General features: G+C 41.0%; 3 protein-coding genes across 3 annotated transcripts; 2 read left to right on the top strand and 1 right to left on the bottom strand.

The window, feature by feature from the left end:
• The first annotated feature begins 23,936 nt into the window (after nt 1-23,936).
• On the top strand, nt 23,937-53,180 carry FAM180A (family with sequence similarity 180 member A). Its single transcript, XM_065657069.1, has 3 exons — nt 23,937-24,184; nt 50,859-50,959; nt 51,976-53,180. The coding sequence occupies exons 1-3, from the start codon at nt 24,109-24,111 to the stop codon at nt 52,327-52,329; spliced, it is 531 nt and encodes a 176-aa protein (XP_065513141.1). The 5' UTR covers nt 23,937-24,108; the 3' UTR covers nt 52,330-53,180.
• A 5,300-nt stretch (nt 53,181-58,480) lies between these two features.
• On the top strand, nt 58,481-86,305 carry SLC13A4 (solute carrier family 13 member 4). The gene is made up of 16 exons (XM_065640175.1): nt 58,481-58,579; nt 66,604-66,732; nt 69,413-69,549; nt 70,093-70,274; nt 71,012-71,066; nt 72,687-72,726; nt 73,465-73,542; nt 74,971-75,161; nt 76,439-76,558; nt 79,371-79,472; nt 80,610-80,711; nt 81,462-81,589; nt 82,720-82,853; nt 83,696-83,857; nt 85,350-85,487; nt 86,168-86,305. The coding sequence occupies exons 1-16, from the start codon at nt 58,481-58,483 to the stop codon at nt 86,303-86,305; spliced, it is 1,935 nt and encodes a 644-aa protein (XP_065496247.1).
• A 9,662-nt stretch (nt 86,306-95,967) lies between these two features.
• Nucleotides 95,968-102,960, bottom strand: STMP1 (short transmembrane mitochondrial protein 1). The gene is made up of 3 exons (XM_065658073.1): nt 102,808-102,960; nt 98,797-98,850; nt 95,968-96,440 (listed from the first exon to the last, which is right to left on the bottom strand). The coding sequence occupies exons 1-3, from the start codon at nt 102,820-102,822 to the stop codon at nt 96,360-96,362; spliced, it is 150 nt and encodes a 49-aa protein (XP_065514145.1). The 5' UTR covers nt 102,823-102,960; the 3' UTR covers nt 95,968-96,359.
• Nucleotides 102,961-134,717: the final 31,757 nt, after the last annotated feature.

The raw sequence follows: 134,717 nt of genomic DNA, 5'->3' as shown, positions 1-134,717 counted from the left end.
AGTCTATGGCTTTCTGCAGAGCTGGGGAGGATGCAGCTGGGCTTCATTACCAGCCTCAGCCCTGGGACCAGGTGACCCCACTGCCCTTAATGAGCCTATAAAATATGCCTAACCCCTCCTTGAGGGAGGGAAGAGTAAGTTGTTAGATGTGGGTGAGTGTGTTGTTTTTTTGTTTTGTTTTGGTTTGGTTTTTTTTTTTGTTGTTTTTTGGGTTTGTTTTTTTTTTTTTTTTTTTTTAGGTTAAAGGAAAATTTTCAGATCTGTAGGACTTCAGTTTTGTGGCTTTTGCTCTGCTATGGCAGAAAAGTGCATGTACTTCTTGCCAGGTTGGATTTCCTGAGCCAGGTAACCTCATGCACAAGAGATGTACTATAAACTATGATGTCTGCTTACATACAAAAGAGTTCTAGAAGTCTTTCTCTGCTCTCTGAGTAAATAATGGACAAGTGCTTCATATCATAAATGTGCCTTGGTAATGCCTGATGTGGTTTGTGGTGTCACTCTGCCATTGCTCAAGTGACCAAAATGCTTTTGTTTGCAATTGATGGGGGTGGGGAGGGCATGTCTTAGGATTGTCAGGCCTGGAAATCTTCAGACCAAAAACTGATTGCTATGCCTAAGGTGACCTCCAACCGACACATTACCTGCAAGTCCTTCTCTATTCAAAAACAACAGATCCAGTGAGGCACCTTCCCTAGTTGGCTCACTAACCAGCTATGTTGGGAAGTTGTCTTCCATCCAGTCCAGGAGCCTCCTAGACTGCTTCCTCTCTGCTGTGTTGTATTTCCAGTAGATATCTGGTAGGCTGAAGTCCCCCTTAAGAACAAGGGCCAGGCATTGTGAGACTTCTCCCAGCTGCCTGCAAAATATTTCATCTGCCTCTGCATCCTGGTTGGGTCATCTGTAACAGACTCCCATCAGGATGTCTGCCTTGTTGGCCTTCCATTTGATTCTTACCTATAAACGCTCAACCCTATTGTTACCTTCATCAGGCTCCAGACAAAGAAAACACTCCTGAACATACAGAGCTACCCTACTTCCTCTCCTTCCTTGCCTAACCCTTCTGAAGATTTGATAGCCACCCAGCACAGCACTCCAGTTATGAGAGTCATCCCACTGTGTTTCTGTGATGGCAGGCAACTACATTGTAGTTTTTCTGCCTCACTGTGGCTTCAAGCTCCTCCTGTGTGTTGCCCATGCTGTGTGCATTCATATAGATGCACTTCAGCTGGGCTATTGATCGTGCCACCTTTTTCTGGTGAGAAGTCCTAGTTCCTTTGTGGCCATTCTCAGGCATTTCTGTGGTATCTAACATACCTACAATGTTTCTCCTCTACTGCATGACACTCCATCCCTCACTAAGACAGCAGACCGAAGGGCCTCGCTAACAGTCCATTCCTCAAGTGCTGGCATGCTGCCCTCGGGTTTGCCTCGGCTGTGCCTGATTTTCTCCCCTTCCCCCTTCAAATCTAATTTAAAGCTCTTTCAATGAGCCCTGCTAACTCCTTCCCAAGGATCCTTTTCCCCCTTTGAGACAGGTGCATCTCCATTTGTTGCTAACAGGCCAGGTGTCATGTAAACCAACCCATGATCAAAAAACCCACAATTTTGCCGGTGCCACCAGTAATTCTGCCGGTGATACCAGATGGATCTGGCCATGATATTGAGAAGAGAGATGTAGCAAGGAGTTAACATCAGCATCATGTTCCTGTAGGCTTTTTTGCATGTAAAGATGGATTATGTAAACGTATTCTGATCACATCATCCATTGGTAAACTTCACTTGTGAAGGCTCAGGCTTTTAGTTACATTAATTTGGGCTTCCTATGGTGACAGCATGAAGTGAAGGAAAAGGGACCATATTTGAATAAAGGTCTAATCAGGCCAGCAAGCAACTTCATAATTCCCACTGCTGAATGACTTCTTTATCAGTTCAGCACAGATGTTTGTTTGCATCCTAGTTGCTTGGATTCTTTTTTATGCACAGCTAAGCTGGTGACATAAAAAAAAAAAATGGCAACCACATTCTTGCATATTTATTCTAAATTTCTCCAAGTGGGTTTCAACCTTTCTAAAAATACAACTTACATGTGAGTTTTGACTAAGGAACATTTTTAATTCCTGTATTCCCTGACTGGAATAGGTCATTGTGATAGTTCTCTGAACTTAGGAAGCCCATGACATGTCATCTGGCAGTGCTGGGGAGCAGACAGAAATCTCTTCAGAGGAAAAAAGATATTTACAGTATGGGAACCCATCCTTCCTTCCACTAGGATTGTCATGGGCCAGTAGGTGATGTGCACTGGCTGCACCACGTACCTCTTGTTCTTCTCTGATTCTCCTGGCAGTAGACATTCTACTGGCCCCTTTCCCAGTTCAGGCTATTCAACTTGAGACTGCTCCAAACCACAAAATTGGATCCAATTTTAATTTCCAAAAGCTTGGGATAGGGTTTTCATTCTGTATGTAGTTAGAAGGTTGCTTCTTATAACAAAACCTTCTTTCAAATACCTAGAATATATAAAATGTTGCTGACAAGTCCACAAATGACATTATTTCAATCATTTTTCTTTGTATTTTAAGTCTAGCCCAGACTCCCAAGATGAGCTGACATATCACTCCACTGGTACTTGCTTCTTCTGGCTTAGAGCTGGATTCATCACTTGATTTCCTCAGGAGCCTTGGAAACTCCCAGGCTCATAATTTTCAACAGGATCACTTCTAAGGCAGATCATTTCTCATTTCTGCCCCTTCTCTCTAGGAAATCTCCCCTCTTTCTAGTGACAAGTTCTGCCTGCATACCAAGTTGCTCAAACAAACAAACAAAACCCCAAAACAACTGCAGTTGTTTTGTATGGATGTACTGTATTTTCCTCCTTGCACATCCATGTAATGAAGTGGATGTGAGCCCCTCCTCGCAGCCTTGCTCTCTGTGCAGGGGAGCCAATTAAGGTCTTGGAGTGAGTAAAGGTGCGCTACTAATCTTCTTAGGCTGGTATGAAGTACATAAGTTATTGTATGATTTAAAATCAATCTCTGGAGGTTTTACATTAGAACTCCAAAACCCTGGCTGGCAATTTTTCTTCATTTTTATTATTTTACAGAAAGAAAAATGTAGGTGACCTTATTTCAGTTCCTAAAAGTTTTTGCAAGCCACAGCACATTGTGTAAGAAAGCTTTTCCCTTCTCTGCACTGGTGACAGCATATGTTTTCTGAACCTGGATCTAGTTGGTGCTAGGCTGTGTTATGGATGAATTGCGCAGGCAGTTGTCTGTCTCTGTCCTTAAAACCACATCATTTTTAAGAAATAGCCCGCAGTATTTTTTTTGGCTGGAGTTTGCCAGACTGTCTTGAGATTTTAGTTTTGCCAGATATTACTATCATTATCAGTGAATTTTTTCTACTGCATTTATTTCCCTCTGTAAAGAAAGCAATCTCAGGGTCCCTGCATTTCTAAAGACTGAATGTTATGAAGGATTTGTGCAGAAAAATCTATGCTGGATTGTTATGTCATATGGGCACTTTTATGACACCACATATCCACACTTAAACCTTTGTGCTATTTAGTGCAGTTCTGTGCCATTCCCTAGACTTCCTCAGAGACCGTAAGTTAAAGTATTTCCTTTATGTTCTTCTATCAAGAGATACACTCCTGCCAAATGTCTTGCTTGCTGACTAGACCTTTTTCCTCTGGATCCATGTTTCTTCCACGTGCTGGTTCTTTGAACCATATCCATCTATAGATGAGTAGAGGAAAGAAAAAAGGCTGAACAGCAACACTGCAACAGTTGCCCTACAAGGCCCTGAGATGATTAAAGCTAATGGGAAAGCACTCTCTCCCTTTGTCTCATCACCTCAGTGAATGTGGATGCTCTCAAGTTTGGCCAGGAGCTGGCATCTCAGGTATCAGTAAGCCTTGAGCCACTTCGAGGGAGCCAGCAAAGAAAGATGTAGGAGGAACAACTCAGAAGCAGCTACTAGGGGCATTGCTCTGAAGCACATGCAGTGAAACTCTCAGAAACAGGGACACAAACAGGGAAACTGTGACCAGTCACTGATGGACGACTGTCCTTTAAAACGAGGCCAATCCCATTATAGCCTCTCTTTCACACTGTTCTCGTGCTTCCTGAGTGTTCAGGTCAGACTGAGTTATAAAAGCACATGCATTCCACTGTGCCTTTGGTACTATGTGTTCAGGAAGGAGAGAAGCATTGTAAAAATCCTCTTGCTAACTAATGATAAGAGTCAGTATGACTGAACTTCAACAGTGAGTCCAAATCAGGAGCTGGGGTAGGGAAAGAATCTGACAGAAAGCTGCAAACAAGCTATGTATTTAAACTGAAATAGACTTTAGTGGGAGTCTAGGCCAAGGAAGAGAATCTGGATTTGGCCCAAGCTATTTAAATGATGCAAGACAGCTTGGTCAGTTTCTCAACTTTTAGCTAGACAATCTCTTTAGATTTAACCCAACTTCATAAAAAAGTTTTTCTCTCTCTGCTGAGAAGCCTGTTATTGGGAAACGAGAGAGTGAAAAACACTTTGGGGATGTGTTCTCATCAAAATGATCAGTGATTTTGGTTCTGATTAGGCGATCTCTAACACACACTAGAAGCAGTGTCCATTCTTGGATATATTTGCAACTTGTTTAGACAGGACCTGAGCCACCTGCTCTTCTAGCTGGCTCTGCTTTGAGCAGGCTGAACTAGGTTATCTCCAAGGACCTTAATTTTTCTGCAATTCTATGAATACAGTGTTTCAAGAAGGCTCTAGAACACTTAGTCATTCTTTAAATGTTTTTCATGAAATTAAAACATGATGACTACACCATTTCAGAGCCTGTTCTAGACATGAGTACTGATAATACCAGTAAATACCAGTTTCACATAACCATTTTTAAGTTAATTAACATGGCCACATATAAAGCATGTATTTTAAAGAATATGGTCACATTTAAAGGCCTTTCTGAGGCTTGCCTGGCTTCAGCTCTTCTGTGTACTTTCTTTAGTTGTAAGAAACAGATTATAGTAGTAATAACTTCCCTGTTGCTTATCAACTTATTCACTGGCCCTTTCACCAAAAATGAGAGAAGCAGTGATAAAAATTATTTTGGTCATGCAGAAATGACATTGTATCTTCTCACCCTAAAATACTACTAAGCAAGTATCTCAATCTTATAAATGTTCCTTAGAGTTTCTGCATGTATAATTCTCTGATTTCAGTTGCAGTGCCAATGTGCTGGATGTTCAGTCTGCAGGATCAAAGACTTGGCACAGTAATGAGTTGTGTGACAAATGAGAATGAGTGTCAAAACTGTTCACATGACTTCGGGCTGAACTTGTTAAGTTATTTAGCCATCTAAACATGCAGAGGAAGACCAAAGATAATTTTTGAATGCTCCTCTACTGGTTAGGAACAAGAAACCAAGTTTTGAAATGTCAAAGTCTGCAAAACAGTGTTGACAGGTTAAAGTAAAATTTAGGCGTCTAAGTCTGAAATTTACATCCGGATTATCTGCTACCTGTTTGAAGAAGCTCCAACAGAGTTTTCTGACAAGCAGGAGTTAAGGTACATACTGCACAGTAGATTCAGTTGGTTCTCTCTGTTGAAGGTGTGCTTTTACTTGGAGTAACTGAACTGTCTTGGGACTAAAGAAAGATATCACGTGATTCCCCCACTGAGTTAAAGGAAGCAAAGTGCATCCACAGAACTAAAAATGGATTTCCTGCCTAAAAGAATGAATGCTGAATTATTTTCATTACTTCATAAAGGAATAACTACCTCATCAAATTTGCCTTAAGACTGGTGTGAAAGTATTCGTGCTCAGCTAGAAGAGGTGAAACCAAAGAACATAACAAGTCACTAGTTGTTAAAATTTCTCTTCACCCATTCTTGGGCCCATAAGTGATGTTTTCTTTACTGGAAACTGCATGAAAATGCTGCTACTCACCAGGAAGAATGAACTGACAAATGGAAAGCATAACACGAGGCTTGGTCATCAGCCCAATATAACAAAAGCTCTTCTCATCAACACAGTCCTTCTTCCTAGCTCAGAAGTGAACCATCTAATTTTTTTTACATAAGCAGGTTTACTGTTTCTCACAAAGTATTTCAGACCCTCAAAGGCAGCCATAATGTAGTTTCAAAATGACTCTTATGATGTGGATCAATACTGGAACATCTGTTCAACTGAGGCACAAAAGGATTAATCCTTATCCTCTTACCTACCAGTATGCCACCTTTTCCATGCTGTAGCATATCTGTGAATCTTCATGCTGAGGTGGTTTTCCATAGCGGCTGTAGTTCTGCCCTGTGTCTGTGTTCATCCTGTGCTGCTGAATAATTGGAGGATAATGATGTATTAAAGCCAGGGCAACACGTTTGAAATCATGTCTATGGTCCCAGTCCAGAGCCTCGATTACCACAAAATAACTATTCCCCCAACTTGTAGGTAACCTCACTACAGTTTATCTGTGTTAAAAGTACACCTTCCTAACTGAGGATAGATTGCTACTAAGTTTCCTTAGCAAATTTTTTGGCTTTCAGTTACACTTTTTACTTATTGCAAAATACAAACTAAATTACCACAGAGGTCTTAGTATATCAGAAATGTATGGTAAATTCTCTCTCTGCTTAAATGGTGTTAGTAATTACAATGCAATAATTAAAAAGAAAATGCAGGCTTTTTGTGTTTATGCTACCCAATTATAAAAGCAGTTAATCAACCTAAGAGATTAAACATAAAGCATTTACAAATTAAACCATGTATGTGGAAGGGAGAAAAGCATAAAATGCAATGCTTGCTGCCATTTCTGTACTGAACCATTTCAAAGCTTAACTTGCCTGTGTTTGGGTCAGCAATCAAAGCAAACACTGAAACACTCAATAGCTAAGTTATCCAAAAAACCAACATGAATCCAGCCTTTTGCTCACCTACAGGAGCTTGTGCTTAAGACAAACCCCAAACATTTGCTTCCCAGAATAGCCCTAATATTTAGACATTCTTTTTCTAGGAAACCTTAGCAGTCTTGGGTTAAAGATAACGGACAAAAGTGAGAATGCTCTTTCAAAAAAAGTATGTGATTGTTTATCATTTTAGTCTTTCCTGGATCAAAGCACTGCAGTCTTGTTAATGAGAAACAGTTTTATGAAGTGAATTAATCTCAATGGCACCAACTGAGAGTACAGTAGTTGTGGTTAAGGCCTGCTTTGCTTTGCATAGCCATAAAAGCAGTACAAAGCTGGTGTAAGATATTCTTCATATGCAGTGGCAGAGCCAAAGGCACAGAGTATGAATTTCTGTGAACCCAGCAGGTTTTGTTGTATCGAGTTAATCCTTTCACTGTATTAATGTGAAGGGTACTTTACCTGTGCATATTTGCTCATACAACTGTGCTCTGCATCTTGGTGTCCTCTTTAAACATTCATTTCAAATTAACACTCATAGGGCTATGTAGGTTCCATCTAAGAATTGATTTTCCTCATTTTCAGAAGTTCTGAGAGGTTTTTCATGGGGTAACCTGTTTGGCATGCACAAGTTTGATACTGCCAGGAATTCTGGTAGATGCTATGTTCCTGTTGTCTTTAGTGCTACTTTATTTTGGCAAGAACTTCTGGTTACCTGAAGGATGTACAGGGTAGCTGTAACAATGAGGACAATAAATTTTGGAACAAATTTAGAAAAGCCTTGGCAAATTCACTATAAATTTGCATACTTTCACCAAGACATGAAAGCTTCCCAATGGTGTAGGTCAACCACACCTTTGCTCAGTGAAGCAAGCACAGAAACTATTTGATCCAAATTTGTGACTGGTGTTTTGCTATAGCTCAGTTTTTGTGACTTTCACAGTTCCTTTTGATGTTTTGATAGAATGATTGAATTCCAAGCACGAAGATGGCCATTGTAGCACTTTTACTTCTGGTCCCCATCCAAAGATGTCTTCTCCTACCACTCAGTAGTTTTTCAGCATCTGTGGAGATATACAGGGAGCAGTGGGGAATACAGCAGCAGTGTTGTGTGACTGTGTTAGAAGTGCTTGCATACTGGCATTTCATACAGCAGGCTGTACCTAGAACACCCAATATTTGGTTGCACAGCAGTGTGGACGGCACCCTAGAATACTTAGCTTTGCAGCAACGGATATGTGTGATCCAACTGTAGAGCACCATGAGTCAGCTGGAAACACAACACTTGTCAATTAAGAATTGAAACATTTGAGTATTATTCAAAGTTCAGTTTCCTTTGTAATGGTTTACATTTCAGTTAGTTTTTAGGTCTTTGTTTCCTTTTATTTCAGAATGAAAGCTTCAAAAGCCTTAACAAATCTCATCTGTAGCCCAATCCATGCTTTTTTCCCTGTTTTTATTCAACCACAAGAAATATAGGGTGATTTCTTGTCTCCTTTAAGTGTTTATAAAAGAAATCATGTGAATTTGCAAATTTAGCAGAACAGATATTTTGTGGTCCAAATGTCCAGAATGTAGGTCATGTTTTATGACCGAGAAAGTATTTCTGATTAAGCAATTTCACATTTTAATTTTGGTATTTATTAGAAATACTTTTTAAAAAGTTGTTTCATTTTCTCAGAAAGTGCAGTTATGGTGACATCCAAAATAATAATTCAAATAACTTTTCTACTTTTCTTTTTTTTTTTTCCCCCATGGCTTCAAACTGATGTCTTAGAGCTCACTTAAACTTTGAAATAGGAGAAATACAACTTGTTCCTCCTGTTTCAAGAAAAAAGCTAGAAAAAGTCTTGGTACAAAAACTGAAACAAACTTTAAGGAAGTCTTACAGTCTGGCAATACCAGAAGGTGGGAAACTCAGCATTTGAATGAAATGTGAACCTCAGCTCCCTCTGTGCTGAAATTCAAAGTCTAACCTCTTTCTTCCATTTCATCAGGCTTTGAAAATTTCAGAAGAAAAAAGCACAAAATTTTCATTACTTTTTTTCTCCCTTTTTGGTAATTGGATTCAGATATTTTTCTGGCAGAGCAGAGACTTTGTTGACCAGACCAATCTGTGCAGCACTCCATGGCCCTCAGTCCTGTGCTGAGTTGGTGGACACGGGAGCAGCCACAGCCCCATGGCCACTTGCCGGCCCCCTGGGCCATCTGGGAGGTCTGTCCATCTGTGGGCAAGGTCTAGTCCCACGCTCCAGCAGCACAAGCCTTAGGAGGGAGAGGAAGAGATTGCAAAGGCTATGGTTGCTGTGAGAGGTTTCCTTGTCCATTAGTGTCACAAGATTCAACTCTCTACTGACCAGGGTCAGACCTCCAATCTTAGAAGTAGCTACTGAAGGTGGTACTCAGGTAGCAACAACAAAATATTGATCTGTACTCAGCAAGTATTTTCTTTCTTCTGATTGTACATAGCCCTCACATATTTACAGGCACTGTTAGATGGGCTTTTACGCTGTAGGCAGAAATTTAGTCTTGCAATAAGTCATATGGTGAAATTTTTGTTTCAGAAAACAGGTATTATTTGCCTGCAGTTGTGGAGCAAGGCATTTTAAATACAAAAATAAATATTTATGTAAAAAAAATAATCAACAGCTGGCTTAAAAATAGACCTCCCAAATATACTACAGAGATGTTTTCTTTGTCATGTCTTTGAAGCATGCTTTATAACCATCTACAGAGAAAGAGCTCCAGGCCCAGGCTAATGGTTATAAGGCTTTAAAGAATACGAGATTAATTTTCTCAAGACAATTTAAACCAGGTGCAATTCATATCAAACAGAAACATACCTTTCTATTTAGCACAGACACCAAACATCAATGGTCTCATTTTCTCACCCTAAACTCCTAATTAAAAAAAAATCTATGTAATGTTGTCCTGTTAAGAACAAGGAGTACATTTAAATAGGATTAATTGCTTTCATGCCAGGTTTGAGAACCTGAAAATTTAATTTCTGTGTGGAAGGAAGACATGTGATATCAGTTTGTTTTGACCCCTGGGTATGCAATTCAGTACTAGGTTGCAGCAGCACACATGGCCCTAACTCAGTGTCTCTCATGGGAGGGTGGTCTAGGGCACTTTCCTAGCAGGTTGCAGGAAAACTATTCTGCCCTTCATAGGGACGGGAGTGGAAGGTGAACTGTTGGGAAGAGGCTTGAGGGGCTGCAGATGTCCCTCTGCACACATATAGGTTGGTCTGACCCCTCAGAGCAAGGAGAAGGGCTGCCAGTCCAAGCCCAAACATATTCCAGCATATGACCATCACCCACAGAAATCCGCTAATCCAGGTCAAAGGCTGCCCCATATTGAAGCCTGCTTTAACTGTGTAGAGGAGATTCAGGCTGAGATACAGCCACAAGCTAAATAAACAGATTTTTCCTTTCCGTGTTATGATGGTGAAAACTAATTTTAAAAGTATGTTGTCATTATGAACCTGACCAAGAGCTGGTTGGGCGTCTTCCTAATTAATTCAAAAATCTAGGGTGGTGTCTTGAACATTTTGCTTTCTGCCAATGGGGTCAGCTCCTTCCTCTGTGATGACGCATGTGCCTCTGGAGAGAAAGTGAGCACTGAGAAGGCATTGACACGTATGATTTCTCTGCCTCTCCTGAAATTTAGTAGTGCTTCAGCAGACTATTTAGCAAGACACAGGAAACCACAGAGAGTAGGCACTTGTGGATATTATAGTTAGGAGTAAACTAACGAGAGCATTTGGACAAGGAGGGAGGCAGAGTAAAGAACCACAGGTAAACCACTCAAAGACACCAACTTGGCATAGAGCACTTGGCTCCCAAATCTCCTCTGCTCCTGCCGTTCCCCTGCCGCAGGGGCTGATACCAGAAGGAAGCAAGACACCAGGTCACTACATCACTGTAAGAGGAGAATGTGGGACAAGGAAGTAGACAGAGGTAAGAACAACAGGCAGAGCAAGCATAGCTGATGGAGAGAATGCAAAACCTTGTGGCTTTGTGGCTGCTAGTGGGTCAACACACTGGGAGAAGCAGTCGCTGCTTCAGCATCTCAATGCCTATCTCCTTTCTGGCACTTGAACACCAAATGTGACATTCCTCCCATTCAGCTATCCATAAAGATCTAAGAGCTCTGTTGCAAATACTACACTGTGATTTAAATGGCACTCCTGAAATACGTACTGGCCACTTGCCTGAAAGGGTTTTTCAGGACCAAGCTCTAGTTTTACTAGGAGAAAGTTAGAATAACGTGAGAGCTATTATCTCCCTGGAACACGTGCTTGAACCCATTTATCTGCTAAGTTTCTTTCAGCTTTCCAACTAAAGACAGTAGGACATGCACATCTCCTGAGGGATGGGGCGGAGGGAATAAAAGAGGCTATTGTCACAGAGGCAGTAACCCACAAAATCTGCAAAGCTGCCTTCATCTTTTTCCTTTGCTGTCCAGTGTTTGAGAAAATTAGCTCAGCTGTTGGTGTTTCCATTAGGCTTACTGTCAAAATAAAAATAAAAAAGGAGGATAGTGACTGAAAGAGAGAGAGAGAGAGAAGAAAAGGGATCAACCATCTTTATTATATTCTTTCAAAAGGATTATGTTAAATTCCCCCCTCCCCTTTAGTTTTTCTGCTTCCCCAGTTGGTTAACAGTTACATGTAATCTCACTTTGATACTTAACAGCATCTGCTTCAGTATAATCTGTCTCCTTCTCACATTTTGATTAAAAGGTGGCATAACCATTACATCCATGTGTCAAAGGGACAGGGTCACATTTTACTTTTCCCTCAGCTCTACAGTCAATGGCCAGCACTATGTGAGGAGACAGAAGAATGTTTTAGAAGGGAAATGTACGTAATTTTGGAACACTCCATGCACCTGGTTCTTTTGGTTTAGTTTAATGATCAAGAAGTTATACAAGTCATGAAAGGAGGTTACCTAATAATGACCTTTATAGTGATCTAGACTTTACATTCAGAGATGAATGGTACATAGAAGTGGTCTCAAGAGGACTGTGTCTGAACATTTTTTTCTACTTTTTTAAGTGCTGTTTTGTTCCTAAACAATCTGCTAGTACACACTATGTACAACACTGTTACCACTGTAGTGATACATACTCGTTTTGAGATAAAGTTTGCCACACATGCTTTCAGTATCCAACCAGCCTTGCAACCCTTTGTTAGCAAAAGGCATGAAATCTGCCTTGGAGGGAAACCAGCTCCAGGCCAGTGAAGCTGAGGAGTTCCCAGCTGCACCAGCCTGATCATCTGAATGGCCAGGAAGACAGACCAGTTGGGTGCCCAGAGCTGCACTTGGTACTGTGTGCTAAGATGTTTTTTTCTGTATTTTTTTTCCCAACTCCAGCCATGATCTGCAGTTTGGCTCAAACCTTTGCTTTCATGCTATGACTGCACGTGCATGTCGGGATCTTCACTCTTCCACATCTCTTCTCCTGTGCTCTCTTCTCCCTTTTACTGTCTGCCCTGCAGCACTGCACCAGTGGGGTTATTCCTCATCTCCCAGTACACCTCTGCATACTCACTTGGCCACCTTATCTGCATGAGAGCACTGTAAAAGCTTTCCAGCCTCTGCTACATCAGTTAATCCCACCATGCCAGTGGTGTTGCACGGATGTCTTACTGTGGGCTCATATATGTGGGGACTTAGTGCAAACAGTGAGATGGGTCTGATGTAGTTTTACCCAGCTCCCATCATACCTTCCTCTGATTCTGTTGATGACACCCAGGCTCTGCAGCCTGGAGGCCTGACGCATTTGTTTTTTCTGCACTCTGGATAGCGATACCACTGCACTCTCTCAATGCTGAGCTCTTCCAGGCAGATCCACATTATGAGAGACATCAATTTTGCTTGATGAAACCTAGTATCTGAAGCCTGGTTTAAAGCCAGGATGTCACAGCTGTGTGAACACAGATGTATGAAAGAAGACAGATAGATAGGCATATTGTTTTGCATTAGGCATTTACATGTTTCTCCAAAGAGGATATTCATAAAACCTGTATCTGTAGATAAAAAATGATCACTGCTTTCTGTGGAGCCTGATGTAATGATTTGGCTTCAAGAGAAGCCAAGCTGGAAGCATTTTTTCAACCATTTCCATAATCCTTTTAGGCTTTGTGAGCTCAACTAAAAGAAGTACTAAATCCAAACTGTTCTTGGTTTGGATTTTAGTACCCAAGCCTCACTTAATGAGGTTTATTAAGCCTAGTTCTGCTTATCATATCTGCTGTTACAGGGGCACAATTAATGCTGAATGGAAACAGGCTTCCCGCCCCGCAAAAGTTTTTCCATTGTCAAAAATGTTCTGTGTTAATACAAATCCAATACCTTTCAGAGAAGGAAAACGAGGTTTGACTTCACTCTTCTTTTGTTAAAGCAGTTCCACTTTCTGTAAGTAATTACTTGTTAAGAAGAAGAGTGAGGAGGGCCTTAACTAGGGTTATAACATTCTCATGGGATGTGGAGGACCCAGGCTGGGATCCCTGCCTCAGTTAATATTGGTCACACAAGTGCAAACTTCAGAGAGGCAAGGTCACTGTAGTGCAAGCAATTCTGTACTACTGTGCTTGGCAGGTATGAAGGACAGCTTTCACTCTTGCTGAGGGAACTGCTCTAAGCAGTACACTCTCACATTCCATATGCATATACACACATGCATATACGCTTATATGTATAGTTCTTCAAGGAAAAAATAGGAGGCGAGATTTTGCTTTTTTTTTCCCATTACATTTGCTTTCAAGCTTTTGTGCCAAGCTGAGGACGGAAGTGAGAGCACTTAAGAGAGAAACTAACACCCTTCTCATCAACAAGAAAGGTAATTTGTGTTGTCACCTGTGCACTGTTCTGTACACAATCAAAATATCTTGGCAGTTTGGTCTTTTGGTGGTTTGTGGGTTCTAGCCATAAGAGATGCGGCCTGTTTTGGAAGGGATCGGAGAAATGTGTCAGGCAGCAGCACCGCAAGCTAGATTTTCCCCTGAGGCAACGTCTGACAGAATTGGCAGCTCATTTCTCCTGCCCTTGGATGTGAGCTGCTTCTGAATGCCTCCCTTGTGCTAGGGCTGGTACTGAGCTAAATGTAGTCCTGGTGCCAATTATTACAATTCCCATTAGCTGGAATATACATTAACTTCACAGGTTGTGGACCTCTCCAGCGAGGGAACAGCCTGCTGTATGCATCCATTATTTTTCTGGAGGAGAAGGAACTCTGTTGTGTGCATATTACTCACACAATCTGTTTGTTTGGTTTTCCTTTGCTTTTTAGGAAACTGGCACTACTGAAAACAGTATTTATAAAAGCTTTTGGCTAGTTTCATCACCATACTGTATTATTTTAGGTTGTTAACGTGGCAGTGGGCAGGTGCAGCCTGCTAGGGATGAGGACATACCCCAGCAAGAGGCAGCTCCTTGAGCCAGGCAGGATGGCTGGGAAGTTTGCATCTACCTCTGTCCTGCCACGTATGTATACGCAAAGAGTTAGGATACCCTGTGAGCCTGAGCAGATAAAGTGTTGGCATCTGGGAAGGAAATCTCTTGAAAACTGCAATGGTTTAAATCAGCTGTGAGAACACTTTTGATCGAGGGCATTGCCCATGGTTTACATTCACCTTTGCTCCTTTATCCTGGAATAAATCTGCCATCCTGGACAGATTTTAGCTATAAGCATGAGTTGTTAAATCAATGAACTGCCTCTTCTCCTGAAGGCCAAGGTACAATCTGGGGTTTTAAGATGCTATTCACTTTACAACTGCTTATCAAGAAAAGTCCTGGTTCACAAGTGGGAAAAGGGTGTCTTGAACAATCATCCAATACTTCATGTGTTCAGGGTATTGAGTGCTACTTTAGTCTGTGCAGCCTAGGAGATTTAATTGGTTCTGACCTCTTTTTCTGCTCCAACCAGTGTGTTATTTTCTGCACTGTCAGTAAAACTGGGTGTCTCAGCTTTTATCGTTACAATCAAGTTGCTGTTTCACAAAAGGGGAGCGAGGAAAGGCCTGGAGAGGTGAGAAGCTAGTAGGCACTGCTGCTCATGTGTGTCCTCACACCCTCCCACCACTGAAACAGGTGTCTTGATTTTTAACTTGGAGGAGCTGGTAATTTTTTTGCCCCCTAAGGCCGCTAAACAAATCTGTGTGCTAAATATTTCCACTGGTTTGGTCATTCAGGAATGAATCAGAATGCGACCTGTTTGAATAAAATAAAGTGAAAATTCCTTTCTCTCTTCCTTCGTCTTTGTGGCTCACTAAAACCAGAGGCACAGTATGGTGGATTGATTTGACACCTAAAGCAGCCCAGGACTTCAGTGGAGGTGAAAGCTCATGTGTGCTTGGTATGGCACAGTTCCTGTCCAGAAGATTTTACAGTCTAAAGAGATAAACAAATGAAGAACAAGGATAGCATTGTCTTCCCCTTTCGTTACACAAGGAACCAAGGCAGAGGGAAGTGAATGGTTTACTCAAAGTTTGTTTTACACATGAAGCCTGCATCACACAGAGAAAGAAATAAAAGGGTCCCTGAATTCCTCTTGAAGACCTTTGCCACAAAGTTATTCTCATATTTGAAAACTTTGCTGCTTCAGAAAATCATTAATTGCTTCTATGGAGGTCTGACAGCCAAGCATACTGGTAGCATAGAAAAGTAACACATCTGTGAAGATCTGCACATTCTCAGTGGATTTGAGGTATCAGGCACATGTCAGGTCCAGCATTTTTTGAGGATGTTTTGACTCCCTGCATCCTCCCTACCTGAAAACTTGTTTAAGGGGCTGTCATGGTTCAACTGGAGCTAGCAATATAAGCGTGATAGCTGCTCGCTCACTCCACCTTCCCCCTGTCCCCCAATGAGTAGGGAAGAGAATCGAAAGGGAAAGAAGAACTTGTGGATTGAGATAAACACAGTTTAATAGAATAACAAAATAATACTAATATTCCACTACTACTAATATATGTAAAATGGAAATAGAATATAAAATAAAAGATACTCAATACAACTCTTCATGAATTCTGTCCACACTGAGCAGCCAGTCTCAGGAAGCAGCACCTGATTCTAGAGAGAGAAAAGAGACAAAAAGATGGAAAGGTCCAGAGGCCTCTACAAAATGGCAGGATGGCAAAAGGCCAAACTAAAGAAAGTCCCAAACAGAACTCCCCCAAACTGGTCTCCACTCCAACTCCATCCCAACTTCAAGCCTAACCAGAAGATCCTGGCTCTCCTTAAATATGAAGCCTGATGTTAACAGGATGGAATACTCTTATTGATCAGTCAAGCTCTGCCCCATCTATGCCCCCCTTCCTCAATGCCTCACACCTGTGGGCAGAGTGCTCAGAGGCCTTGGCTCCCAGACAACAGCAATTAAAAACATTAACTCTGTCTCAGGGTTTTATCTTCTTGTTCTCAAACTAAATCCAGACAATGATTGTGCTAGCTATGAAAAAGAAAGGTTTCTAACTGATGAAAAAAATTAACTTATTTTCAGTCAAACCAGCACAGGGGCTTATTTAGGCAACCAGAAACTAGCAAGATTTTATTTTGCAGCAGAAATGCAATTGCTTTTCGATTTCTCGACATAAAAATGCTTGATGGTGTAGGGAATGCTCATTTTGCAGAGGGCAATGTTCAGTCTACAGACTAGGATGTTTTAAGGTTCAGACTTTGCTTTTCAGGTCACCTGTTGTATCTCATTGCTTTGCCCACATGGCTGCTTAAGGAGAAAGGAAGGGCTTGACTATTCTTCTGCTTCCATCTGGAGTGAATGGGTTGAGTTGTCCTCTCATCTCACGCCTGTTTTAAATCACCCTCACTCCCCTGAAGAGCCTCACAAGTGCTACACTGCAGTAAACAAGTGGCAGTATCAGTGTGTTAAGCAGCAGAAGCAGTAGGCAGAAGTTGTTTCCAGAATAGGAATAACTGGGATCTAACTTTCATGTTGTACCTGACTCAAGTTTTATCACACGTCTTTTAAGAAAGAGCCCAGCTCTTATCAGTTCCTGTATCTGTATGCCGAAACCATAACCTCATCTGCATCTGGAGCTCATTTTTGATCCTACTCCCATTTGACTCTTTACATAATGCCACTAAATTATACCTCATCTCGAATACTATCACCACATAATCCATCTTTATTGTGTCTCTAATATTTTAGTTTCATAACTATTCGCCAGAGCCTTCACCTCTCTCTTTACCTAAGGACAATTTCCATCCATAATTTCAGCAAACTGATGAATCTAGGGTTATACTCTAAACTAAACCATAAAATCTGTAGAAAGCTCTGGTCTGGCTGTTCTTGGTAATGACTTGTGATAATGAGCTTATGTTTATCATTTGGTGTTTCTCTCTGCTCCAGTGACAGTTTCAGTTATTCTTGGTTTCCTGTTGTCAAGCTCTGTTTTGTTTGTTTATTTGTTTGGGGTTTTTAATTTTATTTAACATTTCATGGCTATATTTACTGAAGAGACTATTTTTTTCTGCTGTTCTCAGGATTTAAACATAAAACTCCCACTGTGAATGTTGTCTTTATTGACTTCCTAGGCTGAAAGGCAGGAAATTCTCTGCATAGCTGACCTTCCTTTATGATATTAGCTGTGATTCGTGACAGAAAATTCTTGTCTGCTTCATTTCAGACCTTGTCCTACAGTAGCACTGCTGACAGGATTTTCTGTTGCTTAACTGCAAGTCATGGCCTTGGTGTTTGCATTGGCTTTGTGCCACTGGAGCTTATATTGGTGGCCAACAGGTTGCAAAAGAAGCAGGACTGATGGAATCTTTAAAAAGTTTAATCTTCTAAAAGGGTTATGCTGCATTACCCAGCAAAGACTACACACTTATAAGCTGTATAAATCTGCATGTATTGTCTAAGGTAGGTGTAGTCCTAGTGATTTACATCAGCAACTGCCCTAGCAGCCCCCAGGAAATTATCAGTCTGTATTTTATCAGGTGCAGCAAGAGAAAGATGTCAGACTCTTATCAGTGACTTTTCATGCTAGCTTCTGCTGACTACTGTATCTCCATGCTTCTTCCTCTTCTGCGGGTTAGTGTGAGCAGCATCACCTTGACTGGTGCTTGAGGAACTGAACAAAAACACCTCTTGCATACTGTCTTGAAAAATTTTGCAAAAAAAAAGTGACCTCCTTAATTTTTATATAGTGCAACACATGTTTAACCAAGGTAGCCTTAGTAACGCATCAGTTTTATGAAGTCTTGATTTAGGAGACATCCTGGCTTAGCATTGCTGGGCTTAACTGCAGACATGCTTAACTTTGCTCTGAGCTGTATTCACAGCCCCAGTTTCAGTTTCTAGGCTATCTGTACAGTGCCTGGGGAGAAAGGCTTATGTCTGAGAGTTATTCACATAATCCAGGCTGAAACAGAGACTATCTAAGCTGGTCAAGAGGAAATACCAAGGAGAAAGAGATGTATTAAATTTTGTGTCTCTTTGGAGCTTAAAGCTAATGGGAGTTGTCTCTGCTCAGGTTTTCAATGTAAACATGAATTTTCTCCTGACTTTTTATATCTAAAACAAGAAAGAGATTTCTTCTTAATTAATTAGTGCACTGGAATAGGATCCAAGAACATGGATTGAAGTACCTCTTCTTCCTGAGGCAACATGGAATTGTCAATGAAATATGTCCTCCTTCCAAATAAAAAAGATGTACAGGTAGTAAGTCCTGCATCTCATGTGTGAGTGCAGTGATCATGGCAAAAGAGTCATCCTTGCATTCCTTCCCTCTGCCACAAGGAATATATAATTACCTCCTGCAGATAGTAACAGATTCAGCAACAAAGTTGAAAATCTCCATCCTGGAAGATCTTGTGATTCAAGTCTTACAGTCATCTCTTATGGTATGTGTTCACATCTCCTCAGGCAGGGAAAGGATCTGAGCCAGGACACCTTGTAAAGCAGGCAATTTCTCAAACAATCAAGTCACAGAGTAAAATATGTACCTCATCTGCCTCTTGATTATGTGGAAAAAACCTGAAATGTGCAACATTGGACTTGAGAAGGGGTATTTGAAGTCATATATTTTTTGTAAATTACCACCTGTCAATATTTTGTTTGAAATATGAGAGAGGATATGAGTGACTCAGTGTTTTCAAGGTAGATACAGTGACACAAGCATTTAAGGAGCCTCACAGGGAATGCTTAATCACACAAGGAATTCAGGTATCTCCAAAGCTGCATGGGCAGACCTAAAATTTTTGTTATTTAAAATGTAGATCTGTAAAGTATCAGTTCAGCATCTAAATAATCTTGTGAATGTGAGCTCAGGCTCAGGTAGCTAAATCAAGGTAGCAGGGAGCTCTGGGACAGAAGGACAATTGAAAGATGCCTCAAAGTCCCTTCCAACTTTCAACCCCATTGCACTGTAGGCTATGCAAGGTTCATTCTGGCTGCTGCGGCTTTGAGGTTCAGTGAGATTCTGCCATCCAAACTGTTGCTGCAGGAAGCTGCAACCTCACCTAAGAGTCCAGCAAGGGTCATTATGGACAATAGGTTCAAATACCAGCAGTCCAGTTTTGAAAGAACTTATTTTCTTCTCCTGGGAGCATCTATACAGCTGGGGTTTTTTTTCTCTCTTTTTTCCTCCTAGTCATGAGGGTATTCCTCAACCTCCTGTGGATGCCACTTTCTCTTTTTGGTAGATGACACTGATGCTGTGTGAGCCGCTTTAGTGCCAGACCAAGGCCTTGTATTTTGGGCAGAGGAATGGGATCAGCTCTTGGTTTCTATCCCCAGCTCTACCACCAATTCTTTCAGTGTGTAAGTCACATGTCTGTGTACGCCTCCATTTACCCACCTCTGTGGTGGAAAGGAGACCGATGTCTGTGTCATGCATCAATATTGTTCCACTGTGCTGGCGTGCTAGCAGGCAGATGCTGCGTGGCTGATGGAGCAGGGCAGGGCTCTGGCTGCAGAGTGGAGTTTCTGGTTCAGAGGAACTTCCTCTGTGCACACACTCTGTTTTCTAATTTAAACAGAGCAAATCTAAAAAATATCTGTCTATTTGATAGAAGATTTGCAAGGGACTCTCACAGAGACTGAGGTGTTGGGGCAGACTGAAACCCCACTTTGGGTTTGACAGAAGCTCATCAAAACCAAGCTGAACTGACATCATGAGATGATATTCTCCACTCATATTCTTCTTTAAAGACCTACAGGCTGCTGATCTTGGATCACCCATTGCCTTCTTTCCCTTTCTATTCTCTTCTGAGATTATAAGTTATTTCCCACGAGCTACTAAAGATGACACATAAGGGCACCTCACCTGAAGCACTGATAGCTCTAGAACGTCCCCTGGAAAACGCAGGTTTTCTACACTCCCAGCCTGCTGAAGTTGTCCTTTCACTATGACAGCATCTGTGATGGGAAAGAAGGAAAGCTTTGGAGTACTTCAGCTCTCTGCTTTCGCTGTGCGTGGGCTGCAAAAAGGCAGCTGGCAGCTTCCCTCTTTGGTCTCCACCCACTTCTTTCCTCCCTGTCCTATTTCCAGCTTTCTTAAAAATACTGTATGGGAGTAGCAGTGTGTGCAGACGTTCGCTGACAGCATCAGGACAGAACAATCAAATGGAAAGGGTGCTATCCTGGTGTCTAGTCTGGGAGCTGCATAAATGTCCATTTTCACCTCAAACAGCAGCAGCAGTCAGTCACACCTTTCCTGTGCCTGAAAGGTCTCACAGGTACTGGGAGCACTGGAGGACTTGCAGTTCCAACATCTAAAGTTATGAGAACTGTTAAAACATAAATATTCACCTTGACACAATTGTGACAGTGTCTAGCACTACACTGATTTAAGACCTGAATATCGACCACCTGGCAGACCAGCTCTCAATCTCCTGGCTTCAGCAGCATGGTACCCTCTCCAACCAGATGCATCTTCAGGATGAATTCTTCACCATAAAGCTCCTCTGCTTGACATTTTCAAAGAAATCTAAGAGAGTTTAATATTTATAAACAGTGAGGATTTCCACCCTGCTTCAGCATTCATTACAGTTGTAGTGATTTAAACCTCCAGCGCAGGCAGAAAATGCTTTAAGCTGAAACTGAGCAACTATATAATAAAATATAGTCATGAGATGAATAGAAGCTGTATAGTTGAAGTGCCCTGAGCATGCTTGAAATATTTATTTCCTGGCTTCATCAGGAGGGCTTTTTAATAGGGAGCATGTGACTTTCTATGTTATACATCCATATGGGAGAGAAAAAAATATCCAATTCTAAGCAGGGAAAGGGACGTTTATACTTCTTGAGGAGATGCCACATGGAAAGTATTCTTTCTTTTACATGGAACTGTTATATTTATAGCTACATTTCCTGTAAGAAAACACATGTGAGTGCATCATTCACAGTCTTAAAGTCAAATTCTCCCTACAGTTGTGGTACACACAGAGAGGCAGTCAAAGCTGGAACTTCTGAATGCTGTACCGTGGGGCCTTGAACCACAGATGAGGAAAGTTTGTATTTGAGCTCAAATAAGGAGAAGACTGCTAGAAAGGATTCTGTAGCAGGACTCAGACTAAGGAGAAATAAATTATAATTAAAAAATCACGTATAATGTAGCTTCAGAGCAACATCTTCAGGGGCTGAAAAAGGAGAGATCAGTAATCATTTCATGCCTTCATGTCCCTTTGACCTGTATGTCAGTCTTACCACACATCTCTTCTGTTTCTTTCAGCTGCTGCTCCTCTATTGCTCCTGGGGTGCTTGCTCCAGAGGCTGGAGGTGGAGGGGAAGATTAGGGAAGTTCTTGGGATTCTTCTCCTCTCCTTTTCTAGGATGTACGTATAAAGCAGTGACAGTGAAGGAGCAGAAGAAGTGTCCTGCTGCTGGCAGCCAGGAGGCAGAGCCATCCTGCAGGGATCTTCCTGCAAAGTAATTCAGATTCTAGTTTAGAGGTGGATGGAGCCTGTCTGGCCTCCTTCATCCTCTCTTAGCAGCTGCTCTTTCTTTAGATGTAAATAATGAAATGATAGAGCACCTCAGAAGAACTTCCACAACTGAAAATGTGTTCCTTTTTTACCCCACAGGATTTTAAGTTTTCTTGTAATTTTCTTTAATTTTTCAATCCTGCAGTACACATCCTAAGTGCTGCTTCTCCCTTTTCTACCTCAGTTTGAAACAGACCCTGCTGCCATTAAGATTACCATGCCAGGATAGTTAGGCTGATGTAGTTAAGTTAATGAAGCCATCTATACCTACTGTGTCACTTGCTAGAGGGCTTTCACTAATAAAGCCTACTTCCTCAAGCTCTCCCTACTGGTTGAAGTCTTTCCAACAGTAGTTACACCAGAACGTTTTTTCCTCAGCCGTTGACAGATCATTACTCCCTTACCATGGTGCAACTTGCACCTTCTTGATGCAAATCATCAAGATGCACATCATCTCAGAATTGGCTGTGCTGATGACTGGATCTACCTCCTTCAGAGAAAAACTCATCCTATACTAAGTAACTTATGTAAGCTAAGTAGGAACAATCATCCTTTTGTGGCATGTCTCTTTCTCTTTCCCCATCTCTTGGAAACATAAAACCAGTTTACTTCAGCTCCATAGTTTCCAAATGGATACATTCGAGTGAGTCCACTCTCAACTTTAACCTTGCATTCAGACCAATCCCTAATATGTTGTGGTAACAAGAGCAGTATATGGCAAGAGAATTAGTTAGCCACCCTTTGCTTGAATTATACCTTTTGTCATATCCTTGGCATGTAAAATACTGTCTTTCATTCCTGTGCTGTTCATGTGGGAGTAACCTGAGGCAGTCTGAGGACAGGAAAATCTGTACATGTAGGAAAAGAAGTGGAGTCACTTTAAGCAGGGCAACCTTATTTGACCCTCCTCCTTCCTTCACAGCTGGTGTTACTTGGAGCTGGGACAGAGGAAGAATGAGGGGACTGAGGCTAAAGCCAGATTTTGGCATGAGGCAGACAGGAGCTGAACAGGTTTTCTCCATGCCTCCCCGCCAATGCCCAGTAATCCTGAGCCACAGTGCCCTCCATCATGCTATCCTTTCCCTTATTTCTTCTATTTATACCTTCTGAGCTAGAGTCTCCTTTTTTATGTGCCGGCTTTACACCAGTGTAAATTCATGGGTGTCTGTGGATTTTCTCCTGGCTTACACTTGCCTATAAAAGAATTACTCATCACTTCTAGGCACCAAAAGAAGCATCCCCTATCCCTTGATTCTTCTAAATACTCCTTGTGTCCCTCCTATTTTTCATCAGTCTGTTCAAACACACAGCAACCTGCTGTTATCCCAGGGCTGTATTTCCACAAAGCACCCCTTGATGCTGCTGATGAAGCTTTGCCAGGGGCAGTACATACCTGCAGCTTACTCCATGCTGGGTTGCTCTGGGATAAATGCTTCCAGTGTTGTCTTCCCTGAGGCCACTGTCAGCAAGGAGATGTCTATCAGTAGCCTTTTTGTTCAGCATCACCCCTCCACATTCAGCCTGGCTATTGTAGATTGTCCTTAGGATTGTTTAGTGTTCCCCATAGTACTGTTGAAAAGAGCCAGTTAAGGATTTGGACATTCCTGTTCTCTTCAATGGCCAAATGGAGGAAAAGGCCAAGACTTGTCTTGCAGAACTGAAGTCTAACTGTGGCTTATATGTTCTTAATAAAGGAGTGATTATATGAATCACAGTAGCAAAATGTTCTTGCAGAGCACATGCCCCACTCCCTGACTTAAGCATCCAAGGGCAGCTGTGCATCATTCCAGAGGAGGCTTTCGTCTTCGACACGGGTTAGCTTACAGTCCCTTGTGTTACAGAGGTGTAGCTTCAGAGCTAGGATTCAAGAATGTCCTTTAATGAAGTTACTTGCTGCTGTTTATTGGACAAAAATAAATTCCAACTGGCCCATATAACAAATGAAACTCAACTACAAAAATGTAATGATATTTATTCACACAGCTGCCAGCAAACTCACATGCACCATGAGTCATTCCAGATGTGGATAAAAACAAAGTCTGTCTGTGAAAGTAAGTTTCCTGATCCCGAGGAGACTTGGTTTGGGAGAGGAGCTGCACACTGATTCAGCTGTACTCAGAAGAACAGACAGGTTTTCCTTCAAAGGGGGAGGGGGAGAGGAAAAGCCATTTATTTATTCCTGAAAAGAAAAGAGGTAGGAAATTAAAAAGCTACTATACAGCTAGACATAGGTATTTTAAAGAGAAGGATGCTTTGGAAGACTTTGCTGCTGCTGCTGTTCTATTACAGTGCTCATGCCACTGTGACCCACAGATGGAGCAGAGGTAAGATTTAAACATGAAAAACTATTTAAGAGAAAACTTTGAGTTTGTAGATTTTATCTGAAATTATGTTTCATTATACATATATGTAAAATTTGGCCCTCCCAACTCTAGAATTCTTTTTTTCCATTAAACGGATCAGCTAAACAATTATATAGACAAATAGAAAACCACATATGAATAAGTGCATAAAGCTAAAATTATATAGGTATTCTGTTATAATACATATATATATATAAACTACATTATTTTACATTATATATATAACTACATTATTTTCTCACTTTTTCCTTTCTCTCTCCTTCCCCTTTTTCTACTGCATTAACAAAAATCATAGGTCATGAAACCTTAAAGCAAAAGCCTTTGCAGTCTCAGGTGGCACAATCTTCTGCTCCACCAGGCAGATACCTGGTAACAGTAAACACAACAATGTCTGGATTGTGCAAGGTGCCTGGAAATGCCTATGACCCTACCCTGACAGACTAGCACATACAACATAGATAAAGCTACCTGCGGTGTTATCAGGCTTCACCTGTCAATATGACAATATATAGTTGTGACTTATTTGTATTCAAATGTGTGACAGCAACATATTAAATGGTTTGGGACTATTGGATTGCATAGGAGATGCTTGCTTAGAAGCTAGTGATGGTGTCCTTTCCCCTTTTTGTTTTATTCTCTTCTCTGGTATTTGGCATGGGTTCAGTAGCTGCTGGAAGTGGAGAAAGGAAACACCTCCAAAAAGATCTCTTTGGTTCTGATATTGAAATTCACAGATATTTAAAGGAACGGGAGTCTGTTAAATAACCAAGCATTCAGATGCCCCTCTCCCCAATTTCCCATGACTTCCTCCGTATAGCCAGTTCCTTTCTAGTCTGCTATTTGGGTTTGGTTTTGATTTTGTAGGGGAGGCAATGTCTGAATGAAGCAAAGAAGAGCTATGCAATTCTGCTAAGGCTGAATGAATGTTTCACTTTTCTTTAGAGTTAGTGGGGGCTTACTGACAGGGTATTGACCCGGGACTCAGAGTGTCAGGTTCTTTCCCCAGCTTTTCCTTCAGCCTCTTGGATGATACTGGATATCTTTACTGCACATACTGTACTTACTGTAAAATAGAGTTAATTATTGTCTTACTGTATAATAGAGCTAATGACACCAATTGTCATAATAAAATCCCTTAATTCTGTAGATAAGAGCTTGTCTTTCCAGGGATGACACATAAAAAGGTGAGGAAATCAGAACTAAATCTGCATATATGAAAAAAATGACCCTACCTTTTGGAAGAGTGAGGCCACCTTACGTATGAAATGGAAAAAAGCCAAACGAAAGGGGTTCATTTCCATGGAATGATCAATATGCAACTCAAGGATGTTCTTCACTTTTTCTAATGCACTTATTTTAATTAAACAACAATGACACAACCCTAAAAGGAACCCAGGCAACAACTAAAGTCCAATTTTCATCATCATTGATATTTAAAGGACAACATCAGAACTCCATGTAACTTTTGGGAAAGCAGATTGTTTTCAAGATGGAAGCTCTAGAGCTTGTTTTTAGAGACTTCAGAGAGAGGAGAAGATTCATTCCTTGTTGTGATAAGGAGTTCAGTTTTCACAAATATTGTATACAGACATCTGCTGAGGAGGAAAACAGATTTCTTCTCCAAAGCTGGTAGGATTATTCAGCTCCAAATATGTTTTAGAGGCATGACTCCTACAATAATTACTTCAGAGAACCTACACTCCTCTAAACTATCTCTCAGCCCAACCAATCCCATCCTAGTCTGCAGTCCTGTCCTAATTTTTGAATTCCTTAGAAATCTAAGAGGAAAGTTGAGTACCAAGGCAGACACACCCTTCTGCACACTCAGAGCTCTTCCCTCCCTCCTCAAATGACAACTGTCTCTTGTCTGGGTTAAACCTCAGTCATTTAAGTCTTATCCAGCTCCTGATCTGAGTTTTGCAATGGAAAACAAAGACAGATCAGCATCTGGTCTGATGGAAATGAAAAACAGATCTGCATATCATCTCCATGTTGACTAGTAGTCCATATTGTTTAAAAAATAGTAGGACAAAGCATCCTGTTTTAATTACCAAAAGTTGTTGTTTGCAATAGAAATGAACAGTCAGTATTGGATAAAACAAGGTCTAGCTTTTACTGTTTTTTCACTAGGAGGAACTAGGGCAGCATTGGATACCCAGCCCTTCTAACTAAGTGTTTAAGCTTTGGCTCAAGAAAAAAGTCAGACATGAAAGATGAACACACTTGTGCCGATTGGTGAGTGGGAACTCTAGACTGCCACCTCCCTTGTCCCTTTGCTTTTATGAGCATTGATTAATGTAAAAAACAAACAAACAAACAAACCAAAAAACAAACAAAAACCAAAAGAAAACAAAACAAAACAAAAACCAAACCAAACCGAAAACACACACAAAAAACCACAAATCAAACCAAACCAAAACCCAAAACTCCAACATTTCCGGCAGGAAAACTGAGAGCTTTTCTTTTTTTTTTTTCCCACTCCCTCAGCCATTTACATAAAAATCTCGCATATTCTTCAGCCTGCCTAGATCCGGCTGTGGACATTGGTCCAGAAGTCACAGGAAAAGCTTGGTCCGTAGGATGGATGTGTTCAGAATAATAAAGAAATTATCCTGAGTGGTGATAAAATAATTTTCTTGTCATCACCTCAGGTTTCCCTAAGCCTCTTGCAGGCTTAGGTGTATGGTATTATTACCCTCTCCGATTTTGTGAAACACCTGCTTAGGAAGAAAAGGCAATGTTAGGTCTCTACTGACTGATATTCCTTATGCAATGGTAGAGGTGAGGTGATAATTAAATCCTGAAGATCCTAAATAAGAATCTCAGATCTTAAAAAAAGGTTTTGCTGGAGAAACTAAGAAACAAATCCCCTTCTTTGACAACAAAAGTAAACAAAAGAACCCACGCAGCTTTGGTAACCAGAGAGAGTGTCACTGCTTGCCACTCAGTTCCTTTCATCAAACTGCTCTGATGAGTACCAGTACATTGGAGAGCCGAAATGAGCTTCAGATCTCCATTATGAGAATCGCCTGTTCCCTGAGGAGAAAACCTAAGGCAATCCTTATTAGCACATTACTTCTCAGCTGGCTGTAGTTTATTTTCTTTAAGGGCTTCCTGATTCGAATAAATAGCACACAAACAGTAGCGTGCTTGCTGCGTGGTTGCTCAGGGAGTGAAGAGTACAATTTCTTGTGGTTGTAGCTTCTTGGACAGCGGCAAAGCAGCTGCGATGGTAAGTTCAGCCCTCGGTGGAGGCAGGAAAAGATGTTGAAAGACCCAAAATAAGAAGGTAAAGCTTTTTTTCACCTATCAGTAAGAAAAGGATGTATTAGCTATATCAGCAACACTGGGGTTTCCTGCTTTTGGGGCACAGCTGTGCTGTGCCTCCCAGACCTCAGAAGCAGCATTACAGTCACATCCAGATCTAGGTGGTCCACATGTATTATTTTGTAGCCAGTCTCTAGTGCTCAGTGAAAGTCAAATGGTTGTTGTACAACACTGGAGGAACAGTTTATTCTCTTTAGAGGCTTTCTGCAGAAGAAATTACTTGGAAGAACAGAAGGCCCATCCTCCTTGATTTCCCCACAACAGTGTAAACTTTTAGAATTTGCTCTTAGTGTTGTGGCAACTACGTTTGTGAGCTTGATGGAGCAGCTGCTACATGAGCAACTTTTGCAGTGTGCTTCTGCTTGTGGGCTTAGCTACAGCAGGCTGGCAGCTCCCCATTTCATATTGCATCCTTACAGCCAGTCACTCCCTTCTCAAACAACTTCTGGGATTCCACCACTGATGGTAACACTTGTTTGACATTTCTGGCTAGGACAGCACAAGCAAAGGGACTGTGGCCTGAACACAGCATGTAATTACAACATAAATGGTCAAACACATGTACACATATATGCCCAGCAAGCCTCGAGCATACCAAGTTATGGTCTTTGCTTGTTTAGGACATGCTGAAGTTTCCAAAAATCTGGTCCAAGGGTAAAAAGAAATTATACCAGCTGGACCCACTACAAGAACTTTTTAAAATGCAACATCTATCTTCCTTTAATTTCTGTAAAGACATTGTTATCCAATTCTTAAAATATGTAGTGCATTTAAAACAATGGAAGAAGTGAAATGTTATGAAACAGAGCCAACTCTATTTAAGCCTGGCTGTGTAAAGAATGTTTCTTCTTATAGAGAAAATACATTATTTCTCTTTGCTCTGTCTCCCACATGATTACTTGGAAAATTGCCTCAACTGCCCCAACTTCTGTGCTTGTTTTAGCCATTCTAGTGACCTTACTGGAGCTGCAAAAACCTCTGTCTATCTGCTGCAGATGTTTTTTCCACCTACGCCAAATCTGTTCCATAAGTCTATACCAGTTCCTGGGAATGCATATCTGTAGGCTGGAGTCTCCTGGTCTGAGGGTTTATTTGTCTGATGCAAATTGTTACTGCACCAAGTATTGGAACTGTACCTGCAAAAAGAGGGAGGCACTGCCTGAAGGACAGTCTGGGACTGAAATTCAGAGCAATTAGCTTCTCAGCTGGATAACCTGAAGAAGGCAATTTATATACCTATGCTTTTACTTCTGTAATTCCTTTGCAAAGAGCTGTGTAAGAGATGAGTAGAAATGTACATCATAGATATAAAAACAGATTTTAAAAACTACACTGTAAATAGTAGGAAGGAGACACTAGAAGAATATTTTCTGTCCTTTAAGAGATTAGATGAAAGCAAACACAAAAATACATTTTCAAGCATGTCTGGAAAATATTTGAGAATTAATGAACTAAGGAGGCAACCAGGATATCTATACGGCACGATGGTGCGTGGAGCAGAGATCAGAGATCCAGGGCCAAGGCAGGCTGCCTGCTTTGCACATCACAGGACAGCGCAGGGACTCTAGCTGACATCCCAGCAGGGTGACAGTCATGTTCATGGCATGTGCCCAAGGGAATGTGCTCTGCCTTTCAACAGGGATGGGATCACCTGCTTGGACCCAGTGCCACACTGACATGGTCATACTGCTTCTGGCTCTGTCAGTGCTTTGCTGTTGCGCACAGATGCGCCCCTCCTGTTCCTTGTGGCAGATCCCTTGGGCATCAGCTGTGGTTGCAATCTGAAACTACTAAGCAAAGCACTACTGCAGGAAGAGCAGAGTGACAACAGAAAAGGGGCCTGAAAAGGGATTACTTATTAGCACCTGGGAAAGCTGCTTAGTGTTGTGAAAGGTAGCTAGAATATAAGAGTTTCTGAATGCATTTAACCTGCATATGATAAATATCCAATAGGACAGGGCTGCAACTGTAATAAAAATCCTTTCTAGCATGTCCTGATTCCCCAAATGCTTCTTTAGGGGAAGACTTAATTAATTTACCCTGCATGGAGAATGATTCCTGAATCAGAATTCACAGTGGATACCTGAAACTGAAACACATACAAAGTATGCTTAAAAAAATCGATATTTATAACCCCTTCTAGGACAATGATGCTAAACTGTGATGAGATCAGAGGGATGATAGATTATAGAAGCTTCCACAATTCAGTTTAGATCACAGATGGATATTGTACTCTATAAAAGCAATCATATTGTTAGCAAGGAAGGATCTAAGTGACTCCACGGTTCTTTTCACCACAGGAAACAGCCAAAAAATGGCTAAAGCTTATAGCTTATACAGTCATAAACTGGTTGATAGAATCAAAAGTTGGAAAGAGAAAGGAGCTAGACAATTTTGAGGAAATCTGGGTAAGCAACAACAGGAAGACACATGAGGTAAAGCTGTTTTCTCTTTGACATGTGCTAGACTGAGAACTGTGAGCTGAAATTATTACCAGTAAAATCTTTTCAGTGATCCCAATTCCATCCCAGTACCGAGGACTGGAAAGTCAGTAAGGCATTTGCTGCCACTTTGGTCATTTTTTCAGGATTCCTGAATACTGTAGTGTCGCATCTATTTATCTTAGTCTCAGGCATAGAACTGTCATGAGATCTGGATCAATTTGTACAAGGGTTCTAATGTCCCAAACAAAGTCCAGCTCAGAAGCTCCTCCTGCCATTCAAATCCCTTCTTACACTGTCACATGGAAATGGCTCCCTTCACCTTACTTTTAACAACCACCTCATCGCTCCTAATGCATGCTATTAAGTCAATGTTCCCTTCCATAGGCAAAGTAGCTCTGTTGCAAATAAAATAACTCATGCACACATGCAGAGACTGTAGAGCACTCTGTAAGTCCCCTCATGATTGTCTTAGACTCAATTGCTGGGCCCAGTGACCCCACTGGTCCCTGGCATTATACAAACAGAGGTAAAAACAAACAAACAAAAAAACCTTCTCCAAAGAACCTTCATTGAAATTAAGGAAAGGAAACGTTAGCATCGCTTTTCATTGTAAGGCACAGAGTAATTAAATCACTTGCCCTAGATCTCTTCAGGATGGCTGGGTGTGTCTAGCCCTGTATGTTGTTAATAGCGGTGATTTTTTTTCTTATTCTGTTTCTGATGCATAAAGTGCTTTTCTTTTTTTTTGAGAGGTAGATCATGCCAGGTTCAGCAGGAGCATAATGACTTCTCAGGCAGAAAGAAATTCTGTCAGAAGCACTGAATAGTACAATGTCACTGAAAGGAAAGTCAGCAGGTCTTAATGAACATCATCAGGCTGCAGGGGCTCTGATTACTCATATAGTGTCAGGCAAGATGTAAATTGCTGAGGTAAAGAACTGAGTGGTGGAGCAATTAACTTTGCCTACAGTGCCTGTGCTTGGGTTCAAGGCAGGGCAGGATCCATGGGGCCAGCCTTGGGTCTTGGAAATGAACACTGGTGCTTGCCCACATGCACAGCATATATCCACCTTGAACTGGAACTCTGCCAAGCCATGTACTCTCCCTCTGCATCCTGGTGCTGAAGGGAGCTGAGTCCTTCTAAGGGGCAGAAGATGCAGCAAAGCTAGCTGGGTACATGGACCTGGCTGTAGCAAAACAGGGAGCTGTGTGAGTGTCTTGGTTTGAAGTAAGCAAACCAGTCTGCTCCTTGCTTTAACTTTAAAAGCACTGAAATGTGCAAACCAGCACCACTGAAATCAATGGGAGTTTTGCCACGCTCAGAAGTGAGGCCACAATCTCGGTCATTATCTGGAATTTGGTTTCCTGTAGTAACCTTGGTTGTTAAAAGCTTCCAGCCCAGATGTATTATTTGTTGGTTAAAGTGTTTTTCAGCAACATGGCACTGGCATGGGTGAATCTCATGCAGGCCAGCTACATGCATAGCTGATGGTAAAAGGCAGAGAAAGAACTGTATAAAAGTGTCACAAAAAGAATTAAAAAAGCAACTTGAGGATAAGCTGCAAATAAGAGTTGTTGGGAGACAAAAGTCCCCAAGGCGACAGTCATCTATGGGGTTTTCTCTCCCATTGGAAGGAAAGAAAGCAGAAGAAGGGCTCTTGTATGCCTCTATTGTCACTATGTCTCTCGTTACCCCCAAATCCTGTTTTACTTGGCTATTGCTATGACAGCTTTATGATACGTCACCCACAGCAGATTTGCTAATACGGAGACATTAAACTAGCCTGAGTCTGTACCACAAGTCATGGGGCTCCCCTTGCCTACTCAGTGGTTACCCTTAGCCAGTGACTCTCTTTATCCCTCCCGAGGTGCTTCAGGCTGCAGCAATAATGAGTCTCCCCCTGTCTCACTATCACAGTGCTTGTAGCAGGACGAGCTCAGTGCTGGGCTTGAGATGAAGAAGAATGTGAAGAGGAGAGGAGCGGAGTTAAATAAGCTCCACTATTCCCAGTTACCGCAGACATTCCTTTCCTCTGGTGAAAGCGTATGTGGGGCCTTTCCTGGCCCAGTTTGCTGGTTAGGTTTGGCAGTTGCCCAGTTCCCCTGAGATCGGCACGCATACCACTCGTCCTCTGGAAATTCCTCCCCAGCCACAGGGAAACAGGTCACCAGCCAGGGACCAGGCTCCGAACTCACTGAATCTCTCTCCACTCAGGAGGAGCCAGGTGGGTAGCTGAAAAAAGTCACTGAGGAAGGGAAAAATAAACTGTTCAAAATGCAGAGGTTATTAGGGAGGAAATGGGACAGTGGAAAGGCAAAGCTGAGCTGCAGTATTGTGTTGGAGATCCAAAGGCACGAGGTCTTCTGCAAACCTGCGTGACCCTCTATCCCCTGGCATGGCACTAGGGCAGCAGAACATTTGGTTAGATTTTGCCTAATTGTGAAGAGAGTAAATCGCACCTGACTGGATGTGGATATTTGCTGCGAGCCATAACATCAGGATTTAATTGTCTCCATCTATTTGACAGGTGGTGGCATGCCCCAAATGGAACCGATACTTCTAATTTCTTCTCTGTCTTGGAAAGAGCACAGACTTCCCAGTCTAGCAGGGCTTATTTGAGCCACAAAGAGGGAGACAAGAGGGGCAAAGGTAAAAGGCAGAGACACTGAGAAAGGATAGAGAAAAATCTGGAGGTAAAAATAGCAAGTGGAAGGAACTAATATGAATGCGAGGAAAAGAGGAAGAGAAAAGCTTGAAAAAATGTGAAAAATGTGGATAGAAAAGATTAAAGCACACATACGTTTAAGATTAGTGTAGCGTTCATCCCCTTGTCAGCATGATATGCATCCCCATTTGAACCTGCCTTTCAGAAGATATCCATCTGTCACAGCTGGTCTTCATCTTATCCATCTGCTTCTCAGGCTCATGGGATGGTTGCATTTCTTTGGAGCTGGCACCGCCTTTTCCTCACGTAAGCAGGACTCGTGTTTTCTTCTGGTCCCCGCCAGCTTCTCAGCACACCAGGATATTGGGATACACTAGTCTGGTCAATTCACCACCAGTCACAGTATAAAAGTTAAAGTTACTACTACTGAATCAGCAATATGTTGAGGTCTCTGCACATCTTTTTTTTTTTTTTTTAATTTTTTTTTTTCCTTTGAGCTTTCTAAACTATGCAGCAATGAAAAAGGCCCTTCCCACTGCTCAAGAAACAGCCTGTTTTATTCTCCAGAAAGGGCAAGAAACTTGCTCTTTTATAGAGCTATGGGGCTATCGCATTTTCCCATTAATACCAGTCAAGCTTTCCTGTTAACACCAGTCACAGCAACAGCACTACAGCTGCACAAGTCCCTGTTTCCCCATGTCAGTCCTCAGAGGAATGGATCATGTTCTGCAAGCCCTTGGTTTCCTCCCTGGTTTTCATAATGCTTACAGCCATTACATTACATTTTTTTTTTATGCCTAGTTCTGAAGACACAAAGTAATTTTTTATTATATTTGTTTATTAAATGCAGATTCTATGTCTGAGAGAACTGTGCATGTCTTGAGCCCCCTCCTAAGATAAAAGACATTTAAGACAAGCCTCATTTTTATTTACTGCAACTGTTCATGGCTTAGCACTGAACAAACTCCATTTCCAGTTAAACATTACTTGTAGACATCCTAATATAGTAAAGCATGTGTTAAGTGAAACCATTCATCTGTCATAGTCAAAGCAACTTCTGGTTTTCTGGATTGCCGTGTCAATTTTTCAGAAAGTTTTGGAAGGTAATATGTCTAAAGACAAAAATGTATATAGTGCTTATTTTGTTGATTTCTACCACGAGAGTTTTTAATAGACAGAGCTCAAAGGGGCTGACCTACCTTGACTTGTACTTAGTGAATCTAAAGCTCAATTGGGTCTTCACAAAGGTATGATAGAAAACTACCCAAAGATTTTTCCACACTGAGGTATCCCATAATCAGATAAAATCAGCAAAAAATAGATACAGTCAGGCCCAGTTAGGCTCAAGTGGCAAAGGGCAGTGCATGACTGCTGTGTTGGGCTCTCCATCAGGAGGATGATGATGTGGCCTTGCTTCTACACAGGATGCCTGAGAGAAGACAGGGCGAAATGAACAGGCAGCACAGTGTCTGAGCTCAGCTCAGGGGATTCCTGTTTTGATGAATAGACTATAGATACCAGGTATCCTCTGTTAACCATCAAGAACAGCTAAAACCTGCTTTCTGGCCCAGGCTTGGGGTTTTCAGCTGCGTTGTCTAACCTACCTGCCTTCACATATGAGGGCCCCATCCCTCACTGTGCCCCATCTCTCCCTAAAACCAGCTTTGCTGCACAGAGGGAAGACAGCAATGACTTGGCTGAGGTCTGGGCAGTGCTGCATGCTGTGGATGGAGGGAATCTTCCACGAATACAGAGAGCTGAGAGGGGCATTTAGATGTTCAGCTATGGGACTGAGCAAGATGAATCAGTCACAAGCTGGCAATTGCACAGACTAGGGGCTTGTCTTGCCATGGTGCTGAATTTCTCATGTTCACAGCAGGGAAATGCTGCAGGCTCCAGCTGTTGAAGAAGTCTGTCTTTAAAGATTCTGCCTGGTAAACAGCTAAGTGTTAGGAATACCATAAGAAATTGTATTTCCCTAGAAAGGCACTCCTTTTCTAGCCAGCAATTGTATTTAGGGAGCAGGCTGCTGGATATTTGCTGGGAATTCCTGGATGCCCTTCAAAGCCTGAATGACTAACCGCATGTGCCACAGACCATCAATCCAGCATGCATCCGGTTATGTCAGTCCTAATCTCTGTGCATGTTGCTCACAGCCAGCATGGTCCAGCTGAGGTGAACTCCAAACCTGAACAACATGTGCACATATATCCTCCAAAGGAACATATGGGGACTCTTAGACAAAATACCCACATCAAGGCAAAAAGCTCATTTTCTACTCGCACAAATTTGTCAGTGAGGTAAATGTAACCAACTTGTCACATCAAATACTCTACACCCCTCCCTCCTTTCCATTTACATGATCAAAGATGGAAGAGTGTTTCATGTCCAGCTGACTTTTCAGACTCATCTATGATGTCCCCCAGGAGCTTTTCACTCTTGCTTGAATTCATGCTGCCAAACAAGACATAAACTGTCAAAGAAGCAAATGTATCTTCCTTGATGCCTCTGTTTATGAATGCTGCTGATCATGAGGCTGCACCTCAACACCCCTGAATATCTGCCCACTGATGTGGAAAAGAGTGTTAGTCCTCACCATAATTCAGCTGGAAGCAGCTACTTGGACATATTGTGGTTTACTTCTCTGTTTGCAAAACACAGTGCTTTTCCTTATGGGTGCTTTTATTGAAAAAGTAGCATGTACATTATTTAAACAATGTTATAAATCACCTTCTGAGTGTGCTTTTCACAATAAACTGCAGCACTCAGGCCAGCCTCTCTCTGTAACCCAATGCAATGGGTAACCGCTACAAATCCAATGTGTCTGAGGAGCCCAGCCACAAGTTAGTTTTGCATTCAGCTTCAGCCTTAATATCTGTGCACTGCTCAGAGATCAAACCAGAACTTAAAGATTACTGGGCTAGCATTTAGAAGTATAAAGAGGGGGACAAGTGGTCCCTGCCTTTTTTGTGGCCATGATAAATGTCAATGTACCCCTATAAATGACTAATTTATTGTATTAGTATGCTCCAGTATCTCAGTCAATGATTACTTCTTACCTATAAGCCAAAGACGAAAAATAAAATTCCCCTAATATGACAAAAGGAAGTAATATGAAGATGACATAATATGGAAATATAAAAATATGAAAATATAAAATGTTCTCTACAAGCTTACCTGGGAGATCATCATCACTACCAAGCTGAGGAAGAACTATCACGCAGAATTATCACACAATGAAGTCTAGGTTTTGCAAGGAGTGCTTCTCTAGGCACAGGAGAACAGATGCCGACTGACCAAAAGATTTTTCATTAGCGGTCTATAATGACAACCCGTGGAATGTACACATGCTAGCAAAAACTATTTTAAGTAAGGACATTTCATTATGCAAGCTTCAGCGTGTTTGAATTAGTAAGAAGAAAGCCCAAATCCAGGAAAAGACAGGTTGAAATTTACAGTGTATCACAGTAGCTTTTCTAAAGTGCTTCTCCACAGTAATAATGTCTTCTTTACCAGGCCCCACACACAGAAGAGTTAAATCAAAGAATAAACTCCCATCTGGTTTGAGTTAGCAACATGCTAAAGGTTTTCACTGGAAATCAAGTCTTCCTCACTTTCTCCAAATTTATTCTTCCTAAGTTTAGAGCATAACATCATTAACATTTTTTCCTTAAACACTTACTTAGACTACATTCTGTAAGCCAAAATCTATTTTACAAATTCAGCTCAAAAGGCTCCAAGAGAAGAGAATGTGTGGTAAGGAAGAATAGCACTGAATCAAATATACAGGACAAATTGGCAGGATGCTCTTGGGCTGGGAGCCATTGAGAGATGGCATCCATAGGGGCAGGAACTGCAGCAGAAAAAGATCTTGAGTTTTGAATTTCCACCAATTTCAGGAGCAACTGTCAACATTTTGTTCCTTCCAGGTCCCACTCTTCAGAAAACAAGATATTTGAGTTATTTTATTGGCTGTAAGATTTCTGTAAGCCTGAATCTAACCTTCTTTTCTTTCCTCTGATCCCAAGCATGCCTTTCACAGCACAGGGCTCTCTGTGATCTGGCTGCCCACAGAGCAGCATCACGGGGCTGGTGGTGCCAGCTCAGGTCATCTGAGGACCTTGTCCACAGTGTCCAGCTGCCTTTAGCAATTTGCAATATGCAAGGTTCTGGCAAGGCTTTCTGTATTTAATGGTGAATCCAGTTGTACATCAGTCTCAGCTTTATTTCAGCAGATTGTGAAACCTTAAATATCTAGGAAAAGTTAGGTTTTAGGAGAGCATGACGTAAAAAGGAACTGTGGAAAAATGACAGCTTTGTAAAATGGAAATCACATATGTGTATGGAGTGTGGAAGGCAGCTATAAAAATAGTCCATTTTGCAGTCATCTTTCACATTTTTTGCTGTTTCCAGCAATATCACAAAAATTGTCTTGGCCCACTGTCACTGAGGCACCCCAAAATAAGTTTAGGTGGACAACAAGGTCCAAAACAAACTTTATTCTGGCCGGAAAAGTACTGCTGATAAACCGATTAGAAACGGGGTTTATACAATTAGTTAGCACTCCGATAACATAAGATACAGGTTCAGATATTAGGTTAGGAGATTATTTGGGGTGCAGCAAAATAAGAATAATGAGGATCCACAGCGTGCATATACACACTCACAAGAAAACAAACCAGAGCCCTCTCTGCCTCGTTTTGCCCATAAGAGATAAACACTTCCTTGTCCCAGGCAAGGAATTTACACTCGTCTGTCCCAGACGAGGAATTCACACTCGTCCATCCCAGATGAGGAATCTACACTCGCCTACCAGGCGAGGACCTATTAATGCATATATTCAGTAGTTAATCACTCACCTAAACGTGGAGGTGAGGTGCTCCCAATCCAGGGAAGTTACCTTAGACGACTTCTCCGTCTAATGGGAGGGACTCCAGCAGCATGGCAGACCCACAGCTCCAAGAAGACCACACAAAGGGGATTTCTGGCGGGAACCCCATTTATAGTCTGTTCAGATCTGACTGTGGGCATCCCAGAAGCTTCTCGGCTTCTCTGTGCCCCTCCCCTGACTGTGGGCATTTGAGAAGCTTCTCAGCTTCTCCGGGCTGTGGGCGCTCTTGGCCCCTCCTCTGCTGATGACACTGCCCACCAACTCTGGGTCTCCACAAAGAGAGCCATTAACTGCCCCATTGAAGGCCCCAGTTCTGAGAGGTGGATGTGCAACTGCCAACACACCCACCATTGCATCTGCACACATTGAAGTCCATCAATTAGATTTTGTGGATGATTATATTGGAGTTTCATTAAGTTTTTAATTTTACTTTCATACAGATGCAGAAATTAATATAATGAGGCCCAGACATTCATGTAGGTGTGAATTTAACAGAATAGATGCCTTATCATGGTGACCCTCCCTCACTGTTCCAGGAGAGACAGGTGGTTCTCCTGCCTCTTATCCAGGGATACAGCACAGCTTTTCACCCTTTGTGTTCTGCTCAGGGGGTAAAACAGCTGCACCAGTCAAGTGCAGAAACATACCTGAATCCATCTTCAGATCTAAGTTACTTTCTCAGACTTCATGTCTTTATCATCACTACTAGAAAATGTAACAATGTTTTGAAAAGGAATTGTCTCCAGAAATAACCCATTTCCTCACAAAAAGGATGCAGTATCCCCCTGCTTTTTGTTTGTTGGGCAAGACTGGTTTATATGTTTTCTCCATTCAGCACATATTCGTGTCATTAAGAAAACCAGCATCATGTGCATTGCCATTTAGACCTCAATGATCATGGAAAGGCAGCTGGGGTTTCCCTGTTTTTGAAGAACAATTGAAATGCCAGAGCAGAGGAAGCAGAAAACTGGGATTTATGTATTCTTTTTTTTTTTTTTATTTATGTATCCTAACAATTTATTTCAAATAATATGGGGATTTAAAGGAAAGGGGAAGACAATTCTGGTTCTTTCTAATCTGAGGGAGAAGAAATTGTCAATATAATGTTTATTCCTCCTCAGTTTTGAGCTGCTATGTTGATACTCAGTTAGTTTGAGGAATAGCTTGTTGTTTCACGTGTGCTACTATATGTGGGTGAGCAGTTCATACACAACTAAAATTATAAATAGTTTGTTATCAATTCGATAACAGTTCCTAGTTCCACTGTCGACGGCCTGAACTTCCTTGCTAGTTGAAACTATTCACAGATGGCTTAAGTGAATTATTCCAGGGTCCCCCTCATTTCTTCTGTTTTTCTTCACCTCAGCTAACAGCTCCATGATCTCCATGGGACAGTTCCCGTAGGATAATTCAGCACAGGACAATTCAATCAGCAATAACAAGAAACAGTCATTAATTTTCCTAATCTGCAGATCATATGGCCATATATTTTAAAGTCTGAATCTACATACTGTTGGTTGTTTAGATAGAGCACATGTTATTTTTCCTACTCTCTGAATAAACATTTTATAGAACTAGTCAATGACAACAATTAATACTTGGACTGAAGAGTCTGAGCTGTCGTTCATGATAATGCAGTAAAATTCGTTCTGCTACCTGCTCGATCTGTGATTCAGACTGGACCTTTGATTCCTTTCTCACCACCCAGTCTTGGAATACATTTTAGATATTCTTTGGGCCAGTTGAATTTATTCTGTTAAAAGTTCAAGAGGATGTGAACATAGAAGAGAAAGAAGTGTTTGACAACTAGCTGTCCTGCAGCCAATCCTCACCTCTAGCAGGAGCAATGACTACACTATTTGAGGTGGCCTTCATAGATAGGCCATGAACTTGGTGAGTAGATCAAGGGTATGTAGGCATGAGGAAGTGCTTCTGCTTTTCCTAAGCAGGGCTGATGTCCATCTTTATGTCATCTGAGAACTGGAATTATCACCAGATGTCCTAAGAGCAGTTGGACCACACCTGCACTGGGGGTTTTTCAGAAGTAGGAGTGCTGCTGGTATAGCAGCTGTGATGGGGAGTGAGACAGCTAAAATCTACCACTCTTTGGTTTGCTTTTTCCCTTCATTCATGACCTGACAAATCCCTGTCTTGGCTTACTGTGGGGCCACACAAGGTGGTGTTGGCACAAATGGAAGGAGGGAGAGCCTGACTGGGGGGTCAGGCAGGCTGGACTGCCCCTCGCAGCTGCAGCTGTGATTAGGTCAGCCTCAGCAAAACCCTAGCTACTCAATCACCTTTTCCTGCCAGGAAACCAAGGAAGCGTGACTGAAAAATAAAGTACAACAAAATGTAAAAAGGCCATTCTCAACTACTGGACACCTCTCCTCTGTGCTCAGTGTCTTGGCTCTGATATGTACCTGGAAGCTGACGCAGTGCTCAATCCCAGCCCTTTGGGTTCTGTGATAAAAAATGCAGAAAACTGGAGAGGGAGATTTGGGTTTGAAAGGATTTCCTTGCATAGCTGCAATAGCATTGATGCATAGAGCTCTTAGAGTTGCTGCAGCTCTGTCTCTTCCTGCAAAGCAGAGATCTGGTTTCCATTGCTCTCACTCCATTGTTCAACCTGAGTCATCTGCTTTGGTCTGCTCCTGGGGTTCTTCTCCATGGCTCAGCATTGAAACACCAACATCTTTCTCACTCCCTTCCTTATCTGCTCTTTCCTGGGAGAAATGGAAGTAGATTGGATCATCAATGTTCTGTTTTATGGAACTGAGACCCCCTTTCGGAATATGTGTGCTTCTTAAAAATGAGATCAATTAGTAAAATGTAACTTTGAAAAAAATGACTATATGATGAACTAAGGAATTGAATATTATTGTTATTGTGTTTTAAACTGATTTTTTTTTCCTAAGAACTCTGTTGCCTGTTGCCAACTTTCACAGGGATATCCACTTCCTACATCTTTATTGACAAAATTTAGACTTTCAAGATGGAGCTTTTTTCTTTCAACCATTCTTTTTATAAGTAAAGAAGAAATAAATGTCTATTCTTACTTCTGGCCAGCAGGCAGGCATAAAGAGAGACTATTGCTTCTATTAATTTTTGGTTTAGGAGCTAAGATAGCAAGGATATGGAGCTGAAATTAAAAAGAGGCAAATTCTCTTGGTAGCCGCTTTAAAAATTGTGCGAGTTCAGGTCTATTTGTAATTAAAATGTCTTCTCCATCTCACTGCTATGTTCTCCTAAGGGGCATTGGGGTTTAATCCCCTAATAATGGAGATTTAAATGTATTAAAGCTGGAATGCATGAACTTTTGCATTACACTTGTTGTCATGGGAGCTACTTGTGTGAGTAACTGCAATTCCAGATACAAGTTTCAGAAGTTGGCCTATAGTACTGCAGTGTTTTTTCCTTGTCTTTCTAGGTTTCTCTGTGTGTTTCACTTATTTTATTCCTCTTATTCTTCTTCCAGCTTCCTGCTCTTTCAGTTTCTCCTGTGTTAGGGCAAAGTGTTCAATCATTTCTAATATAGCAGTTTTTACAGAATCACAGAATCACAGAATGTTAGGGATTGGAAGGGACCTCAAAAGATCATCTAGTCCAATCCCCCTGCCAGAGCAGGAACACCTAGGTGAGGTTACACAGGAAGGCGTCCAGGCGGGTTTTGAATATCTCCAGAGAAGAAGACTCCACAACCTCCCTGGGCAGCCTGTTCCAGTGTTCCGTCACCCTCACTGAGAAGAAGTTTCTTCTCAAATTTAAGTGGAACTTCTTGTGTTCCAGCTTGAACCCATTACCCCTTGTCTTACTGTTGGTTGTCACCGAGAAGAGCCTGGCTCCATCCTCGTGACACCCACCCTTCATATATTTATAAACATTAATGAGGTCACCCCTCAGTCTCCTCTTCTCCAAGCTAAAGAGACCCAGCTCCCTCAGCCTTTCCTCATAAGGGAGATGCTCCACTCCCTTAATCATCTTTGTGGCCCTGTGCTGGACTTTCTCCAGCAGTTCCCTGTCCTTCTTGAACCTCTTCCGTTTCCCAAGACTTGGCAAAGATGATGGAGAGTGGTCCAGCAATGACTTCAGCCAGGTCCCTCAGCACCCGCGGGTGAATCCCATCTGGACTCATGGGTTTATGGATGTCCAGATTGCTTAACTGGTCCCTAACCCACTCCTCCTCAACTAAGGCAAACTCCTCCATTGCCCTGCCTTCCTCTGGGGCCTCAAGGGTACGGGGCTCCTCAGGACAGCCTCCGACAGAGTAGACAGAGACAAAGAAGGCATTCAGTAATTCTGCCTTCTCTGTATCTTCTGTCACCAGGGCACTCACCCCATTCATCAGTGGGCCTGCATTGCCTCTGGTGTTAGTTTTATCTGCCATGTATTTGAAGAAGCTCTTTCTGTTGTCCTTGACCCCTCTTGCCAGGTTTAACTCTAAGGAGGCCTTAGCTTTCCTAGTTGCCTCCCTACATCCTTTAACAACAGCTTTATATTCTTCCCAAGTGGCCAGCCTCTCCTTCCATGATCTGTAAACTCTCCTCTTCCACTTAAGTTTGCCCAGCAGTTCCCTGTTTAACCACGCAGGTCTCCTGGCTCCCCTCCTTGACTTCCTGCGTGTCGGGATGCACTGATCTTGAGCTTGGTAGAAGCAGTCCCTGAATGTTAACCAACTATCTTGGGCCCCTTTACCTTCAAGCAGCCTTGCCCATGGGATTTCTCCCAGCAGTTGTTTGAACAGGCCAAAGTTGGCCCTGCTGAAGTCCAGGGTTGCAATTCTGCTCGGTATTCTGCTCCCACCACAGGAGATTCTGAACTCCACCATCTCATGGTCGCTGCAACCAAGGCAGCCCCCCACCTTTACTGCTTCAACCAGACCCTCCTTGTTAGCGAGGACGAGATCCAGCAGCGCACCTCTCCTAGTCGGCTCCTCCACCATTTGCATCAGAAAGTTATCGTCAATGCAGTGGAGGAACCTCCTAGACTGAGGCTGGCTGGCTGAGTAGTCCTTCCAGCAAACATCAGGGTAGTTAAAATCCCCCATAACAACCAGAGCCTGTGACTCTGAGGCCGCTCTCAGCTGCCCGTAGAAGGCCTCATCAACATCCTCACTCTGATTTGGTGGCCTGTAATAGACTCCCACAACAGTGTCACCCCTGCCAGCCTGCCCCTTAATTCTCACCCACAGACTCTCAACTCGCTCCTCAACTTCACCTGGACAGTACTCTATACATTGTAGTTGCTCTCTCACGTAAAGAGCAACTCCACCACCACGCTTGGCTGGCCTGTCTTTCCTGAAAAGGACATAGCCATCCATGACCACATTCCAGTCATGTGAGCTGTCCCACCATGTCTCTGTTAATGCCACCAGATCATAATCTCCTGACCGAACGCAGGTTTCTAACTCCTCCTGCTTATTCCCCATGCTGCGCGCATTGGTGTACAGGCATTTCAGGGAGCGAGCCGAGTACAACAATTTCACCTTAGGGGCCTGAGGGGCCTCCTGGTCTTTATGGATTCCAGCATGCTGCCCCACTGATGCAAGCCCAGCTACAACACCATCACCCTTTGAATCTAGTTTAAAGCCCTCCAAATGAGCCGTGCTAAGTCCTGTCCCAGCATCCTTTTACCCCTGTGGGATAAACCTTTCCCACATATCACTGTCCGGACTGGTGTCTTATAAAACAAGCCGTTATCAAAGAACCCAAAGCCCTGCCTGTAGCACCAGTCTCGAAGCCAATCATTTACGGACTTAATTTTTCTATTCCATCCCACATCATCACCCAAAAGTGGAAAGAGGGAAGAAAAGGTAACTTGAGCCCCAGACTCTTTCACCATTCGTCCCAAGGCCTTGAAGTCTTTCTTCATTCCCCTCAGACTATGGGATGCAACTTCCTCCCCATCTGTCTGGAAGATCAGCAGCGGGTAGTAGTCCATTGGGTGCACCAGGCTGGGGAGCGCCCTGGTGATGTTCCTGATCCGAGCTCCAGGTAGGCTACAGACTTCCCAATGATGAGGGTCAGCTCTGCATATTGGGCCCTCTGTCCCTCTCAGAAGGGAATTGCCTACTGCAATTACCCTTCTTTCTTTTTTATCGGAGGCAGTCTTGAGGCATGGAGTCAATTGCCTCTTCCTATGTGACCTTGTAGGCGGCCCTTGCACCACGTCCCCACCTACATCTTCTTCAATATCCAGGGCCTCAAACCTATTACGGAGGGGCACCTGGGGAAGCAAAGCAGGTAGGGAGGGGGGTTGCCCATGATGCCCAACTGGAACTTGCTTCCAACCCTCCTCAGCTTTTTGGTCCCCTACCTCTGCCCGACAGTGACAGGGCAGGGGCTCTCTCAGGTCTTCCCTCTCTGGCAGACAGGGCAGGGGGTCCATCACCTTTTGGGGGGTTCCCCCTTGGGGCCTTTCTGCCTGGCACGCCAGGGAGTTACTCCACCAGTCGATCTCCCTTTCACACTCCCTGATGGACCTCAGTGTCTCGATCTCCTTAAGTTTTGCAACCATGCCGAGCAGATCTTGCACCTGCTCACACCTCACGCAGGCTGAATGCTGCCTCCCTCCCCCGGCAGCAGCAGGCTCTGGCACTCCCTGCAGCTGGACACCTGGACAGCCACGGTTCGAGGCAGTTGCTCTGTCTGAGTCGACACAGTCTTTTTGAGGCAAGCTCTCTTCCTGGAGGAGACCATGGTCGGCAGCAGTCAGGGACACTAGCAGTAGTTGAGAGGGTCTAACAAGTGAGGAGTGATAATCTCTGTGCCCTACTGCACGAGCTACTCCACCTGCTGCTGCAGCACAGGGTGGGTGATACTCAACCGCGTCACAAGCTGGTTGCCTCTCCCAGCGCCTGGTGGGCAGCGACTAGTCACCATGTTTTGATACAGAAGAAGTCAGGAAGCACAGAGGACCTATGTTGCATGGCTGAGTAGGCAAAACTCAGGTTCTGCCCTGGCAGTGGTTGCAGGCCCAAGGCAGTATAAACACCTTGCAGATGGTGAACACGCATCCTCCTGGGGATGAGGCAAGTTCAGGACAAGAAGTAGAGAAGGATGGGATTACTATGCATAAAACCTGTTCATCGCCTATTAACACTGCACTTTTTGTGATTTTACTGTTTTCACTGTCCACCACACACACCTCTCATAGGTCAACACCACTTCGTGCTGGAAGAAGCAATGCTTCTGATACCAAGATCTGCTGCAGGCACAAAGCAGGTAGTTGCTCAGGGCAGCAAAATATTTAGTGACTTTGACTGCAGGATGGTAAGGACGGGTATCTCACAGTTAGCCTAAGGCAGTAAATTTAGGATAGTGAATTGTTACTCTAGCAACGGAGTAACTCAGCCTAAGGACCAAAGAGTCATCTGACAGAAATAAAACTCTTTATGTATAAAATATACCTTTGGTCTGATTGTAAACTTTCATGAGCAAGATGATCAAAGAAGAACATGAAACAAAAAGCCTTTATCAAGCGGATACAAACTTTGACATTCATGTCCTCTGGTCTTCTTCAATGCATGGTGAAAGAGAAATGTAGAGACTGAGTTCAAAACAATGCTTCCCATATGCTGTTAAAGAAAATCCTCATGTGTGCATTTTAGCCCTTTGCCCTAAGATCCAAAACAACAATGACTTCTAGGAACTGCCCAGTAGTCTCTGCAACAAAGTAGGTTCAGCCAGCCTAGATCATTCATAGTTTTTGCATAGCATTATAACGGCTGCTGTGTCTGCTTGTATAATCACCTCGTGGACAGTGCTGAGTTCATTTGCTTTGTGAAATGCTAGAATTCATCTTGAAGAATCATCTTCATCTTTCGAAGAAGTCACTGCTGTTGAGAAAATCTGTTATCAGGTTATCAACAAATGTCTTCTCTTGACAGGAGCCTGTGGGTATGCTGAGATCCATTTAGTGAAAATTTCAGCCAGGTTAGAGAAAAATGTTGTGACACAAGGAAAATTTCCAGCTCACTAGTGGACCAGCATATGCTCCAGGCTGACTAACAGCAAGCTTAAAAGGGTTATATATCTGGCCCAGGAGGTGGCTGTTTTGAGTCTTGCAGAAGTTGGCATTAGGAAAAAAAAAAAAAAAAAAAAAAAGAGGCCAGAGATATTTTTTATTTGCTTTTTCTAGCCATATGATGTTTAGGCTAGGGAAAAACTCACACCACTGGAATGCTCTAATTCTCTGGGCTTGTTATAGGACAGAACAAAGCAACAATATCCAACAAATTTATAAAAATATGTTTTACATACTTTACCATGCCTTCATGAAGAATAACCTATAAAGTTTTACATTTACCTTTCTTTTCAGCATGCATGTTTATTTTCATGTACAAATTCACTCACTGCACTGAGAAACTATCTTGTAATAAACATTTTCATTCCCTGCTTTACCAAGAAGGTGAAGTCAAACAGGGAGAAATTGCTGTCATTATAGTTTGGAATGTATTAACTTCTTTCTATTGAGGTCTGGGAGTCCTGACTTCAAAAGCTTTGAGCAGGAAAGGGAAAAATTTGCTGTAAAGAATGAAGCTGGATGTACTGCTGGGCTCATAGTGGTTTCTTCCTACTAAGAGGTGGTTGAGAGCTTGCAGTAAAAAAAATGGTTGTGGTAGTCTGAGAGGATTTGGTTTTGCAGAGCTCTATTAATTCCTATTACAACTGCTGGCACACACATAAAGGAGTTTCAGAGATCACTTTTCCTTTTTAGGTCCATCACTGAACAGGAACTGCTGTTGCCTGTGCAGCTGCTCTCTGCCTTGCACTCCCAGAAACAGGGGCTGGTCCCAGGAAGCCGGTGATGCCCAAAGAAATTGTTTTAATGAGTTTCTTTGGAGTCAGACTCTAGTAATCTAAGAGAGGAGGGCACTGCTGGCAACCTGCTGACTGAATTTGGCTTATAAGACAACTCTGGCTGGGCCACTGCCTTTCCCTACACCAACAAGAAACTCTCCTTTGCTTTTCTTCCAGGGAGTCTGGAGTTTTGGCCCACACGTCCTTCTTGTTCCTCTGCTCCTCCTGTCCTTCATGAAAGGGCTACCACTGAAGTAATGAGATAGCCCTTTTCCATGGCACTGAAGTCAATCAAAATAATTCCTACTGAGTCATAACCCCAGTTAAACTGTGTTCATGTCCTGGAACCCCAGTGAGCTATATATGCTTTAGAGTGATGGTGTGCACAGTGCCAGATTCATGCTCCTGGCTTTATATCTTTTCATAGGAGAAGAAAATTGATGATGTACAAATAATTGAGCACTCCTGCAGTTATGCTCTGTACTTACTGAGCAAACATATCACAGGAGGAATTGGGAAACCATGAGCAGGAGTATGGACTGGAAAGCAAAACTAAACATCCGTATCCTCACCAGTGAAACTGCATGGAAAACCTGGGAGAGGATCACAAATGTCTATCACATGGCTAACGAGGTCCAGAAAACTCTGGCACAGTTCTTAGAAAAGATGGAAGTATTTTTAAAATAAAACTATTGTCATCCTCAGGTGTGATGTTACATTTAATCCGTAAAGAAATTTCTAAGCTGTCATGACCTATGCAGAAGAAGGCCAATGGGTTGTCAAACATGGCCGCAGTTTTTGTTTAAAAACTCAGGTAGTCCTTAAGGAGAAGTGGAGTTAACAGAGTGGTAGGAGACTGGATGGATTTCTGCAGCAAGCGGTGCACAAAACAAGGACTCTTGCACCATATTTCGATGGGCAGTTTTAGCCACCCTTAGGTCTAGACTTGTTGCTTGCCACCATCTTCAGGCACAAGCAGTGGTGAGCTCCAGGGCATAGGATGAGGCTGCTCCGGGTCAGGCAGGTGGGCTGGGAGCAGGTGGCTGTGCTCAGGCACACTGCTCCCATCCACCTCCAGCCCCGAGGCCTCAGTGGGCAGTGAGGGAGGTCAGATCAGGGAGCACTTGTAAGGCCCCTCTAAAGAAGGGATTTGGAACAGGATGAGCCTGGTAGTACACAGATATATAATAGAAATTTTTTTCAGTTAGGATAATCAAAACCTTATTTTTCCTACCTCACTCATGTGGATCATAAGCTTTTTGTTACGTGACTGTTCAGTCCTTAGGACAGAAGCACCCACATCTCCATTGGAGATGTCTTGGCACATTTGTAAGAGAAGTAAAACCAATAAATCAACAGGAGTCTTTCCACTGACTTTAGAGATCTCTGGATTGGCCTTTCTCTGTCAGTACTGATTAGAGAACTCTGTTCCTCAAACATTGACGGCCACTGCTATTGAAACAAATTGTATGCAATATCACCATAAAATTATGCATGTTTCTCTGCATCTTCCTATGATATACTTGTTTGATAGCTTTCCAAGGAACTTCCTTGAGGAATAAAATGGTAAAGAGATAGTAAGTCACAATCACTAAACGCAGAAACTTGTTGCAAATACTTCTCTATCTCAGATTTTGTGCTTAACTTACATGTGTGTTAAGTCAGTGTAATCAAAATCAGGGGATTCTTGCTCTAAATGCTCACACAATCTCAGAGCAACTCTTGAGTTCATGAAGAGGACTGTGGAGGGAGAGATGGTGGAAGGATATGAACTGTGCAAGAAGAGAGAGAAAGGGAAGGACTGAAATAAAATGTGGATCAGGAAAATCAGGTCACCACAACCAATACAAATGAGCTCTGAAAGAGTTTCTGACTGGAGTCTCTAAGAACTGTAACAAAGTTTGATATGTTTTGGGAACAAGATAATGAGATGAGGGAGCCACTGCTATTCTGGTCCCTACAGAGGATGGCATGCTTTTGATATGCATACAAAGTCCTTTCTCACAGTATAGCGGCTCAGGACCTTGTCCTTTTGAATCTTCTAACTTAATCCCTTTCACCCTGGGAAAACTGGGTAGAAAAACCCAGCTGTTGTTTGTGGTGTTACCTGTGATTCAGCAAGTGGGTCAGTAATAAATTGATAATATGGCAATAATTTTTGTGCAAGTCCTTCACTGAGGCTTTTCTGGTGAGTGGTGATGGGTTGAATCTAATGACTCCTAGCTCAGCTCCGTGGTAGGAATCTGCACTGGGCCTGAAAGCTAAAAGTGATCAGTGTGATGACAATAAGCATGAGAACTCTGAAGTAAGATGCCACAGACACCTTTCCCATGGCTCAGGGCGTATTTGAGACACAAACCATCTGCGTGTGTAGAGGTACTTTGCACTCTAGGGCTGTTTGCACTGAAAGGTCATTTAAAAGAGATAAAAAATGAATTGTCATCATTATGGACTGGATTTCTGACAGCTGCTTAGTAATTAGAGTTTTAATTGCCTGGTAATAAAAGTTTTAATTACTCAGCAGTTAGTACATGAAGTTTCAAGTACTTCACATGCACTCAATTGCACTCTCGAATTGCCAAGAGCAAAAGACGTAATAGCTCCAGTATGTCTCAGCAAAGCTCTGAGATAGAGGGGTGAACACCAGTGGTGCAGCACCAGAAAATGGGTATAGCCTCAGCTGCCAGACAACACTCTGGCAAAGCAGAACCTTCAGGCAGCTTCTGACGTTTCCCAAACTCACCACCTCCTCAGCTGGGCCAGACAAGGTGCTTGGGTGGTAAAGACATCGTGATGGGTAAAAGCTGCTGCAGAGACCAAGTGCTTTTCAACACCTCTGTTCTTTTATGTGGTGCGTTCATTCCTTCAGGCTTTTAGTTACATAACCTGCAAGTACTATTTGGTTATTTAAACAAGTTTTAGTCTAAACTCACACGAATCCAATAGGAAGCACCTAGCTCTATAGGTGTCTTACCAAAATGTCTGAAATCCATCCCTGCAGGACACATTTACAGCTAGTAGTATCCATCTGCACTATGTCTATTGCAATTCAACAAACTGTTTAGCCTATACTGTGTACCCTAGGTAATCCAAGGCCAAAATACCCTTTGCTGCATCAAGCGTGAATTACTTTGTACCTAGTACTATCCCAATTAATTTTCCTTATGCTACATAGTAAAGGTCCTAATTGATACAATCTCTGAGGGCCTGGTTTCCTTCTCCTTGCACTACCTGACCCTAAATATCATTAACAAGTCGAACTTTAATGAACTCAACAGTTGGCAACAGCCCAGGAAACAGGACTGTACTTAGGCTATGGAGTCTATGCCATTGAAAAGATGGTGGGTTTTTTCCTCCCCCTTTTTAAACTAGTTTCCAAGTTTATCTATTGGTAAACAACAGTTAAAGTTGAGAAGTGAAGTTTATAAGGAAATGCAACAACAGTCACATAAGAACCGCTTTTGAAAAAAAATTACACAGACTTCCTGAGTATTAGGAAAAAATCTAACAAATCCAAACTATCGTTACCTGAACTTCAACATGTAAATCACACACACATAACATTAAACAAAACAGGAGTTTCCCCCTCTGCTCTGAAAGGAGCTGACACCTTTTAATAGTACCTAGTTACATGATTAGTAACCTAGTTAGTAACTCAAAGCATTTAGGTGGTCTGTAATGTAGCATCAGATGTTTTCTGTGCTCTGGGCTGTACAGGTCATTGATTCCACAAATGCTCTGCCTCACTGGGGTGCTGATTTCAGGGGCTATACACAGGTTTTCTGCCTCATTTTTCTGAGATAATATCTGTAGTACACCCTCACAGTCGTGAATAAATACCTGACCATAGCAGACTTTGTTATTTCTAGCTATAACACTGTGATGTATTAAAACTGTAATAAGTTGGGTTTCATCTCATTGAATGTAGCTGTCTTGTCTAAGCTGGTTACAGGCTCAATGAATAGATGTGGGCATCTCCAAAGTGTGAGTCACTCCTTCCAGACGTATATGCCTAGGACAAATGAGGTGATCTACTCTCTGAAGATGTCCCTATCAACTAAGGAGAGATCAACTTTTAGACAGCTGAAACCAGCAGAAATGTAGGCTTTTAGAAGTGTGTCTGTAGGAGAATGGTATGAAGAAAGTAGGTGGTGTTGAGGGTCAGTGTTGATATCCCCTAGTAGAACCAGGAGAAGAACACGTATTTCAGGCAGTGTTGATATTGCAGTTATTATTATTATTCCTTACACCGTGGCTGCACCTCAGGGTCCCAGGCTTGAATTATAAACCACTCTGTTTTAGATACTGTTGGATACAGGATAAACAGCTAACTTCTGTCCCTAGTGGATTATAGTCAAAGCAGTCCATGCCACACATTTTATTTTGAGCAGGAAGTCGTACCGTACATTGAGTCTTTGAAACAGGCAGTTCTTTAGTTGAATCTACTATTGAAAATTGCTTCCTCTTTCCAGTGTTTGACTCTTCTCTTTTCCCATTATTATTTTCCAGCTATGCTTTTCCCAACTGCTCAGCGATTCAAGAGGTCCTCAGCTGCCTTCCTTAACCCAGTGCTACAAAACTCGCTGGAAGATGTAGTCCTGCTTTATGAGGTTTAGTATATGGAAGTAGATGGTACCTTAAGCCCTAACCAAGACTGGAGTTACTGTCCATAGTGGGGTTATCCATTATGTGTCTCCAAATCACTTTTACTCATTCCAGAAGTAAACCCATTGCTGACTATGTAATAGCTCGCCAGAAGGGAAGGGAACAGACATATATATGACAAACTCATCTCTTTTAGCACTTAAGCAGGCAGCAGCTGCCTGCAGTCCCTCAAATGTGGCTTCTACCTCACTGACAGGCAAAGTGAAAACCAGAGGAAATGACTTTCCACTGAAAGCAACTTTTTGTCCAGAACAGTTATGGATTAAAAACACAATGCATTTAAATTCTTTTGTCTCAGTCCCAAATTTGTTCAAGTCATTAAAGCCACGAGAATCAGTCATTGCAAAGTAATCATAAGGACATGACTGTTTCACTTCAAAATTATTCCAGTCCTCTCTTTCACAGCAGTGGAGACTGCAGATCTAATGCACATTCTGGAAGAATGTCATATGGTTAGCTAAAGGAAAGCGGTCCACCCGAAGAAGGTGAATGGGTCAAATCTATCTATCCCACAGCTTGAGAAACTGGGATTGGATATCCAAATAGGGGAGATGGGCTGGGAAGCCATTGATGTGATCTCTCACACAGAGCTGGGCCACCACTGCTCTCCCTGGCAGAATAAATGGCCTTTCCCCGATGTGCTGCTGTCTCCACCCCTCTAATCCCAACGTGGCACCAGCAGCAGCCCATGATTGTTTTGGACAACAAGACTATTTGATTTTTCCTTTTGCTCTCCGTTTTCCCCATAACCTGTCTCTAATTTTTCCCAGGTAGGTAAAACAGGAGTCTAACTATCACATAGAGACTTTTTGGTCTACCCCACCTCTGGCCAGTGCAATGAGAGTTTTGTCTCCATTTGACCTATAGTAAAGACGTAAGGACGTGTTGTTAATTTACTCTTACTCTACCTAGAGTCTGTTGGAGAAGATAAATAGCTTTCTGTGTTCTGATTTTGTACCAGTTTCTTTTAGCTGAGCTTGACATTGACAAAGGTCAGAGGATCTCCATCAAAGATGAGGAGCTTGCTTCACTGAGGAAGGCTGCTGAGTTTGACACCATCTGCAATGAGATTATCCCCAAGAGCATCACAGAGATCCGCAGGCTGAGTAGCAGGCTGTCTTCCTACCCAAGGGTCCTCAAGAAAGAAGACTTTGAAAGGACAGTGCTGACCATGGTCTACACAGCCTACAGGGCTGCTCAGACGCAGGGGCACCAGAAAAATATTTGGGCTGAATCCTTTGTCAGTCTTTACAAAGCCCTGAAGCACGACTTAATGTTCCCATACAGCAAAGAGCCATCACAGCAGGAGACTTGATGCAACAGCAACTCAGCCACCTCTTCTGGTTGGTAAAGGACACACATAGCACGTCCTCCACTTTATTCTGTAGAGTTTACTAGCCTGCTTCATGAAGGATTATTTGTTTTCTAGCTCCCTCTTGTGAAATCCATGTTATAGTTCCGTGTTAAATGGGGAAAAATGTTATCTTCAGTCCTGGGAATTCAATTTTTGTGCTGGCTTAGAGGTGTATTCTGCGACAGGCAAAGGAGACAACCTGGTGTACACCCCAGACAGACATGCTTTAGTTTCCTCCTGTGGGTTTCCTACAAGTGATACATAAGTATACTATGCTTATGCTCACATACCTATATGTATGTGCTAGAGAATGCCGCTTTCCTAACTGGGGAAACAAGTTCATATTTTGGCTGAACAGTAAAAGAATACTGTAAAGAGATGCAAAGGCCCTCTGTAAAAGGAAGAGGTTTCATAACTGTCAGTCTTCAGAAATTATGCCAAATATTATTCATGCCAAATATTCTTGTAAATAAGCACTGTCTGATTCACTTCATTTGTCTGAGCCAGTTTTTAATTGCAATAACATTTGCAGGAGACAAAGGGCATTGTGAACACCAGCAGCAAACAATGCCTGTGAACATATTTCCCGCTTCCTAGAGTCGTCTTCCCAAACAGTCTGCAATGATTCTTTCATCATTTGCACATCGCTTTGCTTCTGCTCCTTGTTTTTTGAAGGGAACAAGGATTTCTCTTCAGCAGAGTCAAAGGAAAGACAAAGGCCCTGTTTAATATAACGAGGAAATATTTTTCCTGGTTCTATCACTTGAACGTAGGTCATCTAAACCTGTGCTTCAAAATCCCCCTGAGGCAAGGGAAGAATCACAGAATCACAGAATCACAGAATCACAGAATGTTAGGGATTGGAAGGGACCTCAAAAGATCATCTAGTCCAATCCCCCTGCCAGAGCAGGAAAACTTAGGTGAGGTTACACAGGAAGGCGTCCAGGCGGGTTTTGAATGTCTCCAGAGAAGGAGAATCCACAACCCCCCTGGGCAGCCTGTTCCAGTGTTCCGTCACCCTCACTGAGAAGAAGTTTCTTCTCACATTTAAGTGGAACCTCTTGTGTTCCAGCTTGGACCCATTACCCCTTGTCTTACTGTTGGTTGTCACCGAGAAGAGCCTAGCTCCATCCTCGTGACACCCACCCTTTATATATTTATAAACATTAATGAGGTCACCCCTCAGTCTCCTCTTCTCCAAGCTAAAGAGACCCAGCTCCCTCAGCCTTTCCTCATAAGGGAGATGCTCCACTCCCTTAATCATCTTTGTGGCCCTGCGCTGGACTCTCTCCAGCAGTTCCCTGTCCTTCTTGAACTGAGGGGCCCAGAACTGGACACAATATTCCAGATGAGGTCTCACCAGGGCAGAGTAGAGGGGAAGGAGAACCTCTCTGGACCTACTAACCACCCCCCTTCTAATACACCCCAGGATGCCATTGGCCTTCTTGGCCACAAGGGCACAGTGCTGGCTCATGGTCATCCTGCTGTCCACCAGGACCCCCAGGTCCCTTTCCCCTACACTGCTCTCTAATAGGTCATTCCCCAACCTGTACTGGAACCTGGGGTTGTTCCTGCCCAGATGCAAGACTCTACATTTCCCCTTGTTATATTTCATTAAATTTTTCCCCGCCCAACTCTCTAGCCTGTCCAGGTCTCGCTGGATGGCAGCACAGCCCTCTGGCGTGTCAGCCACTCCTCCCAGCTTGGTGTCATCAGCAAACTTGCTGATAGTACACTCAATTCCCTCATCCAAGTCATTGATGAATATATTGAACAGTATTGGTCCCAGAACTGACCCTTGAGGCACTCCACTAGATACAGGCCTCCAACCAGACTCCGCCCCATTGATCACAACTCTCTGGCTTCTCTCCTTCAGCCAGTTTGCAGTCCACCTCACTACCCGATCATCCAGTCCACTCTTCCTCAGTTTTGCCATGAGGATGCTGTGGGAGACGGTGTCAAATGCTTTGCTGAAGTCGAGGTAGACCACATCCACTGCTCTGCCATCATCAATCCACCTTGTTACGTCTTCATAAAAGGCTATGAGGTTGGTCAAACACGACTTCCCCTTGGTGAAGCCATGTTGACTGTCCCTGATGACCCTCTTATCCTTGATATGTCTTAAGATGGCACCAAGGATAAGGTGTTCCATCACTTTCCCAGGGATGGAGGTGAGGCTGACCGGTCTATAGTTGCCCGGGTCCTCCTTCTTGCCCTTTTTGAAGACCGGAGTGATATTTGCTTTCCTCCAGTCCTCAGGCACCTCTCCCGTTTCCCAAGACTTGGCAAAGATGATGGAGAGCGGTCCAGCAATGACTTCAGCCAGCTCCCTCAGCACCCTCGGGTGCATCCCATCTGGACCCATGGATTTATGGATGTCCAGATTGCTTAATTGCTCCCTAACCCAGTCCTCATCAACTGAGGCAGACTCCTCCATTGCCCTGCCTTCCTCTGGGGCCTCAGGGGTACGGGGCTCCTCAGAAGAAGAAGGTGCATTAAAACACACCTGGTGCTGAATTTAGCGGTGTGGCTCATTTTTGATGGTGTTTTTATATTCACTTCTCTCTATGTGTGTGTATGTTCATGCACGTGTGTGCACAGAAGTGCTGAATACATGGAAGAATCCTAAATTGTTCACTCAGGGAACAATTGCATCCAACCATTTAGCAGAAAAGACCATTCACCAATCCAGTGGTGGGAATGATGCATTTGGGAGCAGTAGAAAAGTAGTACTTGTTTACAGCAAAAACTATTTGTAGGGGTAGTGCAACTGATTATTATAAACTTCAAACTGCAAAAAAATTATGGACAGAAAAAGGAGATACATCTTGTCAGACAGATGACTAGCAATGAAAAATCCAAATTATTCTTCTAAAAAAAAATCCAACTCCAGTTCTGAATTCTGTTTAACTGCTTTTGCATCACTTGAGCAAAAGAAATAAACCCTCTGTGTTCCTTAACATGGATACTCTAAGGACTGGAGCTGAAAAAAATCCACCCAACACCACCCTGTTGCAGCAAACAGGGAATAGTGCAAGCAGTCAGAGCACACTGGGTTTGGCAATCACCCATGGGAATGTGGAAAAACAGCAGCCTTAGGGGCAGGTTGGCAACAGCATAAGCAGCTGGACAAAGAGCTTAAAAAAGACAGACACAGTTCTGTTTCTCCCAGCAGCTTATGTATGTGTGTGTATGTTTGCATTTAGATGCACGTGTGTGTAGGTGGACTTTTGTACCTGAAGGTCTTTGTTGGCTGTCTTCAAAGCCTGGCTGGCATGTGGCAAAGGAAACTGAAAACCTCAACCACAAAGCTATGAGCCACAAGTATCTCTGTCTCCTCTACTTGCACACCCAGCTCAGCACCCATCAAGCAGCCTTGCGCTACAGCCCACACGCCCTTCAAGCCTTCAAGGATCATCTGTTTGTGTTTTCTTCCCACAACACGCTTAATAAACACACAGAGGGGAAACGTCATGGAGCACACTCCTGCCTTTCCAGCTCTGCTTCTGGCACCCTGAAGCACCACTTGCTGGAAGAGCCTGGAACCAAGGCAATTCACGAATCCTTTATAGCCAGTGACTCCAAGTCTGCAAAGACAACGAGAAAGAGCACCACAGCAAGTATTAATTGCTAACAGTCACCATCCAGAGAAATACTTCCTAGCCACTCTTCTCATCCCACAACATGACTGTCCAGCAGTCAGAGTTTACTCATCAGTAAGTATCCCACAGAAAGGAATTACAGAAAATTTTGAATATCTGATCATCCCTTATGCCATACATACCTTACTGTATCTTACAAATTGGTAATTGAAACCTTTATCTCCTTAACAGAAAAAAAAAAAAAGGTTTTTCTCAGTTTGTTTCCCTCCTCCCATTACTGTGTGTAGTGTAGGAAAAAGATTTATTCCTTGGGAACGCGCTTGGACTGCCCAGGTTAATTTAACAGAGACTGTTGATGTAATAATAAAAATATTCTGCATAAAACTAATTGGTTTTGCCTTGCATTGATTTAAGCAGCAGATTTACCATTTACAGCTTGCAACTTGAGTAATTGGGTGTCTCTACACTGTGAAACTCTTCATGGGAGCAATGGTACAGGAAAGAAGACGGAATAACCCTTCCCTCTGACTGGCAGGAGAAGGTAATAAATAAGAATGAGAGTGCCTCCTTTTTCCAGTGTTTAAGTGGGGAGGTGCACTCTGCCTCAGGACATCCCTTTGGGCTTAGGGTAGCTTTTCTCCTTCAGTATTGCTTAAGATGCAGGCGTTGGTTGCCTTCTCCCTAGCTCATTTTGCATCTCATCACTTCAGACTGTCATGTTTACAGACAGCCCTTCTCTCACAGGGTGAAAAGCCATTGCCTCTAAATGGCACCTCTTATCCACCCTTTGCCTTACAGATCATAAAAAAGTGAAATAAAAGATTTTTTTGTATTTAAAATAAAACTTTTTTTGAGTATTTTAAATATTCTGTTAGTTTCTCTGAAAAAAATGGACAAAACAGATATAAATTCCCCAGCTGTATTGGCCACGCAAAATCTTCACATTAACTATACTTTTGCTTCCAGAACTAATTACTAAATTTGCCTGAAGGGTCTCAAGGTTCTGTTGCTTGATGAAAGTTTCAAGGTATAGAAATGTTAAAGAGTCTTAGATACAATTACTTACTTCATGAAGAACTCTCCTACACATTAAACTCCTCTGCAGGTCTGCCTTTGCCAGTTCTCCAGGACTCAGTGTCCCAGAAGCATTCCAGTTTGGTCTGGGAAGCTCAGTTTGAGTCTGACTAGCAGAGTGTGATAGACAAGCAAGGTTTGGGAGCATGGAAAACCCTATTTCGTGGCTTCTTATGAAATACAGGGCAAATGGATGTTTGTCTACAGGTTGTGCATGCAACCAGCCAATGGATTCAGTCCTAGATCTCCAGTACTTTCTGCCTCACAAAGAGCATTAATAATGGCAGACTTGTAGAAATGTTTATCTCCTAGAAGGCTAGAATAGAAAGTCTAAGAATTCTCAGTTTGAGTCTGAATCCTTTTGTTACTGAGGGCACATAAATCAGTACAGAGATCAGCCCATGCCTTATGAATAAGTAATGCTCATGGATCAGGATGGAAGAAATATGAAAGATAAACAATACTGTTTAGAAGACAATGATTATTTATCACCAATACTGGGACCCTGAAATAATGACAGACTGTTCAGTAAGTGAAAAAGGTCTTTTTATCCCTTCGTATGCATGCCAGAAAGAGGAGGCTGATGATTTTCTCAAACATTCTGACTGGGTTTTGGATAATGGGTGGAGCAACTACTACCTTCCACAGTCCTCATTGGTGAATTAGAATTGCATGAAGCTTTTTAACAAGTTTTTATCTTGAGCCTAAGTATAATCTGTGTTGGAATTGCCACCCTGTGAATTCCAAGCTCAGGGCAAAAGTAGGGTAAAGGTAGATATAAAGTAGAAGCCAAAGCTACAGCAAAGAGACAAAATCTGGAGGAACTGCAGATGGTTTAATTTTTTTTTTTTTTAGAAGGAATACCTGTAACTGTGTTCCTGTGCACCAAACAATAAAATTTTGATTTTAATAATTTTCCAGCATGAAAGAAATCTGTATTTGAGACATTCAGACTATCAAACAGGAGGAAAAGAAGCAGCCTTAAACATATCTCACCCAGTTAATGAAAAAAGGAATTACATTGCTGGATGATGGAAGAAAAAAGTCTTCCAAAACATGGGGATAAGAATGCAACATGGCTACACCTGTGATTCTGAATTAAAAAGGACAACCGTCAAAAGATCACTATGATCCAACTTGCAAACCTCTGCATGTTATGGAGTGATAATGTTTTGGATGTGCTGGTGAGCCCTACTTAAACTGAATGTCTTTTTAATTGAAAGTTCATTAGGTTTCTTTTCAAAACAACAGATTGAAGAATAAACAAATTCAGAAAACTACTTTAGGTGACTGGGTGGGGATAGGAAATGAAGCAGTGAGAGACCTTTCAGGGAAATCCAGGCACAGGTGAAGGAGAACGTGGAGTGGAAGTTGGAGTATCTGAGGAACCAGAGAAGGAACCCAAGGAGAAGAAAGCCACCAGAAAATAAAGGAGTATGGCAATGATGAAGGACATTCTCCGGTCCAGAAATCTTTTGCTCGTTGTTCTCATTCCACTTCTGCTGCTTCCTCTGCCACTTTTATACCCCAGCAGTGTAAGTACATTTTCATTTTCTTTATAACAAAGCCTTGAGTCCAGTATATAGTTATACTGGATACACCTGCAGTGTACAAAAGAAATGCAAAGACCTAAACAAGCATTGCTCTTAGAAAAATCAAGGACTTAAACTTTGAAGGACTGGGAACGCCACTGAGAAGTCAACACAGTAAGGACCATAGCTACCCTGAGTTATGTTACAAGCAGAGCTGAAGAGCTAGGTGAAGCTAGTAAAAGCTAGTAAAAGCAGAAATATTGTCTCTCTTCTTTTTCTACAATAACGTGTGTGTGGAAGGAGGAACAGTACAAACACATCCACTAAAATTTTCTTTCAGGAGAGGTCTTTAAAAGGAATACTTTTAGTGTCATTAGTTTTATGCATGGAGGTACTGTCAATTTAGTGAGGGTTTATAGGGCACTAATTCAAGTGAGGAAGGAGCTAAGACTCAGTGACAGACATGTAGGACCATATATGGCATCCATTATTTTAAAGCAGCTATAGGCACCTCTACTGAAACATTGCAGCTCTGGCAGTGGCCAATAAATGATGGCTTAGAGACATACAAAACAATCCAAATGAGGGAAGAGTTTGTGCTTCACATGCAGACCAGGGAATGTGAGTGAATGCAGTTATTAATTCCTGATGTTACTTTGGAGCTACTGAGTGCCCTTGGCCATGTGGTTACCTCTTCTCTATACATTTATCTGCAATTGTAAACCATAAGATTATAATGTTTTCCTACCTTGCAGAGATGGTGATGTTTAACTTATCAAAATTTGCAATGAATCAAAACTTCTGCAGGTGGTACTTCTTTAATGCTAGACATAGATCCGGCCAAATAGTGCAGCAATTTCCATTCCTTCCTCCCTCTACCCTTCTAAAGATTAATTATTCCTTCTGGTACCAAGGGATTTATGAATACTACTACTTTATCAAATAGAAATGCAAAGGATTAGAAATCATATAGCAGTTTTCAAAAATAAAACTGTAGTATTTTTCTTGGAAGGAAAAACAGGATCCATAGAAAGGAAATGCTCCTGCACCACTGAACTGTATGTTGCACTTTGGGTGAGTTTTTCTGCTCTGAAGTTCAATGTATATCTCAGTTGTCCTCTTTTAGTAGTTGTCCATCTCTTCTCTATCACAACAGCAAATGACTGGTAACCATGCTCTTCTTCAGAGAACCAAAAGGTTCACCATTTCATAGAGGTTTGTTTTAAAAAAGGTTTTAATCTCTCTTGTGACACTGGAATGACAATGTAAGAACAAATACTCCCTGACATGCCCGTATGGCTCTGTAGCTTCGGCATGCTCTATGTCCCTTGAGAACCTCTCCTAGGAAACATGAGATTCACTGCACTAAAATTTGTCACTCGTGTTTGTTCCTTACTGGATTCAGAAGCACAGAAAGCAATAAGGAAACTCTTTAGTAACTCTTTCATATGGGTGTCAGAAGTTCAATGACAGTATTGCTGCAAGAATTGCTATTATATTAATACAGTACAAGCTCCTCTGCACTACTACTCTGCACCTTGCAGTGTTGCTTTACTGCATAGTGATAAAAAAAGCCATCAGATGATGTTTTGCATCCAGTTTATATATACATGAATGACCACAGATGGAAAAGTATAGTTGTGAACCTGACCCAGAATTGGACAAATGTTTGTAACGCTGTTAAGAAAACATCTACTCCAAATAAGCTCAGTTGACAATACGCTATTCAAGTGCTTTGGTGTAGTATGTACTTTATTACAACCCATTCACTATCTATACTTCTTAAACCTGAAGATTAAATTTGTTGCCTGCTGACTTGCTTATGTTTTCATTTATCAGACAATTATGTTAGATTTCTGTCTTATAGAGATCAGAATTACCAGGTGGTTTATATTTGCATTTCTTCAGGGAATCAGCTTGCAGCTTCTTTCGTGTTATCAGCACAAATCTGGAAATGTCAAAGGAGCATTACACATGTAGCGAGCGGCAAGAGTGGTCAAAGGCAGCATGAGGACTGAGAACTGTTTGTAGATATGGTTTATGGGAATAATGTTCACAGCTTCTTTTCTATTATATTGTGACAAGAAATGGTTGGGTAAAAAACAAACTGAATAAATTTTGCTTGAATTCTTCCCTTTCTGAAGTTTATACCTGAACTATGACTTGCACAGCAGGTTCAGGACATGCCTTTCAAGACATAACACATACAGAAAAAATATTTTGTGCTTTACAAATCATGAGTCTTTTTCATTCTGTTCTTATTTGTCTCATTGTTACCAGTGACATGTGAGCATTTTTACCCCCCCCTTTTTTTTCTTTCATTTTCATCCACCTTTTTTCACAAAGCCACTGGTGATACCATAAAGCATGCCACATGAATTCAGTCAGTTGTGGGCAGAGTTTCCTATGACCTCTGATCCTGTGGCCACACTGAACCCAATCAGGGAGACATGGATTAATCCTCAAAAGTCAGTAAGAGTTGCTGTAAGCTGTGAGACCTACAACTTCAGGTGATATTGACACCTTGACATACCAAATCAGCAGAATGGACCCTAAAGAGGGAGAGAGGAGAGTTTACAAATCATGGAAGGAGGGGCTGGCCACTTGGGAAGAATATAAGGCTGTTGTCAGAGGATGTAGGGAGGCAACTAGGAAAGCTAAGGCCTCCTTCGAGTTAAACCTGGCAAGAGGGGTCAAGGACAACAGAAAGAGCTTCTTCAAATACACGGCAGATAAAACTAACACCAGAGGCAATGTAGGCCCACTGATGAATGGGGTGGGTGCCCTGGTGACAGAACATACAGAGAAGGCAGAATTACTGAATGCCTTCTTTGTCTCTGTCTACTCTGCCGGAGGCTGTCCTGAGGAGCCCCGTACCCCTGAGGCCCCAGAGGAAGGCAAGGCAATGGAGGAGTTTGTCTTAGTTGAGGAGGACTGGGTTAGGGACCAGTTAAGCAATCTGGACATCCATAAACCCATGAGTCCAGATGGGATTCACCCGCGGGTGCTGAGGGAGCTGGCCGAGGTCATTGCTAGACCACTCTCCATCATCTTTGCCAAGTCTTGGGAAACGGGAGAGGTGCCTGAGGACTGGAGGAAAGCAAATGCCACTCCAGTCTTCAAAAAGGGAAAGGAGGACCCGGGCAACTATAGACTGGTCAGCCTCACCTCCATCCCTAGGAAAGTGATGGAACAACTTATCCTTGGTGCCATCTTAAGACATATCAAGGATTAAGGGGTCATTAGGGGCAGTCAACATGGCTTCACCAAGGGGAAGTCGTGCTTGACCAACCTCATAGCCTTTTATGAAGACATAACAAGGTGGATTGATGAAGGCAGAGCAGTGGATGTGGTCTACCTTGACTTCAGCAAAGCATTTGACACAGTCTCCCACAGCATCCTCACAGCTAAACTGAAGAAGTGTGGACTGGACGATCGGGTGGTGAGGTGGACCGCAAACTGGCTGAAGGAAAGAAGCCAGAGAGTTGTGATCAATGGGGCAGAGTCTGGTTGGAGGCCTGTATCTAGTGGAGTCCCTCAAGGGTCAGTACTGGGACCACTATTATTCAATATATTCATCAATGACTTGGATGAGGGAATTGAGTGTACTATCAGCAAGTTTGCTGATGACACCAAGCTGGGAGGAGTGGCTGACACGCCAGAGGGCTGTGCTGCCATCCAGCGAGATCTGGACAGGCTAGAGAGTTGGGCAGGGAAAAATTTAATGAAATATAATAAGGGAAAATGTAGAGTCTTACATCTGGGCAGGAACAACCCCAGGTTCCAGTATAGGTTGGGGAATGACCTATTAGAGAGCAGTGTAGGGGAAAGGGACCTGGGGGTCCTGGTGGACAGCAGGATGACCATGAGCCAGCACTGTGCCCTTGTGGCCAAGAAGGCCAATGGCATCCTGGGGTGTATTAGAAGGGGGGTGGTTAATAGGTCGAGAGAGGTTCTGCTTCCCCTCTACTCTGCCCTGGTGAGACCTCATCTGGAATATTGTGTCCAGTTCTGGGCCCCTCAGTTCAAGAAGGACAGGGAACTGCTGGAGAGAGTTCAGCGCAGGACAAAAAAGATGATTAAGGGAGTGGAGCATCTCCCTTATGAGGAAAGGCTGAGGGAGCTGGGTCTCTTTAGCTTGGAGAAGAGGAGACTGAGGGGTGACCTCATTAATGTTTATAAATATATGAAGGGTGGGTGTCACGAGGATGGAGCCAGGCTCTTCTCGGTGACAACCAATGATAAGACAAGGGGTAATGGGTTCAAGCTGGAACACAAGAGGTTCCACTTAAATTTGAGAAGAAACTTCTTCTCAGTGAGGGTGACAGAACACTGGAACAGGCTGCCCAGGGAGGTTGTGGAGTCTCCTTCTCTGGAGACATTCAAAACCCGCCTGGATGCCTTCCTGTGTAACCTCACCTGGGTGTTCCTGCTCTGGCAGGGGGATTGGACTAGATGATCTTTTGAGGTCCCGTCCAATCCCTAACATTCTGTGATTCTGTGTAAAGCACAGAACATGCTCTCAACAGCCATGGATGGCATACTTCCAGTCCCATTTGGTTTTATTTCCACAAGCTTAAGGGAGGGAATTGTAGTGTGAACCCATCAGCTCTTCTTCGCACAGCTTAAACACATGCCTGCATGCAAGATATGCAAAGCACATCCTCAAGTGGGCAACGTTCCAACATAGACTTTATTCTTTTTAATCACTGCGATGTCCTCTAATGTATTAGTTAAAACGTTTTTATGCATGACCCTTATTATTGAATTTTTATCCATGGCTTCCTTTCAGCTCTTCTTTTGTTTTTCCCTAAGGGACTGACTGAAGACACCTGCTAGTCCCTCCAAAATCATGTTTTCCTATTACCTACTTCAAGCCCTGAGGTGGGCTTAACAGTAATTTTGAGCTGTACAACAAGAAGTGAGAAGGATGAAACAGTTAAAATTATACAGCCACTACTTCAGTCCAGTACTTAGTAGCTCCAGTAACTATTAATTAAATAGATAAATTCAGTTCACTTAAATAGAAGAGATTAATACGGTTTCTCTTGGAAATGAGCTGGTTTAAAGCACTGAGAAAGTAAATAATGAAAATTGCTAAACAAGCTGATTAAGTTTTTAGTGGAGATTATCAAACTTGTTTTTTCTGGTACTTACTACCCACTTTTATACCATTTTAAAATGTGCTGTATTTTAGTTTTGTTTGTAAACTGATTACAGCATAGTTTGTCAGAAACACAAAGACTCAGTGCCCATCCCATCTAGGTTTTGGTAGAGATGCAACTCCCCTTTGTCCTATTCTATTTCCATTGTCATTCTACTTTCTTGCTACACACAGAGGAGCAATAGAAAATAACAATCTATGCTCAATGATATTAAAGAGAAGTATATTTTTGGAGTGAGAAAATCACTTGGAATCAGGCTAGGATTAAATTAATTTTATGAATTTTGGCAAAACACCTCTCTTGGATCTTATATCTGCACTGCTTTACAATAAAAATCAATGCTTTTTCATTAAAAGGCATTTTTATCCTCAGACAGTTGCTAGAGGTCATACAGAACCCATGCAAACATAGTAGTTTGTTAGCAGAAACTAATGGGTTAAAAAAAAAAAGTGTCAAATAGTCACTAGGTCACAAAAATGACCCTATGCTCTCCTCTGTGCAGAATATTAACCGTGAAGTATAATTTAGTTAACGGTGACCGAGCAGCAAGTTGGCTAATGTTCATAAGCCAATCCATCAGCTTTGTGACTCTCATCTACAATAGTTTTGTCTTCCTAGTAGAGATTACTAAAAATCTCAGATACCGTCATCTAACTTTTAAAATTATTTCAATTTTTAAGTGAAAATTATTTGTTTGTTTGTTTTCACTGAGTGATCACTTGAAGTTGTTAAAAACTGAACACCAATCTGGAGTTTCAAACAGCATAGCAATTCCATTTTATAAAATGCATGCTTTATAAACCATGAATATTAAAAAACAACCAAGCAAACAAACAAAACCCAACAACAAGAAAAAAACACCTCTCATTTCATCCATTCTAAGCCGCACTTCTCTAGCCTCTCTTATTTTTTTTTTTCTTGGTAGCAATGAAGGTACAACTGCAATACGACCTTTCATTGTAATATTTTGCTGAAGGACCTGATCATAAAGGACTAGTGAAACCTGTACTGGAGAGTTTAAAACTGAAACAACTCTTCTATAATAGTTAAAGAAGAGAAACAAATACGCACATTTCTGTGTAGTTCAGAGTGCTTGTCCATTCATAAAGTAACAATCCAGAGCTAAATTTCTGCAATAGCCTTCCAGATACCCTTTATAGTCTCTAAAGCAATTGGAGTTTATTTGATTCAAGGAAATTGCATTTGCCTGTTAACTTTTTCAGTTATTTTGGTGGCCCTGCTTGCTTGGATCAGAACTGTTTAATGCTACATTTTTTTTGTGAAATAGAAGTCAGAGCAAGGTCTGGCAGCTAATTTAAACCCAAGCTTCTGAGTAAGCTTGGCTGCAACTTTTAAGCAAGTAAAGGAAATGACACATAGCAACCTATCTTAACTTTTTCTCTGGGCTGTGCTCTGCCTTTTATTACAATTAGCTGTACTAGAAAAGAGGAACAGCTTGTTAAGGGTAATGTAAAATGAATGTGTATAAACATGAATTTATATACAAGCTATTGATTCATTCCATTGAACGCACATCCCTGTATAGCCTTACTTTAGACTTTGCTACCTCGGTAACAAAACTGATTGGAAAAAAAAAGAGTGTAATACATGTTCATTAGTTTGCACAGGGATCTGTGGGAATTGCTTGTGTGACTTCTTGAAACTGCCTCATTTGGGAGTCATCTGATCAGGAAACAAAAGTAATGAAATGATATTTTAACACACTCAGATAATGTTTGTGAACAGTGAATTTTCTAAACAATAGACGTTATGAGCTGTGAATCCATATGGCTCAATAAGTTCATATGGAACATCCAGTGAATATTGAAGAACAGGTAGATTTATAGCTGGTGTAAATCAATGTTGACCTACTAGCTTCCACAGAACCGTCAATTAGACTCAGTGCAGGAGCTGGCTTCAAAGGAGAGAAAAAGGAAAAGACACTTGTTGAGGGTAATTTCTGTAATTTTTAGCAGGAGATATTCCCAGATTTCTAAGCCTAACAAACTGAACCTAAGGAGAACTGCACTGAATGCCATAAATAAAGACATATCTATCTAAAAAATAGACCAGAAGATTTAATGGAGTAGCTGTGTTTTCCCGTAAAAATATTCATCAGGTAGCACCTTTCTCCATCACATACCAGCTCTCCATGAACACTCAGCACGATGTTATAATGGTTTTCTCTACCAGAACTTTAGAAAGCAGCAAATTTTATTAACCCTATTAACCCAAGACCTTTAAGTCCTTCAGGTCTGTGGTCTGCTTCCAAGGGTCTGTGGAAATTACCTGAGAAAATAAAATCAACTGACAAGAAAATGTAGGTTTGCACAGTGTTTATAAAAAGCAATCTTTCAGAGTATTTTCTAGTAGAGCCACAATGTAGCCTTGTCCATGTTATGGCAAACATGAACATTCTTATCTGCTCATGAAAACTGAAAGTTCCTGCTCTTGACCAATATTAGAGAGAAAACTGTGTAGAAATACCAGTTCTACAGGCCCAATCTGAGGAGTCATGGTTGAACGTTTGGTAAATATTGGATTATGAAAATCAAACAAATCCGTAAGTGCACTTGGAATCATTGTTTTGCTGATAAATATGTTTATCCTAATGCCTTGCTCTAGTTTATGTGTGACACCTTTCAATAGGATTATCTTCTGGAATTGGTCTTTCAGATGGTATCCTAGATTTCATACTCAAACAGCTGTACTTTAGGAAGTCCTAATGCAGTCCTTATTGATTTTTTTTTTTTTTTTTTAAGTCCAGGCACCCTCAGTCTGATGAGTCCTATGAACATATTCACAAGGCTTATACAACAGGTGGTGGGGCAGTAACACAACCTCTGTGGTTTCTCCCTACAGGAAGCCGCATGTGCCTACGTGCTGATTGTGACTGCTGTATACTGGGTCTCTGAAGCGGTACCTCTTGGTGCAGCAGCCTTGGTTCCTGCTTTCCTATACCCACTTTTTGGAGTCATGAAATCCAGTGAGGTCAGACCAGTGTTCACTTTTTCATCATTTAGTATTTCTATTCTCAGTTAATTATTTTAATAAAGCCAACCTTAGTTGAATAGCAAGACTAAGAGGTATGGGAGGAAGAAGTTTTCATCCTGTAATGTGTAACTTGGGCCAAGCAGCTCTTTCTTATACTGAAGACAGGTATAGGAAAGGTTGTATTAGCCAAGAGGGGTGTGCATCCTGTCAGCTACTTCATCGCAAACAATTCCCAAAACCTATTACATCAATGAATCCCACCTTTTCCCTCTTCCATAACCATGTAAACAGCAATTATGGGACAAAATGTAAAATTTCCTTCCAATTATATTTATTATAGATTGTGTATAAGGCAAGAGGCTACATATTCTAAAACCAGTTACCACTTATGGTATAAGACTAAATAATTTTGTTATTCAGATGAATGTCTAGTCTTTTTCCAAGCTGTAACCTTAGTGCCATGTTGTAGTCATGAGTTCTAGGCAAAGGAATAGCTGTACAAAAACATCTCTATGATCAGATATGAATTTGCTTACTTGAGAGTTTATTTTTTTTCTTATTCTCTTTCATGATATGCCAAGAACTTATTTTATTTCATCTACAGCTTTTTTACCCTTACTTTTTTCCTCTCTCTTTTTATTTATTTATTTATTTATTTATTTATTTATTTATTTATTTATTTATTTATTTTAAATTCTGGAGTGAGTGGGTATCACTCTTGATGTACAAGGACTAGAAATAAAGATAAGAATACAGAAGAATATATAGCAACCATAAAATTGCTGAGTTTCTAACAGAATCTAACAGTGGGCATAACCATAAATGGATGGAGTCAAGCATGAACCAAGAATTTTATGACCTCTCTTATTCCTCCCAGTGATGTAACAACTGTGTAATATAATCAGGTCCATCTCCATACCAATACAATTAAATATTTTCAAATTTTTTTTCCTAACATAAAGGTAAAGCAGTTATGTGTTTTCATTAAATAATTCTGTAGCATACTGGAGAAGGAAAATTTAAGGGCAGCCTGACAGAAATTCAGTGTAACATCAAATTAAATGACAGTGAGACTACTTCAGAGAATGTGTTATTTGCTTTAAGAACAGAAATAAAACCCTGTCTTTTAAAACAAACAACTCTCATCCTGCTGCAGTATTTCCAGTCTGCTGATCTGGAGTGCCAAAGAAACATAGGCCCCTTGCCTAGAAGTTTAAGCTACAAATAGCTCACAGGGGCTTAAGAACATGAGTCATTGTGTCATATATGTGTACGTGTGTATTAATAAGAATATTATTATTCACTTGTTTCTCCAAAATGACTGTGAAAGGAATGAAGGAGAACAACAGATTCTTTGTGTTGCTGGCTTGATAGATTCCTTTCATTCAGTTCAAAATCTTCTTTTAACAAGGTAGCAGGAAAATAAAGAAAGTTAATGAGAAAGAAACCAGTGGAAGAAAGCCAGAAAAGTGATATTTAAAAGTTCTGGCACACAACTATGATAGCCAAGTCTATTTAGGTCACTATGGGATTTGTTAAATAAATATAAAGACTTAACTTGGTGCAGCTTTCACAAAATAACATTAGTGTCGTTCTTCCACTTCTACATAGGAGTGTCAATATAACTGAGGACAATAGAAAAAATACTGCTTTTACTGATTCTAATTGTTTTAAAATGCTGGCACCTACATTTGGTTAAAGGGATGGTTTTAAACTGAAGAAAAAATATTTTTGGAAAAATGTTCCAGCAATAGCTTGGAAAGGATTGCATCAGAATGAAATGAAAAATTTAGCTAGACTCCAAGCATCTGTTTATAACTTTTATTTTCACCTATTTTGTTTGCTTTCATGAGAGAGAGCACACACGCAGATGCGTGTGTGTGCAAATGCTTTGGTTTGCTTCATTTGTTACTTTTGCAGTCACTTCACGGAACAACTTCTTGTATCTTAGCAAGCCACACGTTCAAGAATTCTGATTTGGAGGACCATGTGTGGTCTCTGTTTTTTTTTCCTGAGCCAGCTGATGTTTTTTCTCACCTCCTTTAAATTAAAGTTCTCTTTTTTTGAAACTTTGCCCTATTTTCCTGATGCAATGGAGATGGATTTCCATTGTAAAAAGTTTTGGCACAGGGTTTGTGGATCATTACAGCAATATCCCAACCTTTCTTAATTACATGCAGAGAGTATGTCCCAAAGGACTTTTCCTGAAGCTGTAGGTTCTAGGGATGCCACATTATGCCCAACAGTTGAACAAGACATAAGAACTACAAATAAGATAGACAATGACATCTCCAGAATGAAAAAGCAGATGAAGCACATGAATTAGCTGTCTTCAGTGCAGGGCTTTGTCTGTGGCCACTTCAGTCTGGGCCTAACTGTGTGTGATTAACTGCAGGCAGGGAACATCCCGTTCAAAGAAGCAAAATTTCTCTTAATCTCTTCAAAGCTGAGAAACCTACTAACAAGTGGCTATAGAGACTTGTTATTTGTAAACACAACATGAAAGAGATTAAAGAGAACAGTTTGACTCATGAATTCTTCATTTTCTCCAGCTCCCTGTCATTCTTTCTCTAGGGGAAAAAAATCCACAGTACCATATTTCTTCTCATGCAGCATGCTCTCTGTGTAGGGTAGGTGGTTAAGAAAACTGATTATTTCCCCCTTTCCTTTAACACAGGTGGCTGCCGAATATTTCAAGAACACAACTTTGCTCCTCATGGGTGTGATTTGTGTGGCAGCTTCTGTAGAAAAGTGGAACCTCCACAAGCGAATCGCATTGCGTATGGTCATGATGGCTGGAGCAAAGCCAGGCATGTGAGTGAACCTTTGACTTTGGCTGACAGGAGCAGCTTGAAAGAGCAAATAACAACTCTGATTTTCCCATCCATGGGCAGAAGCCAGCTTGGTTTGGGTCTCTTTTTCCTGTCTACTTTTCCTTTCAGAGTTTGAAAGCTTGCAGATTTTCTCATCCTCTTTCTGACACCTCCTGTTCCTTGGCTTGTTGTCCCTTTGTTTTCTATTTTTTACTGATGCTGATTTTAGTGTCGCTATTCCTTTATTGCCTGTTGTTTAGCAAATACAAAATGAAGCTTAAATCCTGACTATGCTGAACATTGCTGTTTCTCACATCACATGCTGATTTCCACATGGGGCAGCAAATGGCTTCTCATGGTACATTGTCGTATGACAGTTCTCAGCACAAGGCAGCACTTTATCTACACATAGCATGGTATTTTGGCACCCACGAAAAGAAGAATACCCTGTGTAGTTATCAGTTGACTAATGAAAATGTTAGGCAAGGAGGCCTTTAATATTTCTGAAAGTTCCTCAGGAAGGTTTTCCTGTGTTGTATTCCAGGTTGCTTCTTTGCTTTATGTGTTGTACCACAGTGCTCTCCATGTGGCTTTCCAACACATCCACCACAGCCATGGTGATGCCAATCGTGGAGGCAGTGCTCCAGGAGCTAGTGAATGCTGAGGAGGAGCATGAGGTCATCAGTACTGCAGGCAGCACCATTATTGAAGAAAAGGAGCCAATAGGTATTTGTCAATATTGGCCATTTTTTTCCTCATTTGTTTGTCAGTGACTAGACTCATTGATACACATTATTCAAACTCTGTTGAGGTCAGAGCAGTCTGACTTGTACTGCCAAAGATGCTGGTCCATACTCTTTCCTTTTGTACTCTGATATTTTTTCAAAAAATGAAAGAAGGTTTCAATATGTGATGGGACAACTGGGGTTGGGAAACTATTTATGTTGAATTAGGGCATGTACTAGAGTTTGTGTGTCACAAACTCTTAGGTCGGAGGATTTTACAGAAACCTCTGAGAAGAAATATACAAGAGGCCCCAAAGTGTGCTCTGTGACAATCCCACACTTGCCCTTTCTATTCCTGCCCTTCCAGGCTGCCCAGGTCAGAGCAGATGCCAAAAAAAAAAAAAAAAAAAAAAGAATTAAGAGCTCTAAGGTACATTTTGTTAATTCCTTCTTAGAAAGAAAGAATTTGAGAAGAAAATAATCTCTCTTTCAATTCACAGATTCCGGGCTGAAAATGATGTCATATAACCTTGCCTATTATACATGATAGTTGTTTAATTGCCAGAGGCATGTGATTAGGACAGTATGACACAATAAAATGATGCATAAGGGTCACAGAGTACCTGAGAGGGTTCAGACAAGCTTTTGTTTGCAGTAGGTTCTCCATGTTCAGCGGTGTAGCCCAGGGGCTCAGCTCAGTTCTTACTCTAAGGTCTGTTTTCTCTTCTTTCGTTGCAGGTCTCAGCAAAAAGCATGGCCAACCTTCACTGGAGCTTATCTTCATCAATGAGGAGTAAGAATGATCCCTGTACATCACGACTGGAGATTTGAGCCCTACACAGGTTGCAATGAGATGAACCAAGGAGTAGAGCCAGGAAACGCAAACGGAAGCTTATAAGTGAATGTTTTTGATATGACTGACAAGGAAGGGTTATATGAGAAATGAGATTAATGTAACAGTCTGGATCTCACTAAAGCTTCCCAGGATTCATTCGTTTTTTAACACTATGCCCATTTTAGAGAGAAGGAAAATGTTTCTCAGGGTTTGAAAGATCTTATTTTGAAGCCTGTGTTGATGCCCACAGATTTTTATTTCTGTTCCTCTGAAGGCACAGTAATGGAGAGGATCCAAGCACAATATGGAGTGCCCACAGGACATATACAGAGGGAAGACTCTTAGAGAGGATTCCTGAGGAAAGTCTGAACTTTCAAGAGTCAAGAATGGGTGGCAGAAGAAGGGAGAACAAACAAAACCCACCCCTCCTCCTCCCCCAAAAAACCTTAAAATATTTATTTCAATAGAGACAAAGTTCTTCAGAAGTTTGAAACTCTAACAGTTTCAACCAGGTCTCTATTTAGGGTAAAATCTAGTCAGGTGGAAAGGGCAGATCAAGGAAAGGACTACTTTGCCAAATTATCAAATTAACCAGCAGTTCAAGATACAATGGAAAATATTCAAAGTTATTGTCCTAAAACTATGTTATAGGCTAAATCCTGAGGAGCATCTTCTTACAAGGTGTGAGAATAAATTGCACAGTCCCTTCTTGAGCTCCTTCTGTACTATTCATAAGTGTTCAAAATCAAAGAGAAACAATTTCTTGCTACACTTAAAACAATTTACTTTAAAACAAACATTGTCATTCAAACAGCACATGTTGATGATTTGAAATTAACTTGCAAAATACTTTTCTCATTAGTCTACAGACTAATGGGTTCACCAATATTCCCTCTGTTGTCATCTCTTTTTATTCCAGCCATATTTTCTATGCAATATAGAATCAAATTTTCAGTTTGGCATTGTGCTATTAATCCCTTTAAGCCTCTTGAAGAGTATGTGTGGGATATTTCATAACAGAGCTATTATTAAAATAGTATTACTGAATAAGAGCTTGAAACTTAGTGGTAAAATAAAAGTAGCACATCTTCTGGAATTAGATCTGTATTCAATGTCAAAGCAAAAGTTCAGTGGTATATTTGCATGGTCCACATGCCGAACAGGACAGATTTTAGAAAAGGTTTTAATGTGGTAGAGATAGGTGCTCTGAAACAGTATTGGAGAGGTTAGTGGGAGAAGAACTTCAGTAGAATGGGACAGTGGTAGCGCTGGATTGTCTGGTGATTCACTCCACTGTGAATGGAGTCCATTCGTAGAATGGGGTGTATACTACCCAGAATATATACTTTTTCTTGTATGGAGGTGGAACACCATTGCTACAAATCTAGAGGTAGAACTGTGAAGCATAATGACAACTCTTATGTATCTGGCCAAGATGCCACATAAGAGGTGCTAATAAATAGTATTCTTCACCGTTTCAGTAGGCACTAGTTGCCCCTCCTACCCATGGTGTATGCCTTTTGAGGAAGGTGGGTGAACAGGCATTTTTAAAGTATATTTTCCTTTCTTTGTTTTTAGTGCTACTACTACTGACTTGAGCTCCTTGATGCACCCTAAGGTATCGTCAGAGGTAGTATCTTCCGAGCTATGCTGTCTTCTAATGTAGGAACTATCAGAGCAGTGTCCACAGAGCTCTGCAATGAACTGCTGCTTCCTTTATTTCAAAAAAAGTAATGGTTGTTGGCAGAGAGTATGTATCGCAGAATGTCCTGCTTTGTATTTAACCTGTCAGCCCAAATCAGATTGGGGAATGTTAGCTCTGTAGTGTTTGTTATACTTATTGCTGGAGATCCTGAAATCCCGTCAGCAAGTTAACAATTACATATGGTTTCTAGCAAGTTCAGATATGATCTTTTATTGTTCAGGTATTGCTAACTTCTTCAAGCTGAGGCACCTCAGTTACTAGAACAACCTACACATATCACAAAGTCATAGCCTCTAGCAAGGGATCTACTAGATTCTATTACATGGCAGAGGGACAAGACCTAATCTTACTATAAGATGACTTTTAAGATCACTTCAAAATCAGGTTGTTGGTTTCTTTTATTTTTTTTTCCAGTCTAAAGTTTACAGGTAAAATTTTAGTGTTTGGGTTTTTGTTTGTTTGAGGTTTTCTTGTGTTGTCGTGGGTTTTGTTGTTGTTGGTTTGATTTTGTTTTTATGTTTTGTTTGGTTTTGGTTTTTTGGTTTTTTTTATCCCCAAATCCCATGACCTTTACCAAGCATCATCAATTCTAATCTAAGTGCCCCTACTAACAGAAGAAAGGCTAATCCCAAGGCATTTGCCTCCCTACAGAGTATGAACGGTGTGCACATGATAGCCAACCCTATTGAAACGATGAATTCTAAGAGCAATGGGCAACACCTACCTCAGGTAAGGAGATATTAGACCCAGCGGTTGAGGGAAAAGACAGATGTGAACATCACCTGTTTCCCACTGGTTCATATTTGTTCCTTATAAGCTGTATTACAGGGAATTGTGCTCCATCATTTTACAGCAGTCATGGTTTGGGCCTTTGTTAGTTCTTACTCCCATTTAGATGACCCCAGCACACATATTTTCAGAAGACCCTCCCCCAAAGGCTAGAACTATTCATTTGGCTTTACATTCAGGGATATGATCATGTTTTCCTTCTTATTTGGCGGTTCTACCTTCTTTGTTTTTGCAAAACCTCCTTGGAAAATAGCCCAACCCCAAAATAACAATCCCTGACACACAATATCCTACTCAGAACTAAACTAGCATCAGGCATGGACCACGTAATTGTTCAGCCAGTTCATTAGGTAGTCTTAGTATCCACCTACTTTTTGTTTTCCCAAATATTCACCCTCAAAATCCTCCATTACATCAGTCCATAGTAGTATTTCTACTTGTCTTAAGTGGACCTAAGAATGTGATTTCTGTTTGGACTACAATTACATAGTACCTTAATGGTATAAATTGATGTCCAGGAAAGATTAGGCTAAAATCAACACACAAGAATTTGTATTTGCAGTTCAAAAGAATCTGAGTGTATCTTTTCAAAAAAGGCTAATGTGCTGCTCCTGATGCTTAGTTTCCTCTTATACCCATTCCCCATAGGTATTCAGTGGTTATTTTTTAACAAATATACTCACTTCACTTTTAACCTATGGGGATTTTAGCCAGGGTACCCTCAGGGTGATGATGAACATATAGCATTTCTCATTTTACTACATAAACCCAAATCCAAATGAACAAATTCAACAAATCTGAACCTCTTGCTGTCTTTTTCTTGATTCTAACATGGAGACTTTCCTGTCACTACTAGGAAACTGCTTTTAGAGAAATATTTTTCTGCAGCTTTTTCTTCCATATTCCGATTGCACAGACTTTTTCAAGCTGTTTCTGAGATCCCTAGCACTCTATTCCTAGTTAGAGGCCCTGACCCAGTATACGTGCAAAAAAATTCCAGCAAGTATTTGGTGGCTACTCATAAGCCTCAAAGATTATGGATTCCTACTGCTGCAGTGCTGGCATCCTGCCCCTGCAGACCACAAAGGCTTTCAGTATCCCGCTGAGATTCCAGTCAGAACTGGAGCTGGCCCAGACCATAGCCAGAAGTCCTATTACTGTTTGTCCTACATTTCTGCCACAGTCCAGGCAATTTCAGGCCCCTGGACAGATTTCTCATTCTGATGCCAGTTAACCCTGTGAAGAAAAAACTGCCCCCTCTTACACAAAATTGTTGTTTCTCTGGAGCCAGTATCACCATAGCATTAGAGCAAGTTGGGCTGCTGTTCTGATCACGTGCTTTCTTTGGTTGAATGTATCCCCTCACAGACTCAGATATTGGTCCTGCCTCCTAAGCCCTCAGAACTTGAACTGAGCACTAAATACCAGTATCAGACCAGACATGACCATATGATCTGTAAATGCCTCTCACTGAGTATCTCCTACGCTGCAACCATTGGAGGACTGACAACCATCATAGGGACCTCCACAAGCCTCATATTCTTAGAGCACTTCAACAAGTAAGTGATATTGTGGTTGTGTGAGAATGGCGTTGGGGTCATTATCATCTCTGTGGCTTTCCCCATGGGATATTTACTACCTCAAGGAACCCTTGTAAGACAGTATCTCTGAGGGCAATTTTTTCTCCTCCTCTAATGTTATTACTAATCATTAATGGTTGAAAGGGGGAGCTTCAGTCAGTACATATCTGTGTCTTTCTCCCATGCAAACCAAAAATTCCTCATAATTTAAGTTTCTTCAGCAACTTCTTTTGATTTTATAAACTTATTATCATGAAGGCAGCAGGCACCCTGGAAAGGTAAAAAGCCATGAAGATAGAACGAAGACGACAAGGAGAAATACTCAAATACTCACAAAAGAAGAAATCTCATAAAATCAGCTTTAAGTTGTTCTATGGATTCTTAGAAAGCAACTTCTTATGGTGAACCTAGAGGTATCACTAGAGGTATTTGGGCTGCTCAACATGTAGTGCAAAAATAAACTTGTAAACACAGCCTTACACTTTTGCTTCAGAGAAGATGGGAAGCAGCTCTCTGATTGGCTAAGTGTTTATTATATATGTCCAGAGCTCTCAAAGACATGAATGTTACCTCTGTCAAAAGACTGACGGTACTTCTCATGCACAGATATGTCCAAGCTCAAATCTGATTCTGATCAGCTACTGCTGCCACTGCTGCCATGGTATCCTTCATTTCTCTCTCTGAAATGATGGCAGGAAAGAAAACTAATTTCTGAAACCATCCTTTACTCGACAATTTGGGTTTTACAGAATTTCCAAAGATCTTGCTTTTATGACAGTTCCATCAAATGCACACATCAGACATCTTTGCCAGAGCCCAGCAGACTACAGTAATTATTTGCGTGGTCCACAATAAAGCATGCAAAGAGATTCTGTGTGAAATCATTCTTAAGTCTGCCGACACTAGAAAGAGCTTTAAGAAAAACAACAGGTAGGGCGAAAATTTCCCTCCTGGTAATTGTAAGGGTTTTTGAAGCAGGTTAAACAATCCAGACCATCTGGTCTTATAGACATAAAGTGCTATATGGCTCATCTTTCGGTCAGATGTGGTCAATGATTGACATTCTTTAGGAACTGGTTTCACTATGCACACATAATGTAGCTGTTGCAAATACATACTGATGCAATTTTTCTATCGTGCCATGGCAAATATATGTACATATATATGTGTGTGCTTCTGTGTGTATCAGAGGTGTCTGCCCTTTTACTGTTCTAACTTCTTGTGCATCATTTTTTTTTTTTTTTTTCCCTTTACAGCCACTATCCAAATGCTGAAGTGGTAAATTTTGGAACCTGGTTTTTGTTCAGTTTCCCTGTCTCCCTCATCATGTTGGTCCTGACTTGGTTCTGGATGCATTGGCTGTTCTTGGGCTGCAAGTGAGTGCAGGTTGTTCAACACACATGGATTACAAAAGTAGGGCATCTGTGGCTCGTCAAGAATATGTCTCATAAAGATGTTTCCAGTTGCAAATGACAAAAACTAAGGCACAACCTCCTTCTTCTTGCCAGAACAGTTACCAGGGGAAATCTTATTGTTTAGCTGCGTGGCATAGGCAGACAGCAGTGTACAGTATTGCTGCCTGAGAGTGAAGTGCCTAGGTATTGCTGATGGAAAGCCTCACTGTGCTTTCAATTGATTTACACTCATGACCATCAGGATCCTGTTGTGAACCAAAAATCTTGTTAAAAATCCTTTTGGGAAAGTATAGCTTAAAAGATGAATAGAAAAATAACTGCAGGTGAACAAGTTACTTTTCAGATCTACTCCCAGCTCAACGAAATTAATGTAAGACCAGTTAAAATTGAAGGTAAACAGACTCCATATGTATTTCTCTTTAAAGTGGAAAGAACTCTCAGCCTAAGAGACAAATACCTTTTGATACCTGTAAGTCCCTTAGCCCCAAACTAAGAACAAGGCTCAGTCTCCTAGTTCATTTGTACCCCATATTCGCTTTGCAGAGGCACTCAGCCAAGTTAATGAAAATTTGCTAAAAGTGTGCATTTAGAGTGGATTAGTTAATCTGCATTAAATTGTGGTGCAGACACATTTACTCAGAATTAAGGTGGTCTTAATTCAATTTAGTTTACTCCTAAAAGTAAGGTGAACTGACATCACTGATTGATTTCACCTAAGACAATGAATAAAATGATAATGACTTCTGCTTGCTGCTGACCTTGACTAGATGTGAAGAGGTAATTTAGAGGTGAATAGCTCCATGTTCTTCTCTCAGTCAGTCTCCTGAGCCTTGTAGTTCCAAATTAAAAGGCTAAAACAATTCTATTTTTTTTAATCTTGAGAGGAAACAGGCCCTAACATGACCCTCAATTGCTTTTTTTGTTAATAAATGAAATTCCACATTGCATCCAAGACCTCATGCTGTTTATTGTTTTTCTGAGTAATACCAGAGACTGAAGCATTATCAACTTTTTGAGAAGTACTTGTTGATTCCAAACCTCCTTAGTCTCTGATTCCTGTTCACTGTAGTTCATAAAAGAACATGTTATGTTAGGAGCTTGGCTACAATACTCTGCCTTCACATCCTCCTAAGCCTAAAAACACTTGTAACATGTTGAAACAGCTGCTGAATGCCTGTACATAAATGTTTACTGAATTCCCGTAATGTTCATGTTCTTTTCTTAGGAAACCTAGTGTCATCAATCTGTTCTTACTTGGCCCAGACGGAATAACATGTCAGACTTGCTTTTGAGGGTCTAGACTAGGTCAAAAGGGAAGGATAATGGACCCACCAAGCAATTTTGCCAACAAAGCAGAGCTAAGATTAGAATTGTTGCTACAGCACTGGCCATTATAAACCAAATAGCTCTTCTCTTCTAGCAGCTACATTAGTGCTGCTGGATTTTACTGGAGTCTAACAGCAGGCTTTTCAAGGAAATTTAAATACTGATCAGTGCAGAGCAGTGCTAAGTATGCTAAAAATAAGTGTCATATAGATGCCCATTTAGAAGTGAAATGAAAAGCCTGTTTAAGAATTTTTGTTAAGCAGACAGGGCCTGACTGCATCTTGAGCTACGCAAATTCCTTTGATAAACTGGCCATAAGCAGAGGAGGAGAAAAAAGAGATTGTAGTCCATGGTTTGGCCAGTACTATGGCATAGATATCTAGCAAGGTACCAAATGAGGTATTAAAATAGCAGGAACTATAGAAGCAGGCCGTTGTGCTCTCATGGTACTTCAGTCACTGAAGTGCCTGCTGCTGCAGCCTATCTTATGCTGGCTTAGCTGCAGAGCTTTCTCAACCCACCCCACATACCTCTGTGGGACAGCTGGAGTAGAAAAGCAGAAATCTGTGGCTCAAAGTACAGCAAAGTAATGCTACTGGGAAGAAGAAAAGGAAAAGGTTAAAGTGAATTGCACATATCTTAATTTCAATGAGGAATGTCCAGGTTTTGTTATAGTATGAAGGCAATCTGAATAAACCAAGAACTTCACCTAATGTTCATATAAATGTATAGCAGGTTTAAATGTATTCAGCTATGAAATGTGCTTGTGGTTATGTGTCCCTGGCAGAAATACAGGCATTTTTCACCAGGACAAAATGCTAGGCTGATTGCCTTGGCCTTTGTGGCAGAGGCAATTTGGTGCCACACTGATTGTGCCTGGTTTAGAAACAGCTGTTGTTAGTAGAAGTAGACAGGTCATGAAAGCTATTGGGATCCTCAGCACAGCTTTCCTCCATTACTTAGAGTGAATCTTGAATATTCAAGTCAAACCTGGGCTCAAAATCCAGACTGGTTCCCACATGTGTTAGATACCCCTGATCTGACTGCAAAGCATACAGTTCCCCTGTGAAAAAAAATCTATTGATAGCTGGCCTCTGTCACAGAAAAATCTGGCCAGTGCCAGCTGTTTGAGGAAGCCTACATGAAGGGATTCCAGCCACAGCTTGGGATGGCTCAGCGGTGCCAGTGAGGATTAGTCACAGCACTCTGGGGACCTTCCTACTGCGTCTAGAATTGATTCTCAGAAGACCTGGAAATTAGACTATGCAAAGATCACATGCAGTAATTTCCTTTCCCATTGCCATCAGGTCTTGCCCTAGTCACATCTTCTCCCAGCATCCACTGGTGAAAGGAATTCTCAGTTTGCCTCACTGTTTTTATTTTTTACTTTTTTTTTTTTTTTTCCACTTGGTGTCCCTGTCTAATTTTACTGCATTATCTGCCTCAGTTTTAAGGAGACCTGTTCTGTGAGCAAGAAGAAGAAGACTAAACGTGAAGAAATGTCAGAGAGAAGAATTCAAGAAGAATATAAGAAACTGGGAAATGTTAGGTAAAATGGAGCGGCCTTCCTCAGTAATATACCTCTCTAGGGTGGACCATCCTCTCATATTGCCCTCCATGTTGCCTTTGGCTCATTTTTCTTAACCTGTCAGCTTTTTCTCTTCTTTTCCAGGATAGGACTAAAACTAAATGCAAAAATGAACTAAAATCAAAGACTTTGTTACAAGCATGCATTTATTTACTCATTTATTTATTTTTAAGGAAAAATGAAATAAAAGGAAAGATTCACATTTATACCAGGGTCTGAAGGACGTCTGAGTCAAGGTTTCTGTCTACCTTTGGACTAAATCATTAAAGGACCTCCCTTCCAAATTCAGGAGTATGCTTATTTTGGTGGACAGTTTACTGTTGGCAAAGACTTTGCAGCAACCTCCCATGTCATGAGATGTCCAGCCCTCTCAGTTGTCCATGATCTTTTTTTTTTATGGTGGCAAGAAATCTCTCTTCAAAAGAGCATTTTGCCAGATTTTCATTTTTCGAAAGGGACGACACCTCATAAAATCCATTCTTCCCACAAGATTTTTGTGTTGTTCAACTGAAATTTTCACAGATCAACTTGCTGATTACGATCAACTCTGAATCTAGATGGTTGTTCAGACTGTACTTAAAAATGAAAGCGTACTTAATTTAAATCTATCCTAAATTAAAACTCAAAATCCTCAGGTCACCTTTAAACTTATATTTATTTCATGTGCTTAAAATATTTGTGCTTATCTAAACTGTAATTTGCTCTTATGCTTTCTACATTTTTAAAAAATGCATTATAAAGTGTTTACAGTGGAATAGTAACATGAGCTTCACCTTGTTACCACATTAATCAGATAATAATGTAAATACAAAATAAGTATTTATAAATATTTTCCTTCAGGTCTTGCTCAGGAATGACTGAATTGCAAATATGGACTGGTATTTTTAGCCTGTTCTTTAATGGGTTTAGATGGTTCTCAGCTGGGAGCTAAATGTAGAATTCTTTAATTCAAACTGATCTTCCTTTTTGTTTTCTGTCTACTTTTTATCCTTTTTGTTGGAGCAAATTTCTACTTTTTTACCTCAGGAATTTTCTCTTGGGTTTTCTGACACACCTTGGATCGAATTCCTCTTTTTTTTCTTTTGTTTTTGTTTCTAGCTATCCTGAGATGGTGACTGGATTTTTCTTCATTCTGATGACCTTGCTTTGGTTTACTCGTGAGCCTGGCTTTGTACCAGGATGGTCTTCTTTTTTTGAGAAGTAAGTGAAATTCCCTAAACAACTGCAGAGAAATATGGCCTTGTATCTTCTGACTTTCTGTAATAATTTTGGCCATAAGGCATCATTGGCCACTTTTTAAAAGGTGGTGAAAAATGAAGCCTTTATTCAAAAATTAGAATCAAATATTACACAGAATGGTGACTGAAGCAAATAATTTTTCTTTAATTTTAAATAATGTTGAAACAAATTATATTAAAAGTAACTATGACACATAATGTATAAGTGATTTGAACCTAAATTTTCTTTAAGTTTCTGCTGCATCAAATTATTTTATTTTTTCCTCCTAATTTTGACAGAAAAACAATTTCTAACACTGGGATTTCCTGAGGATCTCTGGGGTTCAGCACTCCTTAAAATACTTTTTCAGACTGAGTTTTAAATATTTAATTTGAAATCAACCTACAGTTCATTTCTAAAGAACCACTTGTATTTGGCTTTCCCCAGTATGTGTTTACTGTTTCTTGCTTCTAGTAAATAAACTATTTTTCTGTACCTCTGAGTTAATAGATTTGTAAACCAAAAGAGATTTCTTTTTTTCACTGGAATGTTCAAAATTGTCGAGCAGTGATTGAAGTTGGTTTAATAAATGGCAAAAAAATCAAACCTGTATCCTTGATGCGCAGACATTTCTCTAGTGGACTGTTAGTAAGATTTCTGATGTGGAAATACAACTTCAACTACAATAATTTACTTGGAGCCATGTACCTTAACACTTTATTTCTTTCCTAGGAAAGGTTACCGGACTGATGCCACTGTCTCTGTATTTCTTGGTTTTCTCCTTTTCCTCATTCCAGCAAAAAAGCCATGTTTTGGAAAAAGGGAAAAAGGCAAGGAGGATGCAGCAAGAAAGAGATCTGGTATGTTTTCCAGTGCCTTTAATGACACTTTTCTGTTCTCTGTAAAACTTTCCAAGAAGAAATTTTTACTGTGGAAGGTCAGGATTCAGTTTCTTCTCTGATACCAGCCCCTTCTACATCATAGCCCCGGGGTTTTTTGTTGATTTAATTTGTATTGTCTCATCCAGCAGATTACAAACAGATTTTGTATCTGAGGCCACCATTTCCTCTATGTTTACAGAGTTATCAAAATTTAAGACTGAGTTTTAGGAAACGTTGAGATGGAGTTACATATGGAGAAGTATAATGCAGATGTTTGCAAAATCGCTTGACGAAAAGCTCTAGTAAATAATTTGGTCATCACTTATACAGCAGAAATCACTGGCCAAGTAAACATAAAAGAGGTCAGTAAAGGTCAGGCAAAGTTCCAATTTTGGGCAATGCTTCTTTCACAGTCTTCTTGATAATAACTATCATTGTCATTTCACATTCGCTTTTGGCTAGCACTGAGAGGTATTGATCAGTTTGCTGTGCCAGGCTTTCAGCTGTCACATATGAAAATACAATTGCCTGCATAGGGTCTTATGTAACGATTACAAATGTATATAGTTATGGGGTTTTTTTTAATACTGATGTATATGCAGCATTTAGGAAAAATGCTGCTCTGTAACTCCTACTTCAAGAAAATATTCAGGCATCTGAAAAAATAATGACTGCATATAAAATCTAGGGACAAAAATGCACTTAATCAAGCTTCACAGTTTACTGGAGAAAGAAAATGTTCTTCTTTGAGGAAATAATCCCGTTGTAGCTTCATTTTTGTAGTCTACAGATAATTTGCACATGCATATACACAACAGAGCCCATGATCCCTCAAAAATCTATAGAACAAAACACAGGTGTATATAACTATTCCCATCAACAGAGCAGCCAAGGGGAAATCAGGGAATTTGGGATTAATATGCTACATTTTCTGAGGCCAAGCTAACCAGAGAAATAGGCTACATACTTTTTCTTCACCTCTCTCACAGATGGTACTCACAATAACTCCCATGGATATTACATTGTTCCTATTAGCATGGAAAACATGAAGATCTTTGCAAAAAAGACCAGTGCAATATGGGTCAGAAACTTGCTTTGTTTTGATATAGGAAATGACAATGAAAAGTCAACAGAAGTTAACACACTGGATCCCATCATTACCTGGAAGGACTTCCAGAAGACCATGCCCTGGGAGATTGTAGTGTTGGTTGGAGGGGGTTATGCCTTAGCAGCTGGATGCAAGGTACTGATTTAGATTTTATCTTCCTTCCTAAATATGTATATATGCATATATATATATGTATATACGAACCTGGACTTTTATCCCTTTGTATGCTCCCCAGTTTGGAATTACAATGTTGATACTTTCAGGTTTGTATATATAACCTAGCCCTTACTCCCTACACTCAATGGAGAGCTATCTAGCTAACAAGAAGATGGTTAGGGCTCACGTCAATTGTGTAAGGATAGGTATCTACTGACATTTCAGATGTTTTAGAATATCTAGTTGTTTCCACAAGACTGGCAGACATGACACAGGATCTGAGGGAGACCTCACACTTTCTCTACTAGCAGCTAACCAGACAGAGGGGGAACATCTCAGCTGCCACTGGATGCTCCTATTTAGGCAACTGAGTCAAGCTCCTTGCGCTGATTGGAAAAAATCATGCTCCAGGCTCTGCTGACTATATCCACACTCAGTATACTTTCTGAATACACATCTAGGTCTTCTATGGAGTCCTATATGTAGACAACTAAATTTGCGTATTTCAATTTTAAAATTAATTCTACCCAGTCTGTGCAATCCTTTATCACCAAATTGCAATGCTCCACATGCTAAAGAAAGAGGGAATATCAGTCTTGGTGACTATTCATTTTATTAACTGCCAAATGGATCTCTTTGTTAGTATGGACAACTGTTTATTAGGCACTGCACTGAAATCCAATTTACTGAACAAAAGGAAATGCAATAACTATTGACCTAAACTTTGTTTATTTGCTGGTGGGATTCTCATACTGCCCCAAAGAGAATGTGTTTTATGAACTAAGTACTTAGTCACTCTTGTGCTTCTGTCCTTTCCCCAGACCTCTGGCCTCTCTACATGGATTGGACGCCAAATGCTGTCCCTGAGCAGCCTTCCCTACTGGGCTGTAAATCTGCTGGCCTGCATTTTGGTGTCCCTGGTAACAGAGTTTGTTAGTAATCCAGCAACCATAACCATCTTTCTGCCTATTTTATGCAGCATGGTGAGGAAAAACAATGACATTTTTAGCCTTTTGTTTCCTAACGGGATCATGGAAATGTTTCAATATGTCAGGGTATTGGCACTCTTGATAGCACGAAACCCAGCCTCTGTTCCCAAGATACTGTTCTGCAGTCTTGGGTTTAGGAAAATTAATAAACTCGGGCAGCCAAAAGTGTATTTTAGCACCGAGAAATTTATTCAATACCTCTTGAACAAAGTAAAAACACAGCTTCTGTGCTGAGGGATCCATAGTCTAAGAAAAGGTGATGGTGCAATCAAGAAGATAGGTGAAGTCCACATAAAGCTTGAGATACTCTTATAAATGTTATTTTAAATGTGTTCATTTGTTAGTAGTCACCCACTCATTATTTGTAAGAAAAGGCTGTAGTAGTGAATTTTACATCAGACTAAAATGTGTTCCAGGGGGTGATCTGGTAAGTGTACTATCATCCGACAAGGAAAGCAGAGATATTAGTAAGGGACAGAAAAAAATCAAGAGATTGGTGACAAAGGCAGAGGAAAGAGATACGGATTTCATTCTGTATTGGAATAGCAGTTACAGAGAACTGTCATTTCTTTTCTTTTAAATAATACGTAGCTTTTCCTACCAAGAATGCAGGTCATTAACCATGTTTCCCTATTATAACAATTCCATAGGATTGTCCCAAACTGCACTCTGTGAACAGCTCTGAAATAATACAAAGATATGGACAGATGAAAATAAATAATTATGTTTGTGTGGTTTTGGAGTTCGAATTTACATCTGCTCCATGTGGAAACAGACTCCTCTAAAGAGAAATTTAGAGCAGTAATCTACTTTTAGTAGTCTGAACTGCCATTTTAAGGCAGTCTTTCTTTTTTGACTGTAAAAGTAACCTGGAGACACTTCCATCTCCAAAATGAACTTAGCCTTGTGAATATCCTTCCCTTTCCCTCTAACATAAAACCAGACCATAGTACTGTAAAAGAAAATGCAAAATTTCACCACCACTGAAGGCTACAGTGGAAGAACAATTCTTTAGACCACTGTAAATAGTATTCATCACTGCCTTCTTGCCACGTGAGTTTGGACCACGAGAAACAAGTTTTCTTAACCACTGTTCAGAAGGACATTACATAATAGTCTCAGTATCTTCAGCAACAGGAAGAAGTGAGTTCTTCATGGCAACCTGTTGTGACCTCTCTTGGCTGAAGACTAAATTGACAGTCAGTGTTAAGATCCAGAAGACACAACACAGAATGACACAGAGAACAAGTGGGAGAAAGAGCAAAGGTGGCCTAATAGTAGCAATCTCCACCATCTTTCAGTGTGAAATGTCTCAAGAGAAATCCATGGAGGACAACTAGCTCCAAATTATAGCACTATTCTCCTAAAAAACCAACCAACCTAAAAACCACCACAACAAATAAAACAGAGAGGGTCCTTGCATCCTACTTGTAAGCAGTGGCTTTTATTGGTTAAGTGAAACACCTCTCTCCCTCTCTCCTTCCAGTCAGAAACCCTGCTTATCAATCCTTTATACACCCTGATTCCTGTCACCATGTGTATCTCATTTGCGGTGATGCTGCCAGTGGGTAACCCACCAAATGCCATTGTCTTCAGTTATGGGCACTGCCAGATTAAAGATATGGTGAGTCTTGAGAACAACTATATTCTCCCATGCTTCATGAGACTTCAATACCTTGTCCCCACATCCAGCTAATAATAATAATAATAATAGTAGTAGTAATAATAATAATAATAATAATAATAATGTTACTGGTGCTAATATAAAGTCATGCTGATCTGCACTGCTGTTATGCAACCAATCTGTCAGGTTAAGAACACCCACACATCTGCTGTAGGATACACACATTTCTCATCTTTAATTTTATGAATGTAACTGTTTAAAGAGGTACCAAAGAACAGGACTACACAATCCTTTGCATCGACCTGTTAAGCACAGGAGAGCATGAGAAAGTAGATTTATCACATAGCTCCACAGTAAGTCATATAGTTATCCCCCTGCTATATGTGGTATAAAACCCCATTCTGATTATGTGATTGAGAAGTTTAAGCGACAAACTGAGCAATTTTCCAATGAGATACATCAGCTTCTGACTATCACTTCTGAATACTCCTACAATGTATACTCTAATATCTATTACTCTGTGGGTTTTTTGGCTTTAGAAATCAGTATACATAATTTATCACTATATATGTAAGTCAGTATACATACATACACACACCCTATTCCCTTTTTTGTTACCATGTTAACTATTTTTGGTCAAGTTGTCATTGATCTTGCTCTGTTGCGTTCTGCTTTTGTAGGTAAAAGCTGGCCTGGGTGTAAACCTGATTGGTCTGGCTGTTGTCATGGTGGCAATCAACACTTGGGGAATTAGACTCTTCCAGCTGAACACTTTTCCAGAATGGGCAGCAGTTGGTAACGTCACTCGCCAAACATAATCTCCAATTAAAAAAAAAAAGGAAAGAAAAAAAAAGAAAAAAAAAAAAGAAAAAAAAAAGGAGAAAAATTAAAAAAAGAAAAAAGAAAATAAAGAAAATAAAGAAAAAAGTGCAAGACCAAAGCAAGTTGGGACAAAATATTAAACCTACATTGCACATATGAAAGAAAGGAGAAAACTTCTGTATACATAGAACCAGGATCCATAGCAAAATCATGCAGAAAATCCACAGGGAGGTCTTCTGTGTAAGCTTTTCTGGTCTGAAAACCAGCATGAGTTAAAAGGAGAGATTAGCTTTGCTCTATTGTTGCTTTCCCCATTGGGCATGGCATACCTCTGAAAAAAACCTCTCTTCCAAATTCTCTGCCTATGACTTTTTCATGCCCTAGAACAATTATGTAGGACTTGTAAAACAGGGGATATAGGGCTCCAATGACAGAAGACAAGTATATATACATACAGTGGTGTACTCAGTAGTAGGATATTCAGTCCCACCATTCCCTCCTACAGTGAATGAAGGGTGAGTCTTATTCCCAAACCCAGAGTTTTATAAGCCTACTCCATTTAAAGGCAAATTCTTCTTTTGAGGTGACTCATCACTGTGTTGGAAAAAAACACTTTCCTACCTAACCCATATAGTCTGGACAGAAATGCAGCTACCATCTACCAGCTATAGCACTTCAAAGGAATAATAGAAACCACCGAAGAGATAGGAAGGAGAAGTCTTCTGGGAAGGAGAATTTTTTCCCACAGTGCTAGCATAAAGTTTCCAATATTGCAGTACTTGCAATCTCTGCTTTGGAAAGAAGAACTTCAGAAACAGATAGAAAGTTTTGTTCAACACCTTCTTTCCTTATCATGGCACTGCAGTGGGAGCTTTTTCAGCAGGGAAAGCTGCAACCAGCAAAACCTTACCAGGCAAACAGACCCATTGCTCTCCTCTCTCTTTGGCTGCTGTTTAGACAGTTACACAGTTGTGATTCCTCTGACAGAGAAAGGACAATCTCATCTGAGGTGGCACTCAGTGCTGCTCCACCAGCAAGAAGGGAGAGGGCTGAACTGGTGTGGTGCTGGTGTGTCTCCTCATTGTGCACATTTACTTTAACATCACACCCACCTGCTCTCTCGCAGCCCAGAGAACAGGAACTTCAAATGTAGGAAGCTGTGACACAGAGCGGATAACTACCAAACCAAAAGTTAATGCCCTGCTTTTCTGACCAAATCCCTGTGGTACTCTGTAAACCTTCTCTTGTATTATGTCCTGTTTTAAATAATTTCTTTAATGTCGATGCATTTAAACTGTATATTAGGGTGACTGAATCCCATGTAATCACATCCCTTATATATCTATACTTTAGTGAATTTTTATGATTTCCACTTATAATTTAGGCTCTGCAGATGTCACTGTTAATGTCTATTCTGCGAAAAATTTAATGTCAATAAAATAAATTATTCATTACTGCATATTCTGGTGCTCTGTGAGACTATAAATAGGATATATTTCACCTCATATCCCATCAAGCCCTCAGGGAAGCAGTGTTGAGACAGTAGGTGATGTTGTTTTATTGCTTTTGTCAGAACAGAGGGATCCCACAGACTTGTCTTGGAAATAAAAACTACAGTAAGAGGTCATAGGTTGGCAGAGGGGTACCAAAATGGGAAAATCACAAAAGCATGTCTTAGCCCTTGTACCAAAAGCAGGAGACAGCATACTTTAGCAAAACAATTGCTGTTCATAGTAGTTCCTGTAAATTCGGTTTTGAAGAAAAAGGTATTTCTGTGAATCAACGGCTCAGCCCATCCCCATGCACTCCTAATCCATGACCTCAGCCTCACTTCTTCAACTGTTCTCACCTCCCCAGTTTCTGTGTTCCCCCTATACTGAGCTTGCTGCTCTGCTGCACCCCAGAACACAAAACTCATACCTGCCTCTGGGATCCAGATCCTCCACACCACTCCCGCTCCCCTCCCTGGGTATCTTCCTGCTTCCCAGCAAGCGGCTGCTGCTGGGCACACACCCCAACGTGGTTCTTAAAGCAGAGGCACCTCAGACTCCCTCTCCGCATGAGCTGCAGCCCCCCAGCAAGCTGCACCCCGCACCGAAGGTGCTGAAGCAGAAGAGAGAGGCTGCAACACCTGTCCACCAACATGGGCAGCTTTCTCCAGGAACAAGTACTTCAGTGGGTTGGGTGTCTGCAGCACGAAGGGTCCTGACCCCACACACAACAAGCAGGACATCTCTTTGTTCGCAGTCTTCAAAATTACTTTTACTCGTTATCCCCCTGCCAAGAAACTCCCTTTCCAGCTTGCTCTCTTCTCAAGGCTTTAGTTGCTCTGGGCCTTTTACTGTGCACTTTTCTTCTAATCCTTTTCCCATCACACTTCATCCACCACTACTTTCAAATGGACTAGCTGCTTGGCAACAGATCACTCTCTGCCCTCCTGAAACTTATTTCTTGGCTCAACCCAGCTCCCATCAGGCGTTGCTATCCCACACCTTTCCCACGGGATATGAACTTGTGGATGTTCTCCCTTGCAAGAGAGACGAGCAGCTGGCATGCCAATTGGCTTTCGGGAGGTCTAGAATTACTCACAAATCAAATAAGGTGGCCACCAGCACTCTTTGGTAATAACACCAATAGCACTAGGCAAATGGAAATTGCTCGGTGCTGTGTTGCACATCTCAAGCAACATTTCCTCAGAAACATTTCCATGAGTCTCTGGCATAGTTTGTGTCTCATGAGATTGGTGCAGAGAAGTTTGGATTGGACTCAGGCAAGAAGTTTTCCCAGCAGCCTTCCCTCCTGTTTGGGTGCTCTCAGCACACTTTCACGTCCACAGCCGCTGTGACTTGTCACTGCTGTGTCCCACCAAGCATTTGCAGAAAGGCAGGGCACCGTACTGGCCTTTTTCCATATCAGATCAGTTGGTGCATGCACCACAGGCAGATTCTGCCCTTATATATACATGTATGATTTCGTTCATTTCACTGAAGACATAAGAAAGTACAAGAGAAAGTATTTAGTGGCAGAATCTGAATATCACAAAGGAAAATAGCAGATGAACAAGAAGCTTCAGGTTAGGCAAGCTGCATGGCTCATAGTGTGACAGCAATGGGCACTGATTGTTGGTTTATTTGTTTGCTTGCTTTAAAAAAAATGGTAAATGGACAAAGAAGTGGGAAATTTTCACTGGTAATTTACAGCATACTGTCACTTAGCTTCAGATTTGTCTCTACCAATAACCAAAGCTGAAGTGTTTTCTTCAGAGGGGAGATAACCTTGATTTCAAACTAAGTGATCTCCAGATGCTTTCAATATTCAGCACATGCATCAAGTCCTGAAAACAAGATTTCTCATTTCAGTCCAGAATTTAAGATACTTATCCAAAAAGTATAATCAGATTAACTAGTAGCAGTATACTATTTTCTTTTAATTTTATATTACCTTTTACTAGAATCCTACTAAGGCTACATATATATTTTTCTCACAGTGATACAAAAACCTGAATAATTTCACTGAAGTAAACTGAGGTGATTTACAGTGAGCAATTCTTCATTCTGTAGCTAAGAGGGCATAGTTTTATTTCTCAGGAAAAAAGCAGAGCATGATAGCTGTACTTAATACTTGCACATGGGTTGTTCAGTACTCTCTGGTTTGCAGAAAATGTGAATAATAGAATTTACAGCAGGCCTTTATATATTTTTTTCATACATTGATTAGTATCTTACTACACAAGTTGCATCTTTGAACCCAAAGGTGCAGTTGTCAGAGAAGGGCTCTAATCAGTCTGATGAAAGGTTGCAGAATCTCTGTTTTCACACTGAAAACCAACAGTATGTTCCACTCCAGCATTTAGGCTCACAGGGTAGGAAAGTTAGTAGTGTAGTGATGGTTTGAGCTGGCAATTTACAGGAATGGAGCATTTAGGTATTTTTCTTATATATTAAAGACTAAATCCAGAATCGACTTTGACGAGAACATCTATTCTGAAGGCAATTTATGAAAGTTGGGGATTTTTGGTTTATTTTTTTCAAGAAACTAAATTTGAACATCTGTGATTAATATGTGTTTCAGGTCATAAAGCAAAGAACCTCCACAGCTATTTTATCTCAGTACAAATTCAATAAAAATGACCTTGGCTTAGGACTTTGTAAAATAAAGGTTATCACATACCACTGAGATATGTGAAAAATAGAACTAAGCATCTCCTGTCCCTCTGAGGTAAAAATAAAAAGAGCTGTACAGGAAATTTCCCTATGGCATTTACTGGCACCATCTGCACTCTGATATCCACCACCATTTCTTTATATTCAAAATAATTCTGCTTCACATATAGCAGATATTGATTTTTACATACAAATACCAATGCACAATCATGTTTCTGCAAACACAGATGTAACCTAGGCTTATGAAATCAACCTGTTATTAATTTTGAAAATTCCAGTTTCTTCCTTTGCAACATTTCAATTTCACCAGCAACATAAGGGCCACCTGTAATCTGGGCTGACAGTAGTCTGGGCCCTTCAAAGCACATTTCCAGATGCTCAGCATATATAATAAATATCTCCAAGAAAGCATCCATAGAGGAGTTGTAACAGCTGTTGCTGCACACAGCTGCAAGCACCACAGGACAAAGTAGAACCATGAAGGAAGAACCACAGTGGTAAAGGAAACAAATTTTCACAAAGGAAACACATTTTTTGGGCGAAACCACAGCTCCCCACAGCATCATCATCGGGAAATGTCCTGTGCTGCCAGATCACCACTACATTACTTTACTCATCAGAAATCACTGCGAAGAGTGATACTCTACATTAACAGGAGTCACGTATTTTTACTTGAATTCATAATAAAAGTTTGTGATGTTGACGGTGCTACGTAATGTAAAAACATAAAGAAAAATATTTGGTTTCATTAAACTTTTCCCTGTCCTCAAGTAATTCTTCTGCAGTATAACCCATTTTTACAGAAGGTGGCTAGAGGTACTAGTGATTCAACTGACTTGGATGGGCTTAGGAAAGCCAATGCCGGAGCCCTGAATACCTTAATGGCCCTAGCCAGCCGCACTTGGGAGGCCTACAGAGGCCCTCCTTGTTACAAAATCAGGAGCCAAGGTCCTCTATAGGCACACTAGCTGCAAAGGAAATCTAAAGAAATGCTGAGGGAGCTGGCTGATGTCATTGTGAGGCCACTCTCTATTGTCTTTGAAAGGTTATGGTGATCCAGGGAGGCTCCTGAGGACTGGAAGAAAGTAAATATCACTCCTATCTTCAAGAAGGAAGATTTGGGGAACTACAGGCTGGTCAGTCATGCATCAGTCCTTGGGAAGGTGATGGAGCAAATCCTCCTGGAACCTGTTTCCAAACATAAGAAGGACAAGAAGGTGATTGAGAGTAATCAGCATGAATTTATGAAGGGGAAATTATGCTTGAGCAGCCTGGCACTTGTACAACAATATGACTGGTTTGGTAGATGAGGGAAGACCCATGGATGTTGTTTGGCAAGGCTTTTGACACAGTCTTCCACAACAACCTCACAGACAAGTTGAGGAAGCGTGGACAACATGAATGGTAAGGTGGATCAAATACTGGCTGAAGTGCTGGGTTTAAAGGGTTGTGATCAGCACCACGAAGTTCAGCTGGAGGCCAGTCTCTACTGGTATACCCCAGGGGAAAATACCAGGGCCAATATTGAATTATTGAACACTGGAATATTTATTAATGGCCTGAACAATAGAACAGAGTGCACCCTTGGCAAGTCTGTAGACAATACAAAATTGGGAGGAGTGACTGATGCACAAGATGGCTGTCCTCCCATTTAGAAGGACTTTCACAGGCCAGAGAAATGGACCGACATGAACCCCGTGAAGTTCAACAAAGGGAAATGCAAAGTCCTGTATGTGAGGAGAAATAATCCCACACACACCAGCACAAGCTATAGCCAACTAGCTGGAAAGCAACTTTGTAGAAAAGGACCTGGGGGTCCTGTTAGACACATTGAACCTGAGTCAGCAATGCACCCTTGAGGCTAAAGAGGGCCAAGAGCACCCTGAGCTGCATTAGGCAGAGCACCCTCCACAGGTTGGGAGGTGATCCTTTCCCTCTTAGCACTAATGAAACACATCCAAACTGCTATGTTCAGTTCTGGGCTCCCCGGTACCAGAGGCACGTGGGCATACTGGAGCGCATCCTACCCAAGAGCCACAAAGATCGAGGGATGCAACACACATCAAGAGACAAGGGGCTGTGGTTCTGTGACATAAAATGACACCACTGAACATTTGTATTAGTGAAGTTCTGTGAGGTAAATCGACCGTCTTTATTTGAGCTCTGGTGCCAAGTAAGCTAGTAATTTGCACTGTTATATGGCATTCTGTGTATTTTCAGTATTAACTCTACTGTATTCAATGGAAGATGGTCTACAAGAGCGCTGGGGGAGCATTTTCCATCACAAGATAGCAATCCACAGTAAATATTTTAGAAGTCTGTTAGTAGCTCGTATATTCCTTTCCCTCCCTTTTGCCTTGAGCCTTCAGCTCCTAGGACATCTCAAAAGAATTAATACATGAAAACTGATACAACTGCATTTATCCTAAGAGCTCTTACCAAAGAAAGGAAAACTGCATCTTTTAGCTGGCAATTACAGACATCCACATAGGCATTCTGAATGTGCAGAAATTCACAATACCCATGTACTACTCCGAGGTATCTTGAAGGTGCATTAATCTGGTGTGACCTGCCACAATACCACGGCATCCAAAGCTCCTCTGAGCCCTCAGATGCAAGATCCACATCAAGCAGTCATTATCCATGTGGACCTTCGGCCCTCTGAAATACAAGGTTAACCTTTAGTATCATCTAGGATAGCATCAGGCTGAATCCGTTAGGCAAAATACATTATACAGTAGTTGCAAAGTAAACAAGAACTGTGTTATAGTGTTATCCATCTCTCCAGCAGATTGTGCAGGGCAAAAAAGACAGCTTGAGCTAAAATGGAAAGCATTGCAGACAGTGTGACATACTTATGAAGTCCTGTCTTTAATATTAATGAGCATATATTGTTTCTACAGCACTACAGCTGTAGGTGGTTCACTTCATAATCTGATAGAAAAAAATAAATCTTAACATCTGCTTGGAATGCTCTGCTGAAAGTTTCAGCTCCAAATTACACTTTTAGAGTAACACATGCCTGTTTGGCAACAAATACAAAACTGTTGAGTATTATTTCCCTTCTCATGTCTGTGTAAAGAAAAGGAAGAATATAAAGCATGTTTGAGGAAAGAAATACTCCAATTTTAAACACTAACATAATTTTATATGACAAGCAAAGAAATATGAATGGGTTAGAGCCAGTATTTTTCAATAGTCTGCTCAAGAATAGGAAAGAAAGAAGAGGGAGAGGAAAAAAAAAAAAAAGGAGAGCTGGAGGAAACTGAGTTGATCACATTCATGAAAGAATTAAAACAGCTGTGCAGTGCTGTCTGGGTCTATGGAAAATTGTGTGTGGAAGACAGTTCCTTCAGTCTGGTCTGAAGCCTGTGAAAGCTGATGAAACCCTTTTCAAAGACCAGACCATACACCACTGCTTGAGTAATAGTTAAATGTGGCTGTACTTTATTTCTGAACTTCCTTCCCTGAAGTACATTCTTGCATCATCAACACATGCTGCTACCATAAGATGACAACTAATGTTAGATGGTCAAAATTATTTCTCCCTGTTTATATTTTTTGAGTGTTTACCTTAGGAAGAGCTGGAAGTACAGCTACTAGGATTGTCTGACTTGACATGTCTTTTAAACTTGCCAAATATTTACCAGCAAAGACTGAAAGCTTTTATGTCATTTGAACATTTCAAGGTAGATGGTGAAAGGAAGGATGGGAAGTTACAAGTGAAATATTTCTCATGTATATATAAATTCTTTAAGAAGGAAAATCTTTAGATGAGAAATACTTTCCTCAGTTGCAGGAGTGCATTGTAGAAGAACTCTGCCATCATCAAACTTTGAAAAAGGAAGCAAAAGTTCGGCATAAGTTATTATGTAAATCTGTCTTTTCTGATTCAGTGAAAGCTCCTGAGCCTGGAATCCACCCAGATATGCCCAAGTTAAAGGCTTTGGGGTAGAGGGTGAAAATTACAGAAGATACATGGGGAGTCCTGTACTTAAAAGCTTTCAGGCTACATTTATCTCAATCAGCACAGTCCACTGGGTCTACGAAGCAAAATAGTTCGTTCCTAAAGCTTGGGATATTTTCCCTCTAAATGTCTCCAGGCCTGTCTCATGGACTAGGCACCCATTAGAGATCAAAGCACATCTTCTGGTTTAGTCTCTTCTGAAAGGAATCCCGTCCGTGTGCTCTACAGTTTTCCTGTGATGAGAATGAAAACATGGTAAAAGGACAACTCACTTTGAAGCTACAGTCCTTGTCCTAACTAAAACACTGATGGAGAACGTTTCTAAGTATGCTTTAATCAGAGCCTGAAAGAGTGGAGGAGTTTGTTCTCTATACTTGTTCCTTCTACTTGTCTGTAACAGTCCATCACCAGGCATTGTTACTAAAAGCAAGAAGAATATCTTTCCGGTTCCTATCCTCAAAATTAGCAACGAAAAGAAGGAAAATAACCCAAATAACCCAATTTCAGTAGATCAGATGAAAGCAGAGTCCATAGTAATTTTACTGTGACTTATGTACTAAGTCACAAAGAAAATTTGTCCTTCATGTTCTGCAAAAGGCTGTCAAGGGGACTCAGTGATTTAAATCACCATACAGAGTTCATAGGACTCTCCTATTTTACAGGATAAAAAAAAAAAAAAAAAGGAATTTAACCGAATTCACCAATCTAGCAAATAAAACTTACAACTATTCAAGTTACTGCAGTATTTTCTTCAGAATTTACAACAGAATTTGTGCAAAGCAATAGTTTCCAAATGCAGACTTTGCTTTCCATTCAAACAGAAGAGGACAGTGCTGCAATATGATGTGGACTTTCTCACACATTAGGGTTTTTAGTGGCAGCAATGGTTGAAGAGGAGTATACAAGACAGACGATAAGGGGGACAGCAGATAAATGGTTCTAATCCTAAGAAATTGCATGATAGACAACTGAACATGCAAAGGCAACGGGTTGAAGACCATGCACATGAATGAGGAAGCAATGGGAATACCAGACATATTTGACAGAAATACTGAGCTCTAGTCCTTGCTCCACACCAAGAGGAAGTAAATAAAAAGCATACTTACAATAATTACACAAACTGGATTACTAAGTACATAGATTGAATGGTTTGGATTCGCAGCATAACTGCTGACCTCCACGTGCCCCAGTTGGCACTTACGGAAGATAACTCTTCTCCCTCCCATCCTCCCCATCGCTCCAGAGACATCCTCAAGAAACCAAGCAGAAGGGAAAGAGGAAGAGACAATAATAGAAGAAACAATGACTTCGAAACGTAGGTTAAAGTCGATGGCCTTTTACACTTTTTGAAATCAGCCATGTTTGCGCAAAGTCTACACTGCAGGAAGCGATAACATAATGGAAAAAGCAGGAGCTCTGCCCTTCCCCCCAAGTTCACAGTCTGACAAATGAACTTTCCCATCTCAAATAACGGAATGTGGATCTTAAGGACAGTGAAGTACCACTGCTCACAACAAATGACAGGAAACCCTGAAAGCTACTTCTTGATGCATTTAATTTCCTTTGCGATGTTCTAAGAAGTAGGGTATTACAAAGTGTGAGGTACACATAGTAACAGGACTAACAGGACTCCAGTTGGATCAGGTAAAAACGGGTTACAAAATATCAGGAAAAGCAGTAACAAAAAATACAAACGATCTTATCCACTCACATATCAGCTGCAAATCCAAATTCTGAAACCCTTGAAAATCAGTCCCAGGAAAAGTTCACGGCTGCTCTTTCAAAAGAAGGACATTCCAGTTCTAGGAGACTAAAAGTGGAGGAACCTCCCATGCCAACCCTCTACTTGGTCTTTTCTGCCTGAAAGGTAAATTGCATCCTTGATGCATGCACAGAGGTGACCTGGGTAACACTGCTCTCTTAGGACTTGTCGCTGGGAGGTTTCTTCTTAGCTTCCACATCCTTCTTAAATTCTTCAAGCTTCTTTGCAATGTTAGGAATCTTTAAAGACAAAACCAAAAAACAAATAAAAAACACACGAATTAACAAAAAATCCTGAGCTACGTGAGCCTCAGTAGGAAAGCCAATACCATAAACACAACAAGAAATCCTATGAAGTTTAAATCGGTTTCTAAAAGATAATTGCTTCCAGGATGTGATACCTTACACAGAGGTTAAAAAAAAAAGCAGTATCAAGCAAACAGCAGATGAAAACACCTCATGTGAGGCTTCATGAAGTATTTCAGGTTGTTAAGACCAAAAATCAGCCAGTGGTGATGGTAACAGGAGAGAAGAAAATAGATCACTTCACAGGAAATTTAGCAAGATCAGTCTGGCTTCCTCACTGAAAGAGGACAAACTGCCAAAGAATAAGTCAATTTAAACACTGACGCACAGACTTTAATAATGACTTTTGGAGCAGAAATTAGATTGTACTATACTGGTCATAAACCAAGAGAAGAGAGGTGTTCAAGAGCAGTAAATACGTTATCAAGAAATTTATGTAGAAATACTTTTCCTGGTCCATTTTGTGGGAACCAAAATTCCCCACTGGGGAATTCTATTGCATTGCAAATTGGCAACCTTTTGTGGTTTCACACATGAATGAAAATTCAATTTACTGCTTGTGAACTTCAAAACTTCAGCTTTCTCTGGCAAATATAAGCATTTTGATGAAGTAATCAAACAGTACATTTTGACAACTTTAAAAAAGAAGCAACTTTTAATGGCAAGGAATAGATTATTTCATGACTCTAGGTAACACTGGGAATTGACAATTACAAACTAACTGATTAAAATAAAAGCAAAGTTCCCCATTGGTAGCTGTGAAAAAAATCATGGGCTTTGACTTCATATGTAACCTGACCACAGAGCAGAAATTAATCCAAATAGACTGCAGTGCTCTTATTGGATGGCTTAAGGTTGATAGTATGGGTAATATCATACGTTTCTCTCTTTCTTTACCTTTCAAAGTTAAGCTCTATTTGAGCAAATGAAGAGCCCAGCCTGTAACATACCTGACATTTAAACTAAACCAAGTGAACTCCATTGCCATCAGCAGAACTCTCCATGTGCTTATAAATAAGCAGATGTGTGTACAGCTGCAGAATTAGGACCTCATTATTACAAGTTTATCTTAGATGTCATCTGAAAAAAATCACCTTCAAAAACAGCAATAAAATGACGATGTTCATCCTGCAAGTCAGTGTTACATTGCCAGGGAACCATTTACCGCAAATCAAAAGCAGAAGTCCCCCTCTTGTGGCAAGACCTTGTTAGGACTGCCAGCAAAGCCCTATACCATGCCTACAGTACATATTAATACACCTAAATATGTTTTGATGTTTACATTTTCATAACACTGTAAAACGTATATTGGAAAGAAACACTAGCCTTTCATTACAACTCTTAGTGGAGCGACTGGACAGGAAGCATCACAAAAGTTTGCATATAAGCAAGCAGCAAAAAAAAAAAAATTCAGCAAGCAAAATGACTTCAATACTGAAAATGAGAAGAAGGAAAAACATAAATGTCATCAGAGATTTGAGCATCAACAGCTTTTTTTTTCCTAAAAAAAAAAAAAAGGCTAATATAGATTGCATAATAAAGGAAAAAAATGTTAAATTTAATTAACTCCTCCAGACTGTAAACAGCTCTTACAAGGCATTCTACATTTCCCTTATAAGGGTTTCTGCTGACTCTGCAGAAATTAAAAGCTATTATTTAAGACTCAGCTCTAAATCTTCTTCTACTCTGGGTCCCACAGTGAAAAATCTCCATTCACTGTGAGAATTGAGGAAAGTTCACTTCACTTTCTCACTGTGAGAAAAGAAGGAAAGATTGCAGGTCAATGCATTGTTTGAAGTAGGAGCAGGTGCTGAATTTTCCCAAAAAGCTGGCAATACTTATTTTCATTATTGTTACAGAAGACATAAATTTCAGATGCTCTGAAGAATTTTTAAGTAACAAACAGGTGTATTGAGTGGAGAACACTGTAGCAGACAGGCTATCATAGTCAGGAAACCACTATTTTAGGGCTGACACAATCCATGAGCAGCTGCTAAACCTCTTCTGTTTCTCCTCTCTATCTGTGTAGATGCCTGTTTACCATACCTGTGCTCTATGGTCCCCAACACCAGTTAAGGCTCTAAGCATTGACATAATCTTTATGACAGAGGTAGATGTTTTGGTTCCATTTACATTCAAGTTCATCCTTAACTAAAGTCAGTACAATCCACATTCTGTTTAAATAAAACAAACCATCAAAATAAAGATTGATTCAGTTCCAATTAAGTGAAAACAGCCCTTTATCTTCAGTTCAGAATAGGTTCAACTCTGAGAATACAAGGATACTCACATCATAGTTCTGAGCCAGATACATCCCAACCACATTGCCAAGAGTAAAACCAACCTAAAAAGAAAGGGAGAAAAGAACAGTTAACATCCTTCCATCAAAAGCATATTGGTTAAAATAAAATTTTAGAAAAAGTAATACTACAAGTCATGTGAAGACTAAAGAATTTCAATTCCACTTCAACTTAATTTCTCGCCTTTCTTGCAGAGAGGTGCACCAGGAAAACCTTACCATTTTTTCCAAAATACAGCACAATTGCATTTTCAATACACATCTCCAAGACTATTTGGATCAGATTATGATGATCTTTGTAAAATTCTTTGCACACTCCCAAAGGCAGTAACTCCTTAATACTGGGCCTTTATTCATTGTCAGTAGACAAATCACTCTATATGACAGCTGAGGCCAGTTCTATTTAAGAAAATTTTTATTGCTTATGGACACTATTGTCAAAATATTAAAAAAAAAATAAAACCACTGTCCACAATAGCAACTTCGCCATCACATACTGACTTGACATCTTTTCCATGCCCAAAGCAGAATACAGTACAGCTCATCTTTTCAGTGATTCAGATTGTCCATGGTGACAAGCTAGCTGTAGAAAACTAAAATTGGCTGAAAACTGCGAAATGAACTATGACTGCAAGTTACTTCAGTATTTTCTTAAACAGATTCTTGGTCTTATTCTTTGTTTATTATTACGATTTCAGGAGCTTAGCTTTAACAATTTAAGAAAAAGTAGAGTTCTTTCGTGGCTACTGCACTGGTTATCATTTGTTCTTGTGGTTTGAATTATCAGTTAAAGAAGTACTCTGCAAGATATTATGGTGCTATGACTGGCTGGGTAGACAAAGGAAGAGCAGTGCACATTGTCTACCTTGATTTCAGCCAGGCTTTTGACACCGTCTCTCACAACCTCCTCATAGACAAGCTCAGGAAGTGCGGGCTGGACGAATGCACGGTGAGATGGATCATGAACTGGCTGGATGGCAGAGCTCAGAGGGTTCTGATGAACAGAGCAAAGTCTGGTTGAAGCCTGTAGTTAGTGGAGTTCCCCGGGGGTCAGTACTGGGTTCAGTCCTGTTCAACCTGTTCATCAATGACCTCATGAAGAGACTGAGTGCACCCTCAGCAAGTTTGCTGATGATACCAAACTGGGAAGAAGGGCTGACACACCAGAAGGCTGTGCTGCCATTCAGTGTGATCTGGACAGGCTAGAGGACCGGGCAGAGAAGAATCTGATGAAGTTCAGCAAGGGCAAGTGTATGATCCTGCACCTGGGGAGGAATAACCCCAGGCACCAGTACAGATTGAGGGTTGACCTGCTAAAAAGCAGTATTGAAGAGAAGGGCCTGGGAGTTTTTGTCGACAACAGGTTGACCTTGAGTCAATAATGTGCCTTTGTGGCCAAGAAGGCCAACGGTATCCTGGGGTGCACTAAGAAGAGTGTGACCAGGTTATTCTCCCCCTCTACTCCGCCCTGGTGGGGCCACATCTTGAGTACTCCATCCAGTTCTGGGCTCCCAGTTTAAGAAGGACAAGGAATTACTGGAGGGAGTCCAGCAGCGGGCTACAAAGATGATGAGGGGCCTAGAGCATCTTTCTTATAAGGAGAGACTGAGAGAGCTGGGTCTGTTCAGCCTGGAGAAGAAAAGGCTGAGAAGGGATCTCATCAATGTTTATAAATATCTCAAGGGTGGATGTCAAGGGGATGGGACCAGACTCCTTTCAGTGGTGCCCAACGATAGGATGAGGGGCAACTGGCAGAGACTGAAGCATGAGATGTTCCATCTGAATATGAGGAAAAAGTTCTTTACTTTGAGGGTGCCAGAGCATTGAACAGGCTGCCCAGAGAGGTTGTGGAGTCTCCTTCTCTGCAGACATTCAAAACCCGCCTGGACACATTCCTGTGCGATCTGCTCTGGGTGAACCTGCTTTAGCAGGTGGGTTGGACTAGATGATCTCCAGAGGTCCCTTCCAGCCTCAACCATTCTGTGATTCTGTGATATTGACAAATAGCACACTGATGTAAAGCAGACTTGTGATTCCTCTCAATGCAGAGCACCATTCCACCAGAGGAGAATTTCCTGTATCTTTAGCACTGTCTGAGAACTCACTTGAAAACACAAACCCAGTCCTTGTTTATTAGCAGTTTTTTAGGCTTTCACTCTAGAACATTTCCAAAGATGGGACAACTACCACATTCTGCTCTGTGATAAGACATATTTGGCACAGATGGTACTGAGATCAGTACTCTCTCTATGTGTATTCCTTTATTGAAAAGTTTAGCACTGCATTCTAGAGCAATACACCCAGTTACATTTACTTTTATAGCTGACAATTCAATCAGAGGAAAAAATATGACTATTTAGAATTCAATTATATGGAAAGCAAAACATACAGCAAATTAAAATGTGCATGTTAAGTAAGGAAAATAGGGCTGATGAGAGTTCAGGGTCTTCCAATTTATACTCAGCATTTCAAGTTGCATTTTAAACCAATGTTTATTTAATGCTTAACTCTGGATAGCAAAATACAAAGTTTGTGAGATTATCCCTTTATCTCCCTGTTACAGCCCTAAGAAGAGTGAGCAAGAGTCCAACACCCAATCTACACCCAAAGAGGCAAGAAACCCAGAATTAGCATATCTTTTTTCAAACTTTCAGGCACTAACCAAGAATAAGAAGTTTTTATCTAGAAACAAAAAAACATTAGCAGCAAGCAACAGTGTTGATAAACACAAACTTTGAGAGTGTCTGAGTGTCTATACCTTTACTGTTTTCAGCAGAGTGGAGAGACTATAAACAGCTACAGAAATGACTGAGGCTTTTACACTTGTTATTATGAAGTTGAGATAAAAAACAGGCCTTATTTATTCATTTCATAAAAACACATAAGACTCTTCCAGCTTACAACAGGGCCATGTCTTCTTGCTCTGTATCAACACTCAGCATGAAACTTATTCACCAGCTAAATTATTCTTCCTTCAACAAAAGATGAAAGAATATCTCTTATCGTTTGTATTTACTAGGACATATCTGAACACAAGTAAAACCCTAGAGTACCCCTCACATCACTAGAATGAAAAACAGGAGGCTGTTCCTGTGCTTTGCTATGGCAGAAACCAGCACCTTTTCGGTCAGATAATTATTTCCACACTTGGCAGTAAAAATACCGCATCGATTAAGTATTTAATTAAGAGTAGGCAAGCATTTAAGTTTAGACAACCATAAGAGTTTAGGGGAACACACAGAAAGACAGAAAGGATTATTAAAATGAGAAAAGCACAAGAAGACTTAGCCTATTAATTCTGCTGTTGTTAAGGGGATTTAACGAAAGGCAGTAATGAAACATGATCCCTTGCCTTAACTTCTATATATAAAACTCCACATCTCCGGAGATAAATTTTTGAGGGTGCACAAAAGAGCAAGGACTGAAAACCCCTGCTCTCGCTAAAGGAGGCAGGTATATCTGCCAATACAAAACAACTTGAGCAGCATCACTGTGAGCAAGCAACATTTGCTCGATCTTCATGGCAAATTAAGGGCACACGTCGGAGAAAACAAAACCAAACAAACCAACCAGGAGCTTAATTTTCAGAGCAGTTTTAAGGCGGTGCGCGGCGAGGACCGAAAAGCGGGACGAGGCGACCCCGCGGAGGCGGAGAAGGGAGAGAGGCTGAAGCACAAGGATGCTGCGCTGCTGCAGAGCCCAAACTGGGCGCAGCCGCCCCGCTTAAGCAGCTTCACAGCCACGGGGCCGTGTGACACCACGGGACAGGAGCACCCCGGAGCACGGCAACGAGCGCTGGGCTGAGGGGCGAGGCCGTCGCCAGCCCCCCGGGCAGAAGAAGGCCGCCCGGCCTCCTCGGAACCGCCCGCGGGACGCGGGTGCGGGCGGGGACCGCACACACAGACTTTACTGCCCATCGCCGAGGAGCGCCCCCGCCCGCCCCGCTCCGCCCCGCCCCGCCGCGAAATGGCGAGGAGCGGCTATTACCCCGCGGAGCCTTACCAAGAACTGCAGCATGGCGCCCGCCCGCCTGTCTGCCTGCTCCCCTGCCTGCCTACCGGGGAAGTCAGGCGGGCGGCGGCGCCTTCTCTTCCGGGTGCTGACCCGCCCTCCCCGCCGCCGCCGCCGCCGCCCCGGGGAGGGGTGCGCCCAGCGGCCCCGCGGCCTCTGCCCTGCCAGGCCCCGCGCCAGGGACTCCCCGGAGGGCGACGGCTCTGGCGGCCCCTCCCGCCCGCTCCCTGGCGCTTTTCGGGATGAGGAACCGAGCAAAAGAGGGCGGCGGGCCGTCCTTTAAGCCTTCCCTCCCGCTTGGTGCCGGCCACCGAGCCTGGTGCTCCCGAGGGGCTGCAGGGGTTGAATAAGAGTCCGCGCTTTTACACTGCGGGTGATTTCAAGTTGGGATCTTCAAGGAAGGATCAAGGGAACTGGATAGCTACCCCGTTTCCCTGAAAATAAGACCTACTACGAAAATAAGCCCTAGCATGATTTTTCAGGATTTTTGAAGATGCTTGAAATATAAGCCCTACTCCAAAAATAAGCCCTAGTTACAGTTCATTAAAAGAAAGTAAATTCAAATAGAGTCCAGGCAGCTATACATGTAAAAAAGTAAGTATCTTTTGGAGCAGAAATTGTATAAGGCTCTGTTTTATTTTGGGGGAGACAGGGTAGATGTGGGCAAACAAAATCCTGTGTGATTTGGGAAATCTGAGCATCTCATGCCAGAGAGGGCTAAAAGAAAGATTTTCCTTTTTTTTTTTTTTTTTTCCCTCGCATTTGCTAGGCCATGTCTAGCGTACCCATGGCCAGTATGAGGCCTCAGTGTATGAAAGACTTGGACAAACAGGAGGAAGCTCAGCAGAGGGCCCCAGAGCTGGTCGAGGCTGGAGACCTCCCTGCGAGGAGACTCTGAAGGAACAGGGCTTGTGTAGCTGTGCAGGGGATCTAACAGCAACCCCCCAGGGCCTATGTGGAGGTATTGGAATCATAGAATCATTTCGGTTGGAAGAGACCCTCAGGATCATTGAGTCCAACCATAACCTAACTCTAGCACTAAACCATGTCCCTAAGAACCTCATCTAAACGCCTTTTAAACACCTCCAAGGATGGTGACTCCACCACTTCCCTGGGCAGCCTGTTCCAATGCCTGGTCAGGTGGAGCCAAGCTCTTCACTGTTGTGCAAGGTGGGAGGGTGAGATAGCAGGGAGAAGATGAAATGAGAGGACTGGGCTGAATTTAAGGACAGGCTGTTTTGTCACTTCGGGCAGGCAGGCAATAGCACAGATTTCCCAGACAGATTGTGCTTTCTCCACCTTTAGAAGTTTTCAAGACTCAGCTGGGTTAAACCCTGAGCAAACTGCTCTAAGCTCAGAGGTGATCCTTCTCGGGGTAGGAGGTTGGACTAGGGACTTACTGAGGCACCCTCCCACCTGAATCATCCTGTTATCTCACAAGAGCTTTAAAAAACCCTGTGTTCCTTTTTTTTTTTTTCCCCTAGCATGATTAGAAAATGAAGAATAGCTGTCCTTTGTGAAATGCTCTGGGTTTCTAGTTTCTTTTGATGGCTACACTCAACTAATTGGGATTTGAGCAGCAAATATCAGGGAGTTCAGTAAGAGGTTGGAGACTTTATTGTAATATGTTACAAATCTCTTCTTCACATACCATTTCAGCTTTAAAAACAAAACAAAAACACAAACCAAACCAAAACCAAACCCACAAAACCACAATCAAACAAAAAAACCCCAAACCAAAACATGTGGCTACTGTGGAGCTATTGGGCAACTCTACTCTGAAACCAAGTTAACTCCAACTAAGCCTCTCTTCCCAGAAAGTCAAAATGTTCCATCTGATAGAAAACATGTAGCTCCTGCCTTTCTGGAGTAGGAAGTATCTTCTACCCATTCTAGGAAAGGAAGCACAGCAAAATACTAAGTAACTTCTTTTTTGGTCGGGGTGATTCTGTAGTGAGGAGCTCAACTTGGGACAACTTTGTCCTGAGTTTCAGGCTATTGTGAAGCTGCTGTATTGTGTGTGCTTCCCTTTCTGGGCCGTAGCTGTCATCTGGAAATGGCACCCAGCACTTTAGATGGATGTGGCACAACAGCCAGGGTTGGGATTCCTTGTTTTCTAGAATGGCACTCCCAGGAGTTTTGGAAATGAACTTGGTTCTGGAAACAGGAACAGATCACCTGGTAATAACTATTTTCCTAGTGCTGAGGCCTTCTATATGTCTGCAGCATCAGAGCACTGAGATAATATTACAGACTCCAGCCTGAGCATGTATCAGAAATCAGAAGGAAAGAAGGCTGTTAGTAATGATAATGCTTCTGCCATACCACCACAGGGAGTTAAGGCTTTTCCTGTATTCTGCTCATTAAAAATGTTGTTATTAGGCTTAGACTAGAATGAGTACAACATCTGTTAGACAGTCCTGGCTCAACAGTACTGTACACAGTTGTTTTCCTACATGCCATGAAATTCCTCTGTGACATTTAATGGGCAGCCAAAAGTAATTTTTTCCTTTAAAGTAAATCCATTCCATTTATATCAGCCAACGCTGAATCATTTTGAGTTAGAGACTGTAGAGGGTGGATATGGTGGATGGCATACGTTATTGGAAGGAAGAGCTCAGTCTGACAGCTATAAATGCTTTTATAGCTGGGGAGGTGTGTGGGGCGGCGGGAAACAACAACAACAAAACCACCTTCTTTTTTTGAGATCCTACAAACATGTCTTCACCTCAGACCAGAGAGTATCCTAAACTGGCAGCACTTAGTCCAGCCTGGACATTACATTAGCTGTAACTTGGTTGGAGTGCATTTGTTTAATCTTGGAGAAGAGAAGGAATCGGGAAGAGTTGCACCAGACTCTCCATCTCCAACACCACTGATGCGATTCTGGGCAATGTTCAGGGGGTGGAAGGAGTCCGTTGTGCTACGTGGCACCAGTTTTATTTTGCTTGCTTGGGGATGTGTTGGTTACACAGCCTGCTTTTCATTTGCTTTGCTTTTTTCATTCCCTGCTTGTCCTGCCAGAGGATGATACTAGTCATAATCTTTCTCAGACCAGGGCCTCAAGGCTGTCTGGGTCTTCTTTAAGTCAGTTAGCTCTCACAGCTTCTTCTCTTGTAGCTACCAGCTGTTGCCATAGAAATTAGTAACAGTGTGTGAAGAAAAAGGATGGGATGAGGAGCAGCAACAGGAGTTGCACTGAGCTTGTGTGATACCAAGCTGGCTGCACTCAGCTGACTACCCCAGTAAAACCTGGGCTCAGTGAGACTGACAACTGATTTGCAGCATCTGTGCTTTAGCTCCTTCCTTGTCATCACAAACACACATTTCAGGAAACTGAGTTTTTTATGCAGGAAAACAGCAGGTCTGAATCCTGAAGTGTGAATATCTGCAGTGTAAAGAAGAATATAAAAGTCGTGGAGTACCAATGAGATCCCACGAGCTACTGCATGCATTCATTCATAAACAGAGGTGAAATGCTGAGTATCAAGTCCAGTGAGTTCTTCAATCATGAAGCATACAGAGAGTCTGATAATTTTGAAAAATAAGTATGTGCAGTCAAGTTGTAAAGGCTACAGTAATGCCCTTACATACATTCAACAACATCTTTGAAAACAGATTGTTTCTTGTAACCAAGAATCTTGAAGAGTAAGCTACTTAAAATGAATAAGGTTGGAAAAATCTTTCCAACTGAGATAGGAACAAAAAGGCATAATATAATTTTTAATACATCTGCTGCTAGTGAAAACTTTCTCATGTTATCTACTTTGTTCAGGTGCTCTCCAAGTATAGTCAAGCCCATGAGGTATGCAGAAAGCTTGTTTGTCAAGAAGTACTGGCTATGCTACATTATTGTCAATTGCTAAATCATATTTGAAAATCCATTCGTGGTGATTTAATACTGGTTTCAACATGCATGTGCAGGTATATATATATCTAGATATACTCCACTTTATGCAAAATGGGAATCCCTTTCTTAAAGGATAATATTTAATTTGCCTTGTTTTTTACAATAAGTTTGCTGGAGTATGAACATACCAAGACAAGACAGTTTTGTATGTTAGGCCCAGTAGAAAAAGGAGGGTGTTATGCCATTATATTATGTGACGTGCTAACAAAGAAGAGCTTACACTGTCATGCCCACATAACTCAATGGGCCCGCATGGAATCCACCCTAGGGTGTTAAGGGGCTGACATTGTTGCAAGGCCACTATCTATAATACTTGAAAAGTCATGGAGATCAGGGGATATCCCTGACGACTGGAAGAGGGCAAATGCATGCTCATCTACAAGAAGGGCTCAAAAGAGGCCCTAGGAAACTACAGGCCATTAGTCTTACTTCAGTCCCTGGGAAAGTAATGGAATGGGTCCTCCTAAAAATTATTACAAACCAAATGAAGCAGGTGATTGGGAAAGGCCAGCACGGATTTCCAAAGGCAAATCATGCCTGACAAACCTGATCACTTTCTACAACAAAATAACATTTTCTGTTTTCTGTTGACATGGGGAGAGTAGTGGATGTTGTTTACCTGGACTTCAGCAAAGCATTTGCCACTGTTTCCCATAGCCCTCATCTGGACAAACTGCCACGATGCAGACTGGATGGATAGTTTGTGAGATGAATAGGAAATTGGCTCACAGGCTACCCTCAGAGAGTGCTGATCAATGGGTTTTGCAGCAAAGACTGAAGGAGTTTTCTCCCTGGAGAAGAGAAGGCTCAGGAGAGACCTCATCATGGTATTCTGGCACTTAATGGGCAGCTACAAGGAGGATGAAGGGTCTCTCTTCACAAGGAGCCACATGGAAAAGACAAGGTGCAATGGGTACAAGTTGCACCAGAAGAGATTTCATCTCAGTATAAGAAAGAAATTTTTTACACTGAGAGCAGTCACTGGAACAACTTTCCCAGAGAAAGGCTAGAGTCCTCATCATCAGAGGTTTTCAAAATACAACTGGGTAGGTTACTAGATAATCTCACTGAGACTCCCTTTCCCACAAAAGTTTGGACCAGATGATCTTTTGAGGTGCCTTCCAACCTGGCCTGTTCTTTGATTCTATGATACTAAAAGTGATTTATGTCCCAAACTGTATAGGTACTTCCTCCACAAATATTTGACCCAGTGAGCAGTACAAGTGGTGACCTTCTCACTCTTCCTTCCAGCTTGCTTTTTCTGTATAGTCAGTAAATATGTCATTATCTGACCTGAAAGCAGCAATAATAAAAGTTTTGATGTGAATACTTGTGATAATTGTGTTGCAAGTGTTTGAGAGTTAATTTACATAAAGCAGTAGTATTGGTGAGTTAGCCGTGATGAGGATGTAAGCAAGGCAAGGTTGGTAGGGAGGAAGAGTATTTTAGCATTCTTAACTGATATCATGAGGGGAAATGATACATTTTTGGCCATAGAAGCCATTTCTCAGATCTGAATATGACAAGTCACAGGATATAAACACTGATTTTAAAAAATAATTCTTCTTGTGCCTTCACAGTAGCTAATACAACATTTAATATAACCCCTGAGGATGCATAAATTTAAATGTCCTTTTAATACCACTCTTCATTTCCAATATATAGCTGAAAAGGGGAGTGAAAATCAGATTTCCATGAGCTAGAAATTCTGTAAAATAAACACCAGATGGAGCCAGAAAACCATACATTAAAATTTCTGTTTACTTTTTATTATGTTAAATCCTTAGATTTTTGTTCCAGTTCTGCCCATTTTCTTTTATTTGCTTTTACAAAATATCTTTTGTATAATCTGTAATGTGGTTGAACAGTTTCTGAGGAGCTATAATTATCCAGGATGTTTTTTGTCTTGCTGTGGAGACATGCACCATTTTAGTACACAATAGATCCAGAATGTATTATACACATAATATGTATAGAACAATATGAAATAAGAAATCAGAATTGCAGAGCAATCAGCTCATCAAAAGTTTACCAGATCTTAGCACCTTTGAATATGCCAAATATAGTTGTCTACCTTAAAAAAAATTAAACAGCCTTTCAGCCTGAATTTCCTCAACTCTTTTCCCATGGAGGTGCAATTTATTGTTAATTTAAACCTGTTGAAAACACCTTTCTCAAAATAACTCTCCACATCATTCTCTCTCCTCTAAGATGCTGTATCCCAAAGATCTTCTGGAGTTCTCAGATCAATAGTGTAGTATATCATTCACAGAAAAACAGAAGGCATGACTGAATCACTATGTGAGTCTATAGTTGTTTAAGGCCAAGTTTTCAAATGTAGTTACTGACTAGAAGAGGTAGCTGTTTTATAGTGGTTCATATTGGTTCTTTTAAAGTCTGTTTTTTACACAGAGTACTATGAGATTCAAAGATAATTTCTGACACTGCAAAACCCAGACAGTTGGTCTAGTTCAATACAGAGAAAAGTTTAAATAAAAAAGAGAGAAGAAAAGAGAAGAAAAGAGAAGAAAAGAGGAGAAAAGAGAAGAAAAGAGGAGAGGAGAGGAGAGGAGAGGAGAGGAGGAGAAGGGAAGGGAAGGGAAGGGAAGGGAAGGGAAGGGAAGGGAAGGGAAGGGAAAAGAAAAGAGAAAAGAGAAGAGGAGAGAAGAGAAGAGAAGAGAAGAGAAGAGAAGAGAAGAGAAGAGAAGAGAAGAGAAGAGAAGAGAAGAGAAGAGAAGAGAAGAGAAGAGGAGAGAAGAGAAGAAGAAAAGAGGTTTTCAGAAAAATTTCCTCATAACGTATGTGAAAATATTAAAGTCTTCTTTATGTTAGCTGTACACTTGATTTTGCCCAGCTCTGTATGACTGATTTCTCGGGGCAGAGAGAGCAGCTTAGAAACTCCTGTCAGCCCTCAGACAACCTGCAAGTGTTTGCTCCCCTCAGCAGCAATGGGCCCTCATCAGAGCCACAGCTGGAACAGAGAGACTCTATCAGACATTCCATGTCCCAAGGGTCACCAGAGTGAACTCCAGAGCTCTCTCTTGCCCTGAAAGTTCTCTTTTTCCAGTAAAAGGGAAACTTTAGAGCATGGGAAGCATGAGCCCCAGGAGAAACACAGAAGATAAAACCTACAGAAGGTCCCTGAGCAGCAGAGCTGAAGGTCAGCATGACTCCCAATTCAGAACTGAGAAGTCAGTTGCAGTCCTGTGGTGATACAACCACACAGGAGCCTGGCCTAGCTTCATTGAAGATTGTTTCTGCATTTTCCAATAAAATGATAAATTGCTCCTTATTCTGGTGGCATGGTGTGGATGTTCAATGTCATGATTCCGTCTATTAACCTAAAAATCTAAGACTTGTCCCTCTTTAAAATAACCCTAAAAGTTGCTTGGCATAAAGGGAGGGACTCAGAGGGATTTGAGAAATAGCTAGAAAACAAAACCAAAATACCAGCTGAATCTTCTTTATGTGCAAAATAATAATAATGAGATGCTCCAAAACCAAACCAACCACGTGAATTTCAAAGAAATACTATGGGGAAAAAAAATCAACCTCACTTTTTTTTCTTGTAGATGTATGGAAATGCATTTCTTGACAAGTTCAGCCATTCATTCCACCCTAGCACTGGAATTTAATCCTGCATTTCCACAAAAGGACATTTGCAAGCTCTATCTATTAATAGATCATATAGCTTTGAATTATGTTACCTAGTGATATACCATTAGCATAGTCTACAAATAGTTCTAACTTACCTGCTTATTATCTGGCTACATGCCTCAGTGGCTCTGGCTCCCCCCATGTAGATGGGTCTGCTTTATTCTTTTCTCTCCATTCCTTCAGTACATATGTATGTATAGGCAGCTCATATTTTAACTTAACTTTCATCTATTTCACCATGAGGTCAGCCAGGCAGTGGAGCAAGTTGCCCAGAGAGTCTATACCATCTCCTTAAATGATTTCTAGACTCAATTACATAAAGCTCTGAGCAACCTAGTCTAAGCTCAGAGCTGCTTCTTGGAGATGAAGGTTGGACTAGAGACCTTCTGAGGTAATTTCCCACTTGAATTATCCTATTCTATGATTTTACTGTCTTCTCTGTTTGTACGCAGTCATTCATTTCTTCTTCCTTTTAATGGAGGAGACAGATTATTCAGTGTTGCCAAGCCTTGCATCCAAAAATTATGAAATAACCATCTACCCTGCCAGGCAAAGTAGAAACCCGTCCAGTAAAAGCTGCAGTGTATAAAGAAAGAAAAACCCTAAACCCAAAAGACTGGTAATTTTATATTTAGGCAGGGTGGTGGAGTATTTTGAGTGCCAATGTGTCATGGTTTAAAGTTTTTCCCCTGAAGCTACAAGATCTAGAATGTTCTCTAAACAACTCCTACCTCAACTGAGAGGTTCCCATGATCACATGCCCCTGGGACAATGAATTCAAGAACACTAAATGCTGAGTCAAGCAAGAAATTATGGAGGAATTATATTTTTCAGCTCTGTCTGCTGGGCTATGGCCTGACAAGGGCAGTAGTATGGGAGGGACCTTAATGCTCCTCTTGTCACAGAGAGGCATAGTTGCATGAGCAGGTAATAGATGTGCTATGAATTCCTTTCTGTGCCAGACCTGCAGAGGGCATGAGTGCCAGTCATGGAGATTTAGCTGGTGGTTTCAAGCTGTAGCTGCGGAAGCTCCTGGTTCAGCTCCTCACGTTCTGGTTCAGAGACAATCGTCACAATCACATCATACGTGAGACATCAGAAAATAGCCCCATCACTCATAGGATGACAGCAATCACCAGCCCACCAATTTTCTGAAATTGCTTTTCAGAACAGCACTAGAGCTTTTTAAGAATTCAAGTTCTATCTAATGTGCAGGAAAATGAGCAAAGAAAAAACTTTTGTAGCTAAGCTTACTTGCTGCTGTTAGGGCCCTGAGTGCACCATCAGGCTCTGCAGTCTCTGCTGCCACTGCTGGGCTGTGACACAGAGCTGGGAGGGAGAAACCTCCCTGGGACCCTCTGTGCCTTGGGTCAGGGGCTTTGCAGGTGCTCCAGTCCTTGATTCTGTCCAGCAGAAGTGCTGCAGCTGTCATGGTCGCTGTCATGGTTGCTGTCATGGTTGCTGTCATGGTTGCTGTCACAGCCCAGCTGCCTGGTCAGCCAGATCTGTGTCCCACTAGGGCCCCCTGGGTCAGCACCGTCAGTGCCCAATATCCTCCTGCCCACACCTGCTGGGCAGCCCAAACCGCTGCTCCTGGAACACTACTTCATTCTAACTAGCTAGAGTGCAACCACTTGTCCTGACAGAGAAAAAAAATAAGGAAAAGAACTTACCTGAGCAACCTTTGTGGAGCAAAAGTCAGTGCGTTCAGAGCAGCTATAAAAAGAAGACTTATGTCATATAATTAAAAGAATATAATTAGAATGCGTCTGCCAGAACACCTGAGTATTGACCTAAGATTTAAGTATAGCTACATCTTCTGGGTGTGAGTGGCATTGGATGAGTCTTGCTCTCTCCAGTGACTATTCCTCGGTGTGCCATTCTTTGTCACAGCTGGTTCTCTGGCAGAAAAGCAAGCTCAAAAAAAGCTTTGCAGGTGAACCCAAGAACTCACTATTTTTAGTGCAGAAGAGCTGCACGTTTTTAAGGCAATGTTAAATGATGTTGTAATTTGGCATAAATCTGTGCTGGGACTGGAAAGGGCAGTCCTTGTCCGCTGCCTCTTGCGGCAGCTCAAAAACAGGTCCTACTTAAAAAAAACAGCCTGTCCCCTGCTTAGATTAGCTCTTCACATGACTCAAAGGTTACTTGTGCCAGCAAGGAGCAGGCATCTGTAATAAAAAAGTGTACTAGGGAAGCATTACCATCCTTTTAGTGATAATATGGGTTTATTGATATCACCACAGATTCTGAAGTTCTTAAGCATGCTTTCGGCTGCCATAGTATTGCTGGCTACTAATAAAAATAAAACATCACAGTGATATTAGCTGGTAGCTGAAGATACGTAAACCTTCTTTCACACATGTTCAAGAGTCATCCAGAACTAATGGAATGAAGATTATGATATTTACATAAGTAAAACCCATGTAAATGAAACATCATACTGGAATTTCAGAGTGATGGTCAGTAGATGGTACTCTATTCCTGAGTAAGAATTTAAGAAATATTTCCAATTACCAAAAATATTATAAACTTCTTTCAATCTTTTTATCTCACAGATAATATTTATTAAAAATTAAGGTTCAAATACTTTTTTCCTTCCAAAAGTCACTCCATATTTTCACTATATTTCATAACAGAGAGATGCTTGGTTTAAATAAAAAACTCTTGCTGTCTGGTGTTTTCTTAGACCTCATTTCTTCAGTTTAGTAAAATAATCAATGAATGTACAGATCAGCACTAGCATCAGAATATTTTACCACCAGTTCTCCTTACAGTAGTAATGTGAAGAAGAAGACATTTTTTAAAAGTGCTCTCAAAGTCAATCAGAACAGATTTGCACTGGAAGAAGTTTAGGTGTCTTCATGGGATGACTCATAGAAGTCATACCTTTGCAGGACTGTGGCTCTAAATATTCAATTAATCTCTGATGCAAGAAACTCAACAGTGATGCTTTCTGCTGAGCCCTGTTTATGTTTATTTTTAGTCTTCAGTGGAAATGAAAAACCTGCACACGTCACATAGAATTGAGAAACCCCATTTACTTGATTACAGTTATTTGATATTCTCTTTCTTTCTGTCTTTCTTTGATGACTGCCCATACTCACTGGCAAGCAGAGTTCAAATGCTTCCAGTTACCAAGTTAGCAAGAAATTTTGAGCTGGCACTTCCCAAATTTCCGTCACTGAACAAGACAATGCATTCAACTACATCTGGGAAGCACAACTTGTACGAATGCTCTTTGGTGGCCCTACCCCTGCCTGCTGCACCTGTGAGCCTCAGAGTCCTCATGCTGAGGAATTACAATGCCACAGCATCTCAAGAGCCTTCTCCTGGCATTGGGGTTTGGGCTAAGTATTTTAAAGGAGCCCAAGGAGGATTTAGAGTTTCAATCACTGGTAAAATCCAAAAAACTTCAGATTTCTTTCTGAGGTGCTTGAATATTTAGCATAAGGGCTAATCTCATTCTTATCACTATAATATCTGAGAAAGCCAATATCTGAGGTTAGTAAAAATAACAAAAGTAAAAACTGCTTCAAGTGAAAAACTTAGACGTTTCTTAAGTCCCTGTAAGAACTACCTTTTCCCTCACAGATTTTAATATTTGATTCATAATAATTATTTTTATCCCATGGGATCTTCAAAAGCATTCTAACTATGAGGACATTTTGACTTCTTTTCCATAGCTGTCCAGGGTGTGGTAAGTCTCATGTGGCAGCTGCCCTAACAGAATGCAAAATTTACAATAATTTACTAAAAGAGAAAAAAGGCCCCAAACTCATACTATGTACAGCATTTTTCCTACAATGATTTTGTTAATCCTTTGAATGATTCTTCTATTTAAGCCAAAATGATGTTACATGGAGTATACAAGTTACTGTGGTTTCAGATAGCTAAAGTCAAGGATATTGTGGGATATGAGACTCTAGCTTAAGCAAAAATATTTTTTGCCAGATTGATCAATGTAAGATCAACTCTGTGCTCTATACTTGTTTGCAATATGTTGTATAGAACAGGTGATTTAGTTCTGTTTCAGTAACTGAGTGCTCCTGCTTTCATAGACTCATTTAGATGTGAGGAATCAGATCCTTTACTTCAATAGCATCATTTTTTAAGATGGACTGATATGTCTCTGTTACTCTTGGGAGCACTGCAGCTGCATAGGTTGCAAACTCTGTGGATGAGGAAATATGGTAGTCTTAAAAGCTTAATGCCAAATTATGAAAAGCACTGGGCATTTACGGCCAAATTAAAGGTTCCTGAAGTAACAAACCCTAACTTCTCTCTGGTAGTGTTTCAGGAAACAGCAAGGCAAGCTCATGCTTTCCAGAAGCAGACATTGTTAGTCACACTGTCACATTTGTCTGCTATTAAAATGACACACCATGTTCATGTATAAGTGTCATGTAAGCTTTATGTAATATTGTGTATGCTTTAACATGGTGTAAAAATCTAAAAGAAATTAAATAACATGCTCTGATGATTCTGAACAGGAAGAATTTTCACTCCCAAGGAAACATTTTAGATTTTTTTTCTTTGTTTCAGGGTGAAGCATCTATTGCTGTTGATATTTCTGAATGGAAGAGGAATGAGCAAGCTCAGGGATGAGTCGCTGTGTGTATTTGATTCTGTGTTCTTGTAGGAGGCTGTACAAAGGTGTCTTAAGATCTTTGTGAAGTGCTATTTTGTTGTACAGTGTGTACTAGTTCTTGCAAGTCCTTATTATGTTCCTGACCTCTGCAAACTATCATAAACCAAAACTAGCATGTATTTTCTGAACATATTATTCTTATTTATCACAGGAGAAAAAAATAAGGAGAGACACACTTCAGCTTCACCTAAAACACTTTGTATTTGTCATAGTCTTCGAGTATTTTGGCCTCGCTTTTCTTTCTAGTTTGGTACTGCTTGTTTCAGGTGTTCGTGGTAGGTCCTGCTGTTTTTCAGGCAGAACTCCCTTCAGAATTCTGCTCACAAATGCTTTTTTAATGTTTTATTACATGGAAGCAAAAGTTGTTCTTCAGATACAAAGATCTATGCTTCTGGAGAGGCAACTTAATATATTGATAGTAGTCATGGGTTCTTTTCACATTAATTCATGTCTTGCTACTTAGATCAAAGCAAAGAGGTTGTGGCAATGTCCATTTTAGAGTGAATATAATAATGTGATAGTTAATGAGCATGAGGATATAGACTTGAATAACAGGTATTGGATGCATGCTCCAGTTGCCTTAGTAACCATTCGTTCCCTACTGAGGATTTAACTTAACCCAATATTCAATGCAAATTTAACCCTCAACTATTCAACTGTTTCCCTATCATAGTAAATGGAAATGTTTCCTAGAACTTGAATAATATTTCTGGAAGAAAGAGTAGCTAAACTGTAACATCATAGCAGATCTTTGGCTCAGTTCACTGTTCACCTGTTAAATACTCTAAGGACAGGACACTTTCCCCTACCCTTTTTGTTTAAGAACCCTGCACATAAGGGTCAAAAGCCTCATTAAAAATCACTTTATATCTAAGGATGGGTTTCTGTGGAAACCCACATGTAAACAAATATTATTCTGAGCTTACTGATGTCTGTTTAGCAAAGTGGTTAGCAAAAAAGAAAGACAATATTCTTTTCCCATTCCTTGTCCTTTATTTACATCATATAGCTACTTGCACACATAATCCACTTAATTGTGAAGAAAGATGGCTAGATATATACCTCTTCCACTTGTTAGCATCTTCAGTGGAACCTTCAGCAAACACCAGCTCTCTGTAGAAGAACAGAAAACAGCAGGTAACAACTGGCAAAAAGCAAAGACAGTCTTAGTGTGAGACTAAGTAACTCATGGATCTCTTTTTCCTTTCTGAAATTTCCGGCTGGTGACTGTAGAACTAGGAACAATTTTCATTTTATACAACAGCCCCTCCTCTCATTCTCCTCTCAGATGGATTTCCAAGGGAAGAAAATCCCAGCATGCAGGCCAAAAGGGGTCACATAAGGTCTGGGAGGCTGGGAGACCGGGAGCCTGTAGTAGACACAATAGCGCACACCAGCCTCTCAGTACAGGCACAACCTAAGATAACTTAATGGTCCCTCTGTCCTCTCTCCATACACAGGATGCCCAGGCAATTATCCTTGATGCTCATTCCAAACGCTAGCTCTAATTATTATGGTTCACATCTGCTCAAGCATGAAGAGAATTAAGTCAAAGCTTAAAGTAAGAAACAAAGAAAGAACCAGTGTTATGCTGCAGTTGGAGCTGCTCCTGTACTTAGGGAATTTTTCACACTACCCTGTACCTCAAATCTTAAAGATATAAAGGGAGAAAGGGAATTAAACTGCTCTCCCTTCATGTCTTCTTGAAGTAGTCCCTGAAAGACCCGATATCAGATAAGCTCCACAGAAGTCAAATCTACACTACAAATTTGTGCTGGCATTGTTCAGGCTTATGAGGAAGTATGATCCCTGAGCAACAGACCTGTGCTAGCAGAGAAACCTTGGTAAGAAGCAGTTATAGATAGGAAAGCTGCACTTCAATATGTCACAGGTTGCAGTGTATGAAGTGCATCTGCTGGAGCTGTATTACCAATCAGAGCACTTTGCATTAGTATACCCCAGAATCAGTGAAGCTTTACTAGACATTGTCCAGTTATTTAGATTTTACCAGATCTGTATCTTTTGTCCTTTCAGAATCTTGTTTCAGGTTTTCCTAAGTTTCATTTTCCTTCTGTCTATAACACTCAGAAGAGCACAGCTGTGTTGCGCCATGTGGCCCTGTTAAGGCTGTTGACATGCAGCAACATATAAAACAAGTTCATTTTGAATAGTTGGTTGAGTTGCTGGCCTGGACCCCCAGCAGGAACACTTAAACACATTCTTCAGAGAACCTTGACACTTCTTTATAGGGGGAAGGGTGCCTGCTGAGAAAACAATATGTAAGCATGAAATGAAAACTTATGTGACTATGCAGGAGCAGAATTGCACAAAGGGAAGAAGCACAGTTGAAAAGGCCACTTTAATCCTAGTAGTCTCTGATTTTTCAGTGTAATATACAATTATTTTGCATGTGGTATATTATTTATTATGTGAATGCCTCAGGACAAGCTAAACGATTTTCAAAGTCTCATTCTACCTCAAATAAAAAGACCCATAGAAACAGCAGAAAAATAAGTGAAGTATGAGAATAAGTCTTATTTGGAGAAACGGTTTTGTTGCTATTGTTCATAATTTATCTTCAACTTTCATTCCAATTAAGCATTTTTCTCCCATCATTATCTCCAGTCCCTCTGCTCAAGGACCCCAGACGGTTTGCCCTGACCTTTCTACCTCACTGTTTCTACCTCCTTTATTCCTTGGCACAGGTTAAAGCCTAAAGCTCATAAACCCTGAGAATAACCTTTGCTGCAAAACCCAGGCTGTAGACTAGGCAAAACAAGAATGTTCTTCCCTAGTATTTGAATATGCTTCTTAAAAGGAAGGCAGTAAACTAGACACAGGCAAAGTGCCATCACAATGTTTTCTTCACATAGATGACAGTAATGGCTACGATGCTTTTTACTCTTTTTGTGGTCCCTCATTTCTTTTTTTTTCAAGTTGACCCTTGTAGCATTGTACTTAAAGTGGAAGCAGAAAATCCTGTTCTCAGGATCCCACACAGTTGCAGTCATGAGCTCTGCAGTCTAGCAAAACTCTTCAACACGATTGAGTCTAAGACGTGAGCTCAAGAGCTTGTTGTAGTCAGGGGCCACTTCCCAGTAGCCTATGACTTTAGAGAGAGAGAGGAGCAGCAAGATTTGAATGTTTGGCTTTAGAAACAGGGCTCTCATGCTGTGGAAGTGTCATGGATCAAGATGCTGAAGGACATTCAACTCCTTGTGTAGTCAGGAATGGCTTAGGTAACGAGGGTGATGAAGGGGCACTACACCTTATCTTAGCTTTGTATTTTCACCATCTAGCGTCACCATCCCTTTGGTCCTGCAGTGACCTGGTTCAAAAACTAAACCAGGGAAATTCAGGCTTTCCTTCCAGGGCAAGTTTTAATTTGGTTTCATTCCCTGAACCAGGTCATGGGATCAGAAAGGTGCAAGCATGCAGCCAGAAGGAAGAGAGAGACAGTGCCACATTTATAATGGTGTAAAACTGTTGTGGAACTGTACTGTTAGGCACAGTTGCTCTCAACCTTAGCAGCAAGTGAACCAATCTATGTCTTGTTTCTTTTATTATCTGGTAAAATAATGGGATGGGCGAAACGCAGAAGATACAAAATCAGCCTGATTAGTTCCTTCACCCCCCAGCCCCACAATTACAAGCTGTAAATGAGTAATGGATATAAAAGGCTCTTAATTTCTTGGAAAATTTGAGTGTTGAAAAGAAGGTCCATTTCATGCATGTGTTCTAATCTCTGTTTGCTTTGAATATCTTGCAACAAAGAGAAGTTATGCAGTTGTCAGCTTGTTAGTAGCAGAATTTCAAAACGGTTTTGTGTCTGCAGACTGCACATCTGTTGGCTGTCAGGTATTATGCAGATTCCTTTTTGCTTTGAGAGAGATGTATGGCAACATTTTAAAAGATACCAAATAACTGTCCTGCAATAAAGCTTTTCATGAGCATGAAAATCATTAGGACAGACAGGCAGGTAGTTGTTCAGGGCCTGCTAGAGTGGGAGTGTGAAAAGCAATCGGTGAATAGGCTCTTGGATCCAGAGGGAGAGTTTCTCTTCTCCCTTTTACTTTCCCCTTGTATTTCTGAGCCTCAGAGGAAAAAACACTAACAGCAGGAAATTGAGCAATATTGGAAATGTTGTGAAGAAAGCAATGCTGAAGGGTACAAACGCAGCTGACATGGATGCATTGAAAACTCCCATTATAGAGCCCTGAGTTCTTTGGGGCAATGAAACCTTTCTGTGCTCTCTGTGCGAGTGCTGTGACCTGATAAGACTTCTAAATTGTAACACAATGCCAACAGAAAGAAAAGATAAGTGCAGCAAAAAGCAGCCTGCTGACTAGGAGGTAAAAACACTGCCACTGACACAGGCTTTTATTTTGAAATCAAGCTCATGGCTGTTATTTCGACTAACTCATAGTTATGAGAAATAGCTGTAAATGATTTACGTACTTTCAAAAAAATTCTGTATAGATCTATGGTTTAGTGGAACAAGAGCAAAAGGACATTTCATTAACATGAAATATTTTTCGTCAACATCTGTCAATACATTTCATGACATAGTCTGTATGATTGGCACCATTTTGCAAATGGGGAAACTGAGGCACAAAGAAGTAACAGGGTTTGATTCAAGGTCACTCATCTCTCTGGCAGCACCACAGTGAATACAATCCAGGAATCTGGAGACTGAATCCAACACTTTCTGCAGCATTTTATTGTTTACAGTGTGTGTGTCTATTTGTACATATAGATGCACACACACGTATACACAAACACATATACTAGCATATATTCTAGAAATATTTTGAAGTGTAATTCCATAATATTCCATACTAGTAATCACCTTGTCAAGAAGGCATTGAGAACAATTTATCAAAGAGGGTTCAGAATAATCTTATCTCTAATCACCTTTGTAATCCATTAAAAGATGCATCTCTGTTGTTCCTGCCATCTAATTTTTTTTTCAAGAGACTCTACTGATCTGACATTTATTGATCTGAGCTTGTCTTCCAAATTGCTAATTTGTTTATATGCTCCTAAATGGCTCTAACCAAGCCTCTGCCAGGATTCTGGCAGAATCTGAAACGGGCTTTTTTTTTTTTTGATAAACAAACATGCAACTTCTATGGTTTTTATAATAATGCTTGAGCACTGCCCATCATGTTTTTACAAAATATTTTAATATAGTAAAGGACAACATTAGCCCATGGGTACAATGGCTACTTTTGTAAATGCTGTAACTTATCCTTTTAGTGAACCCATTTAAGTAAGCTGAAGTTAACCTGCCTAAAATTGTTGCAAGGGAATGATGTGATCAATTCTTTTTTATTATTCTTTAAAAAGTACATTTCCATTATCACAGACCCTGAAAATTAAAGCCATATTGGCTATTACAAAGAAATAATAATTTAGTAAGTATCAAATGCACGCCACTGAGTTAACTTTTTTCCTTCAAGATGATTGCATCTGTTTCAGTCATACAGGAATACGGTCAAGTACGAAATGGTGGGTGGGAAGTATGATACAATGGGACCAAGTATTTTGTGCCAGCACTGTAAACTTGCTTATTAATTTGGAGAGTAACAAATCACATTTGTTTTATTTTTCCTGTTATACTTGTTGTGATACTTTTCCAATCCATTGTTATTTTAAGAGGCAGAGCTGATTAGAAATTTACTAGTAGTACTTCCACTTGAAATCACTTTTTTATCTATTTTCTTTGGGTAGTTGTTTATGATTTCATTAGAAATGACAGTATAACGGCTCCATGCTACTGTGGGAATCAGTTGCAGCGTAACTTTTCAGGAGCTTCTTTCTTCCTGAGAAGATCACTGTTAATCTTCAAGGGACTTGTCTAGATGATGTGCTACAAAAAAGATGCACTGAAATGAAATGCTCACAGGATAAATTTTATCCTAACATCTACTGGGGATATTGCAAAATCAGATCATCGGAAACTCATTTCTAAAGCCACCACTGGGCTATCAGAGGCAGATTGAGGACTTTTAGCCAAGTAAAGTCTGTAGGCTCCTGGCTGTGGTGGTGTTGGAGGTGGCACTCTTCCTTCTGCAGCAGGTGACCAAGTAAGCCCAGGGCAGGGTATAGATGCAGACCTGTCAGTAAGAGGCTGAGTGCACTTAAAGCCACTCAGTTTGCCCTCCTTGGCAGCCTGTTTTCCTTAGGGATCTGCTAAATCCCAACTCAGTTCATTGCAGTGTGTCTGTCTGTACTTTCAAGACAAAAACTTCCTCTTCATTCTGAAGCAGTAACTTTTGCACACTCACTGCCTGTCTGGCTACAATCCATATCGATAGCCTTATTACCATCTAGTGGCCAACAGAAAAGAAATTGCATCTAAGCATCATTTTTTTAATGCAGAAAACCCAGGAGAAAATATCTGGCTCCAGAGACAGAGATGAGTGTATTACCAGCAACTCAAATGGACCAGAATTTCAGCTCTCTTTCATGCCATCTTTGGATCTGATTGGTCGCCTCTCCATTTTATCTCTTTGTAACACACTGTAATGTCACTCCCTGGTATATGTTTTGGATGCTTAAAAAGCAGAGGGAAGAGATGGAAAACTTGTTAACCATAGGAATGAAATTCTTCTTTTACTAGGAGAGCAGCAAGCTAGTCAAGAGAGCACTTGAGTAGCTAAAACACTGAGGAACAGAAATGTTCTCTTTCATGCACAGAGTAAGAGCTGCACTTCTGAGAACTGAAGAAGAATGAAGTCTGTGCAGAACCTTGGCACAATAGGAAAGGTTCACAGGTGCCTATATCCTACAGCATCGGCTTTGTGGAGTTAAATCACACAGTATAAGTTGATATCTAAGAGGTACTTATGGCATTTATGAAATTATATTTATAAAATTATTTAAATACTTTCTCACTATAGTGTTGTAGTTATTAATTATGAACTAGAAAACTAATTCTGTAACTCCCTTGGCATGAAGAGAGATGTGGAAATGGGGATACATCCATTAATGTTCTTCTTATTTGCTGGTAACTCAGAATGCCCCCAGGAATTGTAATAATGCAAAGGACATCTCAGGCTCAGAAAAACAGAGGACATAAAGGTATCATCTCTTAGGTACACAGGAGCCTTTGGGTGTGACAGACTGATGTTTTACCAGATTTCTCTGTGGTCACAATTTATCTAGCCAATGCTTCATTTGTTCTTATGGATAATCTCAGTATTTACTGAGACTCCTGGGTGTCCAATTGAGTGTACACATGCTTGCTTGCCTCCTGCCAGTAATAGTTCATCTATAAAACATATGCTACCAGTAAATGAATGAAAACAACTAGAGCCAAGAGACTTGACCACAGAAGACTTCTCCTCATTACAACAAACTTGCTGAAGGCCCAAACAATTTAATTCATTACAAGTCTCACCAATGCAGGCAGACCTTAAGTTTATTTTATAAGCCTTTGTTGATCCACCCAGAATAGGAGCTGTGGAGTAGTAGGTATCTTGCACTTTTCATTTAGAATTGTTTTTCTTTCATGTTTTTCCCCTAGCTTTTCTCTTAAGACGAAGTTAAAAGGCACATTTCAATCAACTGGGTTGTCAAGCTCATGCACTGAATTCCCATGGGGGGAAAAACCAACAAAACTTTCTACTGAAAAGTGAAAAACAAAACTCTCTGCTCCAATTATGTTAATCAGGAATCTATCTGGAGGATGGGAGTAAAAGGCTGAGTAGAATTAATGGAGGAGAAAAAAACAATTTAATTATTTATATTTGAGTCAATGCATCTGACACCTTGCACTCCAGGGGTCCTGCTGTCAATAAAAATATACCACCAAATACTATTAAATAAACTGTACAGCAGCATTTCCTCTTTTATAGGAGGCAGAAAAGATATCAAAATATCTGTCAGAATTATACAGTCATAGAAAACACAGCTGGAAGGGACCTCAGTTAGTCATCAGGATCATGCTGGCAACTCATGCCTAAAATATTCCTGGCAAACATCTGGAAAACCCTGAGCAGTGAGCATCCCACAGCTTCTTTGGACTATCTGTTCACTGTAATTAGTATTAGTCCCCTGTGAGAAAGCACACACTTTTACCTGAAGCCCTGTCCTAGTCTACCAAAACCCAACCTTTTAAAGTGCAGCTGGAAGCCACTGTAGATCACTGGAGTTAGTCCGGTAGTCCTGTCAATCTTTCCTTTATATGTAATATTAGCTTAGTCAGATATGCCTGCTGGCAGCTGTTGCTAAGCAGGACCTAAAGAATAAGACGTTTTCTCAGATTTTTGTCTTAACTAGGTCTAGATTCTGCCTTTTCACAAGTGTGAGTGCAAAAAGGAGGAACAGAAAATGAGGCTGGAGAGGAGCAAAGACAACACCTGTAAGATGTTAATGTGACCTTGTATTTGCCGCATAGGTTCTGCCAGTTTTCCCCTGTGTTGCATGGCAGGACTAATGAGAAGTGATGCTAAGTGGCATGAGGGCAAATATAGTTGATTGAGTGTGGCAGGACATGAAGCTTTCATGCACTGTTAATCAGAAATTTGGTTAAATGCCTGTTTTCCCCTCCTCCTCAGTACAGTAGTTGCCACCGTGTGCCTTTACCACTAGGAGGACAGGGACAGGAGTAGCCCACTCCTAGGTGTACAGGGCTTCAGTTGTGCTCTCAGCAATTTGTTTTCAAACACAACCAGAAATACCTGGAATTGTAGGGTTTATGTGGGGTTTTTTTGTTTGTTTGGTTTGGCATTTTTGGGGGGGGATGAGGGGGTTGTTGCTTTTTTTTGGTTTGGTTTTTGTTTGTGTATCTGTTTGGGGTTTTTTGTTTGTTTTTATTATTCTGTTTTCCATTACCTATGGATTACCCTGTCAAGTAGCAGCACATGCTTCATACCACATTTTTTCCTCCATTTCATTTGGTACCCAAGGCTTTGTAGCTGCATGCTGCACAAATTCAGACACTCTCCGTTTGATGCTTAGCATCACGTCATCTTGAAAAAAAACTTTGTTGAAATTGAATATCTAGCAGCCTCTGCTATTTGAGTATGATTTGCACAAACAATGGAATTACTTCTGTAATTGTGTTCTTGGCTCTTGGAAATATATCTGCTGTGTATTTTTAGCACAAATTTACTTTCACCCAAAACCAGTTTAAAATATTTTACTGCTGAATTAGAATAATTATATGGTAGATTTTTTGCAGAAAAATAACGTATTTCTAATTTAAATGTTGTAGGCTTTTCAGAGAACTGATCTCTTTTCATAATGTTGGGAAAACCTACCATTTTATGTAACTGAAAATTCAGCCAGAACTGGTAAAATAATTAAGAATTCCATTTCTGTGTAGTGTGCAGCAAGAGACAAGTGACTACAACTGGTTTGTTTGCTTGATTGAGTAGACAGTTTTAAAAATGACATTGATGTCTATGAGCACAGACTCACATCCAGACCCAGTACCTTTCCAAACACAACCTCTTCTCAGCATACATGCCCTGTGATAAACACCCGTCTCATATCAAAATCACCAGGCAAGTCACAGTACACCCCTAGCATCATGATAAGGACTTTGTTTTGTTCTCTTTGTTTACGTAAAATTTCCAAGAGAGCAGAAGTGGTTTGTTTGTGAGTGCTTTCCGCTTCACACAGTAGGTAGGTTTGCTGAGGGAGGTGAAGGGATTAAGCCTGAGAGCTGCTCTGTACGGGATAAAAAAAGCAGTGGTTTTGGCTGTGCCCTTGTGCACCACACTCCTCACTTCTGCCCCCATCCCTTACAGCCCAGCTGCAGCCAGCTTTATTGTCCAGCAAGGCTCATTGCCCAGGATGGTGACTGCTAATGCTGTATAAATAAGGCAATAATAGGTGGAATCAGCAGGTTGAGGTATGGAGAAAGTCCCCCTCCATTTAAAGAGCATGACAGCTCTTGCCTCATCCTTGGTCAGCAGGAAAACATCTCCCCTCCTGTTTCAATCTACTTTCAAACACACTGCATTGGTCAGGGGCAGTTTGGCCTCTTTAAGGGACAGAGAATGGGCAGAGAAGTGCCCATTCCCGAATCAATCTTTCTCTGTCGGAGGGTGCAGGATGCAATCTGAGGCAAACTGGAAAGGCAGGAGGATGATTTTATAAAGCAGGCTTGCTGGGGTACTATATTTATCTATTTATCATTTTAGGCTTTGTTTATAAAGAAACATGCTGTCTATATCTGTAAATATTTTAAATACTTCAGTTGGTGGTAGGCATGGGAAATGGATCCAAACAGGGATTCTGGGCAGTTTCCTTGCTGTTCCTTCTGACATGTCAGTTCAGAGCAGTTGGTAACATAGCGACAGGCTGCAGCACTTCATTATCATCACAATCTGCTACCTTTTTAATATAGTGTCTGACATTTCAGTCAGACAGAGAGCTTCATCCTTAAGCTGGCAGGAACTTTATGCCTTGCACTGGAGAACGTCGCTTTGCTGGGTATGTGGACCAGGTAGGGCACACGCTGTAAACATGTGCTTATCTAAATATGTCAAAGCTTGGCATTCAAATGAAAGGCATATACATATAAATACTCTCTCTATATGCACACTGTATATATATATGTATATATATAAAATATATAAATACAAATGGAAAATTGCAGAGAAGAACCAAGCCATACTTTACAGTCTGGCAAAACCATTTCCTTGTTATGCAGTTTCCAGCAAGGGGTCACACGACTATCTTATTTAAGAAGAGAAAATCCAGAGCTCACCTGAACTTTTGCAGCAGAGCTGCTGCAGGTGCTTGTGTTGTCTGTGCCAGGAGGTTGTAGAGGAGGTGCTGACACCAAAAACCATAGAATGGTGCAGTGACAGGGACACAGGTCTGTGACTGTGCTGACGAGGCAAGAGGCACAGGCAGGAGTGTACACTTGGGATTGCAGTGCAGGGAAAAAAGAGCTTGGGAAATTCTGGTTTAAAGGAAATATTATATCTCCAAGCCTAAGTCTTTTCATCAGGTATATTACAGATTTATGATTTCTGGCCTGTCTTCTTGGTATGGCTTTGTGCGTCTCTTCTTTTCCATTCTGTTGTGCTCTGCCTACTTGCGAGTATTGGGAAACAGCAATCAGAACACCTAACTAGATGGCAGAAATGGGAAACTCTAATAATATCTCATGTTTATTTGAATCTCTGCATCTCAGGATCTCTGTTATTGAAACTAACAAAATCGGACCTGGAATGTAGATGTTACTAATATGAATTTTCCAGATGGGTCAACTGAGGCAAAAGCACTTACTGGCCATGTACAGACTTTCTTACTTTTACTGGGTAGCAGTGTGTCTCCCAGGAAGTCTGTGAAATTTGTGTATTATGTGAATAAGATGCTGTTCTGCATGCATGAAAGTGATAGGATATGGCTCCCAATAAGTAACCTGATTTCTAGATCAAACAGGTCTGAATTCGTTGGATCTTGTGTTCCTGCTTTAACACCACTGACAAGCTTGTTGTTTCCTGTTGCAGTCAGATGAATTTTTTGTCTGGGGTACCAGCATGACTGAGAAGGTGAACCTTCTCTACATTAGATGCTGATAAGCAGAAGAGCTGTCGTATTTACCTCAAAGTACCTACACAGGAGTTATGTGTGAAATCCTCATTGTTTGTGATTCCCTCTGCTTTATCCAGCTTGAAAGGCTAGACAGGCTTTTGTTAGTATGTAAACAAAAATTATATCTTAAAAGAAACAAATCTTTGATCAAAGAGTAAAATTACCTTGTTCTAAGCTGACTTAACAGATAGAAGTAGAATAAGAGGATGATTTTCAGTACTTCTCTGATTTATCTTGGCTGGAATATTTTTCCTCAATAACTCATGTACTACAACATCCATAATCTTTATTTTATTAAGGCTAGACTATTTGCTTTAATGCTAGGTTTAAAATGCTGCAAAGGGTAACTCTAGGGGTTCTGTGAGCTGAATTGTTGACAACATTTTTCTCCTTTATAATTCACTTAAACCACAACCAAATTGTGAGAATAAAAGCCTATAGCCTTTTAGTTATACTGACACATGATGTTTATAGCAGTGGAAAGAGAAAGCTAAAATCTTTTTCTTATCAAGGAGAAGCAAGCATGTAAAACATAATTCTGATCTGATTTATGTGCAGTATTTCACAACAGTGATTTAAGGAAAACTTTTCAAAGGTGCCCCAGTAATTTAGGAACATTTGTCTTAATTTTTAAAAACCTCCAAGGCCACCGAGAGCATAATTTTCATTGCAAGTCAGTGGGACTTGGACTCCTAAGTCATTAAGGCCTCTTGAAAAACAGTTATTGAATTCTCAACAGCCTGTTTTTCCCTCTAAAACTCTAAGTTGAAATTCAGGGTTTTTTTTAAAATGTATTAAATTGGCTTAAAACCAATACAAGCGTTCTCAGTTTTTTGAACTACTGAGTGGGTATATGTGGGAAATATGTGGGATTCTCATTTATTGCTGAAATACTTTGAATTTATTGGATCTTTGATTTCCTTTACAAATAAGACAGTGGAATTGTCATTTGCTATTAAAAAAGGTCTGTGACATGAAGCAAAACTAACCTACCTGGATATATCTCCTATGCTACACATAACTGCGTCTATCTTCAGCTGTGCAATACATGTAAGCGGCTTGTGCGCTGTCTGCCATGCTGCAATGCTGGGCAGCTAGTCTGACAGGAACCAGTCAAATCTTTGTAAAATGCAGAGTTATTCTCTAGGAACTCACATAAATTCTTCAAAATAGCCCAGAAAAGTGACACAGGGATTTAATTCCCTTCTTCCTCCATCCAGATTCATTTCCGGAGCAGAGGCCATGAAAAGTGGAGTTACAGAGGCAGGAACCAATCTTCTTTTCAAAGTTGAAACTGCAGGCTTTATGAGGAGATGACATATCCCTGAACAAAACTGTGTCATAGTCCAACAAGATGTCTGATTACCACTTCAAGGAGTCACTATTTTTGAAACACAGTGTAAGCAATAGCCATGGTAATGGGTATTGGCTTCGTTCATTGTCCTTATGAAATATGCAGCATTGCAGGTATGTATATGCTTGTGTTGCCGGCATTCTGACTGATCAGTGGAGTAAATTAAAGCATGTGATATAGGCCAAGGCTAAGCAGTACTGTGAAAGTTAAGGCTTGCTTTTAGCACAGCAGAATAGTTTTACTGGCTTAGGAAACAGTAATCTTTATCACATCTGTGACCTCCTGCTGCTCTGGCTGCTAAACAAGGTCATCATGTATCACATTGGAAAGACCTAACTTGCTCACTGAGGTTTTCTATTTGACTATGAATGAAGTAGTAACAAGATACTCAGAGAGGCAGCTGACCATGCATTAGTTGATCCAACATACCTCTCGGCCAGCGTAGGACTAGCAAGCACCTATAGGCAGCACTTGTAGTCAAGGACATCACACAGTGAGAATATACCCGGGAATCATCCAAATAGTGTTTACAGATGTGTTGAACATGCTTCTCGTGGTGAATGGAAGTCACTGGTGTGCTGGTGGGCTGATGAAGCTAGTGGTCAGTTAGGAAACATGCAGAAGCAACCAGGTGGCAGGCAAATGAGGAGCCGTTGCATTTACAGCTCCCAGTCACTTGAGCTGCAAGAAAGCTTGAGTCTGTTGTGCAAAACCAGGTTCCTGCCACTTGTTACATTGCATAACAGAAGCTGGCTGACAAATATCATCAAGGGATATGAAACAAACACTCAGTGTTTAAGAAGCTGAATAGCTTCACTGCCAAGGCTGTTTTCTACAATTTTGCTTGTTTTGTGTGAAGTGAAGGGGCTTCTTCACCATTATAGGACTGGACTGTTCAATACTTTGCTAAGACCACTCTAGACTTTGCATCTCATTTTGTAACAGCCATTTCCCTTAAAATAAGTGCTTGCTGAGGCAGTCAGAGTCTAAAAATAGTGCTGATCCTAATGGAGGAAAAGAATGGGATCTGAATGAAGAATTTGTTTTAATGCATTATATTGATGTCTCAACTAAAGAGAGATTTCTGACAGTACTTCTCTTGCTGTTCTGTAAAACAGTACTTCCATTTTATTAACAATGACTGAAAGAGACAATTACGTACAATTTTTTCTGAGGCAGCACTTTCTCCTGAATTCCTTATAATGAATCACCATTTCTCTTCCTTTCCCAAACCAATTTGTTCATAATCACTACCTTTGAAAAAATACGTGTTTGAAGATTTCAATTTTCAACTTCCAGGCCAGGCCTTTAAAGTAGTGTGGCAAAACAATGAGTACAAGCTCGAAAGTTCTTCTAGCTTTATTTATTGATTTTTAACAAGAATAAGAGATAAAATAACAGAATAGGCCAATGGTCCATGGAGGTTTCAAACTTTGCAAAAAGAACCAGAAATTTCCCATCAGGAAACTGCCTAATTGTGAAACATTATACAGCTTCATAAGAAAAGAATGTCTGCCTAACTCCAAGTATTGTTAATTTGTATTCCATAGGGGAAAAGACCTGTGTATCTCATCATTTTTTATTTGCAAAAATACAGCCTGTCATTTAAAGGAAAGGAAACCGCTATAGGTCATTTCAGGTACATTGCTGAGTCTATCATTGATTCACAGCACAGCACTGGGCAAGGAACTTGATCTCTTTGCAGTCCAGTTTATATAACTATTTAAAATGTGATGAAATCTACCTCACAAGGATTTTTGAAGACTTGTTGTTTATAAGATACCAGGACAGGATCAATCACTAAAGAGATTTCACAGTATAATTAGTAATCTAGGGATACTAGAGGGTTTAAAGCTAAGGCGATACTTCAGGAATTAAATCTGCAGGTTACTTCAAAGTACCTAAATCCACAAATTTCAGTCTATCAAACACTGCTTGGCAGTCACCATCCATGGTAACACATAAAATAGATAAATAAAGATAAAAAGATAAAGATAAAAGTAAAGCTAGAAAATACAAACTCTCTTGTTTGGTTCTTCAAGCTGTGTGCTGAGCAGTGAGCAAATGCCATATCATCCAAATCAGAAGTGATGAATCTGTTTTTCCTCTTGACTGTATTGCTGAGATAATTCTTACTTCTTATGCTCTTACCAAAACCCCTGCCATGGGCAGGGACACCTTCCACTAGACCAGGTTGCTCGAAGCCCTGTCCAACCTGACCTTGAACACTTCAGGGATGGGTCATATGCCACTTCTCTGGGCAGCCTTTTCAAGTGCCTGACCACCCTCATGGTGAAGAATTTCTTCCTTATATCTAATCTAAATCTACCCTCCTTCTGTTTAAAGCTATTAACCCTTGTCCTATCACTACATGCCCTTGTAAAAAGCCCCTCTCCAGCTTTCTTGTAGGTCCGCTGTAGATACTGGAAGGCTGCTACAAGATGTCCTTGGAGCCTTCTCTTCTCCAGGCCGAACAACCTCGGCTCTCTCAGCCTGTCCTCACAGGAGAGGTGCTCCAGCCCTCTGATCATCTTCATGGACCTTCTCTAGAATTACTCCAACAGATCCATGTCCTTCTTATGTTAGGGATCCTAGAGCTGAACACAGTACTCTAGGTGGGGTCTCACCAGAGTGGAGTAGAGGGACAGACTCACCTCCCTTGACCTACTGGTCACACTTCTTTTGATGCAGCCCAGGATACGGTTGGCTTTCTGGGCTGCAAGTGCACAGTGCCAGCTCATGCACATTCATCATTGCTGATACTGATTGACCTAAGTAAAGCCAATGGATAAACTAAATACTCTTCTTTTGAGGTAAACTGAAGGAGGTATTAAACATTTAGGTAGCCAGGGATAGATGCAGCCTCACTCTAATGGGAGGCACCAAGTGATTCTACCATATGACTCAAGAGAGCACATGCCAGAGCAGCTGTCACCAATGGGTCCATCCAGCCCCATTTAAATTTGAATTTGGTGGTTGAGCTGATGTGGTGAAGGCCACTGCCAGAAGCGCCGTGAAGCATAAGGCTGAGCAGAAGGTAAACAACATAGATGAATGAGTTCTTGGGGCTCTGGCTGCCAGGATTGGCACTGGGGTATAAATAGATTATGGGAGGTTGTGTGCTTGTTTATGTGTGACAAAAATGAGAGCAGCAAGTGTTAGCAACACTTTGAGAAAACGCCAAGAGCCCTTATTTCATTTTGCAAAACTAGTTTTGCTTCTAAAAAAGATATTTTTCATCCTTTCTTTCTGGAAAATTTGACTTAAGGCATGTTATAGGAGGCATGTGATAAACTCAGTTTTAACGAGTTTCTCCTTCTGTCAGCACCTGCATTTCAAAGTTTTAAAACTCTGAAGATGTATCGTGATACAAGAGTTTCTTGCACACCCTGGGAAGATTTATTTTAAAAAAATTCATTGGACGTATTTTAAAAAATTTTAATTGGCTAGAGATTATGCTAACATTGATATGAGTAAGAGAGAAGCTGAACATTTACACTTTTTTTTTTTTTTTTCCTTTGCAGTTTAGGAGCTTAGTGACAAATTAAGTCTTCTAGATAAAATGAAACATGTCCTAATAGATTCAAAGCACTCTGAATAATATATGCAGGATTGTCTTGGAAATCTTTGCTTTTCAAAAGTACAAAATTTATACTCTACTTCAAATTCAGATTGTCTGTAAAATTCAGGCCATCCCTTAAAATGTTCTCACTACAAAGAGTCTAACACTGCTTTTCAAATGAAATTAATATATGGAGCAAGTACGATACTTGAATCATGATTGAGACTCGTACTGCTTCCTCTTACAGCTCTCACTGAGAGAGCTAAGAGCAGAGGATTCGTGCAAATATTCACTGGGAGAAAAACACAGTTATACACTGGAAACCTGTAATTAAAGAAAAAAAGAAAAAAAGAAAAAATAAAAGTGTACCTTGGCTTTTTTAAGGAGGTTACCCCATGCATGAGCTCTTTTTTAATAGTCCAAAATACTGGAACACGAATGAAAACAAAAAGCCAGTCTGTGTTACTGCGTGTCTTAGGCTTCCTTTGTATTCTTGTAGCCTCTTTTTTCCTCTTTTCCCCTTCTTAGGTGTATATATCTTTTTCTTGAAGTGTCACTGTTAGTATTTTATGCTAAAGTTTATGTTCTGCAAGATAAACCTGTTTCAATGTATGTTTGATTCTATTATATTAGAAAAATAATTTTTGTGCCCATGTTATTAATATTTAACAGTCACCTAGTCTTGCAGCATCACTTATGTTTATTACCCTTAGATATCTAACTGTTCTTCTCCAGAAAGATGCAAATCTAATTTCTCTTGCATTTTATTAAAAACTCCACAGTGCCTGTATTACATGGATCACCTTTGGTACTTCTTCTTATGCATAGGGCTGCTGGAAGTACCTTTCTTTATTAAAGTTGTCTTCTTTTTTTTTCCTTTTTTCTTTTTTTCCCCTCCTTCAGGGTTAACAGTGAGTAATCTGTATGCAATGTCATTGTACTGCCAGTACTGAAGCAGCAGTTTTAAGTCTTCCGAACCCCACTATTTGTTGTGGATTTAGGGCACTCAACAACTGTGAGTCTGGATGAAGATTCAAGAACTAAGTTTATATGCGTCCGTTTACAAAGCAGCCAATATTAGACAAAATAAGTAAACATGGAAAACATAAATGCTCTAAACTAGTCACAGACCTTGCAGCTTCATCAGGTGAGGTACTGCTGGGCGCAGTCTCCTTGCTGAAGTGAAATAATTGTACCTCTGTACAAAAGGGAAACAATTGTAAACTGAATCTCATACAGGGGCAACTATGGGAGGGAGCTTCTTTGGCCACAAGATGAAAATGCACCAGAGGGGAACCTGATTCCAACAGATGTCCTTCAAAGGGTCTGAACCTGTCAGCAGGTTCAGTCACTTGCAGCACAGTTTGCAAAACTTTTTCAGATGTTTATTTAAATGTGAGAGCTAGTATTTGCAAATGGATTTGTCAGATCTTGTAGAAAGAGCCAGAGCCCAGCAGTGCTACCAGAAGAATGGCTGATAATCTTTCTGAACTCCCTGTCACCCTAATTGCAACCTCTTGAATCACTTAATGTCATGCTCAGGTCCCACGCTGCCCTATAGCATGGAATAAGGGTGGAAATTGTACTGTTTTTTGGTGGGTTAGAGCTCATTTTCTTTATAGCAACTCACATGATGCTGTGTTGTGGATTGGTGGCCAAAACGGTGTTAATAACACATGTATGTTTTAGCTATTGCTGAGCAGTGCTTACACAGCATCAACACCTTCTCTGTTTCTCATGCTGCTCTGCCATCAAGTGGACTGGGGGTGGGTAAGAAACTGGGAGGGGATACAGCTGGGACAGCTGACCCAAACTGATGAAAAGGATATCCCATGCCATATGACATCACACTCAGCAATAAAGATGGAGGAAAGAAAGAGAGGACATTCAGGTTATGTCATTTGTCTTCCCAAGTAACCATTATTTGTGATGAAGTCCTACTTTCTTGGAAATGGCTAAACACCTGCTTGCCAATGGGAAGTAGTGCGTAAATTCCTGATTTTGCTTTGCTTGTGTGAACCACTGTGCCACTGTCTTTATCTCGACCCACAAGTTTTCTCACTCTTGCTCTTCTTATTCTCTCTCTCATCCCAGTGGGTGGAGGGCGTGAGTGAACAGCTGTGTGGTGCTGAGCTGCTTACCAGGGTTAAACTACCACAGGCTTCCTTTACTATTGTGATTGGTTTCTCAGCCAAAGGAGCAACTTTATAAATTACACTCTCCCCTGACCATTTCCCATGATGTATCCTAGATAACGGTAGTTCATCAGCTAGTAGAATATTTGGCCACATTAACAGCATGATCTGTGTTTTGCAGTGATTACACAGAACAGCCATCAATCTCTGCAGCTGGCATTTCCAGTCTTCATAGTAGATGGCTTGTATCATTTAAGTAGGCAGCTTTGTATTGAGTGTTATTCTCAGGAGGTGATCCATCAGCCTTGGAAAGGTGGCCATGACCTCATATGCTGCGATTTGCATCTGCTTGAGAGAATGAGTATACGGGGAAGAAAATGAAGGTGTTTGTTACACAGGCTGTTTTTAGGCATCTGCTTTTCAAATCCTGTTGAAAGAAAGAATATGACCCGTGATTTTCTGAGAACACACATTTGAAGATTTTTGTGTAATCTGGAGAGAAGAAATGCATGTATCTATTTTCTGGTTTTGAAATGGGGAAAAACCCAGTACAATAAAATAATTATCACCAAGTGATCTAAAATGTCAAGTGCTTTGATTACAATCAATTTAGGCTTCTTACAAATGCAAGAAGAGTTAATTCCAAAAACACATCTCTGAAATGTGATCAGTATAGCAGATTCAAGAGTCTTACAGTGGCAAATTAGTTATGTCAACTGCATAGTTGTGTTAGCAGAAGACAAAGCAGAAATTGGACTGTGCATAACTACACAGTTTAAAACCCGTTGTACCTAATGGATTTTCAGTCCGTATTGCTGTCACTATGACTGCTGCATCAGCAATGGGTGGAAGGTGCAAAATCCTACCTTGCTGAAGTAGAGTCGAGACATTAGCATGAGCTACTATACAACTTCCTGAGATAAACCTAGAGTCTGTATTCCTGAGTGGAGGTCTCCTGTTCCCCTGGTCAGGACAACTACTGGTAATTGCCAAGAAAGCTGAAGAGTTGTTGAAGATCCTTTTAAGAAACTTTTCCTTTTGGAGGGGAGCAAGCTGGAATGTGTGATTGA

This window comes from Caloenas nicobarica, chromosome 1, assembly GCF_036013445.1.
Source record: "Caloenas nicobarica isolate bCalNic1 chromosome 1, bCalNic1.hap1, whole genome shotgun sequence".
NCBI classification, from domain to species: domain Eukaryota; kingdom Metazoa; phylum Chordata; class Aves; order Columbiformes; family Columbidae; genus Caloenas; species Caloenas nicobarica.
The sequence above is the reverse complement of the archived record's forward strand: the minus strand, read 5'-3'. Positions and strand labels throughout refer to the sequence as shown.

Bases quoted from the DNA above. Each gene is read 5' to 3' on its own strand.
- FAM180A (XM_065657069.1), top strand. From the start codon at position 24,109: ATGCTTTGGAAGACTTTGCTGCTGCTGCTGTTCTATTACAGTGCTCAT. The intron at 24,185-50,858 runs GTAAGATTTAAA...ATTATTTTCCAG, and splicing joins GACCCACAGATGGAGCAGAG to CTATGCTTTTCCCAACTGCT. The intron at 50,960-51,975 runs GTTTAGTATATG...ATTTTGTACCAG, and splicing joins ATGTAGTCCTGCTTTATGAG to TTTCTTTTAGCTGAGCTTGA.
- SLC13A4 (XM_065640175.1), top strand. From the start codon at position 58,481: ATGGCAATGATGAAGGACATTCTCCGGTCCAGAAATCTTTTGCTCGTT. The intron at 70,275-71,011 runs GTATTTGTCAAT...CTTTCGTTGCAG, and splicing joins TGAAGAAAAGGAGCCAATAG to GTCTCAGCAAAAAGCATGGC. The intron at 80,712-81,461 runs GTAAGTGAAATT...TTTCTTTCCTAG, and splicing joins TGGTCTTCTTTTTTTGAGAA to GAAAGGTTACCGGACTGATG.
- STMP1 (XM_065658073.1), bottom strand. The intron at 96,441-98,796 runs GTGAGTATCCTT...TTGTCTTTAAAG, and splicing joins ATCTGGCTCAGAACTATGAT to ATTCCTAACATTGCAAAGAA.